The following is a 126,834-nucleotide window of genomic DNA, read 5'->3' on the forward strand; positions in this document are numbered from 1 at the left end:
TATCTTCTAATCTTTGCACAATTTTATCTATATCTCTTTTAGATTTTATATCTCTATACCAATTAGGTGCAAAAGATTGTAGACTAAAGCATTCTATACATGCTATATCTCTTTTAGATTTTATATCTCTATACCAATTAGGTGCAAAAGATTGTAGACTAAAACATTCTATACATGAATTTGACATATGAAATTCTTTTATATTTTCTCCTAACTCCTCGTCTGTATAACCCCAACAGGGTCATTATCATCAGCTCCTTGGAGTTCTAAATTAGACTTTCCAGTATTGGAACTTATAGTTTTACGTACTTCTGTTATGTATGGAATATTATCTTGATAAGGAATAAATATAATTCCTTGCTCATGTATGATCGTTGTTTGTAACGAGAATTGTAAAAACCTTAGTCCTAAGATCATATCATCATGAATCATCGATAGGTCTCTTATTGTGATCTCATCCATAATATATTTAGTATTATTTATTTATACCTCAATATTGTAGGCTAACTGATTATGAATCTTCTTTATTCCAGACATATCAGTGGATATATCTGCCTTTTTTGATCTATTGTATGAACTATTTCTGGGCATCTTGCAAAATATTTATCATACATAATATTTTTGGTACAGCCAGTATCAACTAATGCTAATATTTTGTAAGTGATAGTAGGTGTTAATTTTACTTTCACAGGTATTCTTATTCCTACAATTTCTTTAAATGGCAATATGACTATATATTTGCTACTAAAATTTATTATAGCATTCTTTAACTGCATGGCACTATTATCTTTGTTGTTTGACTGTATTGCACTATTATCCTTGTTGCTTATTATCATTTGATCCTTTAACTCAATATTTTTACAAGCCTTTTCTTCAGCCTTCTGTACCTCACTGAGTTCTATCTTACTTCTTAGTTCTTCTAGTTCCACTTCTAAACTATTTATTCTATTTTCTAAATTTCTAACTCTTCTTGCTAATAATTTATCTTCCGCTTCTAATTCTACTTCCTGTCTCCATCTTTGATTTCCAGCTTTTAACCATGAAGCACATGCTTGCTTTAAGTATATACTACAAGTAAATCTATTTTATTGACTAGGATAATAAATGCAGAAAGCACATTTAATATTATAGTCACCTCTTCCTTGTATCCAGTCATGATCGCAATTTCCTTGATCCATTAATTCAGTTTTCACATCCCCTAAGGTACTAATTCTGTCACTTTTTATCTCTAATGCATCCATAGCATTATCTAGATTATATAAACTATCATCATCTAGAGAGTCTATTAAGTCTCTATATTGTTGGGCATTGTTATCTTCGTCTTCATAACTTTCTAAAAGTTTATTTACAAATTCTAGTTGTCTCTCCTCTTATAACACATTATCTATCATAATATTACCTTTATGAGTTTCTGGATCCCTTTTGGCTTTATGACTGTGTATCTTTTGGGTTTGACTCATCTTCTCACTTCTTTATCACAACTGACGCTTTATATTTCTTATCGTTTAGCTCTCTTTCTGTGACTGTCTTTGTTAAATTAGCTAACTTTCTTATGAAATAAATTTCTTTTTCTCTAATTGCAGGCCATTCACATAGCGTAGAAGTATTATATTCATCAGGAATTTTACTTAGTTTAAACTCGTACTGCTTAATTTCATTTTCTAAAGCTTCCATTTTAAACATGATTGAGATATTCGGCTAATTCTTTTATTTTAAAATATATCACAAATTCCCTTAAATTCAAATTTTAATAACCAGGCTCTGATACTAGTACGGAAAACAAGAGAAAAGGGCTCAAAATTTCAAACCGCAAATTCAAAATCTCAAGTTACTATTCATGGCACTATTCAAATTCAACTGACACTATTCAAATTCTAAGATATAAATTAAAAACATATAGGCCTTACAAGTTACAACACATGCTTATTTGAGATTAACCTTTGCAAATTCAAAACATGTAATTTTCATTATCAAAGAAGAGGTAAAATGTTCCATATTTCTAGTTCTCCAAGGTATAAATACTTACATTGCTATTTAGGGAACAGAAATCTTGTTGCAAACCTTTCTAGTTCTCCAGGCTGTTAAGATATATTGGACGCCCCCTGCAATCCAAAATCATATCATTTTTTCCCCAAAACTGTTATACAACCTAAAGTGGAAGACACGAAGCCCCTCCACATCCAGCCAACTTTGGAGAAAGGAGGATACCGTTACTAAAATCTTGAATTAACAAGATCAAACTCAGCAACATGTATCATCGGTTATTTGGAATGCTAGGATTGGGATGCTACGAATCCAGCAATCCTGTGAGGTTACAGTAGACCGGCACACCAATGACACCATCTATATTTGTACAGAATAATGAAAGTGTGATTGAATGTTAAAATATATTTGTACAGATTTCTCCCTAAGTAGGGAAATGTATGGGATTAGTCAACTTATTCCCTCCCTGTTCTCTCCAATTAATGTTGTCAATGTGATAGAATGAATGTTTTGTACTAATAAGAAACCTTGCTTTTGCATAGAATGAATACTGTGCTTATGCCTCCTTATAGCATTTATCCCTTGCTCAGAGCAATGGACCAATCGATCTTCATCTAAATAGAACAGAAGTCCATTAGTAACCATAAAGGAGATCTTATTAGTTGGAAAAAATACCTTGGAGTAATCAGCTTTTTATATAACCAAAATAAGGAGATCTTATTAGTTGAAACCTCTGGATTCAATCCCTCAAAAAATAAATTTCCTGATTATTGGATTGGTGTTACAAAGCATGTCTTGTATTAATTAATGCAGTATTACAAACCTGAAGTGTGAAAATAATATTTCACAGCGATCAAGCATCACCAATGCAGCAAATGTAGGAGTGGTCTGAATCGAAACTAAAATTTCTTTGACTGAAGTGTGCAAACAACGATTTCTTACGGGCTTCACAAACCTGTTTGTATGCCTCCTCATAGCATCTATCCCCTGCTCGGAGCGACAGACCAATTGATCTTCGTCGAAACAGAACAGAAGTCCATTAGTAACCACAAGGAGATCTTATTAGTTGGAAAAAAATAGTTTAGAGTAATCAGCTTTTTATAACCAAAACAAGGAGATCTTATTAGTTGAAATCTCTAGATTCAATCCCTCAAAAAATAAATTTCCTGATTATTGGATTGGTGTTACAAAGCATCTCTTGTATTAATTAATGCAGCCAGACACATTTCAATATCTTTATACTTTTAGAGATTAGTACAGTATTTTTCAATGTAAAATAGGGCATGCAGTAAATATTTGTGGACTTACTCTCATCACAACATGCATCTGATGGGTCTCTTTTGATGTTCAATCATTTGAACTGCAGCAATTCAAAGCAGATGTCTTATGTTAAGCAAATAGACTTGAAGCCCTTGAAAAGAGTAAGCAGCGAGCGATCATGTACAAATCTGCACAACATGTACAAATCTACAGAAAAATGACCTAAGCATGGAGTTCAGTAAACGTAGGTTAAGTGGAGAGAATCTAACAATAAGATTTCAGAAAACTAAGCAAAAGCTGGTTCAGTTTGCAAAGCAATGGGATCGAACCTTACTTGCATGATCTTCATACTGTATATATATCAAGGTTGCCAGCGCTCGTCAGTAACAATAGGAATTTGCTATTGGACAGAAATTAACAACAAAAATCCTGATTGACCATGGACAGAAATTAACTGTAGGAACAGAAGAAGATGAGGAAATTGAAGAGTACCTTGAGCCGACAGGGGAATCACCAACGATTTATATCCATGAGCACGCGTCGATCTGAAGTCAATCTATAGAACTGAGGTGAAGTCACGCGGCCGACAGGATCCACAGGTGAAATCCTAATTTGTTATTGGACTATTGCAGGTTCATCACGGGGATAAAAAGAAAAATCATGTCGAGTCATTGGTTGCGAATCTACAGGCGTCATGAATCAGAGACTAACCTGGATTCCTGGTGGTGCTCGTCTGTGCAGGGTGGCATGGTGCCTGGCAGGCGGTGGCAGATCGATGAGTCGATATGTAAGGGAAGGGAAGGGAAGGGATGACGGGAGGTGAGAGGAACGCGAGGAAGCGAGTGCGACAACGGCGGCGTACGGGGAGTGGGGGGAGCACAGATTGGCGACACCGGCGGCGGCGGCGTACGGGAGGGGGCGCGCGGAGCGGCAGCGCGGACGGCACGTGGGCCGGGACGGAGTGGCGGCGACGTACGGGAGGGAGCGGGGGTCGTATTTTGGAAAGAAGAGACAGGATTGTGGGAGGGACGCCGGGGCCGGGGGCAGGCGACGTACGATGGGAGGGGGTGACGTACCGAGGGATTGGGGATGACGAAGGAAAAAAAAAAGTGACACTTACCTCTTTCAGTAGTAGAGATAGAGATAGGAATAGAGATAGAGAAGAGAAAAAAATAGGGTTAACTAGCTTTGTGCCATTATAACTCTATCGTATTTGAAGCGTGCCATTATTTTTCGAGAAATTGTGACAGAGCCATTATAATTTCACACTTGTTCGAAATACACCCCTTTCGCAGTGTTTATAATTTTTTTTACCAAGGTCTTGTTTAGTTGCGTTAAGATTTGGGTGTAAAACACTGTAGCACTTTCGTTTGTATTTGATAATTATTGTTCCGCCATGGGTTAACTAGGCTCAAAAGATTCGTCTCGCAAATTACAATCTAACTGTGTAATTAGTTATTTTATTTAGCTACATTTAATACTTCATGCATGCGTTGAAACATTCGATGTGATGGGAAATCTTGTAAAGTGTCGTGCCTCCAGCAGTCCACCGCCATCGGCCACCCTACCCGTGTCGTGCCGTGCCTGCGCGCCATCGCCGACTCCGCTACCTGCACGCAGCTAGGGGGCATGCGGCCTCCATGCTACCGGCCTAGGTGAGGGTAAAGGCCACGAGCTCCGCCGCCGTGCGGGCGTGGCCACCGAGCGCAATCGTGGATGCACGAGAGAAGGCCGTGAGCGCTGCCGCCGCTGCCGCGCATACGGGAGCCCTGAGCAACACCGCTGCATGTCCGACTTTGTGGACGTGGTGCTCGTGCAACTGCGTGTGAGCACAGGATCACCGCCTCCAAGCCGAGCTCCACGGCCGCCAAATCAAGCCTTGGCTGCCTCAAATCGACCTCCAAATCCAGGCTCGTGCTCCTGGCCGCACGCGTTGGGGGAACAAGCAGAAGGGAGGCGGAGGCCTCCGGGGTGGCGTTGGCGGCGGGCAGCTTCACAGCAGCGAGCTTGGCGTGGATGCGGGGGCAGCCGACGGTGTCGTCCCAGGCGTTGAAGGCCTTGAGAAGGGAGGTGAAGGGGTCGCGGTCGTGGGACGCGCCTGAGTCGAGCGCGGTGGGGAAGCGGGTGGCGCCGCGGCGCGGGAAAGAGGAGCGCGGGCGTGTAGAGCGAGGAGATGGAGGGCAGCTCGAAGTAGCCAGAGAAGAGGAGCAGGATGGCGGCGGAGGCGAGAGGGTGGGAGGTTGAAGACGAGAGCATTTTGGTCTAAAATTTTTCATAAACACCTCGGAAGTGTACGTAATGGCTTGTTTCGAATAAGTGTCAAATTGTAATGGCACAGTCATAGTTTCTCGAGAAGTAACGGCGCGCTTCAAATATGGTAGAGTTATAATGGTACAGATCCAATTAACCCGAAGAAATATCAATGCATGTGAGATATTACTGTAGTGGAATGCGGCACTAATTCTTCATATGAACAACATATAAGCTCCTAGTTGAGTTATGGAAAAACAGAGAACAAATATATATTTGGGGCCTATTTGGATCAGAGGCTAAAAATTAGCCCTCCCCTTTTAGCCCCAAAAGATCCAAACGGGTGGAGCTATTTGAGACTAAAGTGAATTAGCCCCTCCTAAAAAATTAGCCTCCTTCAAGAAATGCTTATCGGGGCTATTTCTGGCCGGCCGCACTGAATAGTCACTTTTCTCCTTACCCCATGCACGGAAAGTAGAGCCAATGATTGAGATATATGTTTTAGTCCTCAAATTAGCCTATGGAACCAAATATCTCTAGGGCTAAACTTTAGAAGGCTAATTTAAAGGGTAAATTTTAGTCCTCAAATTAGCCCAGGGCTACAGATCCAAACAAGACCTTGGTTTTTCATGGACGTCGTAAAATCAATATTTTACCTAGTTCCTCATATAACATTTAATTATTAATTAATATATTAGAAAACCAAATGCTTTAAATATGAATACAGTAGTATCATTTGAGGCACATATAATTTAAATACTATTAGGCAAGTGCCCTTGTGCTGCTAAGGGAGAGAACAATTTCATCAAATAACATTCCATGAACTAAAGACGCTATTCGGGCACGTGACATGCATGGCCATCGACAAGTGAGGCACTTGTATTTCATCAACCTCTATATCAGCCGACCTGATCTGGAGGTATGTTTGTGATCATAGGGGGCAAAGGTGCATGCATGTATGTAAGACTTTGTGTTTTATTACGTTTCGAAAAATATATACTCCCTCCATCCTCCACTTCCGGTTCAAAGACCAAAAAACGCCTTATATTATGGAACTTGAATAAAAAGTGGTTATGCTTTATATATTAGGACAGAGGAGCAGTTAATGACACCAAAGATGTAAGAAACATTGTCACGCCTTTGTCTATCTATATCTCTATCTATCTATACTATAAAAGTTGAAACATTCTAATACAATTGTCATCAAGACTAGTAGGGTGCACGTGCGGCACGCACGTGTTAGAAAAACAATGTTGTGAAAAAAAACATTACACTAAATTTTAGCTGTAACAAGTATTTTAAAAAATTATATATTTAACATAATATTCAAAATATTAACGGTATAATGTAAAATTGTTGAATTGGTAAAAGTCTATAATGTGACCATGTGCCATTTGGCGTAACAGAAATATCCAAACTCATGACTGCTCGCAACGGTTGCTCTCTCATTTTCCCCTTGCTACAGTAGCCACCGGGCGATTCAGAGGGCGAACCTCGCTTACTCCATCGATCCACCGGCCCCCTCCCCTCCAGTGACCCTCGGGTCGTCGGAGCGGCGAGGGGAGCCCGGCTCCTCGGCGGGAGGACCCTGTATAGCCGTAGAGGTAGCTCTCCGTGCTTGCGAGTCCCGGTGACGGCTCCTTGGTCGCCGTTTAGGGTTAGGTTTCCTGCTGTGCATCTTCAGCGGCGGCGGCGATGGCGTGGTTGGCACTCCTTCTGACGATGCGCACTGGGCGTTAGTTTTCCTTGTTGTTGATGATGCTCTGGGCGTCGTCGAAGGGGAGGTGATTTTGTTCCTCCGATGCGGCTCCGGCGACGTCCTCTCTGGACGCCTTGTGAGGTTTGTGCTCTCTTTCCTTCTTGGATCGGAGCTCTTGTGCTTCTCTTGGGATGGCTTCTCTATCCTCGTCGGCAGTGGATTTTCCTTCCGATTGGGCCGCTCTACTCTTCCACGGCCTGATGTGGATTGCCTGGAGCTGTTTGTGCTTTCCTCGGAAGCGTGTGCGATGCGATCTGCAGCACAGGGAAGATGGCAAGGAGGGGGTGAAAGATTGAGAAGCTTGACGGCCGATGCTCTACTATCGCGGATTTCTTGCGGCTTTCCCATGCGTGGTGTCGGCTTCTTCATCTGGGTAAGCGGTGGCGACGGTGGTTGTGCTTGCCGGCGTGTTGCGTGCCTTCTCGAGACCTTGCACAGGCTCGCTGGCCTGAGGAAGAGGATGGACCTCATTGTAATTTTACAATTACATAGGGGCCCTTTTGTAAAAAGGGATGCACCTGTACTTGTTTCTTGGCTCTTTTAATGTGATGTTTTCCCTTCTCGCAAAAAAAAAAGCATTAAACAGACTTCATCATCCAAGCTTGACTTGGGCAGTTCCACATGAGAAGAGCAACCTCATCGTATCTTAAAAGGAGTGCGAAAAAAAACAAACCTTAAGAAACATAAGGTGGATGTGCCTACACTACATAAGAACAAATAAAGCACGTGCCTCAATCTTGTGGGACCACATTCATTAGGTGCAATATTATCAAACACAAGTTTTAAAAAACTTAGTAAATAAGAATATATTTTATAAAATAAAAAAATTGGGAAGTTCATCGGATTTCAGAAGCAACCAAACATAGGGAACTGAAAGGAAATATTTCTCCGTAGGAACCAAATATAGGTCGTCTCAGCAGTAAACCAAATATAAGTCATTTTAGGAAATCATTTTTTATTGTCCAACACAATTGTCCACATAAACAATGTGTGATGGTATTTAGAAAGCATATAGCAAGGCATCAAGCAATAGAATTGTCCTATTATTAGGTTTCCACCAATATCATTTGGACATGTAATTAGAATTCTATGTTCAAAAATTATTGCTTTCAAACCTAGAAGCGCAGGTGTGGCACACTATAGCACAGATAAAATAGAACAAAAGAGAAGAACTTAATAAAGCTAGTGCATATTTCACCAAGTAGTTATTATTTGCAGCTCCTTCAGGCTAGAGGGAAAAAAACTGACATTCTATTTTACATGTCAGTATAACCAAATGGAAACAAATGGGAAGGAGCTTGTAGACCTAATAACCAAAAGTTACAAGAGAGAATCACCAGACATCCAACAAGCCGGTATATTAACTGTTGCAATGCTGGCAGTTGCTCTAACGCTTCCTTTGAATCCAATTCTCTAGTTCATTCAACTGTGTCCCTAATACGAAAAAAAATAGTTAGTTGAAGAATTAATTAGTGGACTCAGAGTGGTACTGAAATTAAACACAATTAGTTGAAGAATTCAACTGTGCCCAAACTGAGATGGCAATGTTCCAAACCTTTGCTGGACCCTGACCTTGTTTGGTCAAACGCTCAGCCCCTCCATCATACTTTCAGACCTATGAACCATTCCAATTTGTTTAAAGATAAGAAGCTCTTGTCGAATTTGTAGGATCGCCCTTGTGAAGAAGTCTAACATCACTACAAGTGCTTCCAATGCAACCTAAATGTCTCAAAACAGAAGTAAAGAAAATTAATTACCACCGTATGAAAGCAGAAAAAAATGTGAAATTGTCTCTCATAACTATAGCTTTGATAGTAAGTAATTCAGGACGGTTATCGCGAACGCAAATCGTAGGGCAAACATCATGGATAGAAGAATCATGACGTCCATCGCTGCAAGTGTGGTTAACTCAAGTCATAAAAAATAGCATATGATACTTCTTCCATCAGAAAACATATTCTAGTGCGTTACATGTAAATTTGAATTTGATCATTTTATCTACGGATAGTTGAAAGTAGAAAATTATGTAATCAAAAGCATTTACCTGCAGTTTCGTTCTAATATTTCTTCATGACTATACTTGGAGTCTTGGACAATGGCCAAAAGCTACACCATGTAAATATCTGCAATTGACCAGAGCATGAATTCAATTTTTCTGCTAACACGCAGGGATTAAAACACACAAACTATGATTGTACCATGACACGAAACTAAAATTAATGTTCTGAGGGCATTCTTGAACCAACAAATAAAATGGAAATGCAGATGATAAATGTATTCAACGATTCAAGTTCCATTACCACCAAATTCTTTAGAGCAGACTTTTTTTTATCTTCCCGCCTCTAAAGCTCCCACAAGTATCGAAATCATCAGGAGAACAAAAAACACTACAAATAGCATGTGACTCAGCTTACTTGCCTTCATCTGGTCCTCTTATATATAATATGTATGATTCATCAAAGATTAAGTGGTAATGCAAGAAGTTACATCACTATTTTAAAAGGGAAAACATCAAGAACCTATACAATTCGGAAATCTGTTCTAGATTCTTATTAGTTTGATAGAACCGTATTTTTTCAATTAAACAATACAAAACACAAGCTTGCAATACTTGATGTTAACAAACAAATTGATGGCCATTTAAGAACAGCACTAAGACTCAAATGAACATAGTTATTGTCACAATATGGATCGGAGCACACACATACCACCAACCTCATGTCATCCCCTCCCAAAGCTCCATTCCTGCATCGGCAGCAAGCAACATGGATAGAGCAGAGGAGCATGTTCTTTGCGTGCTCCATGAGCATGGCAAGACAGTAGAGCTCCTGCAGATGGAAAACCTAGTGAGTATATTTATGGACATTTGCATATGTCAATTGCAAGAGGGAAAAGTACAATTGTCTGACAATTTATAATCATGGTGCAAACTGAAAATCTCTGTTACGCGGATACTCCTAGGAGGTGGCGTATCCGTATCCGATACGTATCGGATACGGATACGCCCCGGATACGCCTCGGATACGTTTCTAGCCGTATCCTGAAAAAACGGATACGTATTTGCTTGGATACGCGTATCCGATACTTTTGGGCCAGATGGGATACAGCCCAAAGCAGTAATCAGCCCACCCAAATGCTGTTTTGGTAGTAAGAGATGATACAAAATGATGAACTTGCTGCAATAGAACTGTAGAACTAGATGAGCAGCAACTGAAGAACCCCTCGTGGAATCAGTTGTGCTTTTAGAGAAGGCTAGTTATAGAGGTAATGTTATATGGACATGCAAGTATTGCACATCTGAGTATAGGGGAAGTTACTCAAGAGTAAAATCTCACTTGCTGAATATCTATGTGATATTTATGTGTAATTATTAATTATCCTAGCCGTATCCCCGTATCAGTGTTTTTTGGGAAAGTGCGTATCCGCGTATCCGATACCCGTACCCGTATCCGTGTAACATAGCTGAAAATTGCAAATAAAAACCAAACATTAAGATGGAGATGAATATCATGGTATGCAGAAAGCACCAAAACAAATTATGTACACTGGACTAACAGCAGAGCAATCAATATATAGAATGGTGGCAAAAACAAACTACGGTCCAAGGCAGAACAAAAGGAGAACAACCAGATAAGTGAGCTGGAGCGATTTCCTACTTGATTTCTCATCTTTTACTGGAAATCTTGTGTGACTCCAACCGTCATGTGATGCAATCTGCCTATCAGATTCACCAAAAGAGTGCAGCAGTCATGACGGTACCCTTCTTTGTTCCTAACTCCAACAGGCTACATCTCCACTACCCAAGAGGTTATATAACAGTTCCAAAGATTAAAAAATAACAACAGAGGTTATATAACAGTTCCAAAGATTGAAAAATAACATCAGAAGTTTGCACCAAATTCTGGATCTCCATATGGAAAAATTCCCAGTTGCTACCTTGTTTCAACCAAACAAACAAAATCATTCACAAAATTAATCAGAAAAATTTAGCAACATGTAAGTCATATATCTCTCCCCACATGCAGTGACCTCCTTTTGGCAGAAAGGACAGAAAAAACAGTATTAGCTGCAAATTAGCCCAAATTAAACATTTCTATGTTACAATTATCTAAAAGCAGTGCATACAGTCATGAGTGATAGGAATCTCAAGATGAAAGAACCACGGCCTTTGGGACGGCCATTGAGAATTAGTAATGACAATCACGAAAGCAAGTTATAAAGCGGGATATTAGATCATCGAGCAGTGAGCACAAGTTGTTCATCATCACCAGTCGATCCATACATTTTCCTTGCAGTGCCATCCATGTCGAGCTGCATCGCCGTCGTGCTTGCCGTGGCTGCTGCCGTCATGGTGGCGGCGCGGCCGTCTGAAGCAGCGAGGTACAGGGGTGCGTCAGGCACATCGAATGCCGACGCGCTCCGATTCCCCGGGCGGTCGGGCAGCAGGGCACGCAACCCCTTCTTCCCTGGCTTCCCCGGAGGGAGACCGTCGCCACCAACGTCCAATCTGATGTCCTGGTGGTGTGGGAAGGGAGGAATCGATCGACCATCGGGCTGACCTGGGGTTGGAGGATGACGGGGACGCGTCCCGCAGGAAGGCTCCACAGCCCGCGGCCGGGAGGTCGTCGAGGATGCCGCAGTCGAGGAACTAGTCATCCTTGGCGGAGGAAGGGGAGGAGCTAATTAGACCAGCTCAATATCCCAACAAGTATTATGTTTCACCCATATCATTTTTAAAAGAAAAACACAGGAATATTAACAGCATAATATGGTCATAGAAAATATCACAGGTGTTAGCTACAACACCTCAGTTAGAATGCTTAAATGATTTAGGATGTTTTCCCTTAAAAAGATTTGCCCAATAACTACACTTGAATAGGAATTCAATATTATTAAACAAGTATATAAGAAACAAAAAAATGGTTTGAAAATTCCCAAGTATTTGAAATTCTATACTGTGGCAAGTAATCTATACTGTGCATGGGTAAGCATATTAAAAGGTGCTGATAGTATTAAGCATATTTGGAAATTCTATACCTGGCTTGCAAAAACACCAGTGTGATAGTCTATTTTCTGAGGATTAACAAGAACTCTGTTTTAAATTGTAATTTCATTATCATTTAAATCCTGACACCAGCTGATCATGAGCTTCAACAAAGTGACCTGCCATATATTCAGATTACGAAATACACTCTTTTCAACAGTAGCCAGTACCAACTTGACCATTTGATGCATCTATCGCACAATGTGCTCACAGTTGAGAGAAAATCATATATTTCAATCAATCACCTATACACCACTGCATACAGATGATTGAATTTTGGATTTAAAAATAACAGTGTGACTTCTGTGGTTTTGGAAGATCTCTAAAAAGCAGAATGAGGAGGCAAGCATAGTGTACCTATTAAACTTTTGATGCTTTGCATGCACCTTCTCCAAGACTCTTCACTGAATTGAGACCTAGGAGATGCCTCTGGTGAGGGAGAGAGGAGCAGCCTGCAGCAGGAAGGTTAATGATGCCTGCAGCATTAACTGAACCTGCATCTAACCATGTGAATTCTATCTAATATATGCAATACCAATGAACCTACATCTACGAAAGTCCAAATTACAGGAACTAGCCTTCTCTTGGTTGTTGCAATATCCTTTACCCTTCCATACATTTTATTTTACAATATTAGTAAAGCAGAAATATAATATGTGAAGTTGCACATAACAAAGTGCAAATCAGGTAAATAGGTAATCAACAAGTAGCTAACAACAAGAACAAAGGTGATTCGGTTTTCTTTAACTCATCTCTGGTTCCAGTTACCTTTATCTCTAAAGAAAGACTAAACATAGATAATAAGTGCAGTAGTTAGTAAATTTTTTCTTTCCATTTTTAATGTTTTTTTATCAGTAATTTGGTATAAAAGGCAGTCAGCAAAATTTATTTTTGCTTGTAAAATGACAAACTGCTAGCTTCATCAAGCAATGAGATGGATCGAAAAAGAGTACCAACATCATCATTATAGTGACTGTTTTTTCACACATTAGCTTATTTAAAAGAAGGTATCTTAAGTATGCTGATGTAGAGCATTTGCCTACCTAATTTGGTTATACACAACCATCATATCTCAAAAGCTGACCGTAGTTATTCAGATCAAAGAAGCCTCAAATTATATATATGTATATCGAATTATCATCACCAGAGATATATATGTACAAGAAATGCTTCTTGAAGTCCATGAATCCATCATCCGAACCATATCTACTGACTTCCGATTCCTTGATTTTTTTTTATCTTAGCCGACTCAAGAGGTTGCCAGTAAACTCAATTCAAATTTTACAAAAGTTAAAGGCAGAAACTAATTTATAGTAGATAAGACGTGGTCTATTAATGCTGACAGGACACTTGCAGAAATGCTTGTCACTAATTAGATTACATCCTACGTGCTTGTGCCATTAACCTTACCATAATGCATCAATTCAAGCCAGATAAAGAACTACAAATAAGTACCTGTGCAAATGAACATCACGTCCATGGCCCCTCTATGTTCTTCGGATCTTAAATAGTGAAGTCGCCTGGAGGAACTCAGCGAAGACCCAGAAACATGGAATCAAGATGCAATTTGGATAAGGACGGAGAAATTCATCACCCTCACTATGAGTGGTGCATCCGTCTCCCAGCACCAACCTCATCATCTTCATGAAGCTACCCATGCTGCTTGCCACCTCCTCTCCTATCCCTAGTAGCCATTGAAATCATTTGGACCTTATTCTTCAACTCACAACTGAAATAATATTGCACATCAGAGAAGCGCTGTGCCGCGCCACGCTCCTCCTTTGCGGCTGCGTGGGCCTCCGCCTCCGCCGCCGCCTCGAGCCGGCCCTGGACAACGGGGAGGAGCACGGCGTCGACGCCGCGCGGTTGGGCCGCCGCCATGGAGAGGAAGGGGAGGGAGGAGCCGCCGCCGCGAGAGAGATCCGGCCCGCCGCCATAGCCCCGCCGCGAGGGACGTGGCCGCCGCACGCTCAGGTGAGGGGGAAGGAGGTCGGTTGCGAGCGCAGGGCCCGGCCACACCACCGTCACGACCTCCATGGCCTGGGACAGCAGAGAGCAGAGAGGAGCTCGAGGCCCGGCCGTCGCGCCTCCGCCTCACCACGCCCGAGCGGAGATGGGAGATGGCCGGGGAGGAGAGGTCTCGCCGGCCCGGGGGCACCGCCGGCGGCCTGCGGCCATGGGGTCCTCCGCCGCCGCGCTGGTGCGGGCGCTGTCGTCGCGTGGCCCCGTGCTGTGCCGCCGCTAGGCGAGCGAGATGCCTCCGCCGACCGTCCGCCCCTGCTCTCCAAGCCGCCGGCCGCCATGGATGGGGCTGGGGGCGGCGCTGGGGCCTGCGGACGGGGAGGAAGGCGATGGTGGGGATTGAGGAGCGGCACTGCGGCCTGCACACGATGAGGAGGGCGGTGGGAGAGGAGGGGCGGCGGTGCGACTGCAGACGGGAAGTCTGACGGGATTGGGATGGGATCACGCCGGCCGCGATCCTCGGGCGGGATTCACGGGCGGATTTGGGCACGGCGGGCGACGAGGGCCAGGTAAAGGCTGGCGGCGGGTACACGGAGGGGGTAGAGAAGGGTAGAGAAGGCTAGCGACGATACCGGGCGGGTACGCGCGGAGGGTGGGGCAGCAGATGGTGAGAAAAAAGGGCAAAACGCTGGGAAACGTTTTAGAAACACTTTTTTTTTCTATGATCTTCTAGTTTTCCTTGTCCATGTTACTTACAGATGGGGACAGCGAGGGGAAATGTAAGAGGTGGGTAGAAAAATTTTTGGTGGATGGTGACTTTAAAAATTAAGATTCTTTATAGTATAGATTAATCTACCCAACCTTTCACAAAACACCTCTTGAAGGCCCACATGTAAGACCATTTGTCACAAAACACCTCTCACAAAGTGAAGGAGAATGATTATGCCAAAACTGAAAAGTTTTTGGCACCGCGCCTATGTTACCCGCTCGCTTGTACCCACCGCCGGCGCTTTCCTTTTTTCGTCCACAATCACCGCACGCAGCGCTTGATTACAGCTTTTCTTTTTTTTTCCTACCAGAATTACCGCACGCCTCCTCACCCTGACGCTGCCTCCCGACGATGCCGCCTCCCTCTCGCAGCGGCACCACCCCTACGCCGCCGGGGTGCGATTACATATCGCTAGAGGCAATGTTTCCTCAAACTATCGCCTTAAGCGCATCTCTGGATAGTAATTTGGGCCGTAATTAAGCCTATTAACACTACACGATATGCTTCCATCTAAAGAAAAGATTCTGCCCATGCAACCGATGATGTCACCCACATGCTTGCTAATTTGTAACAAAAAAAAACTACAAGTATTAAACTGAGCATCAAAATAAAATTTGAATTGCACTATTATCTTTTTTAATAAAATTTTCAAAACAAGATCACACTTGCCTATGTTTGTACGATAATTTTTAAAATGCATTTTTTTTACGAACAAAGTTTTTAAATGCTTAATAAGGAATTTTGGATACTGAGAATAAATATTTTAACCAAACGAACAACTGATTATTTTATACGAACAAAAAGGTTAAGCATAACCAACAAATAATAATACACAACGAATAAAATATTATACATGGCGAACATTTGATTGTATAGGATAATAATAAAAAATAAATATCATGAACAAATTAGTCAACATCGCGGAATAATTTAATCTATAAAGTGAACAAATAATATGGTGTTGCGAAAATTTAGTAATACGATGATAAATAGTTTTATATGAGGACAAATGCATCTATATTGTAATAATATTATTCTATAAGCATAATTTTTCATCATAAATATATAGTTTGTATAGTAGATAATCTAATTAAAGATATATTTAATAATATACAATCATGGAATGACGAAAGGAAGTAGAAACAAGTTTAAAAAATATAAAAAAGTCAAGATACAAATAAAAAAGGAAAAGAAGTAAAACAAAAGGAGAAAGGAAAATATTTTATATATGCATGCGTACAAATAAAAAATATAAAAAGAAAAGGAAAAGAATGTAGAAAAAGAATAAGAAAAGAAAAAAGAAGAAAAAACTACTCACATGACCCCAATCATCGTCTGCATGCATGCACATGCAAAAAGTAAAAATAAAAATAAAAAACAGTGTGTAAATTAGTAATAATAAGAAAGAAAAGCAAAGAAAAAAGAAAGAATAAAAATAAATGCTTCATAGTAAATTTGCATCGTGCATGGATGCATGCGTCAGTATATAAAAGTTGTAAATTTGTAACGCATGTGCATATATATATATATATGAATATGGACAGCAAATCTGCTTACTACATGCTACCAATAAAAGTGTTATTAGGCTGAAATCAATCTCGTCAGCCCACTAACTAGCTTTAGGTGATGGATCCTTAGATCATCACGCGCGCGATATATAGTCGCTACGCCGACGCCGCCCCTCCCCATCCACGCTGAGGCAGCGCACGCGCCGTAGGTGTAACATCCAGCCCAATGGGTCAAAATGGGCCAAAACGGACCGGGCCAAAATTTGAGTACTGTAGTAATACTGTAGCTCGAGTGCTACAACTCGGCGGATACTATTCATCTAGCACAGTATTCCCAGAGATAGCCCCATACCGTGGAAAGTGAACCAGACCAGCTTAAAAAAGGCGGTCACGAGAAGCTGGTAACTCCGCATTGCGGCCTTATGCGCGAGCGAGGACGAAAGCGCGAGAGAATTATTTAGTAGGTGTGGTCCACTCAACGTGCAGAATAGATTTTAGCCGTTATCCCAGGCCAGGTCGTTACAGTGATATCAGAGCCGACTCTCGCGGTTTCATGGGTAGGTGTGGGTCACGGGCGCGTGGCGGGTCAATGCGCGGGCATCTGGGATGCGCCGTTGGCACTGAACGCACGGACGTATACATGTGTTGATTGGCACTAGGACATATAATCGTGGCTAATAGAGGAGATCCTGGTCCTTTGTCCTATATAGGTAAGCTGGTTTGATGGTTCGACGAGGACGTCGAATCCTAAAAGGTGGGTGATTGTAACATTCCAGCCCAATGGGTCACAACGGGCCAAAACGAGTCGGGCCAAAATTCGAGCTACTGTAGTAATACTGTAGGTTAGGTACTATTCATCCAGTACAGTATTCCCAGAGATAAATCCATACTGTGGAAAGCGAACCAGACCAGCTTAAAAAAGCTGTCACGAGAAGCTGGTAACTCCGGCTGCAGCATTTTGCGCGAAGCGAGGACGAAAGTGCAAGAAAATTATTTAGTAGGTGTGGTCCACTCAACATGCAGAATAGATATTAGATTTTATCCCGGCCGGGGGGCAGGTGGGTGATTGTAACATCCCAACCCAATAGGTCAAAATGGGGCAAAACAAGAACGTCGAATCCTAAGGGGTGGGTGATTCTAACATCCCAGCCCAATGGGTCAAAATGGGCCGAGCCAAAATTCGAATTACTGCATTAGTACTGTAGCTCGGGTAGTGTAACTCGGCAGGTATTGTTCATCCGGTATTGTATTCCCAAAGATAGTTCCATAATGTGGAAAGCGAATCAGACCAGCTTAAAAAGGGCAGTCACAGAAAGCTAGTAACTCTGGTTGCAGCATTTGCACGAAGCGATGATGAAAATGCAAGGAAATTATTTAACAGATGTGTGATCCACTCAACATATAGAGTATGCATCGGGTCAGTAGGCGGATGTAGCCCCGCACCTCGCCTCGCCCCACCCGAGACTCCGCCGCCGCCGCCGCTCCTTCCCCGGCCAAGGTCCGTGACCCTCGTGACCCCTCTTTCCAACTCCCCCTCTCTGCCGAATCCTAACCCTGTCTGCCTCTCCGTTCTCAGTCGTGGGACCCCCGCTTCTCCGGATGCGTGCCCGCCCCCGTCCGCTACATCGCCCGCTCCTTCGCCGCCGCGGCCGCGGCCGCTGATGCTGCCGGCGGCGGCGACCCGTCATCTCCATCGACGGCGTCGACACCACCAACGTAAGCCCCCTCACGCCTCGAAGTCCCCCCTAGCGTTGCATCCGTGTGGCTTCAGTTAACTCTGCATTCCTCTGAAAAATCCCCAATTTCATGCGTTTAGGTTTGGGTTCTGGGGAGAGTGCTGAGCTTGGTGAACATGGAGGCTGGCGTGCAATTCACGCTCGACAACGGCACTGGGAAAATTGCCCTGGTGCCGTGGTGAGTTGTGATTAGTGTTCCATGTTTTTTTAGATGCAGTGCTGATCTTTTCTTGGAACGCAGGATCACTGACCAGATGGATGTTAACGAGGTGGCTTTTGTCCACTATGTCTATTTGATGTTGATAGGCTCTGAGATGTGTTCAGTTTTAGTGTTAGCTTTCTAGAAGTCATTTGATATTTTTGGCATTTAGCTTTTGCTATTAGGAAACTGATTTGATACAGTTATTATTTACCTGGCTGGTGTGTATGAAGGAATGGAGTGTACCTCAAGGTTCAAGTCACTCTCGTAGGGTTTAAAACTAAGCAGCAGGGTTTTCCACGCTCTATCGGGTAAAAGATCTAGGCTTCTTTGGTATTTATGGTCTTTTTCCCTCTGATTCTGTATGCATTAAATTTTGGTTATATTTATAATTCAGGTGGAGTGCTTGTCTTGTTTGCAAAGTTTTATCAACCTTTCTTCTTTTCTGCTTTTGAGGCAGACCTCTATAGCGTATGGCATTTTTGTACCTAGCATTGCCAGTCAGTCATGAATTCCTATATATGGTGGAGATATTGAGTTAATTTTGCATGTGTTCATTAAAGCTGAAGCAATTTCCTTCTGTGTTTGTCTTATGTACGCCCACTTATATAAGCTTTTTTAAACTAATCTGATAATCTGATTACTGGCTCAAGAACTATCAAGCCAAATTTATGTTTTTCTCCTGCACTTTGAGTTCCCGTCCATCTTATCGTAGCATCTCAACGCAGATTCCGGAAGCCAACAGTCAAATCATTTGTCTTGGACTGTGAAATTATTGCCTATGATCGTGAAAACAGAAAATTTTGCCTTCCAGGTTTGTATTTCATTCTCTCTTAATTTCCAGTTGGTTACTTAAGAAAGTGAACATCATATAAATATTTGATCATGCAACAGTAGATGCTGTAAACCAGAGGTGTTCTATGTTGTAAACTAATCACTTCAGGTTGGCAACCTTGTTCTGTATACATTTGCAATTGCTATTTGGCATCAAGACTACCAGACACATGTAAAAACTGTCATATGCTAATTACCTATCTGGATAGGTGGCATTAGAAATCTGGTTAGGAAAAGACATGGGTAGTCTACAAAAGCCTTCTGCAGCATGCATAGCTCTATGCCTGCTGTTTTGTAACAATTTCGTGATGTGCTTGTGAAACAGGACTCACCAGAAGGTTTTAAGATGCTAGAGCTTCGGAAATCACTTCCAGCATACAAGGAAAAAGAAAGGCTTCTGGCAGCCATTGCATGGAATCAGGTATGCAAGCTTGAAAAATGCCCTGGATACCATCTAATGACTATGAGACCATAGTCCCATTATTATTTACCCTTATTATTTACCCAGTAACCTATTATTTCTCTGGCACCTTTGTGCAACGCCAGGTTATAGTAATTTCTGGGGAGACAGGATGTGGTAAAACAACACAGCTGCCTCAATTTATATTGGAGTCGGAAATAGTCTGGCCGAGGGGCCTTCTGTAACATAATTTGTATCCACTGAGAGTATCCACTGAGAGAGGAGAGAGCCTTGGTGAATCGGTAAGTTCAATTGTTTTTGTCAACTTCACTACTGTAACTCGTCTGTAATATGTGTAAGGAATAAGGACAAAACTCGTTACTAGATTCTCTCCATTGTATTTGCATACGATACTAGCTTTTTTAATAGGTTGGCTATAAAGTTCGATTGGAAGGAGTTAAGGGAAAAGACACACATTTGCTTTTCTGCACCAGTGGCATTTTATTGAGACGATTGCTGAGTGACCGAAACTTGAATGGTGTGACTAATGTATTTGTTGATGAAATACATGAAAGGGCATGGATGAAGGTTAGATACCATATTGGTATTGCTCCCTTCCCCCCTTTGAGGTTCCATCTATGTTCAGTTCATAACATTGCTCTGTTATTGCACTGATTTATTTTGTAGATTCCCTATTGATTGCACTGAAAGATCTATTATCACGGCGCCGTGATTTGAGGTTGATATTGATGAGTGCTAGTTCTGTTTTTAAGGCGTCGCCTAGGCGTCCAGGCGGTAAAAAAGTTGGGGCGTCGGGGTCGCTTAACCATCCGTGCGTATGGCGTCCGCCTTGACGAGGCAGGCGTCCGAGCGCTGCCCAGGCGGCTGCGGCGGACGCTTCACTCGCAGAAAACCGAGAGAGCCCGGCCCCAATCTTTCCCGCGCGGAAAGAATCAGGTTCCCGCCGTCCGCCTGCCGCGCGGGAAAGAATTGAGACATCAAGAGATAGGGAAGAGGGATTGAGAGAAGAAACAGACCTTCCCCTTCCCGCGCAGCCCGACCCTGCCCGCGCGCGGCGAGCCGGCGGCTCCCGGCAGTGCAATCTCTCATGCACGACCCTGCAGGCGGAAAAGGGGCCACCTCCCGGAGCGGCGCGAGGACGAGGAAGATCGTGCCGCTGGGAGGAGATCTGGCCGGAGTTGGGGTCGATCCGGTGAGCGGCGGAGCAGGCTGGAGGAACGAGCAGGCGGCAGGCGACTTGTGGCGGCGGTGGCGGCGTTGCGTTGTGGGAGGGGAGAAGCCGCAAGAGAGGACGGCGCCGGCTGTATTGTGTGCGTGACTCTGCAAGCACGTGAGTTGGGACAGGGGGCTATAGGGTAAGTTTGGGCTGGTTGGGCTAAGTGGTGAGTGGACCGTTGACTAGCAGCCCAATAGCCTATATCTGTCTTTATTCTTTGATTAGAAGCTGATTGGAGTGTTACCCTGATTAGGACATTAGGTGCTCTATTTTATATGTTAATTGCTTTGTTTCATGTGCCAGAGTGTTTTGTTTATGGACATTATGAAGTCAGTAAGGCGTTGCCTCGCCTCGCGCCTTAAGCGCCTTGGTGGCTGAGCAGTGGCATGTCGCCTCGCCTCGCCTTTCCGCTTTAAAAACATAGAGTGCTACTCTAAATGCGTAACTATTCTCAAGTTATTTTGGAGGAGCCCCAACTATCCACATTCCTGTGATTTACTGTGTTTTTGTACCGAAATCACTCAAATACTGTATAAATAGTTCTTTTCCATCCTTCATTAACTCTGAGGAAGCTGTACTGATTCTTTCACTATTTTGTTTTCTCGAATGCTAATTCAGGGATTCACACATCCGGTGAGGGCACATTTTCTGGAAGATATATTGGACAAGTCAGGCTATGGGTTGACCTCAAGCAACTAACTTGATGATTATGGCCAAGATAAAGTCTGGAAAACTCAAAGACAGCTTCTGCCTAGAAAAAGGAAAAAATCAAATTACTACACTTGTTGAGGTGTTGAGGTACTTATCCAAAACAGAGGTCAATGAATGTAACCCTGCTCAACACTATTCAAATAATATTAATGTACTATGCAGGATGCCCTGAAAAATTCAAGCTTTGAATATGGTTCCAGAACGCGAGATTCTCTAGCAAATTGGAATCCTGATTGCATTTTGTTCAACCTCATAGAGGCTGTTCTGTGCCACATATGTCGCAAAGAACGACCTGGTGCTGTTTTAGTTTTGATGACCGATATTAGTTGCTTGAAGGATCAACTGAAAGCACATCCATTGTTAGGTGATCCAAATAGGGTTTTGCTGCTTGCATGCCATGGTTCTATGGCTACTGCTGAGCAGGTAATTGTTATAATCTGGTTTATCATAGTGATGTTCTTTATACTACTACAATCATGTCACTAAATCTGATGCATATATTGCCTAAATGCATATCATACACAAGGCATATTTTTCTGTATGTTTCTATCTTGTTGGTCGCAGAGGCTAATATTTGAGAAGCCACCTCCTAATGTCCGGAAGGTAGTCCTAGCCACAAACATGGCAGAAGCAAGTATTACAATAAATGATATCATTTTTGTTGTGGATTGTGGCAAAGCAAAGGAGACCGCATACGATGCGTTAAACAATACCCCCTGCTTACTCCCCTCATGGATTTCAAAAGCTTCCGCTCGTCAGGTGAATGCTTAGCTTCTGTTTTGTTGTCTCATCTTTAACAGGCATGTGCTTCTTACTGTGTTGAGTTTTAAATGTTGAACAGATGTAGGGTTAGCGACTTAGCATTTATTTAGAGTGCAGATTAGTATACATGGAAATTGCAACAATCGAATTGGAATCATGTCTTGATGACAAAAAAATGAAAGCTATCGTGTCATCGGGCTCAAATACCTTTTCTTTTTGTCCACCGGCAGAATGTTGCAATTATCATGAACACTGCCCAATGCCCATGAATCACACCTTTCTTACTATAATTGTTGCCTTTTATTATAGTCACATGTCCTAAAAAATTATTTTCCCCATTTTGTTTTAAAACATATATAGCTGCAGGCACTTAGTCTGGTAAATTCTTATGATACAGAACAGGTGGTCTAGACACTGAGGAATTGGCCATTACGAATAGTACCTTCCATGAGAGGCTTGGTTTCAGACTACCTGTAATCAAAATCCCAGTAACTACATATTGCAATGGCCAGTGATGGCAGCGGAAGAACAGGCGGTGATGCTACACATAGTTCTTCGCCACTTGTCATGGTGATCCCAGTAACTACATATTGCAATGGCCAGTGATGGCAGCGGAAGAACAGGCGGTGATGCTACACATAGTTCTTCGCCACTTATCATGGTGAAGATATCTTTTGAAGCTAGATTGGGGTACGCCATTTGATAGAAAATGGATTGCAGCCTTCCTATAAAGGTGCAATTCGTTAGCTTCTCATGCTTGCTTGAGCTATGGTAATAATGGGTGCTCAAATTTTTGGTGTCTTCTATAGTTCTATTGATTACCTTGATTGAAATGTCTCAGCTCCTTGTCGTCATCATGGATATAAGGTGCGGTTCTGCTGCCCACTTATGGTATGTCACCTGTTTTGAATCCTTTCTGCTACCTTTCCCGTGAAGTTAATGTTTTTGTCTCATTGCAGAGATACATAGTTGTTTCAATAGTTTAACTATTAGAGTGGTACAGATATCTCCTAGGTTTCATAAATATTTTACATTCAGTGCAGAGATCATGGACGAGAGCTGCTGAAAATCATGGGCACGAGTGCATCAGATTTTTTTTCCTTGCTATATTTCTTCAACGCGATAAAAGGATAGGCGCGGAGCTCCTATGGGTTAATTGATCCAGATTCCTCCACCTGATCCACGCAACTAAGGAGAGTGATGAGTCAATATAATTCGCTGGTGTTTCTTTTGGTCCACAGATTTTCCTTGTATATGTTATCGTGATGAACTTGTGTATCAAGCTAATCTTTCTATGATCTTTTTCTTATTTGCTTCTTTGTATGATCATATTTTTCCTTTGCTTCACATGATGATTGATGGTCATGATTTATATGGCACTTGCATTCATATTGATGAATAGCATGTATATGTTAACTTGCTCCCTTTAATTTAAGACAACTGATCACAAGGCATATCAGGTACAAACTAATCTCTTCGTGCAAGCGTGGAAACTTCTAATCTGGGTCACAAGATCAACATCTAAGGGGCATAGGGATTGGGTAATTTTACACTTAACTGCCCACCTCTAATCATACTTTTGCAAATTCTCCCTTTCACTCTCATTGGTTATTTCATCGCGCAACAATCATTTTTAAATATCTCCACTTTAAACACATGCCTGTGACACATGCATCTCCACTAGTCTTAAGACAAACTGGGAGTCTTCCCAGTCTACATCTCATATGGTGCTACGGATTTAAATGGTATCCTATTTAGTGTGAAACCTGTTATTTCTAGAGCGTAACCCCAAAACGATAACGGCAGGTCCGACTAGCTCATCATTGATTGAACCATATCCAACAGAGTTCGATTACGTCGCTCAGACACACCGTTCCTCTGAGGTGTTCCAGGCGGCGTAAGTTGTGGAACAATTTCGCAACTCTTCAGATGATTGCTAAATTCGTGGCTCAGATATTCTCCTTCACGATCAGATCGTAAAGCTTTAATCTTCTTGCCACACTGATTTTCAACTCCGTTCTGAAATTCTTTGAACTTTTCAAAGGTTTCAGACTTATACTTCATTAAGTAAACATAACCATATCTACTCAAGTCATCAGTAAAAGTTATGAAATATTAAAATCCTCCTCTAGCAGTCGAGTTCATTGGTCCGCACACATAAGTATGTATGAGTTCCAACAAGTCCGATGCTCTATCTGAAAAACCTGTGAATGACGTCTTGGTCGTCTTGCCTAGCAAACAAGTTTCGCATGTCTCGTATGATTCAAAATCAAACTAAGTTAGAAGCCCATCCGTATGGAGTTTCTTCATATGTTTTTTACGTATATGACCGAGACGACAATGCTACATATAGGTAGGATTCAAATCATTAAGTCGAGGCTTTTCAACACTTCTATTACAGATTGGTGAATCATCAAGATTTGAAACAAATAGCCCATTCTTAATAGATGCAGAAGACACAAACATATTATTCTTAGAGATCACACAACTATTGTTTTCACTTGCAAAAGAATAACCATCATTCGTCAAATATGAAGGAGACACAATGTTTCGACTTAAACTTGGAACAAAATAACAATTATTAAGCTCCAAGACAAATCCTGACGGGAGGTGAAGTTGCATCGTCCCGACGGCCAAAGCAGCAACTCTTGCATTATTGCCGACGCGGAGTCAACTTCTCCTCTTTCAACGCTTCTACTCATTGTCATTTCTTACATCGAATTGCAAATATGAGCAACCAATCCGGTATCAAATATCCAAAAATTAACACGAGAATCAGCGAGAAATATTTCTGTAATATGAACAACAAGCGTACCTGTGTTGGAAGAACGGTTCTTCAACGAGGCTAGGTACAGCATGCAGTTTCTCTTCTAGTGTCCTGGCTGGTGACAATGAAAGTACTCTTTATCTGCAGCTGGTACAGATTTAGCATTGGGAGTTGGGTTCGGCTTGGGGTTCACAATCTTAGCCTTACCCATCTTCTTCCAAGAAGAACCTTTCTTCTTGAAGTTAGGCTTATTCTGGACAGCCATCACATGGCCGCCACTTGCGCTTTTCTTGATGTCACTCTCTACTATTTTGAGCATGCCGCACAGCTCATTTAGGCCTTTTTCAGCCCCGTGCATATGGTAGTTCGAGATGAAGTTACCATAGCTCGGCGGCAAAGAGGTAAGAATGAAATCAGTGGCCAACTCTTGGCCAAGTGGGAAGCCCAGCTTCTCCAACCTCTATGTGTAACCAACCATCTTGATTACATGTGGGCTCACTGCTGCGCCTTCTGCCAGCTTGATCTCGACAAAGGCTTTGGACACATGTCAGGCGCATTCACAAGGATCCATGGGCCCACCAAAGCATCCAAATAGACTTAAGACAGGCCCTTACACCCATACATACAATGGGGGCCCACCTAGCATCCTTCGGGTCAAATTTGGGACCGGTTCGCCACCAAAACCGGTCGGCCGACCAACATGGTCGCCCGACCGGGTTCTGGCGTCACCGACCTCCATCTTCCATGTGTCAACTCCTCATTCAATGTTAAAGGTGGTTCCAGGAGGATCCGGGCTGAACTCATGGCAGAAGACTCCTGGCTCCCTCTTATATATATGAGTGGAGGGGTGAGAATTAAGACATCACACACACACAACACTTCACTCACTTTTAGAGTTTAGAGTTACCTTGCAAGGGCTAGGGGTAGAGGTACTCAGGAGGGGCGCCAGTCACGACGCACTTCTCCAAATTGTACCTCTACGAGAGTGAGGGAGAATCGGGGGAAGTGCCGGTTCTGTCGGCACTCTTCTTCGCTTGTATCTCGATGGATGCTTATCAATCATAGTAAGTATTCGTGATTTCCTTCCTTAGAAATAGATTTTAAGTTCAAGTACTAGTTCTATCGTTTACGGGATTGAGCGTCCACTCAAGGGTAGTGGATGACTCTAGAGTAGGACTCCGGGTAGAGAAGGATAATCTTGTACGCCTCTAGAGTTAGTACGAGATAGCGTAGACGTGGTGTCTAGGCTAGCTTTTACCATTTGGTTGTTTTGTATGCCCATGGTTTGTAGAGGTAACCGGCAGGTGGTGACAGCCCTGTCCGTTGCCTAGTAATCCTCCATGTTCGGTTACAAAATAGTACTCAATCATCGGAGCGTTTGGCTTTTAGCCAGGGGAAACCGATGGCCCGAAGTAAATGACGACTATAGATCTTGTCTTGTCCGAAGTTCTGAGCCTCAGGAATCCTCTCAGCCCCTTTTCTCTTCAGTAGTGTGGTGTCCTTGGACGAGTTAGAGCCTTAGATAGCAAACTCACGTCCCCCTGTGGATACGATACCCTGGAATACTCTTGGGTGAAAGCCTACGACGATATTCGTGCGCTTGCGGATTCTATTCATGATGCTACGAAACGTCAACAGAAGCTAAGAGACAATTTTTGGAATAATGATGACGGATAACCCCAGAGGAGAATTTGGAGCTGGACCCAGCTTTTACAATGGAGGAGGTGAGGAGAGCAGTGTTTGGGTCCTACTCTGATGGAGCTCCTGGCCCTGATGGGCTACATTTCCTCTTCTACCAACACTTTTGGGACCTAATTAAGGTGGACCTTATGGCCATGTTCAGTAGTTTTGAAAAGGGTGGGCTGAATTTAGCTAGGCTAAATTACACCACCATTATCCTAGTTCCTAAGGAACCTAATTCAAAGGATCTTAAAAAGTTCAGACCTATCAGCTTATTAAATTGTAGCTTCAAAATCTTTTCTAAGGTGCTGAACAATAGACTGATCAAAATCTGTGATAGATTAATTGCCTATAACTAGACATCCTTCATTAAAGGAAGGTTTATCCTTGAAAGTGTAGTCGCTATCCATGAAACTATCCATTAGGTGGTGAAAAGGGGAGAGAGTGGGATTATTCTAAAACTAGACTATGAGAAGGCATACAAAGAGTGAGCTGGGAGTTACTCGAGGAGATGCTACATTCTAGAGACTTTAGCCAAAAGTGGATATGCTGGATCAACAATATTGTGAGGGATGGCTCTCTCTGCGTTAAAATTAATGATGAAGATAGTAAATACTTCCGGACTGAGAGAGGGTTGAGGCAAGGAGACCCTCTGTCTCCCCTCCTCTTCAACCTCGTTACTGATGTATTTACTAGAATGCTTATGAAAGTAGCAGATCAAAGTCTTATTTCTGGACAGTTATCCAATGTGCTAGAATAAGGGGTAATCAGTTTGCAATACGCCGATGACACCATTCTTTTCCTTGAGAATAACTTGGAGAAGGCTCAACACTTTAAATGGATTCTGGCTTGTTATGAGTGTTGACGTTTCGTAGCATCACGAATAAAATCCGCAAGCGCACGGATATCGTCACAGGCTTTCACCCAAGAGTATTCCAGGGTATCGTATCCACAGGAGAACGTGAGTATACTATCTAAGGCTCTAACTCATCCAAGGACACCACACTACTGAAAAGATAAGGGGTTGAGAGGATTTTCTAAGGCTCAGAACTCAGCATAAGAGAAGATTTATAGTCGTCATTTACTTCGGGCTACTGGGTTCCCCTGACTTAATTAAGCCAGACGCTCTGGTAACTGTGCACTATTTTGTAACCGAACGTGGAGGATTACTGGGCAATGGATAGGGCTGTCACCACCTGCCGGCTACCTCTACAAACCATGGGCATACAAAACAACCAAGTGGTAAAAGCTAGCCTAGACACCACATCTACGCTATCTCATACTAACTCTAGAGGCAATCAGGATTATCCGTCTCTACCAGGAGTCCAACTCTAGAGTCATTCACTACTCACTAGTGAATACTTGATCCCGTAAACGATAGACTAGTACTTGAACTTAAACTCTAATTATAAGAAAGAAAGTCGCGAATACTTATTATGATTGATAAGCATCCGTAGAGGTACAGGCAAAGAAGAGTGCCGACAGACTCGGCACTTCCCCCAACTTTCCCTCACTCTCGTAGAGGTACAATTTGGAGAAGAGCGCCATTACCAGCGCCCCTCCTGAGTACATCTACCCCTATTCTCCTACACCCCTAGGCTGCCTAAAGCACCTAGGATGAGCTCTCATGCTCCAAAAGTAGAAGAGAGTTGATGTGTGAGATGTTTCATTTCTTACCCCCTCCTCTACTATTTATAGGAGGGAGCCACTGGTCTTGACGCCGTGGATTGAGTTGAAGCTGAACCGACATCTAGGACTAATGGAGGGCCTCCACGTGGAAGGGGTAAGGCGGTGGCCACTGGACTGGTCGCCCGACCGGGTTGGTCAGCCGACCATGGGTCGGTGCGAACCAGCCTCCCCTTTGACCAGGAGACTTCCATGTGGGGCCCTTATCACTTTGGCACGTGGGATAGCTTCTGATAAGTTGGTTTCACCACTCTGGTGGGCCCATGGATCCTCACGCTCGTGTCTGATTGGTCAAGAAGAGATCGCCTTGGATTACTGACGTGTCATTGCTCCATGGGCTGCGTCTCCTCTTGTGTGGCCTCCAAATGGGCCATGTTGGCCATTAGGCTTGTTTGTGCTTGATTGGCCATTTGTACCTTGGATCATATTTGCGAATTTCCTGTACTTTTGGCTAGAATTCACCTGCACACATTTTCATACTAGCATATGTGGAATTCGTTAATAAATAACCCTATGCTAACATTTATTCCTTTTGATGCTCAACTTTTGCACGATAGTTGACGCTTGAAATAAGTCATTATCGAGCGTTAACAAGATCCCCCACACTTAGTTCTTTGCTCGTCCTCAAGTAAAGGCTAGAACTAAGGCGGACCCCGACTTCCATATGATATGGCACCTGCATACAGATTATTCTAAGCTTCACCCTTACCTATGAATTTTGATGTGTCTACCATAATGTTGGGAAGTTGAAGAGTGGAACGATGCTGACTTCAGTCTCCTCCACTCCCCTGTTATATGACTGGGGGTTTTGGAAATATTTTTGCAAAGACCAACCATAGATTTACTTCTCCATAGGATCTCTCATATCGCTCATTGTGTATATGTCCTCACCAAGGCATTGCCTCTTTTCATCCTACTACTAAAGATAGCTTATGTGGAGCTCATGGTAGGTGAAATGGAAGCATGCTCTTATGTCACATATATTGCAAAATCAAATATTGGATCCATGGAGATGACATATCAAACAAGTTGATCAAGATTGTGCACATGTGTGGAGGGTGGATGGTGGAAATAGAATACTTCTTTTATGGATCTCTCTCCCTTTTATTTGGATAACATAAGGACATGGCTATATATATGTATATATTTTTTTCTTGGACCTTCATGTGTCCAAATTTTTTTCAACACTAGGACCTTCATGTGTCCCTTATTTTTTGGGTTATGCTTCTTGGGCATGCCATCTTTTCTTTCTCTTTTTTTTTTATAGCCCATGCCTCTTTTGAGTGATACTAGAGAGAGATCATTAGATATGGAGTTTTATTTTGTGGATGGATGGAGTAGGATAGCTAACTTACAGTGTAGAAGTTTAGTTGGTGGAGTGCACGTGATCTTGATCAAGCAAGTATGAAAGACATCTCACTAGGGTCACAAAGTTTGATGAATCTCAAAGCAACAACAAGGCATATATGTATAAAGTTTGTATCATGAAGATCAACATATGGCTTTGGTAGAACAAACACGTGGAGTTGTAAAGCTATGGAGGTTTTCTTTTTGATAAAAAAATTCCCAGATATAAGCAGATAAACCAAGAATTCTTTCATCAAACCATATCTCACTTTTCAACAACCTAACGATTATGGGTTCCCTAAGATATGATTCACAAGCTCAGGCTTAGCAAAGAATAAAAAGTATGCAAGCCAATCATAGAGTAGCACAAAACCAGAGAATAACCTTGAGTTTAATTTTAATGATTTGCAATGATTCTCATTTAAACTCATAGGTTGGGGAGAGTGAGGGTTAGAGTGCACAAACCGTCACGATGAAGAACGAACAGGGGTAGTACTGGTTGGCTAAACCTTGGTTTCTGCCGACCAATGCTAGCACCAGTTCATCTTGGCCTTTTGCGTGTTGGTTCGTTCTGTGTTGTGCACGTGTTAGGGGTGATCTCGAGTGTATGTGCATCAAAGCTCCGAGAGATCTCCCCTACACTTATGCTTGTACCTGGTGCTTATTTAAAAACAAAAAATAGAAACAAAACAAAGGCTTTACCGGTTTTAAGAACCAGGGAGCTCTAAAATTTATTGAAACTAAAATTTTAATCTCACCATGGAACTTACTCAAGCAAGGCTGAATTAAGATTGCGTCAACAGGAGTATACTGCACAATCATTAATCCATTACCTTGGCCTACCTTTTCGCTTAAGTTCAGCTCAATGACTCACCCATTTTGGATTTGAAGATTTTCCTCCATGGATTAGTCCGCACATACAACCAATATCTATAAAAGTATTAACTCTAGGAACGTCAATCAAACTTGATAGAAAGCCTAGTTTAACTGAAGAGGACATTTTAACCTAAGCACCATGCTTAATTTAAAAGGTCTATGAATGTGTTTTGCAACACACATTCAAACCAGAGCAAACAAGAACAGATAAAGAAAGCATGAAGCATGATTAAACTTTATTTAAGAGGAGATAGGCATGAGCACGAACCTGGTTATCCTCGGGCGACCTCCTGGAATGGCTTTGTTTAATGTCAAAAGCAGGACATTGGAGCACTTACCATGGTGTCTTGTTGATGAAGACAATATTGTCACCATGGAAACTCCTCTTATTTTTTTTTCTTTTTTTAGAGCAAGATGCGAGGACTAGCACCAATTCCAAAACAAGATATGAATTGAGAAAGGAACTTACTTCGGGGTACTCACATGCCTCCCTCACACTTGGAGTTTGCATTGCTGGGCAACAAAACTTCAAGTGTGTGGAGTTCAAATCTCCTTCTGTAGTTGTTCTTCCATCAAGACATATCGAGGCGTTGTAGTTGGTGTAGCTCTCATGTTCATAGGCGTTTTCTGTCCATCGTTCTTTCGATCTCCACCTGGAATGGTTAGCGACCAAAAATACCAGAAGGAAGACTACGTCATAGAACATGCTCTTGCTTTTTATTGAAAAGGAAATAAATAAATGATAATCCGGGCTATCTCCCGGTAGTGCTTTATTTTTGTGGTCATAAGCTTGACCATAAAAATTCTTGCAGCCATCATTGGTGATGGGTCATTGTTTCACCACCAATTGTTGCAACTAGCTACAAGGTTAGTGCCACGGTGCACCCACGAAATCTGCAATGTTTACGATAAACATATACATCTACAACCAACCTTCTGAAAAATTTGCAGAAGAGGACCATAAGGTGGTTGTAGTCCTCATGTGTGGACGGTGCACTAAGCATGCCTGACTCTGGAGTGGCATTGAATGAGCATGATATTTCAAAAATGACGGTCCCATGCTCGTTTTTGGAATCCTTTTCATTGGACTCCAGAGTTGGCGCCTCACAAAATTCTATGGCCCATTGATTCTCCATCTCATGAGATGCATCGTGAAAGATCATAGTTGTATCTCGATCAAGGTCGAGAACAACATATTGTAGGCAAGCGGGAAGAGGCTCAAACTCATTCGAGGGCGATGATGAACGTTCATCTTCACAAAAGTGAAGGCTATCTTCCGAGTCGTACTCTTCAAAAGATTTTGCAACTTCCAGGAGAACGGGCTCGGATGATACGAACGGATATGTATGCTCCTTCTCCTCGAGCGAGTTCTACTTGGGAAGAGGCTTTGCCAAAAGATTTTATGAGCAAGAAGTAGCAGTGGCAAAAGAAGTCTCCCTAAGCAGTTTAGCTAGGCTCCCTTGATGAGATGTGAGTGAATTTTCAAGTGGGTAGCCTATGAGAAGATCAAAATCGAGGATATCGAAGATGTCTAAACCCGACCAAAAGATGTTCAATAATACATCATCGGGTATATATAAGTCTGGGTTAGATGCCAAAAGGTGTAAAAATCTAGCCCAAGCTGCACCTATGGACTCCTCCTCTAATTGCTCGAAGTCGAGGATGTCAATTGGTAGGGAGTTTATGCGTTTAGTGAGATAGAACGAGTGACAAAAGTCAGCTCGAAGTTCTTCCCAATCACCGCTCATACTCCCTATCGTGAGGGTGTACCATTGTTTCTCCCTCCTAATGAGAGAGAAGCAAACAATTTCCACCACAAGGTTTCCTGTGTCATGCTTGGGATTACCAAGCTCGAACACAGTTCCTCGAATTCTTGCAAATGTTCAAGGGGATCTTCATTGATCCAGAGAAGGGTCGTTTCTGAATCATGGCTATAAAGTCAGGGTCGAGTTCATAGCTAGATGAGGAAGATGATGATGGATCAGAGAACTCGGCCCTTAGAGTAGAGAGCTGTGGAAAGGATAGCTGCTCCATGGGTAGCAAGGGTAAAGATAGAATCAAGGAAAAAGAAAAAGATATGAGGACGAACTAGGTCCTAAGATAATATAGCTGTCGTTCCCCGGCAACGACACCAGAAATCTTGTTGACATTTCATAGCATCACGAATAAAATCCGCAAGTGCACGGATATCGTCGTAGGCTTTCACCCAAGAGTATTTCAGGGTATCGTATCCACAGGGGAACATGAGTATACTATCTAAGGCTCTAACTCATCCAAGGACACCACACTATTGAAAAAGATAAGGGGTTGAGAGGATTTCTTAAGGCTTAGAACTCAGCATAAGACAAGATCTAGAGTCGTCGTTTACTTTGGGCTACTGGGTTCCCCTGACTTAATTAAGCCAGATGCTTCGGTAACTGTGTACTAATTTGTAACAGAACGTGGAGGATTACTGGGCAACGGACAGGGCTGTCACCACCTGCCGGCTACCTCTACAAACCGTGGGCATACAAAACAACCAAGTGGTAAAAGCTAGCCTTGACACCACGTCTACGCTATCTCGTACTAACTCTAGAGGCGACCAGGATTATCCGTCTCTATCAGGAGCCTAACTCTAGAGTCATTCACTACTCACTAGTGAACACTTGATCCCGTAAACGATAAACTAGTACTTGAACTTAAACTCTAATTCTAAGAAAGAAAGTCGCGAATACAATTTGGAGAAGAGCGCCGTTACCAGCGCCCCTCCTGAGTACCTCTACTCCTATTCTCCTACACCCCTAGACTGCCTAAATCACCTAGGATGAGCCCTCAAGCTCCAAAAGTGAGAAGAGAGTTGATGTGTGAGATGTTTCATTTCTTACCCCCTCCTCTACTATTTATAGTAGGGAGCCACTGGTCTTGACGCGGTGGATTGAGTTGAAGCCTGGCTGAACCGACATCTAGGACCAATGGAGGGCCTTCACGTGGAAGGGGTAAGGCGGTGGCCGCTGGACCGGTCGGTCGACCGGGTTGGTCGGCCGACCATGGGTTGGCGTGAACCGGCCTCCCCTTTGACCAGGAGACTTCCATGTGGGCTCTTATTACTTTGGAACGTGGGATAGCTTCTGATAAGTCGGTTTCACCACTCTGGTGGGCCCATGTATCCTCGCGCTCGCGTCTGATTGGTCGAGAAGAGATCGCCTTGGATTACTGACGTGTCATTGCTCCATGGGATGCATCTCCTTCTTTTGTGTGGCCGCCAAATGGGCTATGTTGGCCATTAGGCTTGTTTGTGCTTGATTGGCCATTTATACCTTGGATCATATTTGCTAATTTCCTGTACTTTTGGCTAGAATTCAACTCCACACATTTTCAGATTAGCATCTGTGGAATTCGTTAATAAATAACCCTATGCTAACATTTATTCCTTTCGATGCTCAACTTTTGCACGATAGTTGACACTTGAAATTAGTCATTATCGAGCGTCAACAATGAGCAACTCTCTGGGATGAAGATAAACTATGAGAAAAGTGACATGATGTGTATTGGTATGGAGGAGGAGGAGATAAATCAGTTCACTAGACTTTTCTGCCGCAAAAAAAAGGAGATTTTCCCTTCAAATACTTAGGGGTGCCCCATCCATTACCAAAAACTAAGAAGGGAGGACATTCACCCGGTTGTGGACAAAGTAGTGAAGAGGGTGGCAGGGTGGAAAGGGAAACTTCTCTCTTATGAGGGAAGATTAACTTTGCTTAAGTCCGGCTTATCCAGTATCCCGATTTACTTGATGTCTGTAATCAAGTTCCCCAAGTGGGCCATTGAAGCCATTAATTCACAAATGTCACACTTTTTCTGGGACAACCATGATGGAGGAAAAAAAATACCACCTAGCTAATTGGCAAATGATTGCCCAGAAAAAAGAACATGGTGGTTTGGGTATTCATGACTTGCAGCTCTTGAATATGTGCTTACTAGCCTCCTGGATAGCCAGGTATCATAGGTCAGCGAATTCCATATGGAGGAAGATAGTAGACAGTAAATATAGGGCTCAAGATCCCAACCTGTTCTGCTGCCAAGAAATTGAGGCCTCACCTTTTTGGAAAGGTGTCCTTTGGGTGGCAAAAGCAGCTAAAATGGGGTACTAATGGGAGATTGGGGATGGTAGAACCATAGGGTTATGAGAGGACCACTGGTTTGGTAACTCTAGTTTAGCCATCCAGTTTTGGCCTTTATATGATGTTGTGAATGAGAAGGGTATGACGATAGCGGAGGCATGGGATGGGAGGAACCTAAAATTCACTTTCAGGAGAAACAGTCTCGGCTAGAGGCATGGACCTTTGGTATGAGATCTGCAACATTACTGAGTCAATCACCTTTAATAGTGATTGTGACTCTACTATATGGAGTTTTAACTCCTTAGACATCTTTTCGGTACAATCTCTCTGCTGTGGTGAGCTTCAAAGGTGTGCAGCCTGTCCACTCCCCTGCGGTGTGGGGTTTGAAGATCCCTCCCAGGCATGGACCACGCCGGCTTCGGCGGTTGTGCTGGATGAAAACTGGGAGGCGGTAGCCACTTCATTAGATTATGTAGGAGTTTGAAAACTCTTTTTTGCGCTCTGTTTAGCTGGCGCGCTTTCGAATACGCTTTGCCTAAACTGCTGTAGACCGTGCCATTTGTTTTCTATGGAAGTAAACGGGAGACCCCTTTTCTCCAAAAAAAAAATGGCCTATGCCAATTCAGAAGGGGGTTTTCTGTGCCCAAATATTGTTGACACGCTGGACAGCCTGTATGGCATGATTGGTCATCACAACCACCGCCGAGTCAGCATTACCGTATTAGACGTGAGCCAAAGATGAATAGTACACTGGTTTTGAAAAATAAAGGGGTTAAGTAAACGGTATTACAGTTCAGGGTTATATGAACTTTCCTAATAGTACAGGTAGTGATTTGGATTTTTTCCTTTTTTTTTTTGGTGTACGCTGGATTGCTGGAAGCTTATCCCTCCCCAAACCCCTCACCGGGTGTCCTCGGCTTCTCGGTCGCGGGCTCCCCTCAGCGCGCCGCGGTTCCCGGCCGTCCGTCCTCCCTTCCCTGCTTGGCCACGACACCACCGTCGAAACTATGGCCTCCTGCCCTCTATTCCTAATGACCCCGCGTCCCCCTCCCGCTCTCGTCGACGCCAGCCGCTTCCCACCCCTCGCGGGCAGCGCCGACCTCCCAACCAGCCGTCGCCCTCGCCCCGGACGGCGGCATGGTCACCGTTGCGACTCGTCTTCCTCCTCCTCCGCGCCGCGCGACCGCCCGCCCAGGCCGCGGCAGCAGAGGCAGAGGTCGCAGCGCCCCGGCGGCCGAGGTGACGTCGTCGACCCCGTGGGCTTCCTAGCCAAGCTCGGCGTCTCGGACCGCGCCTTCGCCCAGTTCCTCCGCGACCGGTACGTGCTCCAGGCTATGGTTTCAGTGCAGGAATAGGCACGCAGATTCTTTCCTCGCCAATATCGAGTCCAGCCTCCTTTCTCCGGTCTCCCCTTTACTGAGTTTGTTGGAATCAAACAATCAATGGTAATTTGGTTCGCATAGTTTCCCCTGTGGAAACTTTTTTTTTTTCGAGCAATTCCCCTGTGGAAACTCATTGGGATTTTTGACTGAAATGGTGTGCAATATTTTTTGGTTTGAATTGTTGAATAGCGGGGTGGGAAGTTGATATTTGATAGGCTGTTCTTTCTTATCTGTTGGGAAAAGGTGGAAGATCGTCTTAGCTTATTGTGTGATTATTGCCAGGCATAAGGCTTTGAAGGACCGCAGATGGGAGTTGTGCTCTCGATTTATTGATCTGAAAGAGGCGTCCTCTGGGTAAGTGCATCGCTACCTTATCCTATTAGACTTTCAGTTTCATTCTCCCCAATAGGTCATTTGGCGGATTGATGGATTGATCCGCTGATGTGGCAAGTGGTTTGTTTGTGTTGTGTTTCCTCTCCTAGGTTCGAATTATTGGGCATGCACCGGCATCGACAGCACCGCATTGATTTCATGGAATGGGCTCCAGGTATGGGGTCATTTTTAGAACAAGTTTGTTGCTAGTTAAGATTGTGTGACAATTGTCAAACCTGGTTACATTTCCAGCAGTGTGGTTGGAGCTGAAAGCTTCAGCACACAATGAACCCTCATTAGATTGTTAGATTCCTTGTATATGTTTGGGTTGTTTACATGCATTTAAATAAAAACAATATCTTAAGAATGTGTCTGTCCTCTACTTCTTAGTTGTTTTGGTTAGCTTGAACTTGAAGTTGTTATTTAAGCAATACATTATTTTGCATGTGCATATATTTGGAGCTATTGTACTAGAGATTTCTTTTTCTTTTTCAAAATTATCCTTTTTACGCTTCCTATTTTGTTGTTAGCCTGAACATGTTATATGAGTTACATTGAATCCATAATTTTACTTGACTGTGTGATGAACTGATGGTTGTATTGTTGTCTGAACATCTTTTACAACATTCTTTATTGAAATAAGAATTGCCATGCAGGTGCTCGCTATTGTTCATTGGTTGGTGATTTTAATGAGTGGTCGCCAACTGAAAACTGTGCCAGAGAAGGTCATTTAGGACATGATGATTTTGGATATTGGTTTATCATACTTGAAGATAAGCTCAGAGATGGGCAAGAACCAGATGAATATTTTTTCCAGGAATACAATTATGTGGATGATTATGACAAAGGTGACAATGGTGTTGATGCTGAAGAAATAATGCATAGGATGAAAGAAGAGTATTGGGAACCTGGAGAAATCAGGTCGCGCAAGTCTCAGTTAGAGATGGTTGTTAAGCTATATGAACAAATGTTTGGCCCAAATGGTCCACAAACAGAGGAGGAGTTAGGTGAAATTCCTGATGCCCAAACAAGATACAATGAGTGGAAATCCTTGCAGAAGGCTGACTCGTCAAGCTTGTCTCCTTCATATGATATCATTGACAATGGACAGCCGTTTGACATTTTCAATGTTGTAACGGATCGAGCATCATTTGAAAAGTTTCAAGCGAAGAAACCTCCCCTTGCTTACTGGGTTGAAATGAGGAAAGGTCGAAAAGCATGGCTCGAGAAATATGTCCCAACTATTTCTCATAAAGACAAGTACAGGGTTTATTTTAATACTCCTGATGGTGCTTTAGAACGTGTTCCTGCTTGGGCTACATATGTTCTTCCAGGTTTGCCAACTTCACTTCTAAGCAGCACGGATACGGATACGTGTATCGGTATCGGAAGGATACGGATATGCGGATACGTCATTTTTCCAAAAAAAACCCGATACGCGGATACGTTTTACCTAAAAATATAAATAAATAGATAATAATGCATATTAAATAGCCACACTCAGATACAACGAAAAGCAGTTAAAACACCTAAAAACAGAGTGGGCATTTTACTTTAAAAATTCATTTATTACCTTTATAGGGACTAAAATGTGAGAAAATAAAAGTTATAGGGATCAGAATGTGAGGAAATAGAAGTTTTAGGGACTAAAATATAATTATTGAAAAAGGAAAAGGGCAAAATAAAAAAAATGAATCCTTATCTGTTATCTCTCCCTCCCATCTCCCCGTCTCTCTCTCTCTCTCTCCCATTCTCTCTTCTCTCTCGGTCTCCCCTCCCTCCCTTTCCCGGCCGGCCACCGGCACCTCCCTTCCCCGGCCGGCCGCCGGCCCCTCCCTCTCTGGCAGCGCGCAGCCTCGAGGCCAGCACCGGCAGCTGCTTCTCCCCGCGTGCCGGCAGCTCCTTCCACACGCGTGCCGGCGGTCGGATCCAGCTCGGGGTGGAGCGCGACGTCGAGCAGGACGAGCTCGCCGGCGTCGGGCAGGATGAGCTCGCCGGCAAACCGGCGCGGCGGATCGAGCGCGGCGTGCGGGCAGGAAGGCCGCCTCGGGCTCGACCGCGCGGCGGCGGAAGGGGCGGCTGCCGGGATTCTTCCCCGTGGACGGCGACCATCTCCCTCAACCTTCTTCCCCAGCAGCTCCTTCCCCACCCCTTGGCGCAAGCGGGCGTGGGGCGGGCGGACGCGGCAGGGCAGGGGAGGATATGCCCATGGAGTTGGGCTACTGGGCCGTATCACACACAGATACGTATCCAATCTTGAGTTTCTCGGCCCAATACAGCCCAGTACACCGATACGGCTTGGATACGTATCCCCAACGTATCTGCAGCGTATCCGTATCCGATACGTATCGGATACGGCGGCACCCCCACGTATCCGTGTTTCTGAGCTTCACTTTGTGTTCATGTGACTTGTTTGCGATTCTGATTGAGGGGTTGTACAATGTGGATAGAAAACTGTGTTGATCTACTGCATAAAATAAATAGTAACTGTGATAGTAAGGGTCATGATTGGTTGTTGGGTGAGGTTGTAACTCCCATCTTTTACTTGATTGGATGAGGAAGAAACTATCTAGCTGAAAATTGATAACATAAAGAAATATTCTGTTGCATCAGACCATCAGTCATATTCGATAGTGATTATTTTATCAGTTAAGTTTCTGGATTTCCTTTTTCATTGGCTGCAGTGTGGTGTAAGAACATGGATACCTAATGGTTGTTTAAAGTGGAGGTAATATTTCATCATATAAATGATCTTTCGAATGGAAAGTTAGTAAACTGTCAGTACTGATTTAGTAAAAGAGGAAAAGTGCTCTCCAACGCTGTAAATGTTACGTGAGTTGGAAAATAACATTGACCGCTCATTATTGCAATTTCCAGTTTTTGCATGCTTGCGGTGGCACTTAAAAAAGTTTTATTTTGTTAAAAGGTAGACACATTTTTCAAAACTCAATAGTTTTGTTAGACATGCATTTTTTTTGTGGTGTGGCAGCAGGTGAGAGTCACAAGTCATTAACGTCATCTTGGCACTAATTTATATTTTAGATTTTTAGTTAAAGATGCCTTCTTCTGATGTTTTTTTTTGTCATGGGACCATCACGGAGTATTCTGCCATACCGACATTGAGGACTAGGTTTGCAAGATATACATGATATTTGGCCACATAGGCAATATGGGCCAATTTGGCCAAATATCTACAGCTATAGGACTGGTATACATATTTTTGTACACCTAAACCATGGACAAGTCTAGTTGTCCCTAGAAAGCAGTGTTCTAAAAAACATTTTTAAACGTCGTTTAATCTTGATTAAACGCTGAACGGTGGCCAAGCGTTGCGTTTAATCACAGTGTCGTTTAATCACAACACACGTTTAATCATGTTCAATCTACGTTTAATCACAAAAAACTCTAAACCATAGGCAAGCGTTCGCCTAGCGTCTAGCGTTTTTTAGAACCTTGCTAGAAAGTGCCCTCAAGAGCAATGGTTTTCCTTTACTATGTTGTTGATGATTTCACTCTTAAGTATCTACTCTATTTAATGTATGTCTTGCAAGAGCATTACTATATTGTTACTATATCTGTCTAGCAGACTACTCTAGTTCTGTTGTGCTTAATTCTTTTGAGGGAATGTTAGTCAGATCATGTTGATTCAAGATTTTTAGTTTTCTTGTAGATACTGAAGGAAAGCAATCCTATGCAGTACATTGGGAACCTCCTCCTGAAGAAATTTACAAATGGAGATTTGGACGTCCAAAGGTGAAGGGTTCACTTAGAATATATGAATCCCATGTTGGCATTAGTGGATCGGAGCAAAAAGTTTCATCATTTCAGGAGTTCACATCCAAAGTATTTTCTGGACCCTTGCCTTTTGGGTATTCCATGGTAATTTTACATTTTTACTTCTGTAACCTTTTTTTACTACTAGGTTCTTCCTCATATAAAAAATTCTGGATATAATGCTGTTCAACTGATTGGCGTTGTGGAGCACAAGGATTACTCCTCCGTTGGCTATAAGGTAAGATTTTCTTGTGTATAAAGTATACTATACTATTTAATGTTAAAGTTTCTTGGGACCTGTTCGAGACTGTTTTGAGATGAACTGAAAATACTAGTGTAACCTCTTCAAAAAGAAAGAAGAAAATAGTACGATAACAATCTCCATGACAATTACTTAACATTGCATATGCTTCACTAAATGCCAGAACCTAGATATCAAATCGTGTGCTTGTGGGCATTAGGAAGATGAAGCTTGATGCCATGAGTGCCAACTTTTGTTGCTATTCCAACAGAGAGGGTGGTGGGGCATTTGCAATGTCCTTACATGGGTGTTGCTCCTTGTTAGCAGTGGCAATGTCCATAGCCATTGTGACATCCCACCTTTTTAAGGGCAAAGATTAACCCTAAGCAACTAGGGTTAAGAACAAAAGAAAAAAGAGAGAGAAAAAGGGAAAAGAAATGAGATCAAACTTGGTTAAATTTGGACATAATTCATCCCACATTTGGACTTGTAAGGGTTAGGAGTTAGGACTACCCTAGATTAAAATCGTGGTTCCGCTACTATCATTTGGGTAAGCATGGTTTAGGGCTTTAGTATTTGTCTGAGTGAACGGTTGCTACGTACGATTCATTGGAAACACGTACTTGTCATGTGATTAGGTAATCTCCTGCAGGATGCATAATCGATTTGAATCGCCGCACTTATCGGTTTACAATTCTGAGTGGACTGTATCTCTAGTTATTGTTGTTTACAATTCTGCCATTGTCTCTTGGTTTGACAGTTTAGGGTTTCTGCTTTAAAGTTCATATGTTTTCGTGTTGTCAGACCACTCCACTCAACAAGCCTTGCATATCCTTGACCTTTACTTTATATCGGCTAGACGGAGAATCAGTCTTGTTGAGTACCTTCGTACTTAGTGTTTGTGCGTGTGCCTTCAGTAGCGCCAGTCGAGGAGCCCCAAGAGTGAAGCCGGAAGACCTAGGGGGTATGTTGAGGCCATACTGTTAGAGTATATTAGGCAACTCCGGATATGGTTAGTTTAGGATTGATTGTAATCCCGGGATAACCTTCCTTATCTCTAGGAGAGGCTACTTGCCCTCCAAGCCATGTACTCCTATATATACTGCCCAAGGGGCTCAATGCAATACATCGACCACATTATACGCATCCTACTTTCCTACATGGTGTCAGAGGGTCACGATTCTGTGACCTAACTAGGCTTCCACTGCCGCCGCCCCCGGGGAGATCCATCTCCGCCGGGGGCAGCGCCCTGGTAGGATGCCCGGCGGATCCCTCTGATCCGCCGTGCCTGTCGTCGTCAAGCACAGCAAGGGGACCTACCTCGCCGCCAGGATTCGTCGCCAGCGCCGCTGTCTTCGCCTCCCCCGCCGAGCGCCCCGTCGGCCACGTGCCCCCCATCTACTCCAACGCCGTCGCCACCCTTGCCGTGAGCGCGACCTCGCTGCAACTTGCGTCGTTGCCACCCCTGTTCTGAGCGCGACTTGGCTGTACCTGCGCGAGCCCGTGGCTGCGGAGAACCGTGAGGGCGCCGCCGCCTCCGCCGCAAGATCGGGGGCGCTCGACGGTCGCGCGCTGCCCTTCTCCCGCAGGTCCAGCCAGGGTGGACCCGCCAGGGTGGCGGTTCGACTTCGATGCCTTTGTCATCGTTGCTGGGCTCTGGTGGCGCACCTGCCTGGTACCCATGGTCCTCCTGCTGCTGTTTTTCTTTTCTGATCTAAGATCGGTTTGCGTCGCCCTGCCGTTCGTCGCCGCATCGTCGTCGACGCTCCTGAGAACGAGGTTGCTGTTGCGCGCCCTCACAGGCTGCAGCATCGACGCTCGTGGTCAAGCCATCATCGCCGGTATCGCCGCCTTTTCAGGCGGTGGCGCCATCGGCTGCCTGTCCTCGTCAAGCTGGCACTCGATCCGAGTCCGCGCCTACTGCTGTTTTCGCACGGACACCGCCGCCGATGTTGCTGAAGGAAGACGCTCGAGCGCTTTTGAGCTGCCTCGTCTACCATCGCCATCCGCCGCTCACCGTCCTGCTGCTGTCCTCGTCCAGAAGCTGCTGGTCTTGTATACTCGGGTGCCTCGACGACGCTTCAGACCCGCACCCTCTTTCACGGCTTCGACCACGTCCACCTTGACCTCGGCTCCTTCGGCACTAAGGGGCTATCATCTGCATGAGCTACTCCAGTCGAAGCATTCGCACCGGCGTTCCGACTGCGGGGGGATATCTCCATTGTTCTCTAGTCTGTCCGTTCGTGTTGCTACCGCTACGACTGCGGGGGGATATCTCCATTGTTCTCCAGTCTGTCCGTTCGTGTTGTTACCGCTACGACTGTGGGGGGATGTTAGAGTATATTAGGCAACTCCGGATATAGTTAGTTTAGGATTGATTGTAATCCCGGGATAACCTTCCTTATCTATAGGAGAGGCTACTTGCCCTCCAAGCCATGTACTTCTATATATGCCGTCCAAAAGGCTCAATGCAATACATCGACCACATTATACGCATCCTACTTTCCTACACATACGTCTCTGGTTGTTCTAAAGACTTGTAATGTAAGACGTTCTTAAGACTTGTAATATAAGACTGTGTCATTGCAAACCTACGACGTGGGGTTTCATGTTGAACTTCTATAGTATCGGACTTGCACTAGGGTTTCTTTCATAAGTTTTAGTAAATCTACACTTCCATATTGTAATATATTTATCACTTGTGTAATATCTAAAGCTCTATGCAAAGCAATCCTATATGCATGTTCGTGACACTATATTTATCGCTTTTTTGTAATATCTGAAGCTCTGTGCAAAGCGATCCTGCATGCATGTTCGTGACACTGTTGTTAGGGGCAATGCTACGTTGCCCTTCCTTGGTGCACATGCAGCACGGTGAAAAAAAAAGAATTCTATTAGTAGATTGAATTTTACCATGTAAACTCCATTGTTTTTTTTTTCTATGCAATGGAATGGACACCAGGGTCCATTCTATCCTAGCTTCACCCCTAACTGTTGTAAGGTGGAAGGTTTGGGGAAACCCGATGGATGATAGGATTTACTCCATTTTAGGAGCATCGACTGGATTATCTGAGTTAAAGATGATCGGGCGCTCTTAAACCGTATTAAATTGGATGGTTCCGCCATAGCCATGAACTAGTGCTAGAGCAAGGAGAGTGAGGTTTTATATACTGTTGGATCAAGAACCACATATGTCTGCTTCTCTAAGATTTCAAAGTATAGCGTACAAAAGATGTGTGCGTGCGCGCGCCATACTTGCTACAGTGATGGCCATACTCAACTACTAGCATTACCATGAGGTCGTGCCTCATCTTCACTAGCATCATGATTGCACTAACTACCACTACTTCCACTTGCCTAGCTTGCTACTCTTGCCACGACATGGGATCATGTTGGGGATGCCACCTTTGGATGGTAACCGAAGGGCTGCATCGATGGAGTACGAAGTTCGGTCGAGCAACTTCAGCGATGAGGGGCTTCGGAATCCTAGCGAAGACGGAGAACCGAAAGGTCCGCCGAAGGGTAAAGGTAGCGAAGCCTAAGGGTGACGCATGCAAGGAGACTTGGTGAGACCGCCGAAGGACGGTGCGAGTCGGGCCTATTGGGGAATCAAGAGACCACTAAAGGCCAGATGAAGGTTGGCGCTAACGAGAATTTCAAAGGGCGAGCGTAAAAACAGAGGGTGCTGAGCTGTAAAGTGAGTCCCGAGAGGAAATTATCTTGTACCCCTAGAATATTCGAGGAATATAGTGGTTGAGAGGTAAAAAGGTGTAATGGTCGAAGGGGTAGTTGAACCGCCCCCTATAAATACCCATGTAGCTGTAATTGATGGAGCGGTTGATGCGAAGCTAATAGATTATTGGTTTCTACTCCGAAGGTGCCTTTGTGATTCCCTTGTGGTTTGTGTGTTTTATCGGGGCTGTTGTGGTGCTTCTTCAACCTGAAGGGTACTTTCCACCAACAGATCAGTTAGCTAGGAATAGATCAATCAAAAGATATACACAAGGATTACATCAACAATCCTAATATGATAACAATTACAAAGTAATTAGTTTACATGAATAGTATATCTAAACTGAGATAATTTCCTAGATTGGAAGGTAAAGCCTCAAATTGCAGCCCAACAATGAGGGTGAAGAATATGAAGCTGGTGCATATGGTCTGACAATAATTCTCAAGATTCTACAACATAGGAACTAGTATAAATGGCATCTCATTATTTTTCATGTTAATTTCTAGCTTTCCATCGAATTTGAGAATATACATTATTGTCGGTGTAATATATAATTTTAATTGGAAATTTAGGATTTTTATTTGTTAGAAATACTGTTCCATTTTACCATCTATATGATTTCTCTATTGTGCTGTAAGTAATATGACAATTACTTCATTTTGATTTAAATTCATTTCTTTGTACTTTGGAGGATGTTTTGATATAGTTCTCTCAGAACAAGTGCATTTTCCTTGTAGGTCACTAATTATTTTGCAGTCAGCAGCAGATTTGGCACCCCGGATGACTTTAAGAAACTGGTCGACGAGGCACATGGTTAGCATCTTCGTATAGTTTTATTTTCAAATAACTCTGTAATTTGATACGATGTTCTATGCATCATACGCATCTCATTTTAGCAGTCACATAGCTGAAAGAATCATATATAAGTTACATCTATTAGTGGTTTCAGTATTTCTTTATTATTTTATTATGAAGCAGAAAAATTGAAGAGAGTTAAGTGAAGGATTACAACTACATAAGATATTTATTACTTGTACTATTCCCTCAACGGTGCTATTAGCCTATGCAATCTTCTTTTTCGTGGTGCCTAAGTACAGCAACACTTTTACTTGGGCGAGGCCCACTTTGTCCTGGGATAAGATTGGAATTACTTAATTGAAGAACCATATGTCAAAAGTATATACAATTGAGTGCATGACTAATCCGTGCAATCATGAGGTGTTTATTATGGTATCTTACATTTTTGCCGATAATGTTGTGGCTACATGCCGAGGAATATGTTACTCATATTTTATAACATTATATTTTTCTAGGTTTCCTAAGCCAAATGTTGAATTCCAGTTCATATTCGTTTGTTGTTGGTTCCGAAATATGATATATAAGTTAAAGTCCCTTTTATATGGCCTTGCAGTGGAACTATGAAGCCGTTATCTATTACTGCTTCTGCAATTGACAGCTTCTTTTCACTTTCCTCAATTATGCTTCTTTATGCATATGATTATGGAACATATTAGTAGCAAGATTTTCCATATCCTTTATTACGTTGTAAAGAAAGAATGAAACATTGATTGACATTTATTTCTTGATTTTGTTCTCCCTGGCTTTGTAAGGCCTTGGATTAGTGGTGCTTCTGGATATTGTCCACTCCTATGCATCGGCAGATGAACTGGTTGGCTTATCGCTGTTTGATGGCTCTAATGACTGTTACTTCCACAGTGGTATTAAAACCAAAACTCTCTATTTTATACTTTTTTGTAGAAATTTTGCAGTTCTATTTTGTTCTCGATAAATTCTGGAAAGAATTAAAGGCCAAATGTAATAATTTTTATTGATATAGCATGGTAATTTGATTGCAGCATTTTTGCTCAAATAGCAATGCACTTCAGCGTACTAAAACAATGACTTGATATACTCAACAAATGGTCAAGGACCATTTTATTTAGCAGATGTAATAGATAATTTTATCCAAACACCATGAGTAAATGGTATTAGTGACAGCAATATTGTCGACTGACTTATGATGACTGCTGAATATGATTTGACAATGTATATGGCCTAGAATATCTTGTTAGTTAATGGTTATTTGATATGGCATTTCATCACTATGTTTCTGAGGTTCTTCTATCTTCTTGACCAATACAATATCCTGGTTCTAATTGATCCTTGGCAGGAAAGAGAGGGCATCACAAGTATTGGGGCACCAGGATGTTTAAATATGATGATGTGGATGTTCTGCACTTCTTATTGTCCAATTTGAATTGGTAAAATCATAAAAACTATGACCACAGTCTATTCTACCTTATGCACATGAATTTTTCTGCGATAAAATGGGTTACTTATGGATGCCTTACTAATCTCACTAGGTGGGTTACTGAATACCGGATTGACGGATTCCAGTTTCATTCATTGTCTTCTATGTTGTATACTCATAATGGGTTTTCTACTTTTACCGGTGCCATGGAAGAGTAAGTCCCATCTACTTTTCATTATCGTAGGAAGGATAGATTGCGTATGAATCGTGGGTTGTATTGCATTGAGCCTCAAGGGCAAATATATAGGGGTACAATACTTGGAGGGTAAGAAGCCTTCTTGAGATATTTCCTATACTATCAAATATACTCGATCATCCCCCGCAGTCATAGCAGTAGCAACATAAACAGATAGACTGAAGAACAATAGAGACATCCCCCGCAGTAGGAATGTCGGTGCGAATGTTATGGCTGGAGCGGAAACTAGTAAGATCTCATGCAGATGATGGCCCCTTAGTGCTGAAGTAGCCGAGGTCGAGGTGGAAGTAGTTGAAGCTGTGTTGGAGGGTGCAGGTCCAAAGCAGCAACATAGGCGCACCAGTACATAAAATCAGCAGCCTTTTGCCAATATGTTCAGCAGGTTGATGAGCCGACTGGATGGAGATGGTAGACGATGCATATAAAGAGCGCAGATGCGTCTTCTTTCAGCAACATTAGCGGCGGTGTCTTCGAGCTTATGGTAATTGGCGCAGACCAAGAGACAGCGTGATCAAGTGGACTAGCAGCATGGGTAGCGCCGCCGCCTGAAAAGGTGGCGACACCGCGGTGATGGCCTAACTACTAGCGTCGGCGCTGCATCTTGGGAAAGCGCAGCGACAACTTCGTCCTCGGGAGTGTCGATGGTGCAACGACGATGAAACGACAGGGCAGCGCAAACATGATCTCTCATGGGGGAAAGAAACACAACAACAAGATGAACCTTGGGTACGGAGCCCCATGACGTTGTGGCCCGCCTGCGACAGCGGTGAAGCAGCGCGGTGAAGGGGCGTAGTGGATGGGGCGGAGCGAGGTGGCCCTGATGGAGCCTGTTCGGTGATGGATCTCGACGAGGCTGCGGGCCCGACCGGGGCGTAGCAGCCTGGTGACGTCGTCAACATGTGGCGCGGTGGCCTAGTGCCCCGACCCCGTGCTCTAATAGCATGGCAGCCCAACGCCTGCTGTTGACGCTCGTTAAATACCAAAAATGATCATCAATTCGATCAGAAAATCAGGAGAGCTAACATTTCTTGCATGCATATTTATTTAGAACAATACCATTTCCACATGTCCCTTGGAATTTAGTGCTATGTAGGGAATGGGCAAAATTAAAGGAGAAATACACTCTTGGTGGCAAGAAGCACAACCTTGCGCCACCTCACCCTCTCATGGATCAAAGGGCCCATAAACACATGCAAACTGACTTAGAACAACGTCAAGCCATGCAAACTGACCTTGGGGTCCACATGTCAGCCTCCTTGCAAAGGTCGGTGGCCAAAGACGGTGCCCCTGGTTCGGCCGAACCAGGTGTGGGCCCTTTGGCCTAGATCTTCCACGTGGCAGCTTCTCATCTCTTCCCAATGTCGATTATGCATGCGTGCACCTGTTTTACTGGCCACAACCGCCTTAACGAAGGCTATAAATATGAGAGGTCTCCAAATAGAGATAAACTTCAAGTTACTCATTCTCAAGTTTCTCTCTTGCTTTAGTCCATAGGCTAGTGGAGTTTAGGATGAAGTAGCTTTCTATGGGTTCTCGGGGTTGCTAGAGAGTTCGGTATGACTTTAGCTCTTGCTTCTTTATGTAATTTCCGAATATTTTTAATAGAGTTATCTTTTTATCTTTATGTATGCATAGTTCATATACTGCGGTGTCAATCGTATGCTCTTTGCGTAGTTTATACTTGTATCGTATACCTTGCATGATTAGGCGAGTAATTCTAGTGTTACGGTATCGGTTCCACTATTTAAATGTTTGCTCTAGTACGATGTTTGTCGATCTGAAGGGTCAGGGCTCCGCGCAGAGTACTGGAGTATCACCTATCAATGCAGGCATGTTGTTTGGGTTTGTCAAGTGTTGTTGGATGTCGCTTCACCCCATGATTTTTAGAGATAGTCAGCAGGTGATGACATCCCTGTCCGTCCTTCGCAATCCTCTACATTAGGGTAGAGGAGCATGGGGTTCATAGAGTAGCCGAGTTGGTGGGCTCTTCTACTAATCATGTGCGGTTCTCCCGGTAGTGTTTGGGTGCCTAGAGCTAGGTCCTAATCATGTGTATGTGTATACGTGTACATTATAGGTTGTATGTTTAGATAGAAGTACACAAGTTCCGAGTAGTTCTCTTCTTCCTTTCTCCCTGCCTATGTCTATGCCTATGCCTATGCCTATGCCTATGCCTATGCCTATGCAATGAGCTTGGGTTAACTTGTGTGTCACACTACCACATTATCCATATATTATACTTACCTCTATTTGTACAATTGGATATCCAAGCAAGAATCAGTCATTAACTTATCTATTCTCTAATCGCCGACTTCCCTACGGAAAAATAACCGACTTCCCTACGAAAAAATAAATACGACACCCGATATACTCACGGGTAAAATACTACAACAGTATTATGCGCGCTTGCGGATTTATCTGTGGTCGTAGGAAATACCAACACCCACCTGTTCGACCTCTACAGCCACGTGCTCGCGCTCAGGGCAGCGATGGCGACGACGCAAGTGGAGATACAGGCGGCGTTGGGGCAGATGGGTTGGAAGGTGCGACGAGGCAGCCCGATGAGATCGAATTGCCACGTGAGAGGTAGGTCCTTTGCTATTGCTTGACCAGGACGGGCGCGGTACATCGGAGGGATCAAACTCGCATCCTACGAGGGCGCTGCCCGCAGTGGATGTTAATCTCCCCAGGGCCTAGATCCGTGATACCATGTAGGAAGGCTAGATTGCGTATGAATCTTAGGTTGCATTGAACCTCGAGAGTGAATACATAGGGGTACAATACTTGAAGGGCAAGAAGCCTTCCCGAGATATTTCCGATGCTATCAAATATAACAATTATTAACGATATCTAGTATAATAGTATTATATTTTACCTATAGCATGGAAGTGGAACAAATTTGCCCATTCAACAAACATGAACATTTTTATGAGAAAGGCATCCAAAAAAGAGTGCCTCATATCTGATATTTATCAAGAAAAATAATAGCGGGTACAAAAGAATTACAACTTGATACAAAATGACTCAAAAAAGTAAAATTTCACAAAAATTCTTTTTGGTCGTCTTCTTCCTTCAATTGTTCGTAGTGCACCGGCAGTAAGATAAAGGGACTTTTGCAAACAGCCTCGCTACACAAGCCTTTGAAGACTCCAATAACCACTCGTTGCTAGCAATGCTATCTAGTCTCCACTGAAAGAACATAGTCTCGGAGATCACCCCAAGCAATGCAGCAGACAGTGGGTTGGAGAAACTGGATCTTGCCGCAAAACAAACCGAAAGAAGAGGTCGAAGTCATCACATCAATAAATAGCCAACTGCATCCCCACATTGACACACCAACTACCAAGATTTGAAGCGAACCTTCAAATATGGTAGAACCTACCCCCACTGGCCCTTCGACGTCACCAGATTGGATGTCATCAAAGGTAGGCAGAGGCTCGAGAGACCTTATTCCAATTCTTCATCATCGCCACGACCTCGTTTATGCCGCTAGGGAACCAAACCCTAGAAGAAACTAGGACCTACTAAAATCTAGATCTACCGAGAGGAGGGGGTCTCCTCTGGCTGCTGGCTGTAAGTATATGTGGCTCAGGTTTAATAGATTGCGTATGAATTGTGGGTTGTATTGCATTGAGCCTTGAGGGCAAATATATAGATTGCGTATATGTGGCTCGGGAATAATAGATTGCGTATGAATCATGGGTTGTATTGCATTGAGCCTTGAGGGTACAAGACTTGGAGGGCGAGAAGGCTTCTGCAGTCGTAGCGGTAACAACATGAACGGATAGATTGGAGAACAACGGAGACATCTCTCCATAGTTGGAACGCCCGGTGCGAATGTTACGGCTGGAGCAGAAACTAGATAGAGCTCACAAATTATAGCCCCTTAGTGCTGTAAGCCGAGGTTGACGTGGTCGAAGCTGTGGAGTAGGGCGCAGGTCCGAAGCAGCAACATAGGCATACTAGTACCCAAAATCAGCAGCCTTTTGCCGACATGTTTAGCAGGTCGATGAGCTGACTGGATGGCGATGGTAGATGATGCAGCTAAAGAGTGCAATTGCATCTTCCTTCAGCAGCATTAGCGGCGGTGTCCACGAGCTTGCGGTAATTGGCAGCGGACTCGGACCGAGAGCTAGCATGATGAAGCGGACTAGCAGTATGGGTAGCGCCACTGCCTAAAAAGGTGGCGATACCGGCGGTGATAGTGTGACTGTTGGCCCAAATGGATCTAATTTTATTCAACTTACAAAGCCCAAAGGGCAGTCTTACATATATATAGACTCCAACTGCATATTCTAGGGAATATGCTACTAAGCGGCCACAGGAGGCCCGTAAAACCACCATGTGATCCTATCAACGGTCGAGATCACCTCGGGGCGGCTATACCTAGCCCTATCTAGTAATATAGATAGATACATAGACCACGACGCAGCGACAACCTCGTCTTCTGGAGTGTCGACAATTGAGCGATGACGGCACGGTAGGGTGACGCAAACCATTCTTAGATTGGATAAAAAAACCCAGCAACAACAGTAGGAGAACCTCACGTGTAGAGAGCTCCATGTACACGTAGCCTTAACCATCCATTCATCTCTTTTCCTCACCTGTCGCTATCACCATAAAGCAAGAAGAAGGGCTGAGAGAAAAAGCGGTGGACAGATGCCTGATGATGCCATAGCACTTAAGGCTAGACGGCCGTGACGTCCCAAGCAAATCGGGTGTGGTGGTGCGCCCTACTCGCTTGTTAGGGGCGGAGCCAGAAATGGCTTCCAAGTGGCTGATGAGTGGACAAACTGCTAGGCTAGTTAAGATTAGGCTGAATTCTATTGTTTTGGGATCTAACTACAACATATTTACATGAGCCAATCTGAGGTAGGCCTGTGCTGCAGCACACCCAGCACAGGCCCTGGCTCCGCCCCTGTCGTCGGTGGTGCAGCTCGCCTGAAGATACTCTTCACGTTGACGCCATGCGATCCAATGGCCTGAGGTGCTCCTCCGCACGAATCAGATCGATCCATAGGGAGTGGATTCTTCCGATCTGCTGCTGCGTGACGACGCTAGGGCAGCTGATCCTGCTGATCCGCCACGAATCCTACTAGGACGCTGCCCCCGGCGGAAGTCGATCTCCCAGAGGACAGCTTGAGGGCAGGGGAAGCCTTCAGTAACCTAAACTCGTAACCCTTCTTTTTTTCTTTTTTCTGCTTTTTCTGTACTTATACTTGTGCGATAAGATAATAACAACAGACGTATCAGAATCATATCAAACCATTACAACCATCATCCTATACAGGATCTAAATTGAGTATAACCTGATTGCAATAGTAGTCAACAGCACACACAACTCAAAGTGGCCGGTTGGCACCACCAAGAATAAAGAAAGATAATCAGCTGCGGTACATATCATGGAATGACTAAATTTCCATTCTCCTGCTCCTCTGCCTTTTGATTGGTCAGAAAGGTAAAACACTTCTCATTGGTCACACAAAAGCACACAAACGGAAGGGAACAGAGAGGGACGTGCAGTTTTGAGGTTGCCAGATGAGTAGGTGGACAGAAAAATGAGGGAGAGAGAAGTTGGAACAAGGAGGTGGAGGAAGAAGAATAGAAATCTGAATCTTACTCGGGAGCCCATCAAGTCATTTTGATCATGTGCCTTATGATGCTATCCACTGTTTCAATTTTCATCCTTTGTAATGTTCTTTATTTTCTTCACAAGCACTGCCTACTATTGTTTATGAAAATAGCTCCCATTGTTGCTACAAACATGAATGCTCACCAAAATGTTAATTTTAGGTATTGCAATCAGTATGTTGACAAGGATGCACTGATATATCTAATTCTTGCAAACGAAATGTTACATGATCTTCATCCAGATATCATAACAATTGCCGAAGATGTAAGTTGCTTCTCTCACCTGTATTTATTTTCATATAAACATACTTCTTGGACTTAGATATGCAGTTTGGTAGAGATACGATGATTACCCACGTTAAACTTGGTGCTAGCTGATTTTAAAATCAAGAGGCTTGTGTATGGTGTTAATGCAGTGTCGGTTACTTTTCTTAGTCACCTAATCAATAGATAATATTTGAAAATCAAATGATTATTTCTCCAGCTTTTTGCTGCATTGTTTGCAATAGAACTTCTATATTGTTTTGTTTATGTAGGCAACATTTTATCCTGGGTTGTGCGAGCTAACAACTCAAGGTGGATTGGGATTTGACTACTGTGTCAATCTTTCTGTTCCAGAAATGTGGTTGTGGCATCTTGAAAATGTTCCCGAGCAAGAATGGAGCATGAGTAAGGTTTGCATACTATTGAGACATTTTTGCATGCCACTATCTATCTGGAAGATATATTGCAAGGAAGTGCCCTTTTAGTTCCTTGAGGAATTTTATCCTTTTTTTTCTTCAAAATGCAGTAGAGCTACTTTCATCTCATTAAGAAGAGAGAATAAATATACAAAGAAAGGGTCACAAGGATCCCTTCAAAACCCAGCCCCCCACCACCCCCACCCCCACACACCCCGTATAAAACTAGTTACATGCGCGTCAATGATAGCAGATGAATTCACGCAATCGGGTTGTATTCAACTGAAGATTCAGGTTACAATATATAGGACCGATCAAGACTATCTCAACCAACTGGATTTATAGAAACAGAATCCTGAGGGAGATGCCGATCGGGCCTGTGTGTGCGAGGGACAAGCCAGGCAACCAGCCGTGGTGCCCAGGCTAGAGTCCAGGCTAGAGAGAGTCCTAACTTGCTAACAGTCAATACTAAAAAGTTAAACGACAAGATCACCTATTTCGACTAAACGTCCAGGTTAAGCTAGCTTGGCAGAAACTCATGGAGCACATGGGCTCCAGCTGAGCACCAAAGGATGCTCTCATTTGCTACTGACTGCAGAACTAGTGACATTAGGATTAGCGCCATCGAAGACGCAGTCATTCAAGGAGAACCAAGGAGGTAGAATCCCTTGCGTGTTTCCTTAGGTTGCTTTTGAGAGTCAAACACCGCCAGCTTGAAAATCGAGCCACTGAGGGTTGTGGTGCTACTGTTACTAGCCCCATCCTTTCATCTTATTTTTAAGCGCTAATACATTTATAAAATACATTTCTCAATGACTTAGTAATATTTTCAGTTCCTTTTTTCTTCCAATATCATATTTTTCTTCTGTTGGCTGTCAAATTATTTTTGCAGATTATGAAAGTATTAGTAAGCAGAAATCAGAATATGCTCTCGTATGTTGAGAATCATAACCAGGTAATCATAGTTTCATTAATTTTGTTCTGGTTTCTGAATAGGGAAAAACTTCTATGTAATCGTGGAAACCAAACATATTATTTTTAGAAAAAAATAGCCAATTTCAGAAATTGGGGCCGCATGCTCTTGCATATCCATTTTTTTACAATCACTTGTTCATTACGGGTGTGTTTGGTTGTCCTGGCTAAGCTAGCCAGGCTTAAAATTTAAGCCAGGCTAGTCCAATTCTGTCCCTACTAGTATATTAGCTCATGTTTGATTGCCTACGTCAACGAAGCTTAGTTTGGTTTTGGTACGTTTGGTTTCCTGGTTCACATTGGATAGCATCACCTCCGTTAAGTGGAGTGGTAAGCCCATCACCTCTCTGAATGTTTGCTTGCTTCCACCACCGACTATGCTAGTGTTACTGCCGTGGCGGCCAACTTCGTTGAGAAGACGCAGGTTCTGGAGCAGAGCAAGAGGGATCTAGACCTGGCATGGTCCAATTGAATTTCAGTGCGTCCAAACAGAACTCTGCCGCCAATAATTGAGACCCAGGGTGGCCTAATCGAGCACCGCCACCCGCGAATTCCTTCCTCGTCGAGAGCTCATCTTCCTCCGTGTATGTGGCGAAGCTAGTTGTTGTCCCCGAGAGCGCCGATGCGTGCGGCCATGTGTACACTGCCAAGCATGGGTGCCACTCATCACAGCAGTAGCATGTCAAAGAAGCTAGTAGCAACAGCTCCCACCATCACCTCCAAGAACCCCGAACGAGAAAGCTAGCAATCAGAGCAGCCCCAGCGCTCCATCCCGTCTCTGCTTCTCTCTTTCCCTTTGCTAGCCTCTCCAATCGGCAAAGCATAGCTGTTTCCCGCTTTTGAGTTTCCTCCAATCCAAGCAGCTTGAGCTCCTCCCTCTCTCTTCCTTTCTCAATCCTATGCTGCTCCCCCTTCAATCCAAGCACGAGAGCTCCAGCAGCTTCCATCTGGTACTTCCTTGGCTCCTTGCTTGAGCATGAGTTGAGCAGCACACGACAATGAAATCCACCACCAATCACCTCCACCTCCAAGCCATAGTGGTCTAGGCATAGCGCGCCCATGGGCTAAGCACTAGCAGGAGTGCACGACAACATGCCCCCCTCCTCTAGCCACACGGTCGGCTCCATCTCCATCTCCATCTCCATCTCCATCCTAGAAAGTTGCTGATTCAGGTCTCAGTCCATGGAGGGGAACTCAAATCGGAAAGCACAACGTCGATGTTTCGTGTCTCTATCCATGGAGGGGAACTCAAATCGGACGGCACACACTCGGCACCATTCCTCGAGTTCCTCTTCCTCGACGAGCCGCATGCCGGCGACGACTCATTAGGTGACGGGAGAATGGAGGCGTGCGGCGGTAACAACGGAGGGGGTGAGGGGAACCGTTCAGCTTGGCCAAAGGTGGCTGCGCATAGCCTGGTCAAGTTAGTACACACAATTTGAGTGTACTAGCTAAGCCTGGCCAAGAGGCCTTTATTGCATTAGGCTGGCCTGGCTAAGCCCAATGTACAGGCAACCAAACACGCGTGTTAGAGTATATTGGGATATCTTCAATAATCCTGACTGCTTATCTATAAGGGAGGCTACTTGCCCATAAGCAATGTACTCTTATATAATCTGTTGGAGTATATTGAGCCCATGTGTATAGAGACCCATGTATAAGTTCTATATATACCCACCCATCTAGGGTTGGAGGAAGATAGCAATTATTCCCGTCATTATGGTATCATTAGCCTAGGGTTAGGGTTTTCTCTTTCCTCTCTCCCTCCCACCCACGCAGCCCGTAGCTGCCGCCGCCGCCGGCCCCCTCCCTTCCCCTCTCCTCCTTCCCTCCTCTCCCTCCCTCCTCTGCTCCGGGCGCAGGGGGCCCTGCGCCGGGCGCGCTGGGCGCCGCCGCCGCCGCCTGGCCCTTTTCCTCCCCTGCTGCTGCCGCGCTCGGGGCTCGGGGAGGCCCGCGGCCGCCGTACGCCGCCGTCGCGATGACTGCACCCACCGGCGCGGGTCCTCCCGGCGCAGGCGCAGCCGCGGGCGGCCGCCGACGCGGGCCTCCCGCTCCGATCCGCCCTGGGGCTGCCGCCCTTGCCGCCCCGGCGGGTCCTGGCGCCGCCGCAGCCGCGGGTGGGGCCGCCGCCGCCGCACAGGTAGGGCCTGCGGCCGCCGCAGCCGCCCAGACCACTGCCGCCGCCGCCCAGGACGTTCTTGGCGCGGGCGCGGGTGCGGGTGGGCCTTCTGACGTCGCTCAGGACGACGCCGTCGCCGCTGCTGCCGCCGTCACCGCCCACCGAGCCGCGATCGTTGCTGGCAAGCAGCCCGCAGCCGCCGCGGCCGCCGCCGATCCCACGTGGCCCGAGCTCGGGATGCCTCCCATGGATGCGCCGCTCTCCGCCACCGCCTTCCGTGGTCAGCAGGCCGACGCCGCTCTCGCTGCGGCACTCCTCGCCGCCAAGTCGGAAGCTTCGGCGGCCCAGGAGTGGGTCCGCGTGGCTGCCCTCGCCTGGGAGCGCGAGCGCGCCACGACCGACGCCCTCGCCCTCCGGGTCGCCGAGGCGGAGCGCTTCCTCCGCGACTCCTCCGGCCAGCCCGTCGACCCCGAGCACGGCGCCTCTTCCTCCCACCAGGCCCCGCCCGCTGGTTCTGGACCCCGGTACGACCCGACCGACCCCATGGTCACCCAGCTCCACCTCCAGGCCGCCGGCGTCCAGAACATCAGGGCCCTGGTCTCCGTCCTCGACACCGCGTCCTCCTCCTACGGCCGCTGGCGGGACCAGGTCCTCCTCACCCTCCGCCGCTACACCCTCGACGACCACGTCCTCGTCGACTCGCCGATCGAGGCACGTGACGTGACGTGGCTGCGCCTCGACAGCGTCGCCCTGTCCTGGATCTTCGGGACCATCTCCCTGGATCTTCAGGACCTCGTCAGGACTCACGGCGGCACCGCGCGGTAGGCCTGGGTGGCGCTCGAGGGGCAGTTCCTCGGCAACGCCGAGCACCGCGCCCTCCAGCTCGACGCCACCTTCCGCACCTTCGTGCAGGGGGACCTCTTCGTCGGTGAGTACTGCCGGCGGATGAAGAGCATGGCCGATGCTCTTCACGACCTCGGGGATCCGGTGTCCGATCGGGTCTTGGTGCTCAATGTCCTATGGGGACTGAGCAGCACCTACGACCACCTGAAGGGCTGGATCGCCCGCTAGAGGCCTTTCCCCACCTTCCTGCAGGTCCGGGACGACCTCGCCCTCGAGGAGATCACCAGGGGTCTCGCGCCTGGATCGTCCTCGCCCACCCCCGCCGCGCTCGTTGCTACTCCACTGGCCTCCTCCGCTGCTCCTGCCACCTTCCTCCTTGGTGCTGCTCCCGCCGGGCAGACCGGAGGAGGGGGGCGGGGGGGGGGGGGGGGGGGGCGTGGACGTCGCCGGCGACGGGGTGGTGGTGGTGGCACTGGTGGCCCTGCTTCTGGTAGCACCGGTGCGGGTGGGGGCCGTCGGGGCGCGCCGACACCGGCTCCGGCTCCCGCTCCTGCCCCTGCCGCTGGAGGTACGCCCTGGCCATCCTTCAGCAACCCATGGTCAGGGCGCATCTCGATGTGGCCGTTCCAGGGTCCGGGAGGGGGGCCTCGTCCTCAGCTCCAGCCGGCGGCCATGTTCACTGGCGCTGCTCCACTCTTCGCGCCGTTCTGGACCCCGCCCGCTCAGCCCATTTAGCAGCCGACCTGGCCTGGGGGGTGGGACTAGGCCGCTCTGTCGCAGTCTTTCAGTACCATGGGACTGACGTCGCCGACCAGCACCGAGTGGATCGCCGACTCGGGCGCCTCGTTCCGCACCACTCCCGATGCTGCTATCCTCTCTTCTGTCCGACCCCCACACCCCTCTTGTCCTTCTTCTATCATGGTTGGTGATGGGTCTTGCCTTCCTGTCACCGCCGTGGGTTCTGCTCCTCGACTTCCTAATGTTCTTGTTGCTCCTCAAATGGTTCACAACCTTCTTTCTATTCGCCAGTTTACTGCTGACAACTGTTCTATCGAATTTGACTCCTCTGGTCTTACTGTGAAGGATTCGGCTTCCCGGCGTCCGCTCCTCCGATGTGACAGCCCGTGGCCCCTTTACACTCTTCGGCTTCCTGCTTCCGCTGCCTCACCTTCGGCTTCTTCGTCTTCTGCTTTTGCCGTGACGCCTTCTTCTACCACCTGGCACCGCCGGCTTGGTCACCCCGGCCGCGACGTTTTGGCTCAGCTCCGCCGTAGTACCGATGTTCCATGTACTAGGGCTCCTGCTGAGCACCTCTGTCATGCGTGCCAGTTAGGTCGTCATGTTAGACTCCCTTTTTCTTTTTCTTCTTCGCATGCTACGCATGCTTTTGATCTCATTCACTGTGACCTGTGGACATCTCCTGTACTCAGCATGTCAGGCTATAGATATTATCTGGTCATTGTTGATGATTTTTCTTATTACTCTTGGACTTTCCCTTTGCGCGCCAAGTCTGAGACCTTCCCCACCCTCCTCCACTTCTTTGCCTGGGTGTCCACTCAGTTCGACCTCACCGTTAAGGCCGTCCAGTGTGACAACGGGCGAGAGTTCGATAACTCCACCTCCCGGTCTTTCTTCCTGTCTCGGGGTGTTCAGCTGCGTATGTCTTGTCTGTATACCTCTCCTCAGAACGGCAAGGCTGAGCGGATGATTCGCACGACGAACGACGTCGTGCGCACCCTTCTGATCCAGGCTTCTCTCCCCCGCGCTTCTGGGCTGAGAGCCTCCACACCGCCTCCTACCTGCTCAACCGCCTTCCGTCCACTGCTTCTCCTACTCTCACTCCACACCACGCTCTTTTCGGTACCCCTCCTCGCTACGACCACCTTCGGGTCTTCGGGTGTGCGTGTTACCCTAACACCTCCGCCACCGCTTCTCACAAGCTGGCGCCCCGCTCGACTCGTTGTGTGTTCCTCGGGTACTCCCGTGACCACAAGGGGTACCGATGCTTTGACCTCACATCTCGCCGCGTTCTGATCTCCCGACACGTCGTCTTCGACGAATTGTATTTCCCCTACTCCACCTCCACACTTTCTTCTCATCCCGAGCTGGCGTCTCTGTTTCCGACTGACCCGGTGGTTCAGCCACCGTTACCTGTCTGTCCTTTTCCTGCAGGTTTTCCCGGCGCACCGGCACCGCTTCCGGTGATCCCTGCTGCGCCGAGCGCGGCCCCGTTGCCCGCGGTCGCTCCACGCGCGGCCCCCGGACCTCCGGTCGTGCCGCGCACGGAACCGGTGTCTCCCGCTGCGCCACGCGCGGCCCCGGTGCCTTCTCCTGCACCTGAGCGGTACGCTCAGCCAGTGCAGGTGTATCGGCGTCGCTCGGCGCCAAACCCGGCGCCGCAGCGGTACGCTGAGCCGGTGCAGGTGTACCGGCGTCGTTCGGCGTCGACACCGGTGCCACCTCCTTCTCCAGAGGCTCCTGCGACGCCGACACCGGAGCCTTCGCCGCCGCCGCCTCCTCCGGCTCCCTCTCGAGCCGAGCCGGAGGTGTACCACCCGCCGGTCATCCATCGGGATCCTCGACATATCCATCCCATGGTGACTCGGCGGATAGCGTCCCAGGCCGCTACTCTCTCCGCCACCGAGGGAGAGCCGCGGGTCTCTCCGGTACCCTCCTCTGTTCGCGACGTCTTGGCGGATCCTCACTGGCGTCGCGCGATGGAAGAGGAGTACGCGACTCTTCTTGCCAACCAGACGTGGGACCTCATGCCGCGTCCGTCTGGTTGCAATATGGTGACTGGCAAGTGGATCTGGACGCATAAGCGTCGGGCTGACGGCACGCTGGAGCGCTACAAGGCTCGCTGGGTTCTCCGGAGGTTCACTCAGCGGCCTGGTGTGGACTATGATGAGACCTTCAGCCCGGTCGTGAAGCCCGCTACGGTGCGCACGGTCCTCTCGTTTGCGCTCTCGCGCACTTGGCCTGTGCACCAGCTGGACGTGAAGAATGCGTTTCTTCACGGCACATTGTCCGAGACTTTACTACTCTCAGCCTGCGGGATTTGTGGACTCGAGTCGTCCGGATATGGTCTGCCGGCTCAACAAGTCTCTCTATGGACTGAAGCAGGCTCCACGGGCTTGGTACTCTCGATTCGCCACGTTCTTGCTGACACTGGGGTTCACCGAGGCCAAGTCTGACACGTCTCTCTTCATCTACTGCCGTGGGGATGAGACGGCATATCTGCTGCTATATGTCGATGACATTGTGCTCACAGCTTCCAGTCAGCAGTTGCTTCAGAGTGTCATCTCCTCTCTGCAGCAGGAGTTCGCTATGAAGGATCTCGGTCAGCTCCACCACTTCTTGGACGTCACTGTTGAGCCTCGCCCGTCTGGTCTTTTTCTTCACCAGCGGCAGTACGCCCTCGATATTCTGGAGCGGGCTGGGATGACTGATTGCAAGCCCTGCTCCACTCCAGTCGACACTCAGGCGAAGCTGTCTGCTGATCTGGGTGATCCGGTGGCTGATCCTACTGCCTACCGGAGTCTGGCCGGCGCTTTGCAGTACCTCACCTATGCTGTTCAGCAGGTCTGTCTCCACATGCATGATCCCCGGGAGTCACACCTTCCTGCGCTGAAGCGTCTCCTCCGGTACGTCCGTGGCATTGTGGACCTCGGCCTGGTACTTCACCGCTCGTCCTCTGCTGAGCTGGTGGTCTACACCGACGCTGACTGGGTTGGCTGCCCGGACACTCGTCGCTCCACCTCCGGCTACGCCGTCTTCCTGGGCGGCAACCTGGTCTCCTGGTCGTCCAAGCGGCAGCCGGTTGTCTCCCGCTCCAGTGCCGAGGCGGAGTACCGGGCTGTCGCTAACGGTGTGGCGGAGGCGTCCTGGCTACGACAGCTCTTGGCGGAGCTCCACAGCCCGCTCGTCAAGAGTACGCTCGTCTACTGCGACAACGTCAGCGCCGTGTATCTCTCCACCAACCCCGTCCAGCATCAGCGGACGAAGCACGTGAAGATCGACCTACACTTCGTGCGCGACAGAGTCGCCATTGGTGATGTTCGGGTACTCCATGTCCCGACTACCTCCCAGTTTGCTGACATCTTCACCAAGGGCCTGCCCTCCTCGACCTTCTCGGAGTTTCGATCCAGTCTCAACGTAGCCGGTGGGTAGTTGTGGCTTAGGGGGGGTAGTATTTGCCCTTTGTACTCTCATCTTGTCCAGTCTTGAATACCGCTGCGTCGGTTGTTCAGACTGCGGGTGGGTGTTAGCTTTCTTGTTGTCCAGTCTTGAACACCGCTGCGCCGGTAGTTCAGACTGCGGGGGGGGGGGGGGGGGGGTGTTGGAGTATATTGAGCCCATGTGTATAGAGGCCCATCTAGAGGCCCATGTATAGGTTCTATATATACCCACCCATCTAGGGTTGGAGGTATAGAGCAATTATTCCCGTCATTAACATGGGCAGACGTGTAAAGCGCGCTTCATGTCCATATGTTGGGAACCACGACAATATAAGCGGGGGAACTCCTTTTATTGGTCTCCTACAAATTGCTATAGTTAACAATGTAGCTTGCATATTAGATTTCTTTTGGTGTTTATACAAATGGGTTAGAATATACCTCTTTGGAGCTTAATTAATCGTATTTATTTTCTACATGTTTATTAACATATATCTTTCATCAGTTCGCATAATGAAACTAAATATTATTTTTCTACGATGTTATCAAACTTGTTTTGTTGTAATGATCTAGAAAAATGTGAATACACTGGCTGGTCTTGTGTTCTAAATTGCCTTACGAAAGTTAAAGATAATCTATTTCAAAAGTTGGACAGTGGTTTGATTTTTTTAATATTACATTATTCCACAGCATAACCTGCTGCCAGTTGCATTTGTTATGTGCTATCTATCTTTTTAAAAAATTGTAGATCAGATTGTGCAATACTTGATTCTTGTTGTAGAATGGATATGAACCTGCTATATGTTCCTCTTGCATTTCGTTTTCTTTGCTTTCTGGAGTGAAACGCAGTAATGCTTGGATATCTGGTTTATTCTACAATCCTATAGCCATGCAAATGCATTTCCCTTTTACCCTTGACCACCTAAGTGTCATGATCATCTTGTTTATCTAACTTTAGTCAAATCATGATCATCTTGTTTTCATGCTTAGCAAGGTTTATGTGATGGTTGATATTCTTTCTTCTTAATATATTGATACGCAGCTCTCCTGCGTGTTCGAGAAAAAAATGGTTGACATCCATTTGCAACCATTTAGGTACTGCAAATTAGTCAGTCCATCTATGTTTATTTGTGTGTGAAATAATTGAGCCCTTGTTTAATTTTGCGTAAGGAAAAAGACCAATTTAGTACCCTCAATTATATGCTAGGTCCAACCTAACCCCCTAAACTATTAAAAGGTCTACTTAACCCCTTGTTTCTACTATCCCAGATCAAATCACACCTTTGACACGTCTTTGAGTCCGGATTTGCTAATAAAGCTGGTTTTAATACTAGTTTTGCTGACTGGATTGCCACATTCGTGGCCTAAGTGGCAACTATGTTTAGGTCCAGGACACCCCCTGCCTCCTGTGCGTCACCTCCTTAATCTCCCGTTGCTAGGTTACGAGCGGCGGCCTCTATCTCACCATTTCTGGTTTCTACGCCAGTGGAAAGATCAACCAGGCGAGCGGCGATTGATCAAGGAGCAGACAAGTTGATCAGCTAGAAACACGACAGTCAGGTGTGTTTCCCAAGTCAGTGTGCGCTTCAAATTTGATGTTCCCTGTTACTTTGGTGGCTAGGTTTTGAATACATAGATACTTGTTCTTGTCCTGAATGGGAGATAGCAGATTCGGACATGCAATTGTTGTCTGCTATTGCTGAGAGGTGTAGTTGCAGACTCTGCACTTGATGTCTGAGGGTGGTATAAACTTCAAATTTTCTGTACAGATACTTTTTTGTTGCAATTTTGGACAGGGGGATATGGACCCAATGGAGATACTGCATGAGATTTCACTTTGGAGGCAAATTTAATTTTGATGGTTACTCATTGAATAAAATCAGCCATCGTCCAACACATCTGCATCCTATCCTGCTTCGCTCCAACATGACGTGGTACAAGGTGCCACAAAAAGGCTGGCAGTCTGTGCACTGCGCATCATGCCGTGGCGGCGGCGACACAAACCCAGGTGCTGCGCAAAGGCCCAGAAGCCCATGTGCTGCGCAGCCACCGCTGCCGTCGCCAGCGGCAGCAGCAGCAGCACACGGGCACGGGCTGCCAGTAGCGCAGGCGCACGGACGACATGGCAATGGGAGCACCGCCGCCTTTGTGTCTGGCAGCAACGGAGCCAAGCACAGGCAAGAAACATAGAGCAAGATGGGGAGCGGTAGAGCTGAAATGTTGGATTTGTTGCGCATTGGTGGGGAAGGGGTGTCCTGGACCTAAACATAGTTGCCACGTATGCCACCAACGTGGCAATCCAGTCAACAAAACCCGTTTTAAAATCAGCTTAATTAGCAAATCTAAATTCAAAGATGTGTCAAAGGTGTGATTTGATCTGGGTTAGTAGAAACAAGGGGTTAAGTAGACTTTTTAATAGTTTAGGGGGTTATTTGGACCTAGCATATACTTGAGGTTACTAAATTGGACCTTTTCCTTTGCATAATACTGGAATTTTGTTTCTAGTGGTTATTTTGTGATTGAATTCTCACATTTGACTTTTTTGATACAGTCCATATCAGGACGCAAGTCTTTCGCTGAAATAATTCTTAATTCTGGAAAGTTCTCAATTCGTTCTGTTGATGATGGTTTGATGGAAGCTTCATTGCTGAAAGTATGTGTTTCTTCCTACTTCCGTTCATGATCACACGACCTCGTTAATATTAAATATGCCTGGCTCCAGTTACTTACCATGCGATGAATTACAATTGTCATCATTTTCATAGTATATCTTATCTTAGCTAACTCTTGCTTGCATGACTTGGTATGTGAATTGTTTAATAACAAATGATGAAAATTGTCAAATATAGTATGCTTACATTACTTATATTATGATTTTATGGTTTAGTAAATCACACTCGCCTGTCCTCAGAAACTGTCAGTAGAAGGGGCAAAATGTATAGGTTGAATTCTCTCTTTCAATTTGTATTTCTGGTTGACTACCCACTCCCTTTGTCCCAAGTTATAGGTTGTTTTGGCCTTTTTAGGTACATAAATTTTGCTATGCACCTAGATATATGCTGTGTCAATCTAGGTGTAAGTAGCTGCAGCTGCAGTTGGAAAGAAGCAAAGTCCATACGCCCTGAACGATGACCTTAGTTGTTGCAGCTGTATTTGTCTCGGTTCAGACTTCAGCGCAGTAGAAACTTCTAACTGGCTGCGCTAGCTCCTGTAGCTGCTGTCGCAGCTGCAGCCGCAGCCTGCGGCAGCAAGCTCTACTGAGCGCTCTTGATGGGGCATGAGTTTTGATCTTTGTGGTGGGGTTGACTATTCTGTACTTAGCCGACCATTACTTTACTTTCAAGATGTTAAATAGCTAAACTTCATGGTACAAATATCTGTTGTCAATTTCCTCAATGCATTTCAGATTATCAAACTAATTACTTTCACAACGAGCGGAGGTGCTTATCTAAACTTCATGGGCAATGAATTTGCACATCCAAAAGTGAGTACGCTTATATTTCTTTGAGTTTTGTACCTCAATTTCTCTATTTTGTCAAATTATTTTGTTTTACTTAGTTTGTTCTCCATATTTTCTAAGGCTTTTTATGGATTGATTTCAGAGAGTTGAATTTCCTATGTCAAGCAATGACTATTCCTTCCGGTTAGCGAATCGGCAATGGGAACTATTGGACAAGGGTTTTCACAAACATTTCTTTGACTTTGACAAGGTTTGCAATATGGATGAACTATTTTCCTTAAATGTCTTTCAAATACGCTGCAGCAATCATTTTGATAGCAGTGATTTCATTTTATAGAATTAATTCTCTGCTGTCCAATACCAGATTAGATTGGTCTTCACATCGCTCGAAGTTCGTTTTCTCTGATGTTCGTTTCATAATTAAAAAATAAAATGGCACATTTAATTATTTGTTAAATCTTGGTAACTAGATGGAACCTAGTAACTTATAGGAGGGCGTTTAAAAACTAAACCCATGTAGGATAATATATGGGTTAAATTAGACATCGGATTTTTGAAGTCTGCGAGAACATATAATGCTTGAGGTCCATGAAGTAGTTTGGGTTAACCTTTTGGTTTAGTATGGATGAATCTTAGTGAATGATTAGGAAGAGGTTCCTTTGGAAAGGAAGGAAGCAGCTGCAGGGGGGAGGGTCTGGTGGCTTTGCTCCGAGTTTGCATGCTTCAAGAGCTTGACGGCCTAGAACTACATAACCAGACCAAGATGGGATGGTCGCTGCACAGCACTGGCTGTGGCTAAGGAAGACACCTGAACTGTTAGATTTAGTTCCACATCGAAAATTGATGGTGGGGAGCACACATATAAGGTGGGGCAGTCCACACCCACCAGGTTAGTCTTTTGGGTTGGGTTAGGCCCGAGGCCTTAGTTGGTTGGGCTCCGATGGATCTAGGCCTGGTAGGGCGCTAGCTTGTGGGTATAGCGGGCCGGGTCAGTTTTCGCTGCGCACTCTATGCGCACTCTAGCAAGTGGTATCAGGGCCGAAGGTTGGAAAATCTGGAATATCTTTGGGATCACATAGTGACGGGGGAGCCCGTGAACATCTCCGGAAGGTCGCACGGGTTATGTGTGGCTGGAGAGTTGGACTCAGGCTTCGGAGAATGTCTTCCGGAAGATCACATGGGTTGTATGTGATGGAAGAGTTTGGCTCGATGTGTGACAGGAGAGATTGTTAGATTTAGTCTCACATCAAAAATTGATGGTGTGGGGAGCATAACATATAGGGGGGGGGGGCAGTCCTCACCCACCAGGCTAGTTTTTGGGGTTGAGTTAGGTCTAAGGCGTTAGTTGGTTTGGCTCCGGTAGACCTAGGTCTGGTAGGGCGCTGGCTCGTGGGTATAGCGGGCCGGGCTAGTTTCCGCTGCGCACTCTAACACGAACAAGCCATGGGCAACTTACCTGGTGATGGTGCATGGCAATGTCCAAGCACTACTCGACATCTCCATCACCTCGACGGTCGGGTCCGGAGCGAATACGTTGTTCTGGGAAGACCGTGGCTGCACAGTCACCGACATTCATACCTTACTCCGAACTTGTTCACAACAATTCCAAAACGGATCATAGTCAAACGTACCTTTCAGGAAGCCCTCTCTAGCCACCTCTGGATTAGGGAGTCCTCTATCGTTGGCTGTGCTTTCGAAGTACCTACTGGTTTGGGAGGTGATGGAGGTGTACCGCAGCCGGAAGAACTGGATGTGCAGACCTGGCGCTGTAGTGCTGATGGTCATATATACTGTAGGCTTATATAGGACTATATGTCCATCTTCCCTAGTGGATAGTAATGATCCTCACTAATCATTCCAGGGTAACAATATTCAGTACTAGTTGATTTATTGACATGTAAAGAAACATTGTGAATTTGCAACTTCTATTTTAGGCACTATTATTTGATTGTGTATAAATATGTTGTAGGCATCTGTCAAGTGTCATTGTTATATATATTCATGAGATGAATGGCTTCTATTACTAACTCAGCAGCAAACTTTTGTACTAGGATGTTATGAGCTTGGATGAAAATGAAAGGATAATTTCCAAAGGTTCACCCAGTATTCATCACTGTGATGACACGAGCATGGTATGCAGATTATCAGATAATATTAGCTCATATATATTTTGAAGTTTGATTATGACAAACACATGTTTTCTTAGTTAATTATATAATTTTTTCTCAACCAAGAATCATTTCATGTGCATACATTCTTGAATTATATAGTTAATCGTTACACAGAAACTTGGATTAATCTTATTAAATACTTAATATTTTCTAAGGAGGTTGTTTCTTTGTGCTTTATGATATGGTGCATAGCAGGATTAGAGGCTACCCGCCCTCACGTTGGAGGCTCTGGGAAGTATTTGGTTCTAATCTTGCTTGCCTCAAAGAGATACATGATAGTCTCTTCTATAGGGACGACTGACTTAACCCCTAAGCAATATCCTAACCGAATCAATCTATCTTATCTCTTTCCTAATAGACCAAATCAATCTAATCAAATCGGATTGTGCACTATTCACGTGGTACTGTACACATACTACAGTACTGCGTGGGGCCCTGGATTGGCTCCACTTGCCATAACACTTCACCACCCCTCGAAGACAGCTCGTCCTCGAGCTGTCAGATGGAAATGGCCATGGATGCTGCCCAAGGTGGTTGCCATGCAATGTTGAAGTTGAGCAACAAAGGCAAGAGAAGCCGCGAGAACAACAGGCTGCAATTCCCCAATGGTGTTCTTGCAGACGGCGACGGTGTAGTAGCCATGGCCGTAGTAGCAGCAGAGGAACAAAACCAAGCCGTCTCTCTAGCTTGGTGCGGATGGTGGGTAGCGCGAAGGGGAAAGCAGCTTTGTCGCCGGTGTCGAGGTAGCGGAACAGAATGGCCTCGTCGGCGTCGGTGGTGGTGATGGCGGACTCGCTGGCGCAGCCGCCGCATAGGAGTACGACACCCTTGTACCTCGTGCCATCAAGCTAATAGTGGTCCCAGGCTCCCAGCGTCCCAAGGACGACGCGGTGGGCGCCTGCAGGACTGCAAAGTCCTCCAGCGGCAGGGTGCTCGGGGCAGAGTGACGGATGCAGGCGCCGGCGCACGTGCATGCAGTGCGGGCGCAAGCGCGAGCGCCGTCCGTCCGGTGGTGCCCCTGGTGCCTCTCCAGGCGGAGGAGCCCCTATTGATGGACCGGCCGGAGTCGTGATGCGGATGGATCCCGCCGGAGTCGAAGATGGTCCCCAAGATGTAGATCGGCTCCGGCATCGGGTTCCCTCGTGGCATCAGAAACAGGGTGCGCTCCTCTCCTCCTGAGGACGGGCTATTGATACGGCAGCCGGCCATGGTGGTGGAGTCGCTGAAGAGGAGCTTTTGAACGTCACCAGAGGCTGCGAACGGATGAATAGCTGAAGGCGCCACCGGGGTTGTTGGCGGCGATGACGGAGCAGCAGGCTTTGCCGGTGATGGCACAAGGAGTGAAGATGCTGGTGGAGAAGGTGGCAACTCCAACAGTAGCTGAGTTGGGGTTTGCCTTTGCGAGCAGATCGGGGTTGCTGGGGTGGAAGCAGAGGCCGACTGCCGAGATGCGGAGGCCAGCAGGACATCGATTCCAGGTGCTGCTGCCGGTAGAGGTGCCCTTGGGGCTACTGGTGTCGCAGCAGTTGCCTCTGGTGCCACAGTGCCTGATGGAGCATCTGGCTTGACCGGCGCTGGGACCTGCGCAAACCGGCGGCTGATTTTGCCGGCAAATTGCTCCCACGTCGGCATGCCACGTTTTCTCTCGATCTTGCAGTACCATTGATAAGCCACGCCCGTCAATCGGAGTGTGGCAAACCACATCTTGTCTTCTTCTGTAGTCTTCCATGCATCAAAGCCTTGGTTGCAGCGGTGCAGCCACTGCAAGGGATCGGAACTACCATCAAAGTCTGGGACGTGGAACTTGGGAACTCCCATGGTGGTTGTCAAAGATGACAGCAAATGCGATCTAGGGTGGAATTAGATGAAATTCGTGGAAGAACAGGGGTGAAATCGATCCAATCTGGGCGCAAGGGAAAGGATCGATGGGTGGGATTGGGTGGGATTTGGTGGTCGCAGGAACGAAGGCTCTTGATACCAAATGATATGGTGCATAGCAGGATTAGAGGCTACCCGCCCTCACGTTGGAGGCTCTTGAAGTATTTGGTTCTAATCTTGCTTGCCTCAAAGAGATACATGATAGTCTCTTTTATAGAGACGACTGACTTGACCCCTAAGCAATATCCTAACCGAATCAATCTATCTTATCTCTTTCCTAATAGACCAAATCAATCTAATCAAATCGGATTGTGCACTATTCACGTGGTACTGTACACATACTACAGTACCGCGTGGGGCCTTGGATTGGCTCCACTTGCCATAACATTTACCTGATCTTCCGTACTTGAATTGATATCCCTTTAAAGGATGACTATATATATTTTTATAGAACAAACTGTTGAGGCTTGATTTGCAAATAATGTTAAGAGTATATTAGGGATATCTCTATATTAGGTAGATTAGAATTGTATTCGTATCCTACCATCAATGTTCAAAAAGGCGGAATTCCGCGGCCGCATAAGCGCGCTTACGCGCTGGGCGGAGGGGTCCCGCCTGGCCTAGGGGTTAGGCGGTCCCCTAGGCGCCCCATGGTGGCGGCAGAGGTCAGGATCGGCGGCGCCGGAGGAGGAGGTTGGGGGCAGGTGCGTGGAGGTGGAGGCCTGCGGCGGGGGAGGAGGCAGGGATGTCGTGCAGCGGCGGAGGAGGCAGGGGACGGGCGCGGCGGCGGAGGAGGAGGCAGGGGACGGGCGCGGCGGCGGCGGAGGAGGTTGAGGCAGGTGCGCGGAGGAGGAGGAGGAGGCAGGGGACGAACCTCGGCGGCGGCGGAGGCAGGGGCGGCGGGGCAGAGGAGGCAAGGGCGAGCGGCGAGGACGACGGGGAGGTGTCGTCGCGTCGAACCAGGTGACGGGGAGACGACGGTTCACGGGTGGAAGATAAGGTGGGGGAGGTGGGCTGGTGGGCTATTTGGGCTGTTTTGGATCTTTCTTTTCCATTCAAAGCCCACTAGTTCCTTATTTTTTCTTTTCTTTTTAGAGTATATGGTGAAGTATACGTATTATATTGTACCGCCTAGAAAACGCCTTGAAACGCCTAATCCCGCTTAATCCCGTTTAATCCCTAGGCGGTGGGTCACCGCCTAGATACCGCCTAGCGCTTTTTTGAACATTGCCTACCATATCTATAGGAGAGGCTCCTTGCCCTCCAAGCTCCAAGTCATGTACCTCTATATTTAGGCCCCAGGCTTAGGCTAATATAATCATCCATGCAATATAAACAATCTTACATGGTATCACGAGTTTAGGTTTTGATCCTTGGTGACAAATCCTACCCACCGCCTGCTTCCGCATCGCTCGCCCCCGGGGAGATTGATCTCCGCCGGGGGCAGTGCCCTTGTCTCGAGGTGGATCATATTGATCTGGCCTCCGTCGTCGTCACAACGTCGTGTCAAGCAGATGGAATCTACCTTCACACGGACCGTGCTGCCACCAGCCAGCCCGGGGTGTGGGGGCATGGGTCCGCTGGGCGGCTTCCGCTCACCGTCGCCGACGTCGGGCCGTTGCGGCGCTGCCCAACCACGTGTCGCTGTTCTCCGCCCGGTCCTACCTTGGTCACGTTCTTTTTTTTTTATAACGGCGCGGGAAGGGGTGCTGGAAGGAGGGGTAAGGGGGTCTTTTCCTATTGCGCGTTAGATGATTTTCAGGCAAAATAGCCACTTCGGTACTTCAACTTTACTTCAAGGGTCAAGTTGGTCCCTCAACTTTCAAAAAGACCAATTTGGTCCCTCAACTTTTGTTTTTAGGTCAAATTTGTCCCTATACTGATGTGATGATCCACAGGACCATGAGATAGATGTGAAGTTATTTTTACCCTTAGCTCCTTCTCATACTCAATTTCCATTATTGTATAGTTGTAATTAATCAATAATAGGTCACAATAGATCTATTATTCTTTCCGTTGGTTTGATGTCTCTCGTATTTGTTGAAATGCCCTTTCGTATTTAATTTAGTCTAGATCATATAAGAATATCGTGCACATGTTTGATTAACTTGTTGCACCGCTGCTAAACATGTAAATTGTGAAGGAGAGAAAATAGCCAAGGGTAAAGATGGCTCATGGTATTATGGAACATTACATCAGTATAGGGACAAATTTGATATAAAAACAAAAGTTAAGGGACCAAATTGGTCTTTTTGAAAGTTGAGGGACCAACTTGACCCTTGGAGCAAAGTTGAAGGAACAAAGTGTCTATTTTGCCAGGATTTCACGGTGTTGCTAACGGCAGTTTGGATGAAGGATGTAACTGAAGCTAAGAACTATAGTTTGAGGACTAAATTGGCCCAAACAAAAGTACAGGGACGAACTTGACCCTTTGCCAAGAGTTCAGGGTCGATTTCACCTATTTTGCCTTACTAAAACCCATAACATAGCCGTGATTTGTCTCAGGAACACAAAATTGTTAACACGTGCTCAATTTGGGTATTGAAGCAATGCTATTTCTAACTTTAGGAGAGTTGTATGGGGATCTGGCCAGAAAGAACGTGGGCCCTATTTGGCACAGCCCAGTAGTTGGTATGGCTACAACCCAAACATCATTTTCTTTTGTCATGTTTTGGTATTTCCTAGGTATTGGCATTAGCAATATTTGGTAAGGTTCATGTGGGCAACAAACCAAATAGTCACTTGGACCTTTTGCAGGTGCTGGTAGGTGAAGTAAAAGTGTGGGTAAAGTAGGATTTTTGCGCTGTTTCTCTTTATTTTCCTGGTTTTATTAGGTCAAGTCCCCACTGCGTTGCAAATTTTTTCTATGGTTCACAGTCATGAATAGATATTGGACCGTGGATCGCTTAGCCAAGTGTGGTTTTCCCCCACCCTGCTACCTGTCCTCTATGTGATCAAGCGGATGAGGACATCCAGCACATCCTTGTGTCTTGCGTATTTGCGAGGTAGGTTTGGTTCATATTGTTGCAGGGTGTCGGTTTAGGGTGGTTGACAGTTTGACACCTAGACTGGACACTGCCTGCTTCTCCAGTTGGTTGGTTTGGTGCTACCAAACAAGTCCCGGAGGAATTCTGGAAAGGTTTTCAGACTCTTGTCACTCCTGTCGCATGGGAGTTCTGGAAATACAGATGTGACTGTTTTTTTGTGGGACCGCACCTAGTGTTAATCTGGTTGTATGGCTGGTGGAAAAGGACTTGCGAATCTGCTGTCCTGGGTGCTCGCACAGAGTTCTTAGCTCTCGCTGGTTTGGTCATTTCATAGTGGTGTGTGGCACGTTGTATAACTTTTTGTTAGAATTTTGGGGTGTATGAGTGTGTTTGGATCAGGAGTTCCCTCCTGATCTTAGTACTTTATTATTCTTGTTAATTAAATGACATGCAGCTCTTGCGTAGTTCGAGAAAAAGAACTGTTTCCTTTTCTTAGTTCTACAAGCACAATATTTGGGCCTCTATACATGGGCTCACATATACACCAACACCCCCCGCAGTCTGAACTACCGGCGCAGCGGTGTTCAAGACTGGACAAGAAGAGAGTACAAATAGAGTATAAAGGGCAAATACCCCCCGCAGCCACAACTAGCCACCGGCTACGTTGAGGCTGGAGCGAAACTCCGAGAAGGTCGAGGAGGGCAGTCCCTTGGTGAAGATGTCAGCAAACTGGGAGGTAGTCGGGACATGTAGTACCCAAACATCGCCGATGGCGACTCTGTCGCGCACGAAGTGTAGGTCGATCTCCACATGTTTCGTCTGCTGATGCTGGACGGGGTTGGTGGAGAGATACACGGCACTGACGTTGTCGCAGTAGACGAGCGTGCTCTTGGCGAGCGGGCTGTGGAGCTCCGCCAAGAGCTGTCGTAGCCAGGACGCCTCCGCCACGCCGTTGGCGACAGCCCGGTACTCCGCCTCAGCACTGGAGCGGGAGACAACCGGCTGCCGCTTGGACGACCAGGAGACCAAGTTGCCGCCCAGGAAGACGGCGTAGCCGGAAGTAGAGCGACGAGTATCCGGGCAGCCAGCCCAGTCAGCGTCGGTGTAGACCACCAGCTCAGCAGAAGACGAGCGGTGAAGCACCAGGCCGAGGTCCACAGTGCCACGGACGTAGCGGAGGAGACGCTTCAGCGCAGCAAGATGCGACTCCCGGGGATCATGCACATGGAGACAGACCTGCTGAACAGCGTAGGTGAGGTCCGGCCTGGTGAAGGTGAGGTACTGCAAAGCGCCAGCCAGACTCCGGTAGTCAATAGGATCAGCCACCGGATCACCCAGATCAGCAGACAGTTTCGCCTGAGTGTCGACAGGAATGGAGCAGGGCTTGCAATCAGTCATCCCAGCCCGCTCCAGAATATCGAGTGCGTACTGTCGCTGGTGAAGGAGAAGACCAGACGAGCGAGGCTCAACAGTGACGCCCAAGAAGTGGTGGAGCTGATCCAGATCCTTCATAGCAAGCTCCTGCTGCAGAGAGGAGATGACACTCTGACGCAACTGCTGACTGGAGGCTGTGAGCACAATGTCATCGACATAGAGCAGCAGATATGCAGTCTCATCCCCACGGCGGTAGATGAAGAGAGACGTGTCAGACTTGGCCTTTGTGAACCCCAAAGTCAGCAAAAACGTGAACCGAGAGTACCAAGCCCAAGGAGCCTGCTTCAGACCATAGAGGGACTTGTTGAGCCGGCAGACCATATCCGGACGACTCGAGTCCACAAATCCCATCGGCCGAGAGCAGGACACTGTCTCTGACAGAGTGCCGTGAAGAAAGGCATTCTTCACGTCCAGCTGGTGCACAGGCCAGGAGCGCGAGAGCGCAAGTGAGAGAACCGTGCGCACAGTAGCAGGCTTCACCACTGGGTTGAAGGTCTCATCATAGTCCACACCAGGCCGCTGAGTGAAACCCCGGAGAACCCAGGGAGCCTTGTAGCGCTCCTGTGTGCCATCAGCCCGACGCTTATGCGTCCAGATCCACTTGCCAATGACCACACTGCAACCAGACGGACGCGACACGAGGTCCCCCATCTGGTTGGCAAGGAGAGCCGCGTACTTCCCTTCCATCGCGCGACGCTAGTGAGGATCCGCCAGGGCGTCGCGGACAGAGGAGGGTACCGGAGAGACCCACGGCTCGCCCTCGGTGGCGGAGAGAGTCGCGGCCTGAGACGCCACCGCCGAGTCACCATGGGATGGATATGCCGAGGATCCCGATGGACGGCGGCGGCAGCTCCGGTGTAGATGGCGGCGGCGACAACTCCGGTGTAGGCGTCGGAGGAGCCTCCGGAGACAGAGTCGGCGCCGGTGCCGGCGCCGAACGACGCCGGTACACCTGCACCGGCTGAGCGTACCGCGGCTGCGCCGGAGTCGGCGTCGGACGACGCTGGTACACCTGCACCGGCTGAGCGTACCGCGCAGGTGCAGCGGGAGGCACCGGGGCCGCGCGTTGCGCAGCAGGAGACATCGGGTCCGCGCGCGGCACGACCGGAGGTTCGGGGGCCGTGTGTGGCGCGACCGCGGGCACCGGGGCCGCGCGTGGTGCAGCAGGGATCACCGGCAGTGGTGCCGGTATGCCGGGAAAACCTGCAGGGAAAGGAAAGACAGGTAAAGGTGGCTGAACCACCGGGTCAGTTGGAAACAGGGACTCCAGCTCGGGGTCAGGAGAAGGTGTGGAGGAGGTAGAGTAGGGGAAATCCGACTCGTCAAAGACGTGTCGGGAGATCAGGACGCGCCGAGAGGTGAGGTCAAAGCATCGGTACCCCTTGTGGTCAAGGGAGTTACCAAGAAACACACAAGTCGAGCGGGGCGCCAGCTTGTTAGGAGCAGTGGCGGTGGTGTTAGGGTAACACGCACACCCGAAGACCCGAAGGTGGTCGTAGCGAGGAGGGGTACCGAAAATTGCGTGGTGTGGAGTGGGAGCAGGAGAAGCAGTGGACGGAAGACGGTTGAGCAAGTAGGTGGCGGTGTGGAGGCTCTCAGCCTAGAAGCGCGGGGGCAGAGAGGTCTGGATCAGAAGGGTGCGCACGACGTCGTTCGTCGTGCGAATCTTCCGCTCAGCCTTGCCGTTCTGTGGAGAGGTATACGGACAAGACATACACAGCTGAACACCCTGATAGAGGAAGAAAGAACGGGAGGTGGAGTTGTCGAACTCCCGCCCGTTGTCACACTGGACGGCCTTAACGGTGAGGCCGAACTGAGTGGACACCCAGACAAAGAAGTGGAGGAGGGTCAGGAAGGTCTCAGACTTGGCGCGCAAAGGAAACGTCCAAGAGTAGTGCAAGAAGTCATCGACCACCACCAGATAGTTACTTATAACCAGAATGTCTAAGTACAGGAGAGGTCCACAGGTCATAGTGAACAAGATCAAATGCATGCGTCGCATGCGAAGAAGAAAAAGGGAGCCGAACATGACGACCGAGCTAGCACGCATGGCAAAGGGGCTCAGCAGGAGCCCTAGTGCCAGGAACATCGGCACTATGACTGAGCTGAGCCAGAATGTCGCGGCCAGGGTGACCAAGACGGTGGTGCCAGGTGGTGGAAGACGGCGTCGCGGCAAAAGCGGCAGACCAGGACGGCCAGAGCGAAGAAGACGGCGAGAGTGGTGCAGCGGAAGAAGGAAGGCGAAGGGTGTAAAGGGGTCCCGTGCTGTCACACCGGAGTAGCGGACGCCGGGAGGCTGAATCCTTTACAGTGAGGCTAGAAGAATCAAACTCGATGGAACAAGAATTGTCAGTTGTAAACTGACGAATGGAAAGAAAGTTATGAACCATCTGCGGAGCAACAAGGACATTGAGAAGATGAAAGGAGCCAGGAGCAGAACCCACGGCGGTGATAGGAAGGGAAGACCCGTCACCAACTATGATGGAAGAAGAATAAGAGGGGTGTGGGGGTCGGACAGAAGAGAGGATACCGGCATGTGGGGTGGTGTGGAAGGAGGCACCCGAGTCGGCGATCCACTCGGTGCTGACCGGCGCGAACAGGGGAGCAGCAGCGGCAAGCATGGCCGCCGGCTGGGGCTGAGGACGAGGCCCCCCTGACCCTAAAACGCCCACATTGGGATGCGCCCTGGCCATGGGGCGCTGAAGGATGGCCAGGTCGTACCTCCAGGGCCAGGAGCAGGAGTGGAAGCCGGAGTCGGGTCCGGAGTGCCCCGAGCACCACCACCACGTCCCCTCCGCCGACGACACCCTCGGCCTCCCCCACCCCTGGTCTGGCCGGTGAGAGGAGCACCAAGGAGGGGGTTGGGCGGGTCGATCCGGGGTCCAGATCTAGAGGGCGGAGCCTGGTGGGAGGACGAAGCGCCGTACTCGGCGAAAGGGACGACGGGCGGGACAAGGAAGTAGGGCTTCTCTACGGCGACCGACGAGAGAGCGTCGGCCGCGGAGCACTCGCGCTCCCAAGCGAGGGCAGCCGCGCGGGCCCGCTCCTGAGCCGCCGAAGCCTCGGACTTGGCAGCGAGGAGGGCCGCGGCGAGAGCGTCGTCGGCCGTAGCAGCTCCGGCGGCGATCGGCTGCCCGCGGAAGGCGGCGGCAGCGAACGGCGCGTCCGCGGGGTGCATACCAAACGCATGCACGGGCGCCAAGGGCGCGTGCACTCCGTGCAGGAGCGCGGGCGCGGGCATCGCGGGCAGAGGCACCGCGGGCGCAGCCACGGGCGTCCACGCGGCTGGCGCGACGCAGCGCAGCGGCCTGCGTGGCGTGCGCCCGCGCGATCTTGGCCTCGAGGTCCCGGAGGGCGGCCGCGAGGCGGGCGGCGGCGGATCCGGCGGTAGCGGCGCCAAGGGCGCCAGGGAGGCCGGCTTGGGCAGCGGCGGCGAGGGCCAGGGCGCCCTGGGCAGCGGCAGTGGCGGCGTTGGCGCCCACGCTCGCGACGGATCTGGCAGGGCGGCCCTGGTGCGCGATGGTGGCGGCGTCGAGCAGCCCGCGGGGCACGGCAAGGGCGCCGGTGGGGCGGGCAGTAGGGGCGGCGGCGCCCAGGTCCTGCCCGCCTGCAGCAGCAGCAAAGGTGCGCGGCAGCAGGGTGGCGGCAGGGGCCGCGACCCCCGCGGCAGGGGCGCGCCAGGCAGGGGTGGGCTGACCGAGGCACACCTGCTTGGGAGGGGCGGATCCGGCGGCAGGGCCAGCGCGCCCTGCACCCTGGGTGGCCTGGGCAGCGACTGCCTGGGCAGCGGTGGCGGCCTGGGCCGCGGCGGGCCACGCGCCCGCGCCCACGGCCGGAGGGGCGCCAGGGCCGGATGGGGCGGCGGCCAAGGCTCCCGCGGGGGCGGATCCCGCGGCGCCTAGGGCCCCCGTGACGGCGGCATCTGCGGCGACCGCGGCCCCTGCGATGGCGGTGCCGGGCACGGGCCCGAGGACGGCCAGAGTGGCGGCGGATCGGGGCAGCCGGGGCCACGCAGCCGGCGCTCCGCCCAGAGCAGAGGAGGCCGTGGCGCCCAATGCACCCAGAGAAGGGGTGGAGGCGGCGGCCGGCGGCTGGCGTCCACGCGCCCAGAGCAGGGGCGCGAGCAGAGCCAACAGCAGGGGAGAGAGGAAGGGGAGGGAAAGAGGGAGGGGAGAGGAGGGGCGGCGCCGGCGGCCGGCCATGCACTGGCGGCAGCGGCTGGGAGGGGAGGGAGGAGAGAGGAAACCCTAACCCTACGCTAATGATATCATGTAGGAGAGAATAATGGCTTGTATTCCTCCAAACTCTAGAAGGGTGTGATATATAGATCTTATACATGGGCCTCTAGATGGGCCTCTATACATGTGCTCACATATACACCAACACCACCTTCCAATCATCAAAACGAATTAGGATTGTTCGTCTTCAACATGCCAAACTCATCCAGTGGAGTAAAGAAGACAAGATAAAGCAATACTGTTTCATTTGACAGAAATTTCTTTCAGAATTTATGAGATCTTTTCTAATTACATTCCTTGTTCTGGCAGGTCATATGTTTCACAAGGGGGCCTTTTCTTTTCGTATTTAATTTCAATCCTGAAGTCTCCCATCAGTCATATCTTGTTGGTGTGGATGAAGCCGGGGAATATCAAGTAAGTGAATGACGCTTTTGGCATGAAATTATTCTTTTTATATTCAAAAGGAGGCGATAAGGCTGGGCTTTAGTTTAACTTAAAAGGCAAATCAATTGTGCAGCTAACCAGCAGTACAGAAAAATGGCAGGACACGTTCGTAACCAAACTGGTGTTAGAGGAGTGAAGGGCCTATTGGGCCTTAGCCCATTAGGGTTAATTAGTCGCTTGCTTAGGGGTCAAGTAAACCCTTCTATATAAGGAGAGGAGATGTATCAATCTAATCAAGCAAGAGATTAGAAGGAAATCCCTTCTCTCTTGCCGGCCGTGGGCAAAGCCTCGCGGCTGGCCTCCCTCGGCGCCCGAAACCCTAGCAATCGCCCCCTCTCCCTCTCCCTCTCTCACGATCTGCAGTCCAACAACAGCCATAACAATCTGGTATCAGCAATGCCAAGCAACGAGAAGACCCCCGCGCCACTGCCGTCACCTCTGCCGACGACTTCGGAAGAACTCGCCGCCCTGATGACCAAGCTACTCGGCAGCTTGGAGGTGCGCATGGAGGCCCGCCTGACCTCGTTGGAGTCAAGGTTCGCGGCCGCCTTCCCATCGTTCACCGCCCCTAGCCCCGTGCCACCACAGCAGCACTGCGAGGGCGTCTTCTACGGGGGCGTGGATGGCATCCAAGCAGCGGCAGCGCTGCTGCAGGTTGCAGTGCGCTGCTGGCATCCAGTCGTCCCTGCAGCAGTAGCCTTGCCACAGCTCGGAAGAAGAAGGCGTTTGCGTGGGAGGATGCCTGCCATGTGTTTGCGGCGGTGCGGCTGCAGGCTGCAGCTCGCGGCCTCCTAGCGCGGCTTCGGCTACAGGAGATGCGCCGACAGATGCACGAGGCGGCCTTGACGGCGGTTGACCTCGGCAAAGGGGGGCGTGTCCGCGTCCCGTCGGACGGCCACCAGCAATCACGCCGGTTTGCTGCTATCTTCACGCGCGAGCAGGGTGTTGTTTCCGCGGTCGGCGTCGGCGACCTCGAACTCTGTGGCAGCGGTGGTAGGGGAGGCGGTTTGCTCTTTGTCATCGGCGGGGACGCACTGCCTAGTTCCACTGCTTTCCGCTACCGGCCGTCGCGAGGACGTCTCCGCTGGACGCGGTCCCGATTAATTCCAGGTGGCCGTACCCGCGCTCCCCTCTCGTTCCGATGGTCTCCATGGGATCCAGGCGGCTACATATACGTGCAGGTCCAGCACGTGGAGGGTGTCCGCCTTATCTTCAGGAGTCAAAAATAAAGAGTCGCAGTTTATTTAGTTTATTTAAAATAAGCCGAGATGTAAAAGGCTTGTTCTTAGGAGTTCGGTTTGCGTCTAGTGGAGTCATTGTTAGCGTCATCGTTAGGTTGCAGCTCGAGGACGAGCTGCATGTCCAGGTGGGGTGTTGTGTTAGAGGAGTCAAGAGCCTATTGGGCCTTAGCCCATTAGGGTTAATTAGTCGCTTGCTTAGGGGTCAAGTAAACCTGCCTATATAAAGAGGGGAGATGTATCAATCTAATCAAGTAAGAGATTAGAAGAAAATCCCTTCTCTCTTGCCGGCCGTGGGCAAAGCCCCGCGGCCGGCCTCCCTCGGCGCCCGAAACCCTAGCAATCGCCCCCTCTCCCTCTCCCTCTCTCACGATCTGCAGCCCAACAACAGACATAACAACTGGTGTTAGGTTACATAGCACACCAGCCTTTCTTCTAAATCTGTTGGGGGTTAGCATCGCACCAATACTTAGGCAATTAATTCACCTCTTGCGATGAGGGTTCACCAGGGAGTGGTATCCGCAGCAAGTCATCGATCACTCGGCCAGCGTCTTACACATGGAGGACTATCCTGTGTCGCACTCTTTCTTGATTATTGGCAACAGCCCAGTGATCACGGCACACCTAGTGCTGCATGTCTTCCATTATGCATAGCTACATGCATGCAAGCATATGCAACTCAGCCACAGCTCCCTCTTTTAGTCTCTTATCTCATTGAGCATTTATATTGGCTTACTTCATAGATAGTCGACTAAGGTGGAAAATGGTTGATGAACAATGAAGTAGATGGCGAAGAACCTGAGCCAAACATAGTCGAGGGATGTGAAGTCGAAGTAGACGCCGATCTTGGCATGTTGGCCAATTGTGCCAAATAACTCTAGCTATAACACTAGTCTTGCTCTGCTCCTCCCGCGGCGCTCATCGCCAACCCATGCCGGAGCTCGCCCCGAGCACGGCGGCCACCCCCGAAACACCCACCTCTCCAACGTCCTCGGCAACGCTGGCCTCCACTTCGGCCCTACATACTTCTCTGCCGTCAGTCCCCAGGTCGAGCGCCTCGCAGGTCTCCCCCTGGCGGCCCCTTTTATCCCACCGGGCCGAAGCAAGTTCCTCCGCTGGCGCGACGACAGCCCCGCTCTGGTGAAAGATCCTGCCCCGGCGCCATCATATTGTAACATCCTCACGGAGGCCCACCGTGTGGATCCCTCTCCCATGGAGGAAGGGGCTGGCACAAGGTCCTGATCTGACGGGAGCGGCGGAGGTGCTTCGCTCCGCGGCGCACTATCAGTGCGATCAATGTTCTTAAGGCGTTGAGGCGAGGTGTGGCGCCCTACCTCCTCTGGACGCCTAGGCGACGCCTAGGCGAGGCGAGGCGACGCCATACACCAACGTAAAAGCAGAATATTAGCAGTATAATTAGCAGTATAAAGGGGAAAAGAAATGAGAAAAAAAGAAAGAAAAGAGAAAAGGCCCAGGAAGAATGTAAGGCCCAGCCCACCAAATCACTACCAGCCCATAAACTACTCATCTCCTCCCGTCAGCCCACCCGCTCCCCCCTACCCTATCTCGTTGTGCGCCGCCACTCGCCTGCTCCTCCCTTGGCGGCCACCCCAGACGGAGCACCAGCGCCGCCAGTCCTCCTCCCTGCCGCGGCCACCCCCAGATGGAGCACCAGCGCCGCCGCTCCTCCCTGCTGCGGCCACCCCCAGATGGAGCACTAGTGCCCCCGCTCCTCCCTGCTGCGGCCACCCCCAGATGGAGCTATTGCGCCGCCGCTCCTCCTCCCTGCCGGACGGCGCGGAGGCGGTGCTGCCCAGGCGCAGCACTGTCGGAGACGGCAGGTACAACATCATCTTGCTATCGCTGATCGGTTTTCGTCCTCTTTCTCCCTTCTCCCTCCCTCCATCCCTTCCTGACATGAATTAGGCAAGGCGTCCAGGACGCCTTGGAGCCTTGGAGCGCCTCATCGCCTAGGCGACGACTAGGCGACGCCTTAAGAACTATGAGTGCGATTCCCGATGAGCTGCGCGACTGTTGCTTCAGTTGTCTCGCGCGTGACCATCATCGCGCCCATTGTTGGAGCTCGTCTAGGTGCCATCGCAGCCACGAGCTAGGGCACATGACCCGCAACTGTAGTTGGCCGCGTCAACTGCCCCCAAAGGCAGCGCCTTCCGAGGAGGAAGTGCCCATGCGGCGCGACCCACGGCCAAGGCGGCGCCTTCCGGGGTGGAGGTGCCCAGGTAGTGCGACCCGCCGCCCAAGAAGAGGTAGCGCTCGTCCTCGGCCATGCTGGGCTGATGGAGCGTGGCCGCGCGGCTGACGTATTGATGCACTGGGTGGAGCCGATCTTCGTCGGTGTGCTGTGGCGAGCTAGCGGTGCTCGTCCATTCGGCAGTACGCGGGGATTGGTCAGGAAAGGGCCAACCTCCTCGGCGGGGTCGCTACCCCCCGTCATCTAAGCATCATCTGAGGGTGCGCTGGCCCATTCGACCGTGGCGTCGTTCGAAAGGGCAATTGCACGGCCTGGGGAACCCTATCGTGGTGAACACCATGCACCCAGCATCGGTGGAAGACAGGGAAGACGGACACCTATCGCAGCACCTTGAGAGGGAGCTGTGCATCCTGGACCGTTCGACGAGCATCGTCTAAGCGGAGATGGAGCTGCACCGGGCGATGAATGCCGATCTCAAATCGCGAAGAACGCTTGCCGGTCAGCACTGCCGGCCACCAAGCGTGCACAGGCCAACCTCATGCGCAAGTTTGGGGTGTTGGGGGAGCAGGAGCACGTCACTGCGAAGGCGCTGGATGATTACGCAAGGCTCTTCTTGAAGCTGCTGGTGCCGGAGCAAATCACAGCCTTGGCAGCAATGTTTGTGTTATCGACTCCTGATGGGCTGGCAGAGCCAGACCATGTGCTCTGTGTGGCTCTGTAAACCTTTGGTGCAGGGCTTGTACTAGTTGTCTAAATTGTGTTATCAATGAATTTATCAAGTGTGTTATTCTGGAATGCTCGTGGCCTTAATCGTAGGCGCGGCGTAATTTTGTGCGGGCGACATAATTTTCCTTCAGGAGCGAATTGGCGTCTGTAACATCGGCGATGCTTCCGTCCACGTTAGGCACTGAGTTTGATCAGTTCGTTACCCTCCCGGCGTCCTGCATGTCGGGCATAGAGATGGGATCCTGATCGCTCGGCGAGGGAGCATCTGCATGGTGACGGGCACCAGAGTCGATTCCTACTCGGGTTCTGTGAGGTCCGCGCTCGAGGACGGACAAGAGTTTGGTGGTGCGACAAGTCTGGGTGGAGTCCCTCGGCAGGGCGGGCTTCCAACTGCTTGCCCCCTCTCAACATGAGGTGGACTTCCAGAGATGGTGGCGGAAGGCATCGCGTCGATTGCTGAAGCCCTAGCGGCCAGCGTAAAGGTTTCAACTCGCTTGTGTTCCTCACGGCCTGGTCCATTTGGATGCTTCGCAACTGGTGTGTGTTTGACAGCGGCCAGCCGAGGACACGTTGGTGGTCCAAGACGTGACCGAGCTGGCTCACCTTTGGATCCTGGCTGGGGCAAAGGCACTAGGAGGCCTGTTGCTGTGAGGTGCTTAGAAGGGTAGACCTGTTCTAGGCGCACATTTAAAAAGAACTAACCAAGCTGTGGAGTCGGCATGTAATCGAACGATTTTTTTTCCTATTAATGCAAATACACGCAGCTTTCCTGCGTGTTCTAGAAAAATATCTATACAAACTGAACAATAACAACTACACAATTTCTACTTAAATCTGATCTGACTTCACTGAATCATGCCTTCGTGTGCTAGTGGTTGCATTCCTCATGTTGAAGGATATCGTGTACTTTCAGAACAAGCAAATTCCTAATTTTTTTTGTAATTTTATATGCTTTCACTTCATAGATTTGTGTAATCAGGACTGAGATATTATGTTTTTATTTGGCCAGCTCATCTTGAACACGGATGAAACTAAATATGGTGGACGGGGAGAGCTCAAGAGTAGTCAGTATGTGAGGAGGACCTGTGACAAAAGGTGTTATTTGCATTACTCTAATAATTTTCCTTCTGTGTGGATGTTTTCTTTTATCTTTTTGTTATTTGCATGTAAGTGCCTTAGTTCATGGATAGTCTAACCAGTTTTACTTTCTTATAGGGTTGATGGTTGCCGCAACTCCTTGGAATTGTCATTACCACTTAGAAGTGCTCAGGTGGGTACATATGCTAGTCCTTTGTAGAATATATGATATATGTATCTTCTAAAAGGCCCATGTATTTGCAGGTTTACAAGTTAGTTCGAATTCTGAGGATTTAGCGCATCAATAATAAGTATTGTAATGGAACATGGAACCAAGTAAAAGATGGGGCTTTGAAGTCAATATATGAACCTTTGGAATTTTTAGCGATAAGATGTCAAAATGGAGGTATGGATAGTATTAAGTTTTATTCTCATGTATAAGACTATTCCTCTAAAAAGTTACAGATTATTTCTGTAGGTTTGTGAACATGAAATCCACTTTAGTTTTTATCCTTGCTTTTAGCAAAATTTATTACCAGCCACTTTTACTGCCCGAGGTACAAAGTGCAAAGTGTACATGATTATTTTATCTAGCTTCAGCACATATCATGTAAAAGCGTTTATCACTGCTTATAAGTAGATAAGGCACAGATTTAACTATGTTTCTTTATCATCTTCACAGATTGTAGCCACCTTACTGGTATAGCTTTGGGAATTCTGTTGATATTGAGGATGCTTCAGTTTTGGCCCTTGGTTCAGTGCATATTCTCTGAAATTTGTACATGCTGAGACTGCTGAATGCTGAGGCTCATTAGCTTCGAACTGACTTCGAGGAATTTAGCAAGCGTTCACGAAAGAGAATTGCTAAAAGTAGAAATTGTAGAGACAAGATAATAGTGAATTGGCCATTTCTTATTAATATCATTGTCTTACCTTATATCTCACCACCTCATTTCACATTTGCAGAAATGTATGATTTTATAACACTTTTACATACAGTAAATTAGTTTGGCAAGTTGTTTGCAGCATTCTGCAAATCAATGATCGTCTAAACTTGACGTTCAGATTCTGTAGTACGAGGCTCCTCCTTTAGGGTGTCTAAGGCATACTAATTTATTTTCGAGTATTCGGGCTGTCAGCAGATCTCCTGTAAGGGCTCTAGGTATTTAATGATCGACGGAAACAAATACCCCCACGTAGATCCTATTTTCCTGTGAGGGCTCATAGATGTACGTTTGGTGTTGAGATCGGTATGTATACAGAGCAACGTAATTTCGGCATATGGGAAATACTAGGAGAGCGAATTGTAGCGAAGAAATTGTATGGTATGCAGTTGGGCGCAATTGTATCAAGTCACCAGTGCAATTGTAGTAAGTCGCCAGTGTGTAAAACTGCGTGAACACATCAATGAATTTTCCTATAAATGATTTTTCTGTTTATTCCGAAAATTCAATTAATACCAAAAGAATAGCAGAACACATAAAAAATACAAGGAACATGTTTCAATACATATAATGAACAAGAATGTTGAAAACACAAAGTGATCTTTGAGTTGTATTAGAGAGTAGTGTGGGATAGCTATATGTTTTGGTTTCAACAGTTTTAACCATTATTTAAATGGTGTGAAATTTTTTTCTAAGTTCTACAGGTCAAAATATGTTTATGGTAAAAATTTCACGGTATTTTGATGTGTTTTGCTATTTCCTTGAATTAACTAAAATTTTAAAATAACTGTGAAAAGTATTTGTAGGGGCGGGTGGGGCCATCATCCTCCCCTACAAATCAATTTTAAGGGACCAGTGAGGGCGTCACCCGCTGCTGAAAATTCTTTTGTAGGGGCGGCTGAGGTTCCCACCCGCCCCCTACAAATGGCTGCCTTATATATTCAAAGAAAGATCCTGGACTTAGCCATTTTTCGCTAATCGAGTAGGACATCGCCAGGCTGCCAAAATTTGGACCCGCGTCCCCTTCGTCCTCCCGTGCCGCCGGAGCTCCTGCTCGCCCCGCGCCCACTATGGGAGAACTGCCCAAATTAATTCGGCTCAAATGTAGCGACCAATGCCACAAGGACAAGCTGATCTGCCCCGCACTTCAAACAGAGTAAAATGGCTACTCAGTCGGGTAAAATTCCGATTAAACCACTTGAAAAATGACTGATCGTAAAGCTGCATACAACTCACTCGAAGGCGAGTCAAGAGATTGCAACACTTCACAAATATTTACACCACATGAACTGAAAAGTAAATTATATTACAAACCGGTTTCAAGTTCAGAAACAACATTTCAGAGTTAAAAATAGCGGAAGAGTTCAGAGTTTGCAGCACCGGAACTTCAGAGTTTGCAGCAGTAGAAACAAAAGAAACGCGGAAGCTAACGTCGATCTGAAATGCCACGATGAAGCCCGTACGTGACATCAACCCGAAGAGTCATTGTTGGCCTTGGACGTGTCCCGTTCCACGGACCAACCAGCAGGAAGGGCACAAGGCCAAGTTAAGCTAACAGTTAAGTCTTCAAATGTCACACCTGTAAATAAAGCCACAACAAGGCTGAGTATACTAATACTGAGCAAGGCTTACCCGATAATTGGATATATTTAGCCCACTTATCTAGATATGCAAAGCTTTTTGGCTGGTGAGTTTTGTTTTGCTAAAAAGCAACAAAGAGCATGTTTAAAACTTTCAGATTTTAGCTTTCAAGTTCTAGTTCAGTTAACCATTCTAGGTGAGTCTTGACGCTCACTAATGACCATTTCTAGATGTCAACTTGATCAGAAAATTATGAGAGTTTGCATTTCTTACACGCATCTTTATTCAAATAAACCCCTAAACCACACTTCACCTTTAGAAAATTGCCAGACGTGTTTTTGAGCTAAATGTAGGTTGCAAGCACACTTTGGCCCGACATAAAATCATAGATAAAATTAGAGCACAGATTCAGGCTCAAATAGACCAAGTGCAGCCCAAAGACCAGGCCAAACCAGCTTAGGACAGGCCATGCCTCAACTTTTGGACAAGAGGAGGCCCAGGACAATCCACCAGCCGAAGCTGGGGGCGGTTGGCGGCACTATGCCGTCGACCGACTGGCCCGGTCGGCCGACCGGCCCGTGGGCCCCACCGCCTTCAGCCAGCTACGTGGCGATCTCCCATTGGCTCCTTACGTCGGTTTGCTGAGGAAGACCTGCAGAAACACCGTGACTCCCTCCTATAAATACAAGGGGAGGGGGTAAGGAATGGAACACACACAACACCACACCTCTCACTTACCTCAAGAGCTTTCTTGCTTAGCCTATAGGATTAGTGGAGTTTAGGAGAAATCTAGGAGTCATCGAGTCCCCGGAGTTGCTCGGGAGTTCTGGTATGGATTCATCTCTAGTTCTCTCTTGTAATTCTCGGTCGTTTGTAATCGAATTAGACTATGGTTACCGATATCTGCTTGAAGTATATTCTGAGTTATTAGATATATATTTCATGATCTGGTTGCGTTATCATTCGATGCTTTCATTGCATAATCACCTTGTGCTTGTGATGGTTAACATATTGGCTTTAGAACTCTGGCAACTGTTCCAGTATTCGTATGTTTGCTCTAGTGTGATGTCTGTCCATCTGGAGGGTGGGGGCTCCGCGCGGGATGCTAGAGTATCGCTTACTAATGTAGACATGGTGTCTAGACTAGCTAAGTGTTGCTGGATGTTGCACTTTCCCACGGATTGAGAGGTAGCCGGCAGGTGGTGACAGCCCTGTCCGAGCCCTAGTAATCCTCCACGTTCGGATTGGGGGGTAGGAGGTACATAAAGCCGCATAGGTGATCGGGCTTCTCCCGTCAGCTATAGGAGCGGTCTCCCTATTGTACTAGTTTATTCTTCTGTCAATCTAATCATAAGATAGCATAGATATAGCTAGCCTAGCACATCTGACTCGAGCTCTAACTTCTGCCTTTCTCCCTGCCTATAGCATCTTTTATTCATTTATCTCTGAGGGTAGTTTGTGTGTGTGTCACACTACTGTGGCGGAACCACCCAAACTAACTGGGCCCGGGTGCACTGATCTTTGTTGCTAAGCAACTCTGACCCAAATTGGCACTCACCGGTAGTTCCTCGAGTGAAGCCTCGATAAAAGCCACGCTATTCCAGGATCAGCAGACAACACTCACACGAAGGTGAGCCCAGAGATTACAACACAGAACATTTCATACATCTCAGAGTGATTGCAGCGGAAGAAGAATTTATTACAAACCGGGTTCAGAATAGTAAAGTACTACAGAGTTCCATCTACTCAAATTATTCAAGTCTCATTGTTCAGCGGAAGCATTAAAAATAACTAAAGAAATAACGTGACACATTGATAAAGCCTGTACGAAAGCGTCACTTAGCGAGAGGGTGGTCAGCACCGGCTGAAGGGCCATCCCACTCAACAGACCAACCCGGAGGCAAGGTACAAGGCCAAGTAAGACTTGCAAACAGATCTTCAAAGTTAGCACCTGAAAAACAGTGCCACAAGCAAGGCTGAGTATACTAATACTCAGCAAGACTGACCTGTCACCAGATATAACATAGTCCGATAACTAGACATGCAAGACTTTTTGGTTGGTGGGGTTTGTTTTGCCAAAAATGCCACTAAATGTTGATCCTTATTTTTAGATTTTATTTAGCCATCTTCTAGTTGGATTAACCATTCTAAGTTTGCATCTAACTCTACACAAACATGATAGAGCAATCATTTAATCAACCAGCAGTATTATCATCATTATGTTCCACTTGTTACTCTGTGTGACCGAAAACATTAAGCAATCTCATGCCGTGAGAGGCGGACGATTCTGAATCGAATTTCAACCTGGCCAGGGGAACCTAGACCACACGTATGGGAACCAAGTCACCCACACAACATTTCCCCTTTCTTTCCAGTCCGTGGATCCGGGGCACCCTCCTCGACTACAGAGCCCGACGTCTCTGCACCCGTACGTCCGGACAAAAATAAACCAACTTCTACCAAGAGGGTGCAAGATCGTTCCACTCGCTGGTCCAATCAGGTACTTCAGCTTACCGATTACCATATTTCTCGGTATGTGGCTAGTACTTTCAAACGCTTAACGAAATGAGCCACACACCGCGACCTTAACCATTTTTTACTACACCAGCGGGGGATCACAACTACACAACCCCGCCCGTTGTCCTTATATTTCAGCAGGAATTAAAGTCAGTCAACTCCTATAATGTCGCGAAAGGCAGGAAACCTCTCGACTTTTACCGTACCTAGTTAGCGGGGCAACTAGTCGAGAAAAAGATCCGGATAACAAACATAGGTATCTAGGGATCATGCACCTAAGGTTTTCGATCAACTCCTAGAAAACGTAAATGCGCAATAAAAATTATTACAACATATACAAATAGTAAGATGAATATAATGTGTAAAATAATGGGATTATGCACCGGGGCTTACCTTCTTGGGCATTGTTCAAAGATAGCCTTGGGCTCTTCCGAACATTGGTTCGGGTCTTGATTCAAGTCAGTATAATTAAGAGAGACACTCTCCGGAGTGGTAGTATTCGCGGGCACCAACTCGTAATCACCATCGAGTAGATTATCCGTTTCTATATGCATGCAGAAATAATATTGTTACAACATGATATAAACCTATTTCTTTCCTTCACTATAAAGTTGTAGTCTGATATAGCATGGGTTTGTTGTGGTGGTCTTAGTTAACTTTATTTTATGGGCAATCGTTTACAGAGTAGTTCTTAAATTCACTTTACTTCATAAAAGAGCTGTGTGGTTTGGTTTTCATTTTTATCATTAAAACATAGCATGCTTTCACTATTTCATAACAACAAATCTACTCATGAGATAGTGATGAAAAATTTAAGTAGCACAGATCAGATACTCTAGCATCTATGATATAGTTTTCAGCATCTAATCATAAAGCAAAAATTATAACTATTCATGCAAGTGGATTACTCTAGTTGCTTCACCTTTTTGTACAGAACGTTCAACATGGGTTCTGGTGCTACAAATTTTATGGGAGCATCTACAAGGCATCCACTCAGCACTGAAATTTTTCCAGATTTTATACACTTATACAGCAGAGGTGACAAAAAGAATTAAAACAGCAAGCCATTAAGAAGGATTAATTTTACCGAAAGTTTTACTAGGGATATGGTTCTCAAATTTTTACCAGAGTCTACTCATGAGCTAAACATACTCCAGAAAAATTATCGAGCTTTATAACCACCAGATAAATTAGTTATGCATTTAACTTAACATGATTTAGCATAAATTTCTCAAGGTGCATTTAACCAGTACGGCATATGAAATTTTTATTACAGATAGAACATACTCTAAACAAGATCATGTCCAAAAATCAAGATCAGTTATGGTGTAGATTACTCAGAACAAAAATAGTAAATCTAGCCCTAAGATGCTAAGCATGATTATTCACCAAAGCAAAACTCAGTAACTGCACCTAAAAATTTTTAGACAGTAACACAGAGCTAAAAAGAGACTTCAGAAATAAATATAGATTTTTCTGAGCATAAGAACTATATATGGAGAATTAAGTTGATTAAACAAGCATAAAAAATGGTATATAGTAAATGAACTCTAATAAATCTTAAATTTAGGCATTAACAGGGTTTCAGTTGCACATGCATGCAGTAAAAATTTTCAGAGCAATTTCATGTGCATATTTTCCAGTATTAATTCGAGAAAGTCAACAATAGATTAGAGAATCTTGATTGTTCCAACATGATAACTATTTTGGTTGGGTGTCATATTTTTACTGTGATCTTAATATTCCACTAGTGATGACATATTCAAAAATCAAGGTCATTTGTTGAGTATAACTTCCTGAACATGCATAGGGTGATTTTCTTATTATTTTTCTCAGATTAAAATAAAAGCAAAATATGAACATGTGAATGTAACAAAAGTTGTAGTTCTTGTTCTAAGGATTCCAGAACAGTTGAGTTTGAAGTTTTACGATTTTTCTACGAATTGTTATGTATTTTCAAAGTTCACTGTTTTGAAGTTTAATCACATTTTGCAGTTTGACCCCTGGAAGTTTTGGTTCTTTTAATTTGGGGTCCCTGGCGGAAGTTCAGAACAGGGGAGGGTAAGGGCGGCCGGATTCCGGCAATGGGGATGGCCGGCGGCGAGGGGAAACATGGGGAAAAGAGAGAGGGGATCAGGGCGGACCTTAGAGTGGTCTCGGATGGGTCGAGGGAGGCCGGGAGGTGGGTCACCGGCGATGTACAGGGGGGGGGGGCAGCCATGGGAGCTCGGCTCCGGCGGGCTCGGGTGAGGTAGGAAAGGGGCGGTTGGGCTTGGGAGCATTAGCGTGCTGAGAGGAATCCATTCAGGGTCTCGGTTGGAGCAGAGGGATGGTGGATGGGGGTTGTCCACGGAGCTCCGGTGAGGCCGGCCATGGTGGTGGCGGTTCTAGTTTCCTGGGCGCGCGAGAGGCTGGGCTCTGCCCTTTATAGGCAAGGGCGGAGGGGGAGGGCGAGCTGGGAGCGAGTTTGCTGGGGAAGGGTCGCCCGGGGGAGGCGCGCACGGCCGTGGCAGCCCGGCCGGCCATGGTAGTCACCGTGGCGGGCGATGGCGCAGGCAGGGCGCGTGGCGAGCTGGGGGGTCGCCAGCAGGGAGCGGTGCCACGCAAACCAGGGGCGCGGGAGCGGTTTTGGGCGGAGGCGCGATGCATGGGGTGGCCAGGTGGCTTCGCCGGCGTACGGCGCCGCCGTGGGCGTGGTGTAGGGAGACGGAGGTGGAAGAATCGGTCAGTGGCAATTTCGTAATTAGACCAAAGTTCCAAAACCCGGTTCTGTAATTTCAAATTTTCTCCCTCTTCTTGGCTCCAAATGAAAAAGTGTTTAATACCACTTTTGCTCAGTTTTTTGAGATCTACAACTTTCGTGTTATGCACTTTTTCATTCGAGCAATGGTTTGAGAGTTATTTAATTATTTCAAAAACTGCCATTTAAGGTACTTATCATTTCATGTGAGTTTTGGCACTTTTGCTCCTAGGCTTCAACTAGGCTTTTGTTTAACATGACATGGTGAAAATGTATATTCATTTTCCTATGCATAAGTGCATTGGTTTGAAAGTTATTTTTAACTTCCTTATTACTAGAAATTGAACTCCTGTTTATTTGAATGTTTAAAATTTTGAATTAGCAAAAAGTCTTTTTAAATTAAACCGTGTGCTTAAAAAAAAATTTGGGTGTGTCTTTATTCTACATTTTTGTGACAAGTTGAGCATGAAAGTTTCAAGAATATTAAAGGAACCAGTTTTATATCCACACATGTCAAGTCAAGTTTAAAAGGTGGACCAAAAATTGTTTTTCAAACACATTGCACTCACACACATGCGCACATACATTTACCCACAAGTTTGCAAGAAATAGACATAGGGTTCTTATTTAAATTTTCTTAGCTCATTTGTGTGTGAAGTTATGTTAATTGACTGGTTTTGGTTAAACTGACACCAGAGGTGTCACAGCTACCTCCTACCATGTTATATATCTTACCCCTGTTTATGCAACTGAATATCCAATCTAGATCAGTTCATTAACTAGCTGAAAGGATCTTGGTGATGCCTAGGGGGGGGGGGGGGGTGAATAGGCAAACCTGTGAAAAACCTGAAAAATTCTTCGCAGCGGATCAGACTGAAGGAAGTTCCGATGGATAGGAACTTCCGACACTAGTGAAGGAACTTCCGACAAGAGTAATAATTTGAATGAATTACAAGTTTACAGATGAACTAGTGAAGAAAAGGTGTCGGTTGTCGATAATGATCCATATGGAATCAGGCCTTGGAGAGGTGCTTGGCAAACCAATCATGAAATCCATAATCGGCAAAAATTGGAGTGTAATGGGTATTTATAAGTGGTCTCGGTATAGCATTATGAGATATATTTAGCGAGAAATTTTGCCTAGGGTCTTGATATATTTCGTTAATACCCAAGTGATTGAAAAGCTTTGGAGAGAGATGACATATCAAGAATTTGTTTTCAGAGATCATGATTCATTTTATCCACTATGGAGATTCGAATGATAAAATTATATCCTTATCGTAGTAAAACATTTAGGCTTCTCCATTATTTAGAAGAGCTTGTGCTTGACGATTTTCTCAGGACAGATTCTGGGTAGTTGATAGAATTGATCATAACTGAGAAATCCAAAGTCCTAAAATTCTCAAATTTTTATGGTAGGTGTCTAAGATAATTGTGATCATTTCCTCTAGTCAACTCCAACTCAGAAACAGAGTTTAAGATAGTCAAATCCTTAAGTGTTTGCAAGAAGGTTGACCCAGATTTCAGACTGAACAGAGGGCTAGTATTTTGACTGTAAGTACCAAACCACTTGAAATAAAATTCTCAAACTTTTTCAGTAGCTTCTAGACTTAGTTATCAGCAACTTTCATGTTTAACGTTTTCTCAGGAAAAGCATTTAAGTGGATCGAAAAATTCATGTGGCCAGACTGCTACAAGTTGACAGGATCATAGGGGTTTACCAAAAGACTGAATTTTAGAGGGTTACAATTCTCCAAAATTTTCAAAATTTTAAAGCAGTAAGGAGATTTGTTTTACTACATTTTGTTACACAGGCTCAACTTATTTTGAGGTAGTTGGCCAGGTCTAAGATTTGGGTTTTCCTTCTGTACCTGCTGGTGCGTTTACATCTGATAGCTTTCTAGTATGGAGATCTTATTCTTCGGTAGAAACAAACTTTTCTCAAGACATTCTTGCTCAAGATGATTTAATGGAGTTGGTACATGTTTTGAGAAAAATGCACACTAGTTCAATGTCATGATGTATGGTGGAGATGCCAATATGTCATGAGATTGATGATACACATTGATAAGTTAGGTGCAGGTGTTTGGTTGTAATGAGGCAACGCACCTAGGTAATATATGTGTGGGGGATGCACTGCACAGATAAAATGATCTATGCATTGATGACATGATGCACATGGCATGATGCATTTGTCACGATACTATTGAATGATGGGCGTTTTCCTGGTGTATAACTTCTGATGCACATGATTTTCATGCATGATGGGGTATATCTATTTGGTAGAATGATCATGCATGTGGGCATGGGGTGCTTAGGTTGTAATGTAGGTTAGCTTCTGGAAGGTCAGGCAAGTACTCTTAATTTTTGTTGAACCAAAATAGAACTCAAACAAATCAACACATTATTCGGGTTGCGAGAAAATATATTGCCACGGAGTCGCTATCACAGACCAAGATACCAGCACGCACCTAGTAGCACAATCGTGTTGCGGTAGCACACACGAGGCCCTAGGTTCCGTCGCGGCACCTTAGGTTAGTGACGAACACCACGACAAGGTAAAAACATAGCAACCCAATTAATGATCGTGGCAAGAAAGGAAGATGAAGAGCCAGATAATATTCACAATTCCTTCCCAGATGCATATGTGATTTAAATCGTGGGAATGTAATAACAATGCATCTGTAGTACTTTTGCTACAAGTATTGCATGAATGTTGCAGTCATGATTATGCATGATATTCTAGCATTTTTGTGCACCTATTTTTAGTTTTCAAAAGACCCATTTGAGCAAGAAGGGCAATGAGAATTCCTTCAACTCGTCCACGTAATTTCAGTCATCCCTTGTGCCATTCTTCTTTTTGTTGAGCTATTGATAACCAGCATCATGAGGTTGGAGAACATTGCACTTCAACAATATGGAAGGTTTAACACCAGCAATATGGTCCCTAACATTGGTATGATTCAAAGGATAGATGGGCAGATGAGTAGAACTCGAAAGGCATGGTTAACCGAACGTGCAGGAAGCTGCAGGTTACGAGAAAACTCATAACTCGCGTTTTGTTCATCAAAATGCCTTGAACTTTTAACAGGAGTTAGATAATTTCATGTGCTACAACTTTGGTAGTCAACTCAGAGGCTAATTCTAAGAGTAAGATGGTCGAAATTGTCCATTACTACTCCTCTGGTTTTCTGAACAGAGTCTCTGTATTTAGGCCATAACTCCTACTACATACATCTAATGATGTATCTTAGGAAGTTTGGAACAACTTTGGTATTCAACCCCAAGGCTGGAACAATGGTTAAAATGGTTGAAATATTCAGTCTTTGCTTCTCTGTTCTGGCTGTTTTCAGCAGGCCGGGCAATAGTGTTTTGTCTATAGCTTGGAGTATACTGGCTTCATGGATTTGAAAATTTGTGAGAACCTAGATCATGTAATTTTTGACCACTTTGGTATTCAACTCATATCCAAGAAGAGTCATCTACAAGGGTGAAAATTTCAGCAATTATCCGTAGGGTATAAACTAGACAATGAGAGTTCAATTGTTCCGGAAGCAACCTTAGAGTTTCATAACTCGAAATTTTAGGGGTCCAAAAATTTTTGAAATTTTTCTAGGACGTGTATTAAGTAATTGTGCACAACTTTTCTAGTCAAGACTAAGTCTAATTAAAACCTTATGATGGTCTTTTCCTTAAAAGATTTCCTCACTGGATGTCCAGGAAAATTCAGCAAACAGAGGGATAGTGTTTTCTTAACCAAGGACAATATACTTGGTCAAAAATTTCAAAATTTTATAGAAGATGCCCAAGGTAGTGAGGAAAATTTCATCTAGTCAACACTAAGGCCAGTTCAGATCCTAACAAGGTGATATGCTCAAGGTTTTGAAGTGATGTCAAACCAGAAAACAGATTGTCCAGAGAGCGAGTAATTTGACCATATCTACCAAACCAGTCGGAAAATATAATTCAAAATTTTACAGTAAGTTCTTTATTAAGTTACCTACAACTTTTGTGTTGAACGATTTTTCAGATGAGCAACTTAAGATTGTCGAAAAATTCACTTTATACAGATTGCTCTAATTTGACAGATTTGCAGAAGGTTACTATAAATTTGAAAACACTAAGGTAAAGAACTTCAAAAATTCTTAAATTTTTACAGAAGGTTCGAAATGTATTTAGATACATTTCTTATTACATCCTGAACTTGATTCGACGTGATTTTCATATTTTAAAAATTCGAGGAAATAAGAATTCACAGAATTCACAGACTGTTTAGATGATCCTTAAGATCGTGTTTTAAACTTTTCGATTTTGATTTCTTTCAAAAGTTTCTTTGGTGATGATTTTAGGATGAATGCAGATCTTAATCGTCCTCACCAAGAAAAAAAATTGCCAAGTAACCTTGGTCTTACGCAAATGACTTTGGTGGCATACATATTACGTCTCTCGCTATATAGCTACTCGATATAGATATCTAGCTTAGGATTCGATTTCGAGTTAGCGTACCTGCAGAAGATTGACAGTATATAAAATGAACCTTTCGTGCCAGCATTCACGAAAGCGTTCCCATCCATTACCGATCACTATAGAACCGGCATCCATACAATTACCGCCGTATGGACAACGTTAAGCATACGTTATCGAAACAACGTATTGACTGAGTACCGTCTTTGACGGGGAATTGAATTCCAATTTTCGAACCATTACTCCCCATATAATCAACCGAAGTTGGTATATGGGCAGCAGCTCAAGTAGGCCACTGCTTGAGCTCCAGCGTTCGGCTCGCATCACCGACGGGAAGGTTAGACTCGCTCAGTTGACTGAGTAAGCATACCTCCGCGGCGATGATGTAGTTGCAGAATTTAAATTTCAGAATTTAAATACTAGAAAGTAATGTGCTGGAAGTTAGCCATACAAAATAAGCCACCTGATTATACCCATAAGATCCCCTAGGGCTTTACGTTCTAGACTTGTCCTTGGAGATCCTAAATTATCTCAAAAACTTTAGTAGTTTTGAAGTCAAGTTTTAAGGTTTGTTGTTAGAAAACAAGGGTTGCCATCTCTGGTAGGCTGTCTGCGAGCTCTGATGGCAGCTGTGGCGGAACCACCCAAACTAACTGGGCCCGGGTGCACTGATCTTTGTTGCTAAGCAACTCTGACCCAAATTGGCACTCACCGGTAGTTCCTCGAGTGAAGCCTCGATAAAAGCCACGCTATTCCAGGATAAGCAGACAACACTCACACGAAGGTGAGCCCAGAGATTATAACACAGAACATTTCATACATCTCAGAGTGATTGCAGCGGAAGAAGAATTTATTACAAACCGGGTTCAGAATAGTAAAGTACTACAGAGTTCCATCTACTCAAATTATTCAAGTCTCATTGTTCAGCGGAAGCATTAAAAATAACTAGCGAAATAACGTGACGCATCGATAAAGCCTGTACGAAAGCGTCACTCAGCGGGAGGGTGGTCAGCACCGGCTGAAGGGCCATCCCACTCAACAGATCAACTCGGAGGCAAGGTACAAGGCCAAGTAAGACTTGCAAACAGATCTTCAAAGTTAGTACCTGAAAAACAGTGCCACAAGCAAGGCTGAGTATACTAATACTCAGCAAGACTGACCCGTCACCAGATATAACATAGTCCGATAACTAGACATGCAAGACTTTTTGGTTGGTGGGGTTTGTTTTGCCAAAAATGCCACTAAATGTTGATGTTTATTTTTAGATTTTATTTAGCCATCTTCTAGTTGGATTAACCATTCTAAATTTGCATCTAACTCTACACAAACATGGTAGAGCAATCATTTAATCAACCAGCAGTATTATCATCATCATGTTCCACTTGTTACACTGTGTGACCGAAAACATTAAGCAATCTCATGCCGTGAGAGGCGGACGATTCTGAATCGAATTTCAACCTGGCCAGGGGAACCTAGACCACACGTATGGGAACCAAGTCACCCACACAACATTTCCCCTTTCTTTCCAGTCCGTGGATCCGGGGCACCCTCCCCGACTACAGAGCCCGACGTCTCTGCACCCGTACGTCCGGACAAAAATAAACCTACTTCTACCAAGAGGGTGCAAGATCGTTCCACTCGCTGGTCCAATCAGATACTTCAGCTTACCGATTACCATATTTCTCGGTATGTGGCTAGTACTTTCAAACGCTTAACGAAATGAGCCACACACCGCGACCTTAACCATTTTTTACTACACCAGCGGGGGATCACAACTACACAACCCCGCCCGTTGTCCTTATATTTCAGCAGGAATTAAAGTCAGTCAACTCCTATAATCTCGCGAAAGGCAGGAAACCTCTCGACTTTTACCGTACCTAGTTAGCGGGGCAACTAGTCGAGAAAAAGATCCGGATAACAAACATAGGTATCTAGGGATCATGCACCTAAGGTTTTCGATCAACTCTTAGAAAACGTAAATGCGCAATAAAAATTATTACAACATATACAAATAGTAAGATGAATATAATGCGTAAAATAATGGGATTATGCACCGGGGCTTGCCTTCTTGGGCACTGTTCAAAGGTAGCCTTGGGCTCTTCCGAACATTGGTTCGGGTCTTGATTCAAGTCAGTATAATTAAGAGAGACACTCTCCGGAGTGGTAGTATTCGCGGGCACCAACTCGTAATCACCGTCGAGTAGATTTACCGTTTCTATATGCATGCAGAAATGATATTGTTACAACATGATATAAACCTATTTCTTTCCTTCACTATAAAGTTGTAGTCCGATATAGCATGGGTTTGTTGTGGTGGTCTTAGTTAACTTTATTTTATGGGCAATCATTTATAGAGTAGTTCTTAAATTCACTTTACTTCATAAAAGAGTTGTGTGGTTTGGTTTTCATTTTTATCATTAAAACATAGCATGCTTTCACTATTTTATAACAACAAATCTACTCATGAGATAGTGATGAAAAATTTAAGTAGCACAGATCAGATACTCTAGCATCTATGGTATAGTTTTCAGCATCTAATCATAAAGCAAAAATTATAACTATTCATGCAAGTGGATTACTCTAGTTGCTTCACCTTTTTGTACAGAACGTTCAACATGGGTTCTGGTGCTACAAATTTTATGGGAGCATCTACAAGGCATCCACTCAGCACTGAAATTTTTCCAGATTTTATACACTTATACAACAGAGGTGACAAAAAAAATTAAAACAGCAAGCCATTAAGAAGGATTAATTCTACCGAAAGTTTTACTAGGGATATGGTTCTCAAATTTTTACCAGAGTCTACTCATGAGCTAAACATACTCCAGAAAAATTATCGAGCTTTATAACCACCAGATAAATTAGTTATGCATTTAACTTAACATGATTTAGCATAAATTTCTCAAGGTGCATTTAACCAGTACGGCATATGAAATTTTTATTACAGATTACAGATAGAACATACTCTAAACAAGATCATGTCCAAAAATCAAGATCAGTTATGGTGTAGATTACTCAGAACAAAAATAGTAAATCTAGCCCTAAGATGCTAAGCATGATTATTCACCAAAGCAAAACTCAGTAACTGCACCTAAAAATTTTTAGACAGTAACACAGAGCTAAAAAGAGACTTCGGAAATAAATATAGATTTTTCTGAGCATAAGAACTATATATGGAGAATTAAGTTGATTAAACAAGCATAAAAAATGGTATATAGTAAATGAACTCTAATAAATCTTAAATTTAGGCATTAACAGGGTTTCAGTTGCACATGCATGCAGTAAAAATATTCAGAGCAATTTCATGTGCATATTTTCCAGTATTAATTCGAGAAAGTCAACAATAGATTAGAGAATCTTGATTGTTCCAACATGATAACTGTTTTGGTTGGGTGTCATCTTTTTACTGTGATCTTAATATTCCATTAGTGATGACATATTCAAAAATCAAGGTCATTTGTTGAGTATAACTTCCTGAACATGCATATGGTGATTTTCTTATTATTTTTCTCAGATTAAAATAAAAGCAAAATATGAACATGTGAATGTAACAAAAGTTGTAGTTCTTGTTCTAAGGATTCCAGAACAGTTGAGTTTGAATTTTTATAATTTTTCTACGAATTGTTATGTATTTTCAAAATTCACTATTTTGAAGTTTAAGCACATTTTGCAGTTTGACCCCTGGAAGTTTTGGTTCTTTTAATTTGGGGTCCCTGGCGGAAGTTCAGAACAGGGGAGGGTAAGGGCGGCCGGATTCCGGCGATGGGGATGGACGGCGGCGAGGGGAAACAGGGGGAAAAGAGAGAGGGGGTCAGGGCGGACCTTAGAGTGGTCTCGGATGGGTCGGGGGCGGCCGGGAGGTGGGTCACCGGCGACGTACAGGGGCGGCGGCCATGGGAGCTCGGCTCCGGCGGGCTCGGGTGAGGTAGGAAAGGGGCGGTTGGGCTTGGGAGCATCAGCGTGCTGAGAGGAATCCATTCAGGGTCTCGGTTGGAGCAGAGGGATGGTGGATGGGGGTTGTCCACGGAGCTCCGGTGAGGCCGGCCATGATGGTGGCGGTTCTAGTTTCCTGGGCGCGCGAGAGGCGAGCTCGGGGGTCGCCAGCAGGGAGCGGTGCCACGCAAACCAGGGGCGCGGGAGCGGTTTTGGGCGGAGGCACGACGCGTGGGGCGGCCAGGTGGCTTCGTCGGCGTACGGCGCCGCCGTGGGCGTGGTGCAAGGAGACGGAGGTGGAAGAATCGGTCAGTGGCAATTTCGTAATTAGACCAAAGTTCCAAAACCCAGTTCTGTAATTTCAAATTTTCTCCCTCTTCTTGGCTCCAAATGAAAAAGTGTTGAATACCAATTTTGCTCAGTTTTTCGAGATCTACAACTTTCGTGTTATGCACTTTTTCATTCGAGCAATGGTTTGAGAGTTATTTAATTATTTCAAAAACTGCCATTTAAGGTACTTATCATTTCATGTGAGTTTTGGCACTTTTGCTCCTAGGCTTCAACTAGGCTTTTGTTTAACATGACATGGTGAAAATATATATTCATTTTCATATGCATAAGTGCATTGGTTTGAAAGTTATTTTTAACTTCCTTATTACTAGAAATTAAACTCCTGTTTATTTGAATGTTTAAAATTTTGAATTAGCAAAAAAGTCTTTTTAAATTAAACCGTGTGCTAAAAAAAAATTTGGGTGTGTCTTTATTCTACATTTTTGTGACAAATTGAGCATGCAAGTTTCAAGAATATTAAAGGAACCAGTTTTATATCCACACATGTCAAGTCAAGTTTAAAAGGTGGACCAAAAATTGTTTTTCAAACACATTGCACTCACACACATGCGCACATACATTTACCCACAAGTTTGCAAGAACTAGACATAGGGTTCTTATTTAAGTTTTCTTAGCTCATTTGTGTGTGAAGTTATGTTAATTGACTGGTTTTGGTTAAACCGACACCAGAGGTGTCACAGCTACCTCCTACCATGTTATATATCTTACCCCTGTTTATGCAACTGAATATCCAATCTAGATCAGTTCATTAACTAGCTGAAAGGATCTTGGTGATGCCTAGGGGGGGGGGGGGGTGAATAGGCAAACCTGTGAAAAACCTGAAAAATTCTTCGCAGCGGATCAGACTGATGGAAGTTCTGATGGATAGGAACTTCCGACAATAGTGAAGGAACTTCCGACAAGAGTAATAATTTGAATGAATTACAAGTTTACAGATGAACCTGGGAATTGTGTTTGAATCAAAAGTTCGCCAAAAGGTCCTAGAGTAACCTACAAGTGATCTCCCACAACGGAACATTCCACAAAAGTAGATCGGGGCAAAATGAGCTCAAGGTCAACAAGAACAAGTTAAAGAACAATAATACCAAGAGACACTCGATTTGTTTCCCGAAGTTCACACCCAAAGGTGCTACGTCTCCATTGAGGAAGGATTCAAGAGTCGACGCTCAAGAATCCCTATGCTCCTCACCCAAGGGCGAGATCACCTCTCAAGCCCGAGGTCACTTACTATGAGATGTTGTACAAACTTCCTGGGGCGCACACACATGAGAGGATGCTCCACGAGCGACGCCTAACCATCTAGAAGCAAGCTTCAAGTGTAACAAATGCGAATTGATGCTTGGAGATACTTCAAGTGCTCATGAGATAGAGAGGGCTGCTCACACAAGTCAATGACTCACATTTGCACTCAAATCTTGCTCTCACCCAAACCCTAGCTCGAATCCTCACAAGGTTTAGCTCTTGGAAGGATTGGGGAGAAGTATTGGAAGCTCAAGAGTGTTTTGTTCTCGCGGAGGCAGCAGCCAATGAGTGAGGGAGTGAAGGGGTATTTATACCCGAGCCCCCAAAACTAGCCGTTGCAGTGCTGTTTTGTACTTGTCGGAACTTCCTACAAAAATAAATCAGCTGGCCGAGAACCCATTGTCGGAACTTACAAGAAAGTTCCGATGGGGTTCGGAACTTCCGACCACCTTGAACGAACTTCCGACCCCTACAGAAAATGTAGGATTAAGTGCTCAAGTTTGTGCAAAGTGTCTCTCAAGGGTAATTAGCATTTCAGTTAAGCACTTTTGCGTCTCCAAGCCATCTTTTCGCATCCCTCTTAATAGTACGGTGTTTCCTAAACTCAAATTCAAAATAGAAATACATAAAAGATCTTCAAAGGAGCTCAAACACCGTCTCTTTAGCAAATATAGTGTCGTTAAGTGCTCTTTCTCATCTCAATGATTTTTGAACCTGCTCATCACTTGATAAACGCATTAGCTCCTTAATTGTGCGTGTCATTAACACCAAAACCAACTTAGGGGGCCAAATGCACTTTCAATCTCCCCCTTTTTGGTGATTGATGACAACATAATTAAGGCTTCATAAGACATTCAAATAATCATTTAAATCCAAAGATATAGTTGAGCTCTCCCTTAATTTGTGCATTGATCATGAAATTTTCAAAAAATGGCCTCAAATGCCATTTGCACAAATTTTTGCAAGAGCTCCCCCTATATCCATGCATTTGTGAAGTGCAAGTGTCATGAATAAATTTGTGATGCATATGACATGATATATCAACCAACAAAGTGGAAATAAACATTACACCACAAACATCATGAGCATCACATAAACTTTAAGGTCTTCATCACACTAGCACAAATAGGTCTTACAACTTAAAAGTTTCACTTGGCACACCACCACACAAATCACAATCATAACACAAGTCTTACATGTCCACAAGCTAGAGAATAAAGTCCACAAACTAAGATAAGCCTACGATAGATAACACTCGACGAGATAGATAAAACATGAAGCCACATGAAGCCGTCCTATGGCCATGGTGAGCTCACTCCCCCTTTGGCATCAAACACCAAAAAGGAGAGGCCCTTTTTCCACGGCCACTACTCGTCGTCGTCCGCATCGCCGGGGGTGTGGGTTGCGGGCACATCGTCCGCATCATCAGTCGACTCCTCACCCCCACCAAGGTCTTCCTCAATATCATCATCATCATCATCACCTTGGACAGCACCAAAAGTCATCGAAGGACCGCCTAACTCCTCCCAAGGATTGTAGAAGACAGGCGGTTGAGGAAAGTCATCAGCCTTGAAAGGTGAATGAGGCATGTCTAGCTTAGCCATGATATCCTTTTGCCTATTCTCAAGCTTAAGAAGCTGCTTGTCCATTTCATGACTTCTCTCAGCTAAATGTTTTCCCACATTGAAACAAGCAAAGAGACTCTTGGATAAGAAGTTGAGAACACCCTTCTTCTTAGGAGCACGAGTAGGGCCATGAGAGTTGGAAGGACCTGCATGAGTTGATGGACCATGAGAGCTAGAAGGTCCCTGAGCTCCTGAAGGGTCAGAGTCTGGAGGAGGAGGAATAGCATGTGATCCAATCTTAAGCAACCTCTCAATAGCTCCCTTTTTTGGCTTGTACACCGAATGACCCTTGTCAGTCAAGATCTCCAAACCAGTCACTTCCTTGATCATGTAAAAGATTTATGGGGCATAGTGACAAGCTTTCTTCGGAGAAACAGATGTGATAATAATCTATTCCCACATGAAATCAAAGACATTGAACTGTACTTGACCTGCAGCCACTCTAGCAAGGAGATTCTTGGACATGTTCAAAATCCGATCTAAGTTTCCAATTTTAGGAGCCAAAGTGTATCGGAAAAGCTGATTGAGCATCTTGTAGAATGGTTCAAGTCCAAAAATAGTGCCCAATTAAACATTGCCATATGCACGATCATACATATAGTGCATATCATCATCATGTAGCTTTGGCCTGTTAAGATCTGCAGAAGGAAATCCAAGAATGGCTGCAAACTGAGCATATGCAACTGAGAGTCGTTTGCCTTGGAGGGTCCAATGAAAAACTTTGTTCTCCCGGTCAACATAGAGTGTAGCATAGAACTGAGCTACGACCTCCTCATTCCAATCACAGTTGAAGTTCATGATGGAGTGCAAGTTCATTAGACCACAAGCATGCACAGCTTGAGAGACCACTAGCATATCAAGCTCATCCAAGTAATCCCAAGAAACAGACTTCATCTCAGTGCTGATATGAGTCTTGGTCATGATGACCGTCTCATACCAATCTGCTTGAAACCACGTCCAAAAGCGCACATCGCCCTGCATTTCCTTAGGATACTCACTTGGGTCCTCATATCTCAAAGTATAGAAATTGTGCTTGCCCTTCATGTAATTGACTGTCCGATGCCCATTGTATGATGGAGGAGTGCGCCTAGTAGGCTTTTGCGTGCGAAGGATCATGTGCTCGAGGTATGCTAAAGAATCTCCTCCATCATCTCCATGATTTCCAGATGCTCGTTTCATGCAAGGCCTAGAACCCTGACCAGATCCACCTTGAGGTAATGGTTTTTCCCCTGCCCTTAGCACGCAGAGGAACCTTGGCAACAGCCTTCCTTTTCTTTAGAACCGGAGGAGGTGAAACATCATGTGTGGCCTCGGAATCTGAAGATGGTTGAGACTCAAGTTCTGGAGATGATTCTTGCCTACCCTTGCCTCTCTTATCACGTGCCATCTGAAAGATATATGATATATATAAACATGGAGTCAAAGAACTAAAACTAACAAGACAAAATAGGCTGAAAAAGGCTCCTGTCGGAACTTCCGACCAGCAGGTCGGAACTTTCGACGGGCCCCGAGCAAGAGCATGAAACTAGGGATTGAAAGATTTTGTCCATGAACCTCTATAAGATTTTAACCATGTATTCTAGGAGGTACCAGGAGCCTATTCTTAAAAGGAATCGAACTAAGAACAACTACATTGTGAGATCGGGTGACGGGAAATTTGAATGGGTTACCTTAAGATTTTCCCACATGAATCGGAGGAGAGATGGAGGGGATCGAGGTCTCCAATGGATGAGGAACGCAATGCACCACTTGGCAATGAATTCCCATGGCCCAAACTTCAAATCGCCGCACGGTGTGAAGAAAAGAGAGAGAGGGTGGCGGTGAAGTGAGGAGTTAGGGTTAAAGCCGACTGCTAATAGGGATATATAGTTCAAGTGACTGTCGGAAGTTCCGACGAAGGGGTCGGAAGTTCCGACGAAAATTTACCCCGAGGCCGAGGACCCTTGGTCGGAAGTTTGAAGAAACTTTCGGCCCTTATCGGAAGTTCCGACGAGTTCGTTGGAAGTTCTGACGAAAGCAAAGCTGCTGGCCGAGAGGGTCCGGTCGGAAGTTTGAAGAAACTTCCGACACGTATCGGAAGTTCCGACAAGGTTATCGAAAGTTCCGACAGGAACAAAAACAACTCCAAAAAGATAGAATTTGATATGGAATGATTTGGAGTTTTCGATAGGATTAGTTTATAGACATATAAGACAACTTGATTCACAGTGATCAGCCACAAACAACAATACATAACCATGATCACGAGAATCAAGCCTTGATCCGAAGATCAAAATCTAAATTTTCAAAGTAACTCACACAAATAAACTCTTTATATCCTATCTAGGCAACAAGCAAGTGTATGTGCAATAAGTCAAGCCAAGTTACGAGAATCTAAGACATTTGCTCACTCCTCAAAACACAAAACCTTTACTCATCTAGAGGCTTAGTAAAGATATCGGCAAGTTGCCATTCGGTGCTCACATGACGTAGAGCGATATCTCCCTTAGCCTCATGATCCCGTAAGAAATGATGTCTTATATCTATGTGCTTTGTTCTAGAGTGTTGCACCAGATTGTTAGCTAGCTTGATAGCACTCTCATTGTCACACAAGAGTGGAATCTTACTAAACTCACAACCGAAATCACTCAAGGTTTGCTTCATCCACAAGAGTTGGGCACAACATGCACCCGCTGCAACATACTCCGCTTCGGCGGTGGATAAAGCAACCAAATTCTGTTTCTTTGAACTCCAAGATACTAGAGAACGACCAAGAAATTGACACGTTCCCGTTGTACTCTTTCTATCTATTTTGCAACCGGCATAATCCGAATCGGAATAGCCAAGTAGATCAAAAGTGGAGTCTTTGGGATACCACAAGCCAAGGTTAGGAGTGTGCACTAAGTATCTCAAAATTCTCTTAACAACCATTAAATGGCATTCCTTAGGATTTTCTTGAAATCTTGCATACATGCACACACTAAGCATAATATCGGGCCTAGATGCACAAAGATAATGGAGGGAGCCTATCATGGAGCCTTTTGATCGACCGACTTTCTTTCTTCATTTAAATCAAGATGACCATTTTGTGCCATGGGTGTCTTGATGGGTTTAGCATCGGCCATATCAAACTTCTTGAGTATATCATTTACATACTTAGTTTGACATATGAAAGTTCCTTCCTTCATTTGCTTGATTTGAAACTCAAGGAAGAACTTCAGTTCGCCCATCATAGACATCTCAAATCTCTTGATCATGATCCTACTAAACTCATCACACCATTCTTGATTAGTAGAACCAAATATAATGTCATCGACATATATTTGGCACACAAAAATATCAGATTTAACTTTCTGGGTGAAGAGAGTAGCATGGCTTTTCCTATTTCAAAGCCTTTTCTTATGAGAAAATACTTAAGGCATTCATACCATGCTCTAGGAGCTTGCTTAAGCCCATAGTGCGCCTTATGGAGCTTGTACACGTGGTTTGAATGCTTTGGATCTTCAAAGCCCGGCGGTTGCTCCACATACACCAACTCGGATAGGGGGCCATTCAAAAATGCACTTTTCACATCCATTTAATAAAGCTTGAAATCATGGTGAGTAGCATAGGCTAATAAAATACGAATTGACTCAAGCCTAGCTACGGGTGCATAGGTTTCATCAAAATCCAAACCTTCGATTTGAGTGAAGCCTTGAGCAACCAACCTTGCTTTATTTCTTGTTACCACGCCATGTTCATCTTGTTTATTTCGAAAGACCCACTTGGTTCCTATAATATTTTGCTTGGGTCTTTCTACCAAGGACCAGACTTCATTCCATGTGAAGTTGTTCAATTCTTCTTGCATAGCCATCACCCAATCCGGATCATTTAAAGCTTCATCTACCTTGAGAGGTTCCAAAGAAGAGACAAAGGAGTAATATTCACAAAATGTAGCCAAACGAGAACGAGTGGTTACCCCTTTACTTATGCTCCAAAGGATGTTATTGTAACACCCGGTTTATAAAAGGGCATAAACCGAGCAATCATATACGTGCCAGGATCAAGTCACACATATATACAACAGAATGAACAGTATATCATAGCACATATCACGTAAAAAGATATAATAAAGTGAATACGAATGTTATTTATTACATTAATGACAAAAGTGTCTGATACAGCGGAAGCGAAGTACAAATACGATAAAAACTCTCCGAAGCTGAGCAGGGCGCCACAGGGACGTCGACTGGGAGACGAATGCCTAGAAGTCCTCGTAGTCCTGGTAGCGCTGAGCGAACTCCCTCGCGTCGGCAGGAACTGAGCAGCAGTAGAGTATCCAAGAGGAAAAAAGTAGAGAAGAGGCAAGAGTGAGTACACAACTTGTACTCAACAAGTATAACACAAACTATGATGCTCTAAGGTTGGCTGACTGACTGCATTAGCTTTTAAGTCTTGGCAAAATTTTATTAAAGCTATTTACTACAAGTTGATGAATTACCATAAACCCAGTTACATAGTAATTAATCAAAATTAATCATATTTCTACTGAGAACCAAACCGAAACCACCAAGGTAACCCCGAGAGGCACCTCCCTCATCGGAAGGAGACAACCCCACTAATCAAAAGGAGGATCTGGGCCGCTCATAACTGTGAGCACGGCTAGTATACCAATTTTACACTCTGCAGAGGTTGCACATCTTTACCCACAAGTCGTGAGCTAGGCAAGTTGTTCATCACACTTCCTTAGGTGAGATGACTAGCAAACTCACTACGAGGCCTTTACAAAGAATCTCGTTGATAAGGAGTAACCGCGAGGGTTGGATCGGCGACCATGTAGCAGGTCTAGTGGGCGTCAAGAATACCACAGAAGAGGCCACTCAGTACGAGGGACATAGAAGCTTACCACCCTTGCCCCGCAGGTAAGTTACTCCAAACCAAAAAGACCTAATTATTACGCCAAGACCGTCCCATTCCAGTCTTGTGGTAGTGCTATTGTCCCAGGTTGTCGCTCTATGAACCGGTCCTTATGGAGAGTGGCCAACCAGGCAGTAAGCACCGTGCTGGCCCCCTAAACCATGTTTCTAACAAACATATTTTAACGAGACGTGAACCACTCAAGCCACACAGAGGGTCACTCTCAGAATTAAGTTGCATATAACATTAATCAAATTAATTAAAAAGGACCATTATGAGTTATAGCGTGGCACCTAGCACAACTAACCAAATGCAACCCAAAGGATATATATAAAGGATATAAAGTGGCTAGGAAAGTCCTTATAGGCATACAGTATTAAAATGCAGTATGAAAATGTATTTAAAAGTGATAGGTTGTTCATGTTATACTTGCCTCTCTCAAAAGTTCTCCTGCTGCTCAAACTATTCTGAAGATGGCTCCTGGTACTGGTACTGATGCTCCTCCGGTAGCTCAACGTCTACTCACGATCGCAACGCCAAAACAAGTCCACAACATAAACATACAAGCAAACAAAAGCAAACACTAAGAAACAGTACAACAATACATGAAAATTGCACACAAAACTAGCCTAAAACTATTCTACGCGTTACAACGATCGCGTGGACATAAAGAACGCCTAAAACGGAGCTAAAACGTAAAATCTAGGCCTAAAACAAGTTCTAGGGGCTTATCTGCGAGAAAAACTAAGTTCCAGGGGGTTTTCTGCAAAATCTGAGGGCCTAAATGTAATTAAAACTTAGATTCAGGGGCTAACTCACAAAAATGGCAGGCCTGGATGGTGGGTTCTATTTTAAAGAAACTCAGGGTGTTAAGTGCTAAAAACAGGACCTAAATCTAATTTCTTTTGAACTGGCTAGGAGCTCGGGTTGAATCTAGGAAACTTCAGGGACTCTTTAGAAAAAACGCCAGGCCGAACCGGTATCTTCGGTTTAGGGCTGTTAGATCTCGATCTGGCAGCTCGAGTTTGCTGGGCTCTAGATCTAATCTAGGCTGTTGACTGTTGATCGGGTGGCCAGGGCAGGCTTGGCGTGAGGGGCAGCGGCGCAACACCGCCGGCGTGTGATTCCGCGGCGGCGGCCTCGCCGGAGACGCCCAATCCGGCGCTCCGGGGGTCAATCCGACCAGGGCTTGGGTCTGAGAGGTAGCCCGCCGCATGCGTAAACCACTGGGAGTGGTTGCGCGGGCTATTCGTGGCCGGAGCAGTGGTCTCGGGTGGCGAGGCGGCGCTACGGCGGCGGAACCCGCCGATGTGCGGTGCTCTAAAGGCTGGGGTGCTCTACGGGCTAAGCCAACGGGTCTAAAAGGGAGAGCGGGCGGAGGAGGTCCTCATCGTGGTTCAAATCAAGCAAGGGCGTCTTGCAGAAGTCGCGGCGACGAAGCTCGACGGTGGCGCACGGACGGAGTTCGCTGTCCGGGTCGCTGCAGGGGTCCTCCTGGCCTGCTGATCCATCGAGGTGATGCGGACACGAGCTGCGAGCGAGAACTGTGGATCAGCGGGGCACGAGGATCAAAGGAAGCGAGCAAATGCTCGGAATTGGTCTCACCGGCGGCGGCGACGTCATCCACGATTCCGGCGCTGGCAAGGGTCCGTGGTCGGGCAGCAAGCTTGGAGAGCCTCCTGGGCTAGGGGCGAAGCTTTTGCGCGGCTCCGCTGAGGCTGGGGCGCGGCGGAGCGTTGTGGTCGCGGCGGCGCAGGGGACTCTGCGCGGCGGGGCGGTGCAGGCGTGACTAGCTAGGGTTTAGGGCGGCGATGTGGGGTGATTGATGGCGCAGGGGGTCCGCTGGGCGGTTTAAAGGGGCTACCGCGGGGATCTCGGCGTCCGCGCCCGTGTTTGGAAGGCCGGCGAGCATCTCGGCGGGGATCTCGGCTTCGGTTGCGCGAGGAAGACGACGCTGCAGCTGGGCCCGGGTTGTCAGTGGGTGCTGGCGTGGGCGCGCTACTGCGGCTGACCAGCTGGGGCCACTAGGCAGAGAGGGGAAAGGGTGTGCGGGCCGCTCGGGTCGGGCTGAAGGCGGGCGCTGCAGGTGGAGCCGCTGAAGCTGACGTGTGGGCCGTCCATGTCAGTGTAAAGGCGCGCGGCTTCGTGCCGCTGAGCGCGGTGTGCTGGGCTGCGGGGCGCGGAGAGCGGAAGGGAGCAGGCCGCGGCGTGGGCCATGCGGTCACTGAGCGAGATTGGGCTGAGCGAGGCTAAGCTGCGGAGCGGGCCCAAGGGAAAGGGAGGAGAGAGTGGGCCGCAGGGTTGATGATGGACTGGGCTGGGTTGGTTGGTTTGGGTTGGGTTTCTATTCTATTCCATTTCCTCTCTCTTTTCTATTTCTAAGTCAAACAAAGTTTGAATTCAAATATAAATTTGAATTCAACCCACACTCAAATAATTAAAACTATGCACCAGCATGAATGCAACACCAAAATTTAAACCTATGATAAAATTTTAATTACTTATAGAACAAAAATTTAGATTAAATGCAAGTCTAACACAATAAACCTTAGAAATTTAAATAAAGCCAATTAAATTTATTAATAAATGCTAAAATTTAAATTAGGGTGTTACAAATCCTACCACCTTACAGGAATCTCATCCCGAGATTCTGGGCTGGCTAGCAAAGAGAAACAAGGATGGGATTAAGTTCTACTCATGCTTGAGTCAGATTCTCATACCCATAAGTCTTGAGTTGGACGCATGTTGCATCTCATGCTCAATCTGCTCTCCTGACGGGGTCTGGATCTTTATCAGTCTTTTGGTAGGCTGCATCACAAGTTTGTTTCGATCTGACCAATTCTGATCAAGAATGATGTCGATTCCTGCTGACTCCATCACAATGAGGTCCTCAGGGAAGGTTGCCTCGCCTATCCTGATGCTAACTCGAGGACATATGTAACTGGAGATCTGTTCTTTTCCTGATGATTTGACGACAATTCTCTTCTTCATGGGAAGCTTCAATATCTCATGCTTAGCAGCAAACTGCGTGCTAATGTGTAACACCCGGTTTATAAAAGAACATAAACCGAGCAATCATATACGTGCCAGGATCAAGTCACACGTATATACAACAGAATGAACAGTATATCATAGCACATATCACGTAAAAAGACATAATAAAGTGAATACGAAAGTTATTTATTACAATAATGACAAAATGTCTGATACAGCGGAAGCGAAGTACAAAATACGATAAAGCTCTCCGAAGCTGAAGCAGGGCGCCACAGGGACGTCGACTGGGAGACGAAGCACCTAGAAGTCCTCGTAGTCCTGGTAGCGCTGGACGAACTCCCTCGTGTCAGCAGGAACTGAGCAGCAGTAGCGTAGCCAAGAGGAAAGAGTAGAGAAGAGGCAAGGGTGAGTACACAACTTGTACTCAACAAGTATAACACAAACTATGAGGCTCTAGGCTGGCTGACTCAACTGCATTAGCTTTTAAGTGTTGGCAAGATTTTATTAAAGCTAATTACTACGAGTTGATGAATTACCATTAACCCAGTTACATAGTAATTAATCAAAATTAATTATACTACTACTGAGAACCAAACCAAGACCAAGCCACCAAGGTAACCCCGAGAAGCACCTCCCTCGTCGGAAGGAGATAACTCCACTAATCAAAAGGAGGATCTGGGCCGCTCATAACCGTGAGCACGGCTAGTATACCAGTTTTACACTCTGCAGAGGTTGCACATCTTTACCCACAAGTCGTGAGCTACGCCAGTTGTTCATCACACTTCCTTAGGTGAGATGGCCAGCGACTCACTACGAGGCCTTTAAAAAGAATCTCGTTGGTAAGGCGTAACCGCGAGAGTTAGGTCGGCGACGATGGGGCCCACCTCCAGGGGTACAAGCACAGGAGCGCAATCCAAGCACAGACCAAGCCGGAGGAGCAGGGACCATTGAAGCTTACTACTCTTGCCCCGCAGGTAAGTTACTCCAAACCAAAAAGATCTAATTATTACGCCAAGTCTATCCCATTCTAGCCTTGTGGTAGCGCTGTTGTCCCAGGTTGTCGCTCTATGAACCGGTCCTTATGGAGAGTGGCCAACCAAGCACTAAGCACCGTGCTGGCCCCCTAAACCATGTTTCTAACAAAACCAGTTTTAACGAGAAGTGAGCCACTCAAGCCACACAGAGTGCCACTCTCAGAATTAAATTCAAGTAAACCATTAATCAAATTAATTAAAAAGGACTAGAGTGTGTTATAGCGCAGCAACCTAGCACAACTAAACAAAATGCAACCCAAAGGTATATATAAAGGAATAAAGTGGCTAGGAAAGTCCTTAAAGGCATACAGTATTAAAATGCAGTATGAGATTGTAATTAAAGGTGATAGGTTGTTCATGTTATACTTGCCTTCCTCGTACTGCTCCTGCTGCTGCTCAAAGTGCTCCGAAGACGGCTGCTCCGGGTACTGGTACTGGGGCTCCTCAGATGGATCAACGTCTACTCACGAACACATGGCCAAAACAATGCACGAAAATAAGCATACAAACAAACATTAACAAAAACTAAGAAACAGTACATCAATACATAAAAACAGCACACTAAACTACTCTAAAACTATTCTACGCGTTACAACGATCGCGTGGATATAAAGAACGCTAAAAACGGAGCTAAAACGCATTTTCTAGGCTAAAAACAAGTTCTAGGGGCTTAATTGTAAGAAAAACAGGGTCCCAGGGGCTTTTCTGCTAAAACTGAGGACCTAAACATAAATAAACATTAATTCAGGGGTCTAACGTGTAAAAGAAAGAGTGCTGGACGGCGGGTTTGATTTCTGGAAAACTCGGGGGGGTCCGTGCAAAAATTTGGGCCAAACTGTAATTATTTTTCAAGGGCAGTGGACTGCGGGTTGAATAGCAGAGAGTCCAGGGACTCTTATGCAAAAAGAACGGGCCGAACCGTTATCTACAGATCTCGACCGCAGGATTCAGATCTGGCGGTTTGGATTTAATCAACCTACGATCTAATCTGGGGCGTCGGTTTCGGATCGGACGGACGAAGGGGCTTTTGGCGCTCGGGGCGGCGGCGGAACACCGCCGGAGCAGAGCTCCGCGGCGGCGGCTCGCCGGAGTAGGCGTTTTCTGGGCTACAGTGCTCCGTTTGGGCCGGGGTTTGGCCGTGGAGGTTCGGTGTGGAACGCGTAATCCACCTATGGGGTTATCGGGGTTCGGGGAGCTCCGGAGTGGTGATGGCAAGGGCGGCGGCGGCCTTGTGCACGGCGGCGCTACGCCGAACGGCGTCTTGGGCTCGGGAAAGGCCTACGTGCCGCAAAAGCTAGCGCAAAAGAATCTGGAGGAGGCGCGGGTGCTCACCGGGGCTCCTGGTGGCCGGAGGCGTCGTGCAGATGGGTCGCCGGCGGGGTTTGGCGGCGGAAACGGTGCGGTGGCCGTGGACGGGGTGGTGCGGGGCTCCTCCGGGTCCGCTGACTCGCCGGGAAGACACGAGTGGACCCTGCGAAGGTGTTACAGGGGTCAAAGAAGCTCTGAGGTAGATGGCGGCGCGGAATTGTGCGGTGGTGCAACTCACCGGCGACGATGCGGGTCGCAATTCCGGCCGTGGCAGGGGCGGATTCGGGGCCAGCGGGCTTGGGGAAAGCTCCTGGTGGCACGGCGGAGTTGTTGCGGGGTCTTGCGGAGTTGGTGGCGTAGCGGTGTGGCGGGGCTTTGGGACCACGGCGGCGCAGAGCGGCGGCACGGCGGGGCTGCGCTGATGCGGCGGCTGGGGTGTGTGCGGAGCCAGCGGGATGGGGTGGCGGCGCAGGGGGTGCGACTGGGTTTAAGAAGGGCAGGGCAGGGGATTGCGGGCGCGGTTGGGGAAGGAAATCCCCGGTGGTTTCGCCGGGGATCTCGGCGGGCCGAGCGCATCCGTTGCGCGAGGTTGAAGGAGGGCCTGGAGGGTGGGGCCAGCGGGTCAGCGAGTTGTGGGGAGCGGCCGAGCGTGAGCGTGCGGCGCGCTGGCTGACGGGTAGGGCCGCCGCATCGGTCGGGTGTGTGCGCGCGGTGCGCGTCGGGCTGAAGCGGAGAGAGGGAGGGAGCGCTTGCTGGGCCGCTGGCGCGGGAGAGGGCGAGGAGTGCGATGCGGGCCGAGCAGCGGAGAGGAAAAGCGTGCGCGGGGAGGAGGAAAAGGAGAAGGGGAGCTGGGCTGTTGGGGTGCTTGGGCCGGGTTGACTTTGGGTTTCTTGGGCCGGGTTCTGGGGTTTAGCTGGGCTGGTGGGTTTGGGTTGTTGGGTTCCTTTCCTTTTCTACTTCTATTTCTATTCTATTTCTCACTCAAGCTCAACTATTTGAATTCAAAAGAAATTTTGAATTCAAACCCCTATGAAATCAAACAATTAAAACAATGCATCAGCATGAATGCATCATCAAAGTTAAACCTAAGAAAATTTTAATTACTTGTGAAACAAAAACTAGAATAAATGCAAGACTAACACAATAAACCTTAGAAAATTAAATAAAGCCAATTGAATTTATTAATAAAAGCTGAAATTTAAAACAGGGTGTTACAGACCCTACCCCCTTAAAGAAATCTCGTCCCCGAGATTTAGCTGGGCTGGCTAGCAAAGAGATCTGGATATGTCTTCATCAACTCATCTTCTCGCTCCCAAGTAGCCTCAGCTTCACTATGGTGACTCCACTGAACTCTGCACATCTTGATGCGCTTATTCCGAGTAACCCTCTCTAATGTCTCCAGAATCTTCACCGGATGCTCAGTATAAGTCAGATCTTCCTGGACATCGACTCCATCCAGTGGTGCCTGCTCCTCGGGTACTCGCAGACACCTCTTCAGCTGAGATATATGGAAGACATCATGAACTCCCGAGAGACTGAGCGGTAACTCTAGGCGATAAGCAACTTCGCCTTTCCGCTCTAGCACCTTGAATGGCCCCACATACCGAGGTGCTAACTTCCCTTTGACATTAAATCTGCGGATTCCTCTCATCGGAGACACCTTCAGATATACATAATCACCGACACTGAAAGTCAGGTCTCTCCGTTTGCCATCAGCATAGCTCTTTTGTCTGCTCTGTGCAATCCTCAGATTCTCTCGCACAGCCTGGACCATCTGCTCTGCATCATCTATGATCTCAGGGCCAAAGAGCTGCTTTTCACCAATCTGATCCCAATAGAGAGGAGTCCTGCACTTTCTGCCATACAATGCCTCAAAGGGAGACTTCTTCAGACTGGCCTGATAGCTGTTGTTATATGAGAACTCAGCATATGACAGGCACTTATCCCAACTAGTACCATACTGAATAGCACAAGCTCTCAGCATATCCTCCAACACTTGGTTGGTCCTCTCTGTCTGCCCATCTGTCTGAGGGTGATAAGCCGTACTGAAATGCAGCTTCGTATCCAACGAATCATGGAGCTGCTCCCAGAACCGAGAAGTGAACTGAGACCCTCTGTCAGATATAATCTTCTTGGGCACACCATGCAAGCAGACAATCCGAGAGATGTACAACTCTGCAAGTCTAGCACCGGAGTAAGTAGTGTTCACTGGAATGAAGTGAGCAACCTTCGTCAGACGATCCACTACTACCCAAATGGAGTTGTACCCTTTCTGAGTACGAGGCAATCCAACAATGAAGTCCATAGTGATTTCCTCCCATTTCCACTCTGGAATCTTCAGCGGCTGTAACAGACCTGCTGGCCTCTGGTGCTCAGCCTTGACACGCTGACAGGTGTCACAAATAGCCACGTACTCAGCCACTGAACGCTTCATACCATACCACCAGAAACGTTCCTTCAGATCATAATACATCTTCGTGCTGCCCGGATGAATAGAGTAAGCTGTATCATGGGCCTCACTCAGAATCAACTTCCGGAGATCCTTCACATCTGGTACACAGATCCGGTTCTTGTACCACAAGGTACCCTGATCATCCTCTCTGAAATGAGGAGCCTTGCCCTTCTTGAGCAACTCACGAATCTCCTGCAGCTTCTCATCATCTTTCTGATGCTGCCTGATCTCTGACTCTAGAGTCGGTACTGCCTCAAATGCTGCACTGGAGGTATGATGCAAGAAGCCCAGACTCAACTGCTCGAACTCCTCGCATAACTCTGGAGGCATCTGGAAAGCCACGGCCATGTTGACATAACTTCTTCTGCTCAAAGCATCTGCTACAACATTGGCCTTGCCCGGATGATAGTGAATCTCCAGGTCATAATCCTTGACCAACTCTAGCCATCTTCTCTGCCGCATATTCAGCTCATTCTGCGTGAAAATATACTTGAGGCTCTTGTGATCAGTGTAGATATCACACCGCTGCCCATACAAGTAATGCCTCCAAATCTTCAGAGCATGCACAACTGCGGCTAACTCAAGATCATGAGTAGGATAATTCAGCTCATGCCGACGTAACTGCCGTGAAGCATAAGCTATCACTCTGCCCTCCTGCATCAGAACACACCCAAGACCATCCTTCGAAGCATCACAATACACCGTGAACCTCTTCGTCTGGTCTGGCAGAGTCAGGACTGGCGCCGTAGTCAACCTTTTCTTCAACTCATCAAAGGCCATCTGACGCTCATCAGTCCATACAAAAGCCACATTCTTCTCTAGCAAAGAAGTCAAAGGCTTCGCGATCTTGGAGAAATTCTCAATGAACCTCCGATAATATCCTGCTAAGCCCAAGAAAGACCTGACTTCCTTCACTGTCTGCGGTGTCTCCCACTCGAGCACATCCTTCACCTTGCTCGGATCAACAGCAATGCCTCCCTGAGAGATAACATGTCCGAGGAATGGAACCTCGTCAATCCAGAACTCGCACTTGCTGAACTTGGCATACAACTGATGCTCTCTCAATCTCTGCAATACGAGTCTCAGATGCTCCTCATGCTCTTCTTCTGTCTTGGAGAAGATCAGAATATCATCAATGAAAATCACCACGAAGACATCCAGATAGTCCATGAAAACCATGTTCATCAGATGCATGAAGTAAGCCGGGGCATTAGTCAAGCCGAAGGACATGACCGTATACTCATATAGCCCGTACTTGCAGGTGAATGCCGTCTTCGGAATATCCCCAGGACGGATCCTCAGCTGAAAATAGCCCGAACGAAGATCAATCTTCGAGAATATACGAGCACCTCGAAGCAGATCAAAGAGATCCTCAATACGGGGCAGTGGATGCTTGTTCTTGATAGTGACAGCATTCAGCTCCCGATAATCTACACACATCCTCTTCGAGCCATCCTTCTTATCCACCAGCAATAATGGAAAAGCCTAAGGAGAGAAGCTGCGACGGATATAGCCCTTGGCTAGCAACTCATCAATAGTCTTCTTAACTTCTTCATGCTCTATAGGTGCCATACGGTAGGGCCGCTTTGCAATAGGAGCTGTGCCAGGCAAGAGATCAATGCAAAACTCAATGGCACGTTCAGGCGGCATACCTGGCAAATCATCCGGAAAGACATCCGGGAATTCAGACACCACGCGAATACCGTCCGTGGGTCTAGCCTCCATCTGATGAAGAAATCCAGAAGGCTCTACTGCACTGATAACAACCTCTTGGCCACTGGAAGCTGATAACAAGACTGTCCTCTGAGCACAATCTATCCGGACTCCCCACTTGGCCAGAGTCTCCATTCCCAGAATGACATCAATGCCCTTGGTGTCTAGCACCATCAGATCAGTACAGAACTCTACTCCCCTCAAAGAAACACTGACTCTCGGGCAGTAAGTGTGAGACCTCAACTGTCCTCCCGGTGAAGATACTAACAGGCACCTCTTTAATGTGCTAGTATGAATACCATGATGCTCGACAAAAGACTGAGTAATGAAGGAATGCGTAGCACCAGTATCAAAAAGCACTGTAGCTGGATATGAATTAACCATGAACGTACCAATAACCACGTTGGGAGCCTCGGCCGCTGACTCGGCCGTCACGTGGTTCACCCTGCCCTGTGCTGGCGCCCTGGGCTGAGCTGGGCGCCCCTGCTGTCCCGCCTGCGCCTTCCGGGGGCAAGCGTTGGCGTAGTGCCCCGGCTGGCCGCAGTGAAAGCAGGTGCGAGGTGATCCCTGAGCCTGCTGTCCGGTAGGAGCTGCCGGACGTGGAGCCTGTGGTGCCGGTGGAGCCGGTGGAGCACGAGCCGGAGGTGCCGGTAACCTCGGGCCCTGACCTGCCTGCTGCTGTCGAGGCGGGTACTGCTGTGGTGGCCTCTGCTGGTACTGCTGAGGAGGCCGGTACTGAGGCTGGTACTGCTGGGGCTGCTGGAGTCGAGGACGAGTGTTGCTACCGGAAGCAACGGGGACAATCTTCCTCTTCTTGTCCTCCATCTCCAGGTGCTTACGCTCAGTGTTGAGCGCACTGTCAACCAGATGGTTGAAGTCGTCGAAGCGGAGGTTGAGCAGCGCGTACTGGAGGTAGTCCTCAAGACCCTCCATGAAGTGCTCCTGCTTCTTGCGGTCATCCGCAACCTCGGCAGGGGCGTAGCGTGCCAGCTGAAGAAAGCGATCACGATACTCCGTGACCGACATAGTCCCCTGAATTCACAAAGACAGATAGATATCGGAAGATTAACTCAAGATTCATAAGGATAGAACAAGGGGGCATTAGCTCAAAAGAAAACGCTGAATGATTATACTTAAGATTACCTGCTTCAGTGCAAGGAACTCCTTCTGCTTCATCTTCATAACGCCCGCGGGGACGTTGTGGCTACGGAAACGCTCCCTGAACTGGAGCCAAGTGAGGGACTCGCGGTCGTGAACTGGGTGGGACTCCCACCAGTCCAAAGCTGCCCCTCGCAGCTGTCCTGCTGCGTACAAGACGCGCTCACGATCATCGCACTGGGCGATGTCCAGCTGACGCTCCACTGCACGGAGCCAGTCGTCAGCCTGAAGAGGGTCGGACGTGTGAGAGAACGTCGGCGGGTGACCCCTCAGGAACTCAGCACGCCTGTCGCGAGGCTGCGGCGGTGGAGGAGGCGGAGGCTGAGTGTGAGCGTGCTGAAGAGCCTGAACGGTGTTGTTCAGGGTAGCCATCATCTGCATCTGGAGCTGGAAGTACTGCTCCGGAGTCAAAGGCGGAGGCATCGGGATCCCGGTACCCTGGTTGTTCTGACCCTGCTGCTGGCCAGAACCGGAACCGGTGCTCCTAGTGTTCACCATCTGATTTGAACAAAAGATTTCACGAGTAAGGATATTGCAGGAATAAATTCAGATGGATATGATAACTCTTTGCGGAAAAAGACTCAGCCATGATAAAGTAGACAGGATAGAGTTGACTGTTTTACCCCCAACGATCTAACCCATTTTATTAATTAGTTAACTTTAACATCAGAGTGATTTTCTTTAAACAAAAATTAAGCTACTAAGCTATGCAATTATTCAAAAATCCAAATCAAACATGTAGCATAATAACAAGCAGACAATTTTCACAACTTAGCCGAGTTTAGCAATAGACTCGACTAACACAACGCGTCGCAGAACGTGCTATCGTATTATTATAAAAAGGTCACCTAGCTATACTCAAGGTGGTCAGATGACTGATTCAGGCCAAAATCTACGAAACTGTTCTTCAGAGAGAGAAATCAAGGCAAGAAAGGTAAAAGTCATAGAAGTCAAGGGGTATAATAGTAAAATAGTTTCAGCAGGCAAGGATTGGAGAGAAGAAGTCCTAAAACTCGACCAGTTCTATCTAGGCTTCGTCCTACAGTCGATACGGCTCTGATACCACTCTGTAACACCCGGTTTATAAAAGAACATAAACCGAGCAATCATATACGTGCCAGGATCAAGTCACACGTATATACAACAGAATGAACAGTATATCATAGCACATATCACGTAAAAAGACATAATAAAGCGAATACAAAAGTTATTTATTACAATAATGACAAAATGTCTGATACAGCGGAAGCGAAGTACAAAATACGATAAAGCTCTCCGAAGCTGAAGCAGGGCGCCACAGGGACGTCGACTGGGAGACGAAGCACCTAGAAGTCCTCGTAGTCCTGGTAGCGCTGGACGAACTCCCTCGTGTCAGCAGGAACTGAGCAGCAGTAGCGTAGCCAAGAGGAAAAAGTAGAGAAGAGACAAGGGTGAGTACACAACTTGTACTCAACAAGTATAACACAAACTATGAGGCTCTAGGCTGGCTGACTCAACTGCATTAGCTTTTAAGTGTTGGCAAGATTTTATTAAAGCTAATTACTACGAGTTGATGAATTACCATTAACCCAGTTACATAGTAATTAATCAGAATTAATTATACTACTACTGAGAACCAAACCAAGACCAAGCCACCAAGGTAACCCCGAGAAGCACCTCCCTCGTCGGAAGGAGATAACTCCACTAATCAAAAGGAGGATCTGGGCCGCTCATAACCGTGAGCACGGCTAGTATACCAGTTTTACACTCTGCAGAGGTTGCACATCTTTACCCACAAGTCGTGAGCTACGCCAGTTGTTCATCACACTTCCTTAGGTGAGATGGCCAGCGACTCACTACGAGGCCTTTAAAAAGAATCTCGTTGGTAAGGCGTAACCGCGAGAGTTAGGTCGGCGACGATGGGGCCCACCTCCAGGGGTACAAGCACAGGAGCGCAATCCAAGCACAGACCAAGCCGGAGGAGCAGGGACCATTGAAGCTTACTACTCTTGCCCCGCAGGTAAGTTACTCCAAACCAAAAAGATCTAATTATTACGCCAAGTCTATCCCATTCTAGCCTTGTGGTAGCGCTGTTGTCCCAGGTTGTCGCTCTATGAACCGGTCCTTATGGAGAGTGGCCAACCAAGCACTAAGCACCGTGCTGGCCCCCTAAACCATGTTTCTAACAAAACCAGTTTTAACGAGAAGTGAGCCACTCAAGCCACACAGAGTGCCACTCTCAGAATTAAATTCAAGTAAACCATTAATCAAATTAATTAAAAAGGACTAGAGTGTGTTATAGCGCAGCAACCTAGCACAACTAAACAAAATGCAACCCAAAGGTATATATAAAGGAATAAAGTGGCTAGGAAAGTCCTTAAAGGCATACAGTATTAAAATGCAGTATGAGATTGTAATTAAAGGTGATAGGTTGTTTATGTTATACTTGCCTTCCTCGTACTGCTCCTGCTGCTGCTCAAAGTGCTCCGAAGACGGCTGCTCCGGGTACTGGTACTGGGGCTCCTCAGATGGATCAACGTCTACTCACGAACACATGGCCAAAACAATGCACGAAAATAAGCATACAAACAAACATTAACAAAAACTAAGAAACAGTATATCAATACATAAAAACAGCACACTAAACTACTCTAAAACTATTCTACGCGTTACAACGATCGCGTGGATATAAAGAACGCTAAAAACGGAGCTAAAACGCATTTTCTAGGCTAAAAACAAGTTCTAGGGGCTTAATTGTAAGAAAAACAGGGTCCCAGGGGCTTTTCTGCTAAAACTGAGGACCTAAACGTAAATAAACATTAATTCAGGGGTCTAACGTGTAAAAGAAAGAGTGCTGGACGGCGGGTTTGATTTCTGGAAAACTCAGGGGGGTCCGTGCAAAAATTTGGGCCAAACTGTAATTATTTTTCAAGGGCAGTGGACTGCGGGTTGAATAGCAGAGAGTCCAGGGACTCTTATGCAAAAAGAACGGGCCGAACCGTTATCTACAGATCTCGACCGCAGGATTCAGATCTGGCGGTTTGGATTTAATCAACCTACGATCTAATCTGGGGCGTCGGTTTCGGATCGGACGGACGAAGGGGCTTTTGGCGCTCGGGGCGGCGGCGGAACACCGCCGGAGCAGAGCTCCGCGGCGGCGGCTCGCCGGAGTAGGGGTTTTCTGGGCTACAGTGCTCCGTTTGGGCCGGGGTTTGGCCGTGGAGGTTCGGTGTGGAACGCGTAATCCACCTATGGGGTTATCGGGGTTCGGGGAGCTCCGGAGTGGTGATGGCAAGGGCGGCGGCGGCCTTGTGCACGGCGGCGCTACGCCGAACGGCGTCTTGGGCTCGGGAAAGGCCTACGTGCCGCAAAAGCTAGCGCAAAAGAATCTGGAGGAGGTGCGGGTGCTCACCGGGGCTCCTGGTGGCCGGAGGCGTCGCGCAGATGGGTCGCCGGCGGGGTTTGGCGGCGGAAACGGTGCGGTGGCCGTGGACGGGGTGGTGCGGGGCTCCTCCGGGTCCGCTGACTCGCCGGGAAGACATGAGTGGACCCTGCGAAGGTGTTACAGGGGTCAAAGAAGCTCTGAGGTACACGGCGGCGCGGAATTGTGCGGTGGTGCAACTCACCGGCGACGATGCGGGTCGCAATTCCGGCCGTGGCAGGGGCGGATTCGGGGCCAGCGGGCTTGGGGAAAGCTCCTGGTGGCACGGCGGAGTTGTTGCGGGGTCTTGCGGAGTTGGTGGCGCAGCGGTGTGGCGGGGCTTTGGGACCACGGCGGCGCAGAGCGGCGGCACGGCGGGGCTGCGCTGATGCGGCGGCTGGGGTGTGTGCGGAGCCAGCGGGATGGGGTGGCGGCGCAGGGGGTGCGGCTGGGTTTAAGAAGGGCAGGGCAGGGGATTGCGGGCGCGGTTGGGGAAGGAAATCCCCGGTGGTTTCGCCGGGGATCTCGGCGGGCCGAGCGCATCCGTTGCGCGAGGTTGAAGGAGGGCCTGGAGGGTGGGGCCAGCGGGTCAGCGAGTTGTGGGGAGCGGCCGAGCGTGAGCGTGCGGCGCGCTGGCTGACGGGTAGGGCCGCCCCATCGGTCGGGTGTGTGCGCGCGGTGTGCGTCGGGCTGAAGCGGAGAGAGGGAGGGAGCGCTTGCTGGGCCGCTGGCGCGGGAGAGGGCGAGGAGTGCGATGCGGGCCGAGCAGCGGAGAGGAAAAGCGTGCGCGGGGAGGAGGAAAAGGAGAAGGGGAGCTGGGCTGTTGGGGTGCTTGGGCCGGGTTGACTTTGGGTTTCCTGGGCCGGGTTCTGGGGTTTAGCTGGGCTGGTGGGTTTGGGTTGTTGGGTTCCTTTCCTTTTCTACTTCTATTTCTATTCTATTTCTCACTCAAGCTCAACTATTTGAATTCAAAAGAAATTTTGAATTCAAACCCCTATGAAATCAAACAATTAAAACAATGCATCAGCATGAATGCATCATCAAAGTTAAACCTAAGAAAATTTTAATTACTTGTGAAACAAAAACTAGAATAAATGCAAGACTAACACAATAAACCTTTGAAAATTAAATAAAGCCAATTGAATTTATTAATAAAAGCTGAAATTTAAAACAGGGTGTTACATAATGAATGAATGTGTAGCACGGGGGTCCATCAACACTGAGGCTGGGAAAGAGTTTACTGGAAGCATACCAAGAATGACTGGACTACTATCCCGAATGTTTTCTGCCGACACATGGTGAACTCTACCCTGGCGATACTCTTTGGATCCCTTCTTGGATTGATCATGCTTCGTACGATCACTGCTCACTGGTATCACGTGCTGCTGAGCCTGATCATTCTGATCATCTTGCTTGGAGCAGTCCCCGGAAATAAGGTGGGTCTCGTCACCACTGGTACGCGGGATTGTTGAAAGGTCCTGGACTGGTGCTACTGGTGACAACTGATTCTGAGGGAAACTTTTGGCATAATGACCTTTTTGTCCGCATTTGTAGCACTTGCGGTGGAGTTGAATGACGTTACTTGGTTGACTTCCCTGTGAACTTAACATCACATCTTGCATTACTTCTGCTGCTTGCCTTTTGGGCTCCTTGCGGCCACGTGGCTGAATCACCTTCGTAGTGATAGTCAACCCATCAATATAATCATAGAGAGCTTGATTCTCGACCTGTGTATCTCTAGAGCACTCAGGATCCTTTCTCTTCTGGATGGTCTGTAGCTCATCGACCGATGGACTGTCGAGGAAAAGGGAATCCTCTGCTAGCTGCTCTTGATGAGACCTCTTCCTCTTTGTACCGGAGAACAACCTCTGGTTCCTCCTAGTTGTGGCTTCATCTTCAGTAGCTCGAACTTGACGACAAGGAACACCATAGAATTGGCAACACGGGCAAGCTTTCTCACCATCACCCATTGCACTGTCTCCAAGGTATTTTTGTTCTGCTGACATCTGAGCTGGGATAAAAGGAAATACAGATTGGTAAGGTCAAGGAAGAGAGAAAAACTCCAGATAGGTGTTACATAAATCCGAGAAAAAGGAACTATAGCATAACTCTTCTGCTCCGTATGAGAGATTCTCCAATTCCCATGTACTACCTGTAGGCCGGGGTGTCACATCCCTACACCCTTACAGAAACCGACGTCCTCGTCGGTGACGTCCTTGCCAGTGAATCCCTGGATATCATATCCTCTTCATATTATTCTTCTTCTTAACAAACAAGACCGGGGAAACTCAAGGCATGATAAGGTAGAGAGGATAGAGTGGATGGTTTTACCCCCAACGATCTAACTCATTCTATTATTTAATTAACTTTAACTCAAGACTGATTTTTATTAAACAAATTTAACTACTAAACTATGCAATCAACCAAAGATCCAAATCAAACATTTGCATAATAACTAACATTCAGAATTCACAACTTAGCCCAGTTTAACACACAACTCGACTAACACAACGTGTCGCAGAACGTACTATCGTATTATTATAAAAGGGTCACCTAGCTTATACTCATGGTGGTCAGATGACTGATTCAGGCCAAAATCTACGGAAACTATTCTTTAGAGAGAGAAATCAAGGCAAGACGGGTAAAAGTCATAGAATTCAAGGGGTATAATAGCAAAATAGTTTCAGCAGACAAGGATTGGAGAGAAGAAGTCCTAAAACTCGACCAGTTCTATCTAGGCTCCGTCCTAGCCACGAATAGCCCGCGCAACCACTCCCAGTGGTTTACGCATGCGGCGGGCTACCTCTCAGACCCAAGCCCGGGTCGGATTGACCCCCGGAGCGCCGGATTGGGCGTGTCCGGCGATGCCGCCGCCGCGGAATCACACGCCGGCGGTGTTGCGCCGCCGCCCCACACGCCAAGCCTGCCCTGGCCACCCGATCAACAGTCAACGGCCTAGATTAGATCTAGAGCCCAGCAAACTCGAGCCGCTAGATCGAGATCTAACAGCCCTGAACCGAAGATACCGGTTCGGCCTGGCGTTTTTTCTAAAGAGTCCCTGAAGTTTCCTAGATTCAACCCGAGCTCCTGGCCAGTTCAAAAGAAATTAGATTTAGGTCCTGTTTTTAGCACTTAACACCCTGAGTTTCCTTAAAATAGAACCCGCCGTCCAGGCCTGCCATTTTTGCGAGTTAGCCCCTGAATCTAAGTTTTAATTATGTTTAGGCCCTCGGTTTTTACAGAAAACCCCCTGGAACTTAGTTTTTCTCGCAGATAAGCCCCTAGAACTTGTTTTAGGCCTAGATTTTATGTTTTAGCTCCGTTTTAGGCATTCTTTATGTCCACGTGATCGTTGTAACACGTAGAATAGTTTTAGGCTAGTTTTGTGTGCTGTTTTCATGTATTGTTGTACTGTTTCTTAGTGTTTACTTTTGTTTGCTTGTATGTTTATGTTGTGGACTTGTTTTGGCGTTGCGATCGTGAGTAGACGTTGAGCTACCGGAGGAGCATCAATACCAGTACCAGGAGCCATCTTCAGAATAGTTTGAGCAGCAGGAGAACTTTTGAGAGAGGCAAGTATAACATGAACAACCTATCACTTTTAAATACATTTTCATACTGCATTTTAATACTGTATGCCTATAAGGACTTTCCTAGCCACTTTATATCCTTTATATATATCCTTTGGGTTGCATTTGGTTAGTTGTGCTAGGTGCCGCGCTATAACTCATAATGGTCCTTTTTAATTAATTTGATTAATGGTATATGCAACTTAATTCTGAGAGTGACCCTCTGTGTGGCTTGAGTGGTTCACGTCTCGTTAAAATATGTTTGTTAGAAACATGGTTTAGGGGGCTCGGATCGGAGGGCCCTGGGAGTTTGGGCGCGTGGGGCGGCGGCGGGACTCGCCGGAGTCCATCTCCCGCGGCGGAGGATCGCCGGGATTGGCCGATCCATCGCCCCAAGGGTCAATTCGACCCGGATTTGGGTCTGGGGAGGACTTCGCGATACGCGTAATCCACCCAGGGCTTCTGCTGGGCTCGGGGATGGCCGGTGCAGTGTGTGTGGCACTGGTGGCGGTTCTACGCGGCGGCGCTCGCCGGCGTGAGGTGCCCCGGGGGTTCCAGGGGCTACGGCCCATCCAAACTAATGCCAAGACGACAGAGGGGTTTTGGGGATGCTTACCGAGGGTCGGAATGGGCTGGTGCGGCCGTGCAGGGCGGACGGCGACGACGTCGAGCGGTGGGTCGCGGGTGGCGCTCACGGGGGTGGCCGCTGAAGGGGTGCGCCGGGCCTACTGACCCACGGAGGAGGTCCGCACGGGCCCTGTGAAGGTACACAAGGGGTCAGAACGGCCTGGGCTTCGCCGGCGGCAAGAAATCGCGGCGCGGACTGAACTCACCGGAGTTGGAGCTCGGGCACGATTTCGGCGAGGCGATGGCCTAGGGCCGATGCAAGGGCCGCAGGGAGTTTTCTGGGGCCATGGCGGAGCTAATGCGGTGGTTTGCCGGGGCTAGGAGGCAGTGGAGTGGCCGGTCCGCGGCGGCGCAGAGGCAGCTCCGAGCTTGGAGCTCCAAGGCGGCGGCGTTAGGGTTAGAGGTGGCGTCTGCTGGGTGGGTTAGGGTTAGGAGGGTGCGGCGCGGCGTGATTTAAAGGGCCGTGGCGATCCTAGGTGTGCACGCTCAAGAAGGAAACCGACGAGGTTCTCGGGCGGGGATCGCGGCTGTTCGTTGCGCGGCCGGGAGAGGCGGGGAAGACGGGCCTGACCAGGCGGGCCCAGGCGGTCAGCGAAAGCGGGGGTCGGGCGAGCGTGGGCGTGCGCGAGGCGCCGGGCCGGCTGACTGAGAGGTGGGCCTGGCGGGGAAAACGCGCGTCCGTGGTTGCGGGAGCGGCTGTCTGTTGGGCCTGAGCGTGCTGGACGCGTGCGTTGCACGCTGTTGCTGCCTGGCACATGGGCCGCGCGTGCTACTGGGTCGGCTCGTCAGCGGGGCAGGGCGCGCGCGCTAGGGGACTGAGAGAGAGAGGGGGCCGGGATGGCAGTGACCCGGTTTGCTGAGGGAGCGCGCGCGGAACGGGCCTGACACGCGGAACCCCCGTGTCAGTGGTGCACGAGCGAGCGAGGCGTGGAGTCGGGCTTAACGGGGGAGGGAGAGCGGGCCACGCGCGCGAGCTGGGCTTAGCGCCGGTTGGCTGGGCCGGCACAGGGAAGGGGAGAGGAGTGTGGGCTGGATCGGGTGGGTTTGAGTCTGGTTGGGTTTTGTTTTCTTCTTTCCTTTTCTATCTCCTTCCAAACTAGCTCAAACCAACATCTATTTGAATTCAAAACAATTTGAATTCAAACC

The 126,834-nt window shown here is 46.9% G+C and overlaps 1 protein-coding gene and 1 pseudogene across 15 annotated transcripts; both read left to right on the forward strand.

The window, feature by feature from the left end:
• Window positions 1-19,955: 19,955 nt before the first annotated feature.
• Window positions 19,956-23,830, forward strand: LOC120702013 (annotated as a pseudogene). The gene is made up of 6 exons (XR_005686291.1): window positions 19,956-20,006; window positions 21,560-21,739; window positions 21,815-22,075; window positions 22,217-22,411; window positions 22,812-23,305; window positions 23,453-23,830. The product of XR_005686291.1 is annotated as a DExH-box ATP-dependent RNA helicase DExH3-like (transcript).
• An 11,789-nt stretch (window positions 23,831-35,619) lies between these two features.
• On the forward strand, window positions 35,620-84,202 carry LOC120703462 (1,4-alpha-glucan-branching enzyme 3, chloroplastic/amyloplastic-like). 14 transcript variants are annotated; one of them, XM_039987555.1, is made up of 22 exons: window positions 35,620-36,185; window positions 36,532-36,603; window positions 36,732-36,796; window positions 37,278-37,955; window positions 40,292-40,464; window positions 40,544-40,633; window positions 45,107-45,182; window positions 45,980-46,087; window positions 46,540-46,630; window positions 46,733-46,834; window positions 52,670-52,772; window positions 53,044-53,181; window positions 54,080-54,142; window positions 63,848-63,949; window positions 64,703-64,780; window positions 64,899-65,006; window positions 66,808-66,888; window positions 77,774-77,878; window positions 83,094-83,179; window positions 83,300-83,354; window positions 83,426-83,567; window positions 83,844-84,202. In XM_039987555.1, exons 1-21 carry the CDS (start codon window positions 35,671-35,673, stop codon window positions 83,456-83,458), a joined length of 2,922 nt encoding a protein of 973 aa, XP_039843489.1. In that variant the 5' UTR covers window positions 35,620-35,670; the 3' UTR covers window positions 83,459-83,567; window positions 83,844-84,202. The 14 variants fall into 14 exon arrangements, with proteins under 14 accessions (XP_039843489.1, XP_039843492.1, XP_039843491.1 ...); XM_039987559.1 differs by having other exon boundaries at window positions 35,767-36,185; window positions 45,980-46,084; XM_039987558.1 differs by lacking the exon at window positions 77,774-77,878.
• Window positions 84,203-126,834: the final 42,632 nt, after the last annotated feature.

The sequence above is a fragment of the Panicum virgatum genome, chromosome 4K (genome assembly GCF_016808335.1).
Source record: "Panicum virgatum strain AP13 chromosome 4K, P.virgatum_v5, whole genome shotgun sequence".
In the NCBI taxonomy this organism is placed as follows: domain Eukaryota; kingdom Viridiplantae; phylum Streptophyta; class Magnoliopsida; order Poales; family Poaceae; genus Panicum; species Panicum virgatum.

Bases quoted from the DNA above. Each gene is read 5' to 3' on its own strand.
- LOC120703462 (XM_039987555.1), top strand. From the start codon at position 35,671: ATGAACTTTCCTAATAGTACAGGTAGTGATTTGGATTTTTTCCTTTTT. The intron at 45,183-45,979 runs GTTAGCATCTTC...TGGCTTTGTAAG, and splicing joins ACTGGTCGACGAGGCACATG to GCCTTGGATTAGTGGTGCTT. The intron at 77,879-83,093 runs GTAAGTGAATGA...TTATTTGGCCAG, and splicing joins ATGAAGCCGGGGAATATCAA to CTCATCTTGAACACGGATGA.